Source organism: Plecotus auritus (assembly GCF_963455305.1).
Source record: "Plecotus auritus genome assembly, chromosome: 6".
Classification (NCBI taxonomy): Eukaryota; Metazoa; Chordata; class Mammalia; order Chiroptera; family Vespertilionidae; genus Plecotus; species Plecotus auritus.
This window is the reverse complement of record NC_137773.1, coordinates 91,135,286-91,279,464: the sequence shown is the minus strand read 5'-3', so window position 1 is coordinate 91,279,464 and position 144,179 is coordinate 91,135,286. Positions and strand designations below refer to the sequence as shown.

The 144,179-nt window shown below is 43.8% G+C and overlaps 3 protein-coding genes and 3 pseudogenes across 8 annotated transcripts; 2 read left to right on the top strand and 4 right to left on the bottom strand.

The window, feature by feature from the left end:
* The first annotated feature begins 6,196 nt into the window (after positions 1 to 6,196).
* On the top strand, positions 6,197 to 16,459 carry LOC308251745 (nuclear prelamin A recognition factor-like; annotated as a pseudogene). The gene is made up of 2 exons: positions 6,197 to 7,451; positions 16,399 to 16,459. The product of its transcript is annotated as a nuclear prelamin A recognition factor-like (transcript).
* Positions 16,460 to 26,574: 10,115 nt separating this feature from the next.
* LOC308250192 (uncharacterized protein) lies at positions 26,575 to 102,234 on the bottom strand. 3 transcript variants are annotated; one of them, XR_013960830.1, is made up of 6 exons: positions 102,112 to 102,234; positions 80,300 to 80,426; positions 80,044 to 80,095; positions 29,479 to 29,605; positions 29,213 to 29,273; positions 26,575 to 28,581 (listed from the first exon to the last, which is right to left on the bottom strand). XR_013960830.1 is itself a non-coding variant. In XM_080672558.1 (4 exons), exons 1-4 carry the CDS (start codon positions 102,139 to 102,141, stop codon positions 69,690 to 69,692), a joined length of 1,536 nt encoding a protein of 511 aa, XP_080528684.1. In that variant the 5' UTR covers positions 102,142 to 102,205; the 3' UTR covers positions 67,531 to 69,689. The 3 variants fall into 3 exon arrangements, 2 of the variants coding, with proteins under 2 accessions (XP_080528684.1, XP_080528685.1); XM_080672558.1 differs by lacking the exons at positions 26,575 to 28,581; positions 29,213 to 29,273; positions 29,479 to 29,605 and adding an exon at positions 67,531 to 71,016 and having other exon boundaries at positions 102,112 to 102,205; XM_080672559.1 differs by lacking the exons at positions 26,575 to 28,581; positions 29,213 to 29,273; positions 29,479 to 29,605; positions 102,112 to 102,234 and adding exons at positions 67,531 to 71,016; positions 86,605 to 86,774.
* On the bottom strand, positions 49,646 to 49,922 carry LOC308252450 (cytochrome c oxidase subunit 6C-like; the record flags this gene model as incomplete). The annotated part of the gene is made up of 1 exon (XM_080677095.1): positions 49,646 to 49,922. The coding sequence occupies one exon, from the start codon at positions 49,920 to 49,922 to the stop codon at positions 49,695 to 49,697; it is 228 nt and encodes a 75-aa protein (XP_080533221.1). The 3' UTR covers positions 49,646 to 49,694.
* On the bottom strand, positions 58,233 to 58,893 carry LOC308250596 (small ribosomal subunit protein uS17-like; annotated as a pseudogene). Its single transcript has 2 exons — positions 58,807 to 58,893; positions 58,233 to 58,614 (listed from the first exon to the last, which is right to left on the bottom strand). The product of its transcript is annotated as a small ribosomal subunit protein uS17-like (transcript).
* A 32,338-nt stretch (positions 102,235 to 134,572) lies between the features above and the next one.
* LOC308251744 (uncharacterized protein) lies at positions 134,573 to 139,921 on the bottom strand (the record flags this gene model as incomplete). The annotated part of the gene is made up of 4 exons (XM_080675455.1): positions 134,573 to 137,519; positions 138,146 to 138,206; positions 138,870 to 138,996; positions 139,862 to 139,921. The coding sequence occupies 4 exons, from the start codon at positions 139,919 to 139,921 to the stop codon at positions 135,959 to 135,961; spliced, it is 1,809 nt and encodes a 602-aa protein (XP_080531581.1). The 3' UTR covers positions 134,573 to 135,958.
* A 3,024-nt stretch (positions 139,922 to 142,945) lies between these two features.
* Positions 142,946 to 143,673, top strand: LOC308251190 (proteasome subunit alpha type-3-like; annotated as a pseudogene). Its single transcript has one exon. The product of its transcript is annotated as a proteasome subunit alpha type-3-like (transcript).
* The last annotated feature ends 506 nt before the right edge of the window (positions 143,674 to 144,179 follow it).

Here is a 144,179-nt window from a genome sequence, read left to right as displayed (position 1 = left end):
CTCTTCCTCTTTCCTGGCTGGGAGTGGGTGGGACCAGTGGGGGCCGCTCCACCCTCTGCCCACCCTCCCTTCCATCCAGGCCTCTGCAGGCCCAGTCTGTTTTGTTTCCTCATTCTGAGAGAGGCTCTGAGAGCCAGCTGGGAGGGAGGGAAAGAAAGGGGGAAAAGGCTGTGAGCTGGTGGGCGCTGTGTGTGTCTGTGCGTGTATGTGGTTGTGAGTGAGTGTGAGTGCCGGCCCTGCCTCCCCCATCCCCATCTTCGCTGCCACAAGTCCCCACCCACCAGAGCCTGCTGCATGTGCAGCCTGGGCAGTAGGTTGAGTCTCCAGTCATTGTGGATGTGACAGGCCCAGGGTTTTTATATATTAGAATGATGCCAATGACAATGAAAATAAGAACAGGAATGCTAACACTAATAATCAAGACACTTTATGATGCAAACACTTGTGTAGTATATGACTGTCTAACCACTGAGCAGTACACCCAAAACCAATATATAAAAATGAATACTTAAAATAAATGCACTGATAGAAGCTTACTAAGTGTAAGACACTCAGCACCACAGGAGGATTGGCTCAGTACTTTTCATCTTCACAGACTCCTAAACATGGAAGCACTAATTTGATCCCCTTTGGTTAGAGAGGCAACTGAGACTTAGGGAGCTAAATGACTTGTCTCACTTACATAGGCAGTCAGTAGGGCAGCTCAGATTCATCACCACAAAAACAAACTGCAAACATATTTCTTCTGTGAATATCTTTACTAAGAAGAGAGAAATATGGTCATTGACCATCACTCCGCAAACCCCACAGCCAATCAGGAGGGAATATGCAAATTAGTGAGAAAAAGATGGCAGTGGCCACGGAATCAGCCAGTATGGGCGGAAGGCTGTGGTCACCCCCAGCGATGGAGGAAGCCAAGCTTCCCGCCCACCTGGGCCGACCGCCGAAGGAGGGGCCTGTGGAAGAAGGAAGCCACAGAGCAGGCCGGAGAGAGCGGGAGGCTTGGGTTGTGAGGGCCGGCTGCCGAGGGAGGGGCCTGCAAAGGCCCTCAGCCTCTTACCCAGACTTGCCACACCCCCATGGAGTGAGGGTCCCCACTGGGGGGCGTGGCCAGCCTGTAAATAGCCATCAGCCCCTCACCCAGGCTGGCCAGGCACCCCAGCAGGGACCCCCACCCTGAAGGGTGTCTGTCCAGCCAGAAAATAGCCCTCAGCCCCTCACACAGGCTGACCACGTCCCCCCCCCCCAGCAGGGACCCTCACCCCATGGGGGCATGGTTTGCCTGCAAACTGCCCCAGCCCCTCGCCCAGGCTGGCACTGTCTCCAGTGGGGACCCTCACCCCAATGGGGGTGTGGCTGGTCTGCAAACTACTACAGGCCCCTCACCCAGGCTGCCCCATGCCCCAAGGGAACCCCCACCCTGATCTGGGACACCCTTCAGGGCAAACCAGCCGGCCCCCACACATGCACTAGGCCTCTATCTATACTAATAAAAGGGTAATATGCTAATTAGACTGGGAGACCTTCCAGGAGACCTTCTGGATGTTCTTCTGGACAAAGCCATGGTGGCGGGGCCAAGGTAGAGGCAATTAGGGGCCAAGGGGTGAGGGCAGTTGTGGGTGATCAGGCCAGGATGGGATGGCAGTTGTGGGTGATCAGGCCAGTGCAGGGGGGGTCATTGAGGGTGATCAGGCTGGTGGGGGAGGGGGGCAGTTGGGGGCGAGCAGGCCAGCAGGCAGAGTGGTTAGGGGCAATCAGGCAGGCAGGCAGGTGAGCAGTTAGCAGCCAGCAGTACCATATTGCAAGAGGGATGTCTGACTGCAATCCCTGTGGGATTGGGCCTAACCTGGCAACCCGGTCCCTCACAATGCAACCCTCAGTCCCCGAGGGGTCCCAGATTGGAGAGGGTGCAGGCCGGGCTGAGGGATACCCCCCGTGCACAAATTTTGTGCACCGGGCCACTAGTAGATTATAAAAAAAAGAAAATACCTTAACCAATAGTAGGACCTAATCCAGCAACATCTGAAAAGAAGTATGCAGCATGACCAAGTAGATATGTGGGCGTGGGTTACATCTCAAAATCAACTAATGTAACACATCAGATTAATAGAATAAAAAGTGAAAATATCATGTCATCTTAAGAGGCTCAGAGGAGATTCTTGACAAAACCCAACATCCTTTTATGATAGAAATACTCAGCAAATCAGGACTCGAGATTTTCCTGAACCTGAGAATCAGCAAATATGGGACATCCACAGGTAATTCTATGTTTAATGGGAAACGTCTGGATGTTTTCTCCTGAAAATGAGGAATAAAACCAGGATGCCAGCCTTTCCACTTCTATTTGGCAATTTACTGGTGATTTTAGCCAGAACAATTTAGACAATAAAGGAAATAAAGTGTATCCAGAGTGAATAGAAAGTAGTAAAACTACCTTCACTTGCTATGACTTATCTTGTGTACAGAAAATTCTAAGGAACCCACTGAAAATAACTATTAGAACTGATGATTTAGTACAGCAAATTGGTATGATATGAGATCAGTATATAAAAATAAACTGTGTTTCTATGCACTGCAATGAGCAATCTGATAATGAAATTAACAAAAGAAACCTATTTGCAATAGAATCAAATGGAACAAATGGGAATAAATTTAATAAAAGTGGAAAAAAATACTCATAAATGTGCCAAACATTATTAAAACTTTAATAAAGATCCACAACTATGAAATGACAAGTGTGGGTGAGAATGTAGAGATAACAGAATCCTTGTGCACTGTTGGTGGGAATGTAAATTGGTGAAGCCCCTATGAAAAAACCTATGGATGTTATTGTTAACATTTTTTAAATGGAGATACCATATGATTCAACAATTCCACTTCTATGTATTTATTTGACAAAAATAGAAAACTGTACCTTGAGAAGATATATGCACCCTCATGTTCACTGCAGCATTATTTACCATCACCGAGATATGGAAACACCCTAAGGGTGCACTGAGGGATGAGTAAACAAAGAAGATGTGGTAGCGCCCTCCCCCTTCCGGGTGCATGCGTCTGCCTTTCACTCCCCCCTGCTCTTCTCCACACACAAGCATCTCCTAAATTCTAAGGTTCCCATGAGACTTGCAACCAGGGGAGCCATGGGCAGCGGCTGGTCATCCAAAGATAGCCCCCTCCCGGTTCCTGTGCCAAGGGCCCCTTTCCTCTGGCTTTCCAGTGAGCCAACGCAGCCCTGCCCAGGCTCTCTCCTGCTGCTGCTTCTATCCTAGTCCCTTCCTTGTTTCACTGTCCCCAGCTCTAATTAATTTGCTCAAAATCATCTAGAGTAGACCCTGCTGCATACATTGCTTTGACCGTTTTTGTTATGCTGGTCATGGTAGGCTCCCTTAATGTAGAAGTGACCCGACTGGCTTGTAGCATGGTAAAGCCCTGAATGCCACCTCCAGGGCTATACCTGGGATAAATCCAGAGCTGAGCTGGTCAGGGAGGCAGTTCTAGAAAATTGGGCAGCAATACATTATTTGCCATTGCAGCATAACCATGGTTATGAGGGTTTTAAAGGAATGTTTCTGACAATTCTCAGTTGATAGAAAACATATCCAAGATCCTGCATTTGGTGTATTCCATCCCTGGGAACTGCTTTCAAGGCAGAAGCAGATGCAGTCCAGCAGGATGAGACTTTTCTTCTAAAACTAACTTCATAGATATGAGATGATAGAAATAGCAGTGGTGAAATGTTGGGGGCAAGAATAGAATATTGGGGACTAGCTATGCTTATGGAAAACATTTATCATGCTCTGTTAACCAGGATTGCCTTGTGTTGGTTAAAGAAAGGTCATTCTGACCTGGTGGGAAGTTGTATGCCCCTGGGACCTAGGAGTCAACCTTGGACCTGGGAGTCAACCATGGAATATAGTCCATTCTCATGGAAAGATTAACAAACTTATTGCCCAAACAATGGAGTCCCACCCCAGCCTCCTACTTCCTCAGGCCTGTAATCCCTACTTCCCAATGTAACCTTTGTCATACTCTACATAAGCAGTTGGCATATGAGGGGCTTCAGAGGAGATTTTTGTGGATGACCTGCTGCTCTCCCATACTGCCGGCAATATTGGAATAAACGCGCATATATAATTCAAAAAAATAATCTAGAAAAATGATAAAAAATAAAATTTGGTTAAAGAAAAAGATATTGAATCTTGTATGTTCATGATAATAATGATTCATAATATCCTATCTAATAAAATAGTAATATGCAAATTAACCATCACTCCACTACACCCACAAGCCATGCCCACCAGCCAATCAGGAGCAAGTATGCAAATTAACCCAACCAAGATGGCTGCGGCCACGGAGCGAGCAGGAGGCTTGGGTTTCCCCAGCAATGGAGGAAGCCAAGCTTTCCGCCTGCCCTGGCCGGCCCAGGCCTCCACTCAAAGCTACAAATTATAGAAGATAAATAAATCACAACAAAAATGGCGGCAGCCACGGAGCTGGAGAGAGCAGGAGGCTTGAGTTGCCCCTGGTGATGGAGGAAGCCAAGCTTCTGCAGCCCTGGCCTACCTTCGTCTCTGCTCAAGGCTACAAAGTTTCGATTATAGAAGATAAATAAATCCCAACAAAAAAGGTTGCCGCCATGGAGCAAGCAGGAGGCTTGGGTCCGCTCAAGGCTACAAAGTTTCAATTATAGAAGATAAATAAATCCCAGATACCAGGGCCTCCACTTGAGTCACTGGGGGGCATGGCCGGCCTGCAAACCACCACAGGCCCCTCACCCAGGCTGCCCCATGCCCCAAGGGAACCCCCACCCTGATCCGGGACACCCTTCAGGGCAAACCAGCTGGCCCCCACCCGGGCACCAGGCCTCTATCCTATCTAATAAAAGAGTAATATGCAAATTGACTATCACTCCAACACACAAGATGGCTGCCCCCATGTGGTCAAAGATAGCTGCCCCCATGTGGACACAAGATGGCCACCACAAGATGGCCAGCAGGGGAGGGCAGTTGGAAGGGACCAAGCCTGCAAGGGAGGGCAGTTGGGGGCAATCAAGCCTGCAGGGGAGGGCATTAGGGGTGACCAGGTTGGCAGAGGAGGGAACTTGGGGGCAACCAGGCCTGCAGGGAAGGGCAGTTGTGGGGGACCCAGGTTTTCAGGGGAGATCAGAAGGGAGGGACCAGGCCTGCAGGGGAAGGCAGTTAGGGGTGACCAGGCCTTCAGGGGAGGGCAGTTAGGGGCAAACAGGCTGGCAGGGGAGCAGTTAGGCATCAATCAGGCTGGCAGGGGAGTGGTTATGGGGTGATCAGGCTGGCAGGCAGAAGCGGTTAGGGCCAATCAGGAAGGCAGGCAGGTGAGCAGTTGGGAGCCAGCAGTCCTGGATTGTGAGAGAGATGTCCGACTGCCCGTTTAGGCCCGATCCTACAAGGATCGGGCCTAAACGGGCGGTCGGACATCCCTCAAGGGCAGTTGGACATCCCTCGAGGGGTCCCAGATTGGAGAGGGTGCAGGCTGGGCTGAATTTCATGCACCAGGCCTCTAGTCTATATATATATATAAAGAGCCAGGGTTTCCTTGCACGAATTTCATGCACCAGGCCTCTAGTCTATATATATAAAGAGCCAGGGTCTGTAACAACTGAATGGACAACCAGTCCATCCCCCATCCCTCAGGCTCCATTGATGAGGGGATGGCTAATGGGGGAACCGGGTCCCTCAGGGTCCAATGAATCAGTGGCAGCAGTGACTGGTGAGCGGGCAGAAGGCAGACCACTTGGTCCCTCTCCTGGCCCGCAGGCTCCCATTGATCAGGGGATGGCTAACAGGGAACCAGAGTGAGTGGCGTGGCGGGGACTGGCGAGCAGCTGGAAGGCAGACCTCTTTGTCCCGGCTCTTAGACTCCAATCAATCGGTGGCAGAGGAAGGGTGGAACTGGGGACTGGCTTACTTAGTAGTCCTGCAGGTTCAATCTCCAGAGGACAGGACAAGCACCAATGGACCAGTGCTGCCGGCATGATCCCAACATAGCTGCTGGCCTCCTGGAACTCGGCCTCGGGCACTGTGGCTGCTTCCCCTCCCTAGACGCTCCACAAGGAAGAAAGGATACCGCCAGCAATGCCAGGGGCAACCAGCAGTGACTGACTTCTCTCCCCGTGCTTCCTCCAGGTCACTGGAGCCGGCCCCTACCCGCCCCACCCCAGATGAAGTTTGATCACTGCACATGGGAGGAATGCAGTAAAAAAACAAAAACGATGACCAAGAGAATGCCTCAGTCAACGTCCAGAGTCCAGCTCAGGAGAACGGAGAGAAGGGAGAATTCCATAAGTTGGCCAATTCCAAGATATTTCTGAGTGACTGCCTGGCGTGTGACAGTTGTGTGACCGCAGAGGAAGGAGTCCAAGTTTCTCAACAGAACACCAAGGACTTCTTCCGTGTTCTGAACCTTAATAGGAAATGTGATACCTCACAGCACAAGGTGCTGGCAGTGTCCATGTGTCCTCAGTCTCTGCCTTATTTTGCTGCTAAATTCAGCCTCAGTGTCACTGATGCATCCAGAAGGCTCTGCAGCTTTCTCAAAAGCCTTGGGGCACACTGTGTTTGACATGAAGATAGCTGCGGACTTCAGTATCCTGGAGAGTCAGGAGGAATTTGTGCATTGGTACTGCCAGCACCATGAGGAAGAGCCATGGCTACCCATGCTGACCTCTGCCTGCCCCGGCTGGGACCGATATGCAGAGCGTGTGCTGGGTCACCCCATCACCCCCACCTCTGCACGGCCAAGTCTCCCCAGCAGATCATGGGCTCTCTGGTGAAGGATTAACGGCAGAACCTGTCCCCAGACAAGATTTTCCATGTCATTGTGGCCCCGTGTTATGACAAGAAACTGGAGGCCCTTTGAGATGTTCCCACAGCTTTGCATAGTTCCCAGGGTGCTGACTGCATGTTAACCTCAGGTGAAATTGTCCAGATAATGGAGCAAAGTGACCTTGCCTCGAATGACGTCGCCATGGACATTCTGTTTGGAAACATGAAGGAGAAGGAGGTGAGGCTCCATGAAGGTGCCAGCTCCAACGGGTACCTGGCACACATCTTCAGGCACATGGCCGAGGAGCTGTTCAACAAGGAGTGCTCACCTACCGCACCCTGAGGAGCAAAGACTTCCAGGAGGTCACCCTTGAAAGGGACAGAGAGGTTCTGCTACGCTTTGAGGCTGCTTACGGCTTTCAGAACATCCAGAAGTGGTCTTGAAGCTGTAGAGGGGCAAGTTCCCCTGCCACTTCGTGGAGGTCCTGGCCTGCACTGATGATGCCTAAGCAGCAGGGGCCAGGCCCAGGTGGAGGACGGGCGTGCAGATAGGGCACTGCTGCGGCAGATGGAAGGCATCTACGCTGCCATCCTGGTCTGGCCCCCAGAGACCAGCGCCCATGTGCAGGAGCTGTACCAGGAGTGGCTGGGGTGGGGGTGGGGAGGGGCAACTCCTCCCCCCTGGCCCAGGTGGTCCTGCAAACCGCCTAGCAGGGCCCAGGGCAGCCTGGCAGGACATCAAGTGGTAAAGGTCCAGCAGACGCCTGACCTGCAGGCCACCTCCGGAGGGGTGTGAGACACATGAAGGAAAGGCTTAGCATCTCTGTCATCACTTTGGTTTTCAGAATTCCCTGCTCCCCATCTGTCAGCTCCCTCCCTCTAAGGGGCACTGTCATCGTCACATGGGTGCAACTGGAATATTGTATCTCGAGAGGATTGCCCCAATGTACGTGTCCTTTTATCCGACGATGAAAAAAATCCTGAAGAACAAGAATGGAGACAGACTACTGTCCTTTAGGCTTAAAAAAACAAACCCAGAAGTGTCCTGCGAAGAGCTGAGACTTGGTTCTGTCCACGTGCTTCAGAGAGATTGGATGAAGAAATGGCCTGGTTTGGCCCTGACTTTACCCACTTATGTTACTCTTGAAGGTGTCTTTGCCACAATGTGAATAAACTGCCACCTTTTGGAATAGGGGCTCATACAAAAGTCTGCATTCCCAACTTTTCTTGAAACAGATCTATGTTCTGCAGCTGTGGCCACCATCCTGAGATCAGGTCCTGTTGACCAGGTCCTGTTGCTGGGAATCAGGGGGCACTGGAGTGGAGGCCCCCCTCCCCATGCCCTTTTACATTCAGGGATTGAGCTGAACTCACTTTGGGGGAGGACTGGCAAGGGTGATAGGTGTCACAGATGGAAGGATGGAGAATGGAGAGGCGGACACCCTGCTCGGTCCCTCCCTGGGTGGGGTCAGGCAGGTGAAGACTGGCCAGCCCACCCCACATTTGGGTGAGATAGCGTCCTCTGTGTCCACCTCTCACCCCGTGGGCCTGGCCACTCCCCTCAGCTCTGGGCAGCCCTCTGCGTTCCATGACAACACGCTCTGCCCTCACATGCTGCTTGCCCTAAGTGAGAAGGAAGAGAGCAGTTGGCCCACAGACAACCACACAGAAAGATAGGGCTCATGGCTGTCAAGTGCAGTGGCAGTGGTGGAAGCCTCTCCTGCCTCCATGGCAGCAGTGAGCTGAGTGGTAAGGAGCAGTGAGCATCGGGCGGTAAGGAGCAAGGGGTCCTGGACCACGAGAGGGATTTCTACCTGTTGACTTAGGCCCGTTCCCCAGGGGGAACGGCCCTAAGCCGGCAGGTGGAAATTCCCTGAGGGGTCCTGGACTGTGAGAGGGTTCAGGCCCAGCTGAGGGACCCCACCCCCCCACCCCCCGGTGCACAAATTTTGTGCACTGGGCCTCTAGTATCCTATATAATAAAAGGCTAATATGCAAATCTATTGAATGGCAGAACGACCGGTTGCTATGATGGGCGCTGACCACCAGGGGGCAGACGCTCAACACCAGAGGTGCCCCCCGGTGGTCAGTGGACTCTCACAGGAGTAACACCGCTCAGCCAGAAGACCTGAGCCAGACTCATGGCTGACGAGCGAAACAGCAGTAGCATGAGCTTCTCCCATGTCTGCGGCAGTGCTCCCATGTCTTGGACAGCCCCCAAGGGCTCCCAGACTTCTAGAGGGTGCAAGCTAGGCTGAGGGACTCCCCCCAAGTGCACAAATTTTATGCACCAGGCCTCTACTAATTAAATAAAGGTAACAGCAATGTATACCTGAAAGGCCATATTAGAATGGAATATTTTATATATCCTCTCCATATGCGAAAACACAATATCAGTTAGCATTAGATGGCTTAGTAAAAGTTAATAAAATATTCTTTTTAATATATTTTTATTGATTTCAGAGATGAAGGAAGAGGGAGAGACATAGAAACACCAATGATGAGAAGGAATCATTGATCAGCTGCCTCCTGCATGCCCCTCATAAGAGATTGAGCCCACAAGCCATGCATGTGCCCTTGACCAGAATCAAACCCAGGACCCTTTAGTCTGCAGGCCGATGCTCTATCCACTGAGCCAAACCAGCTAGGGCAATAAAATATTTTTATAAAACAGGAAAAGAGTTCCTTTATTAGAAAAATGTACATGCAGCCCTTGTCAGTAGCTCAGCTAGTTAGAGAGTTGTCCCGCTACCTCAAGGTTGCAGGTGAGAGTCCCAGTCAGGACACATGCAAGAGGCAATCAGTGAATGCATAGATGAGTGAAATAACAAATCGATGTTGTCTTTCTCTCTCTAAAGTCAATTTTTGAAAAGTGAAAATAGTTTAAGGGAGCTCTGCGATGACTCAGGCATAACAACATTTGTGTTATAGGGATAGCAGAAGAGAAGAAAGCAAAGAATTGGAAGCCTTTTGAAAAAAAATAATTACTGAAAATTTCCATAATCAGGCAAAAGAAAATAGGCACAAGAACAGGAAGTACAGACAGTCCCAAACAAGACACATTATAATAAAATTGCCACAGATCAAAGACAAAAACCATCTTAGAGGCAGTAAGAGAAAACCAGCTGGTTACATACAAGGGAAATCCCATAAAAGTGTCAGCTGGATTCTTTTTTTAAAATATATTTTATTGATTTTTTACAGAGAGGAAAGGGGAGGGATAGAGAGTTAAAAACATCTATCAGCTGCCTCCTGCACACCCCTCCTACTGGGATTGTGCCTGCAACCAAGGTACATACCCTTGACTGGAATCGAACCTGGGACCTTTCAGTCCCAGGCCGATGCTCTATCCACTGAGCCAAACTGGTTAGGGCAATCCTGGAATATTTTTATTGATAAGAGAGAGAGAGAGAGCCATCAACGTGGGAGAAAAACATCAATTGGTTGCCTCCCACACCCACCCCGCCCAGGGATGGAACCAGCAACATGGGTATGTGCCCTGACAAGGACTCAAACTGACAACCTTTCCATGCGCAGGACAATGTCCAACCAACTTAGCCACACTGGCTAGGGCCGGCATGGAATATTCCTAGTAATGATAAGAAAGGACCTACAACCAAGATTATGCAACCCAGTGAGACTATAATTCAGAATTAAAAACCAAAAACAGATACTTTCCCGGACAAGAAAAAGGTAAAGATGTTCAGTGCCATTAAACCAGTTTTACAAGAAAAGTTAAAGGGCCTTCCTTAATAAAAAAGAAAATATTAAAAATATGAATAATAAAATGGTAATAATGATATTCCTATCAATAATTACTTTAAATGTAAATGTTTTGAGTGCTCCAATCAAAAGACATAGAATGGCTAAATGGATTAAAAAAAAACATATTTATGCCACCTACAAGAGACTTACTTGAGATTGAAAGAAACACATACTACCTAAAAGTAAAAACATATTTTATTCAAATGGAGATGAAAGAAAAGCTGGTCCAGTAATACTTATATTAGACAAGATAAATTTTTACCACAAAGGTTATAACAAGAGACAAAGAATGACATTTCATAATGATAAAGTGATCAATCCAACAAGAAAATATAACCCTTGGAAACGTTTATGCATCTAATATAGGAGGCCCTAAATACTATAGAAAGCGAGTATTGGGCTGGGGGCATAAATTGAGATATTGACAGTAAGACAGTATTAGTAAGGTACTTTAATATTCCATTGAAATCAATGGATAAATCACACAGACAGAAAGTAAACAGGAAAACAGAGGTCTTAAATGACACAATAGATCTGATAGTTTTAATTGATTTACATAGAACATTTTACCCCAAAGCAACAGAATATACATTCTTTTCACATGCATATGGAACATTGTCCAGGACACACCACCTGTTGGGCCACAAAGTAAGTCTCCATTAATTTATGGAATTTGAAATCATATCAAGAATGTTTACATGACAATGAGATAAAAGTAGAAATCAATAACAAGAAAAAAACTGAAAACCACAAACACATGAAGGCTAAATAGTACTCTACTAAGCAATGAAGGGTTAACAAAAAGATCAAGGGAAAAAATCAAAAGATACCATAAGGCAAATGAAAATGAAAAGACAATGACACCAAATCTATGGGACACAGCTAAAGCAGTTCTAATAGAAAAAATTATAGCACTAGTATAGGCAAAGCTAATAAATAATTTAATCTCAATTTAAAAATCTAACCTTAAAGAAGAAAAAAAATCTAACCTTACACCTAAAGAAACTAGAAAAACAACAACAAATAAAGCCCAAATAAAGGAAATAACAATGAAATGAGTAGCCCAGCCACCGTGACTCAATGTTTGAGCGTCAACCCATGTACCCAGAGGACCCTGGTTCGATTCCCAATCTGGGCACATGCCAAGGGTGTCCAGGTTGCTAGGGCTTGAAACCCAGCAGGGGGCATGCAGGAGGCAGCAGATCTATGTTTCTCTCCCTCTCTCCCTCGCCCTGTCTATTCCTCACTCTCTAAAATCAAAAACTTATTTAAAAAAAAATGAGCAACAATAAAATAGGTTCTAAAAATATATAAAAGATCAATGAAACCAAAAGCTAGTTCTTTGAAAAAAACACATAATTAATAAAACTTTAACTAGAGCCATAAAAAAAAAAAGGATAGGACCCAAATACATAAAATCAGAAACGAAAGAAGATAAGTGACAATAACGCCACAGAAATACAAAATAATTATAAGAAAATACTATGAATAATGATATGCCAACAAATTTGCAAATCTAGAAAAAAGGATAGCCTTAGTTGGTTTGGATAGCCCTAGTTGGATAGAGCGTCGGACTGCAGACTAAAGGGTCCGGGTTTGATTCCGGTCAAGGGCACATGCCCAGGTTGCGGGCTTGATCCCCAGTAGGGGGCATGCAGAAGGCCACCGATCAGTGATTCTCTCTCATCATTGATGTTTCTACCTCTCTCTCCCTCTCCCTTCCTCTCTGAAATCAATAAAAATATATTACCAATAAATAAATCAATTTACAAAAAGAAAAAAGGATGAATTCCAAGAAACATACAATCTTCCAAGACTGAGTAAGAAGAAACAGGAAATCTGAATAGACATATAATTGCTAATAAAATTGAATCTGTAATCAAAAACTTCCAACAAACAAAAGCCCTGGACTGAATGGCTTCACAGGTAAATCTCACCAAGTTTGAAAAGAGAATTAACACCTATCCTTCTCAAACTATTCCATGAAATTCAAGAGAAGGAATGGCTGCCAAACTCCATTTATTAGGCCAGCATTACCCTGATTGCAAAATAGACAGGCCAATATCTCTGATGAACATACATGCAAAAATCCTCAACAAAATATTAGCAAATCAATCCAGCAATAAATTAACAAGATCATATGCCATGGTCAAGTGGGATTTATTCCCCAGATGCAAGGTAGCTTCAACATTCTCAAATCAATCACCTGATACACCACATGAACAACAACAACAACAATAAATCACATAATCATACAAATGAGCACAAAAAAAGCATTTGACAAAATTCAGCATTCATTTATGAATGAAATTAACAGTGAAGTGGGGTTAGAGGGAATGTACCGGAATCTAATAGGAGCCATATATACTAGTAACAAACCCACAAACACAAAAATAAATAAATTATTTAAATTAATTTTTTTTTTTTTAAAAAAAAGGGCCAGTTTCTGGCTGTGCCTTCACCTCGTGGAGCCTGGAACCTGGGCTTCCAAGGCACGGCTGGGGATGAAGGGCGGTGGGGGGTTAGGGGTGGGGGTTTGGCAGGTGAGGCCACAGGGTAGGACAGGCTCTGGGAGTGTATCTGAGACCTCTAAGTTCCTCTACCTTTGCCCCCGAGGCCAGAAACTGCCCCACCCTTGCTGGAGCCAGTGGTGGAGGGCCTGGTGGGGGAGTTCTAGGGCCCCTGGAAACTCTGACCAAAGAGGGGCCGCAAGAATGGCGCTGGTCCCCACAAACTGCTCAAAGTCAAACAGTTGTTTGAAAACATGGATGATGGTGTCAAAGCTACTTGGACCTAGCCTGTGCCTGTCGTAGCCAGAAAAGCAGACTCAGTCCCTGCAGTGTGTTTACTGAACACTACTTGCTGGAGAAGGAGGAGCCCACTCCTTAGAGGAACCTGATGGCTCTGACCAACCTCCATGTCTATCCAGTCTGGCCAACCTCCATGTCTATCTCCCACATGATAGAGGAGCACTTGCTGCAACCTCTGTAGCCCTGAGAGATGCCTTCTTAGTGCACTGGTTGTGCTCTAGCCTCTGGAACCAAAGGACCTGTCTGAATTCCAGCTCTGACCCTGGCTAGGTGATGAGGTGGCTCTGAGACTGCACCTCACTGACCCGCACAACAAGGAGCTTAACTGACCAAGGAGCCCAGCTGCTGGGCTCTGAAGTGCAGCCCTGCACCTGTGCCAAGGCCTTGCTGCTTTCACAGCTCAGCGGCCAAACATGACAGAGATGCTAAGGTAGGCCTGTTTCTGGGAGACACCATGTTAGGGTTGCAGAAGGAGGACACATGAGGCCAAAGTGGTAAGGGATTATAAATTTATAAGGTCATATGGAGACCAGATGGGCTGAGCCCCCAAATGACCAACAGCACCCAAAGAAGGTGAGTCAGAGGTTTTTAAAGGACAGGCACAGGCTAGGTCCAAGTAGCTTTTTCTGGGTGGAGAATTCTCTGTGCAGGTCCAGATTCTGGCAAACTCCAGACGGGAGAGATAATGGTCTTAGCAAGTGGAATGTGGTCTAAGGAGTGGAATGTCCATTGTGAAGTGGCCTAAAGGTCAGTAACCAGGGGAGAGGGTATCAATTCAATTATTTGATCAGACCTAACATTCCAGCCTTTTTGTTTTATGGAATAGGGAGGAAGGTCCTATCTTCCGTATTGACTTCCTGCTGAGGGGGGACATGGAGATCACAAGGGAATGGACTTTGATAGTCCTGGACTGGACGAGGAGTCACAGCAACATGATTTCCCTGAGAGACTGGTTGGTGAAGGCTAGAAAACAGTCCTGTTGAGTGACGTGGGAGGTAAAAGCTGGTCCTGGGGTTGCCACAGCCTCACTAGTCTGGTTTTGCTGCTTTTCTGGGCATGGAGCTGAAATACACCTGAGGCCTAAATGTTATCTTTAGGGAGGGAAAGCTCAGGGGTCTAAGTTGCCTGACTAGTGATATGAAAGGAGAGGATAGGTTATCCTGGGGGTGAGGTTCTTGTTTTCCCAGTTCTGGCCCTTGCTGTGCATCCACAGCTTTCTGGTAGGTCCTGAGACAAGATTTCAAAATAGGTAGAGCAGTGGTTAAGCTCCCTATGGCAGTTCCAGCCCCTGCTGTGATGGCGAGGGTTAGGAGGAGAGGGATTATACAAACTGCCCTTTTGTGTCGGATATGATGGGTTACCGGGACAGGTAAAGACTGATTATTGAGGGCCACATTCACATTGGGTGAGAGATAGATGAGAGTACACATTCCTGTCCAGTTGATCAGGAGGCAGATGTATGTGTGTGTTTTCACCACAGAGGAAGAAAAATCCCTGATCATGGAGAGAAACTGAAAGGTATAGAGAGAAGAGGTAGACTAAAGGGTATGAGGTTGAGAAGGAGAGCTTAGTCATTAAAACTGAGCCTCCGTCTGGCACCCCAAAATGCCTTCCAAATTCATATTTCTTCTCTAGTCTTATCCATTTATGCACAGCCACTTCTTCAGGTTCCTGAACCCTAACAGATGCAAGAAAGACCCCAGCAGCAAATTGACTGGAATCTGTAAGACTAGGGGCTGCATGTAGCCATTTTGCCCACCTGACCCTTTACAGCATATGCACTGAGAACTTTGTAATGTCTGAGAAACTTTTCCTATTCCCATTATCCTCTGATCTTGCTTCACCGTGGGCCATGATGAGGGCCAATCAAGATGACTAAGTATAGTGCAATCGGCCCCAGGAGCTATGAATTCCGTGAATCTTTTCCCTTGTATTTCTATCGTGAGGAGGGGCCGTTCTCTTGGGACTGATTCCAATAAACCCCTCGCTCTCCAGTACTACCAAACCCCTCTAGATTTCTCTCCTTCCCTAGAGCATTCGGGACCCAGAGGGTAGTAACAACAGTTGCACAATCTTAGTTTGCGAGGGGAAAATATGCAACCCCTTGAATGTCATGAGCACCTGATTTCTCCCTGGTAACCACTATCAACAACTCTGGTATTACAGTGACTCCTTTTGAGTTAAGGCTGGAGCACCCCAAAATAATGCCTACCATGCCCAATGGCAGTACCCCCCATCCCCCCATAGGGACCCTTTTAGGGTCATCCCCTTCCTTTAGAATCATTTCTGTTGGAGTAAGTCCAGTCTTGCACTCCCAGTGGTAGCTGCTCTGAGGAAGTAGACAGTGGATTTCCTGTCTGCCCTAGGAAGGCCATCTGTGACCCGGTTTGTTGCGGGGCCTGGGACTGGCCCCATTGGGTGTTTCCCTGCAGTAGTGGTAAAGAATTGCCATGTTTGTCAAATTTTGATTTACATAGGTTGGCCCAGTGACGCCCCTTATGGCAAAGGAGACAAGAAGATGGGGCTGAGAATTCTCAGAATGGGGGGGGGGGTTGCTATTTTAGCTTGGCAATCCTTTTTAAAAGGTCCCACTTTTCCACATTGATTGCATTTGGAATCTGTTTTGCCCTTATTCCCTGCCTGGAGAGCCATGGCCAACATTTGAGTCTGGTGGCTTTCCGTTCCTACTAGCTGACAAGCCCTGATAAATCCCCCCACCTGGTGGCCTTTCCCCTGATGGGCTGCATAGCCTTTTTTTTTTTTTTTTTTTTTAATATATTTTATTGATTTTTTACAGAGAGGAAGGAAGAGTGATAGTCAGAAACATCGATGAGAGAGAAACATCGACCAGCTGCCTCCTGCACACCTCCCACTGGGGATGTGCCCGCAACCAAGTTACATGCCCTTGACCGGAATCGAACCTGGGACCTTTCAGTCTGCAGGCTGACGCTCTATCCACTGAGCCAAACCGGTTTTGGCTGCATAGCCTTTTGACAATCAACGTTGGCGTTGTCATATTCCAGTTGTAACAAAAGAATATCTGCAGCTGACTATGACCGATCTGCCGGTGAATGGATTGGATAAGGCGATTTACAAAAGCAACATAAGATTCCTGGGGCCCCTGCTGTACATTAACAAATGAGCCTTGCTGAATTCCGCCTTCCGGAATACACTCCAGGCACGCTGTGAACAAAGAGGGCTTAGGTAAATACTCGAGGGTGCAGATTCAATTGCACCCTCGAGTATTTACCATTGTGCTGTTGTACAATCACATATGGTCCCCGCCCCTGCAGCATTGGAGCCATAATGTGACCAGCACCTGCCAGATTGTTTTGGTTAGACTGCTGTTCACAGATCTCATCATATTCTGCTCTCCATAATAAATATTTTCTGGTGTTTAAAGTCATTTTAGCAAAATCTGTCAGTCCCAAGGTGTCATATGGTAATTTTCAGACAAGGCATTAAGGAGTCCTTTTGTAAACGGACTGTTAGCCCCATTTTCTCTAAAACTTTTCCATATTTCTTTAAAGGTATTAAAGGGGAGTGGCTCATAAATCTTATTACCTTGCTGATCTTGTATAATTGGGCAAGCGAAAAGCTCTCCTTCTAACATAGCTTGCCTGACACACCATCCCATAACTGAAGGTCTAGTTGATGAGCCTTCCCACGCCTGAGGCAGAGGATCAGGAAAGGGTTCCTCTGAAGGCAGCGCCTTCGGTATTACAGGCTCCACTTCGGGAGGAGGAGGGTGGTAAATCCTCCTGGCGTTCTGAAGGCTTTTGATCCTCAATATGAAGTGGGCATAGTGCAGCTCAACCAAGAGCCCAAATAGGTAATGATGACAAGGGCACTCCTTTTCCTGGGCCCTGATTTCTCTTTAAATTTCTACCTATTTGGTCCCAGAGATCAAGGTCCACTGTGCCAGCATCTGGAAACCAAGGGTTATAATTATAACAGTCCGCAAAGGCCCTTTAATTGTTCTTCTGTAACCGAGGCACCATCTGCTTTAATAACTGTTTAACAAATCTGTTACTCGGTGGACAGCTGCTGTCCTATTGTGAAACCTTAGCTGGAAAACAGACCCTCGAACTTGGAAATCCCAGGCTCCAATGACTTACTGCGCAGTTACTCTTTGTTTTCTTCCTCTTCCTTTTCAAGCTTTCCACCGGGTCTCCTTACATTCCTTGGTCCTGACATGGGCACCACTTTGCCGGGGCTCACCAGCAGACCCTGAGCTACAGGTGAATGATTACTCTGACTCAGGATTGCTGTGAAAGAGAGGGCTCAGGGCCTGCCTGGCTGAAGGAACCAGACAGCCTCAATCACCTGCCTCTTCAGGCTTTTATTATAACAGCAGTTTGAGATAAAGTTTATCTTTTAGATACAGTCAGTAGGGTAAGTAATCTTGGGAGGACACATATGTCTACAGTGACCTTTAAGCAAGGACACCTAAAGATTAAGCATAACGATTCCAGTAAAACACCCAGGAGATCAGACTTGTTTGGAAAAGTCAAGGCAGGGACTGCCACCTTTGGCATGGTCCCCCAACCTTTCCGAGATTCCTCCTTACAGACTTGCCAACCAAATCCCATGATTCCCTACAGCAGCGCTTCTCGACCTGTGGGTCGCAACCCCTTTGGGGGGGTCAAACGACCCTTTCACAGGGGTTGCCTAAGACCATCGGAAAACACATATTTCCAATGGCCTTAGGAACCGAGACTCCGCTTCTCTATCCGTCTCCAGGTGGGTCTGCCCACATGCAGATACGCCCACATATGAGTACCCGGCATATTGACATCATCGCACCAACCCATCACATACACCCCATACAAATACAGGTGTATGTGACAGGGTTGGCACCAAAATGTACTTATACGGACCAGTCACACATGTGTAGAAAGCAGCTACTGTGTAGAGAGCAGCTATTGTGTAGAAAGCAGCTGCTGTGTTGAAAGCAGCAGTATTGGAGGTAAAACGACACTTCATGAATTATAATTACTGGGTAAATGTAAAATCATGTACTGTAAAGTCATCAACTACTGCAAAAAAAAAATATCTGTACCATGGGAACTTAATCTGGATGGTGATCGGTCTTTTTATATTCAGCTGTGGTTGATGTGAATACTGCCCCCTTGTGATAGTAACAGGTATGTAAAAAAACAACACAGAATGGTAAATCATAGGAAACTTTAATGAACTGTATTGACTGAACTATGCCATGTATCATCTTTTGTATTATTAAAGCTATTGTTATATATTATTTTCATTAGCAAAACATCCCATGACAATGGATCATGTAGAGAAGAACGTTAAGAAAAGAAAATATAGTGAGGATTTTTTACCTCAATAATTAGAGCAGGAATTGAGAAACCGCAATGTGTTATTTGTTGTGAAGTTCTATCAGCCGAATCTATGAAGCCGAACAAACTAAACCGCCATTTTGATAGCAAGCATCTGAGCTTTGCCGGCAAGGATACCAACTATTTTAGAAGCAAAGCTGATGGACTCAAGAAAGCCAGACTTGACACTGGTGGCAAGTACCACAAACAAAACGTAGCAGCCGTTGAAGCTTCATATTTGGTGGCACTCAGAATTGCCAGAGCTATGAAACCTCACACCATTGCTGAGGATTTACTGTTGCCAGTGGCCAAAGACATTGTTCGAGTTATGATCAGAGACGAATTTGTTACGAAATTAAGTGCAATTTCCTTATCTAATGACACTGTCCGCAGAAGAATAGATGACATGTCTGCTGATATTCTTGATCAGGTAATCCAGGAAATGAAATCTGTTCCACTTCCAATATTTAGTATTCTACAGACGTTGCAAACTGTTCACAGTTACTGGTTTACATGAAGTATATTAATGATGGTGACTTTAAAGATGAGTTTCTTTTTTGCAAACCTCTTGAAACAACAACTACTGCACGTGATGTATTTGACACAGTTGGTTCATTTCTCAAAGAGCATAAGATCTCTTGGGAAGAGGTTTGTGGTGTTTGCACAGATGGTGCTCCAGCTATGCTAGATGTCGATCTGGATTTCAACGTTTGGTACTGAATGAGTCACCAAAAGTCATCGGAACTCACTGTATGATTCATCGGCAAAAATCAGCAATGAAAACGCTGCCACAAGAGTTACAAGAAGTAATGAAAAGCATCATAAGTTCTGTAAATTTTGTAAAGGCGAGCACTTTAAACAGTTGACTGTTTTCGCAACTGTGCAACGAGTTGGATGCGCCGAACAATGCTCTGCTATTTCACACTGAAGTGAGATGGTTGTAGAGGGGAAAAGTTTTAAAATGTGTTTTTGAGCTTCGTGATGAACTCAAAACGTTTTTTAATCAGAAAGCAAGACTGTAGTTCGAAGCACTTTTCAGTGATAAAAGTGAACTGCAGAAAATAGCTTACTTGGTTGACATCTTTGCCACCGTGAATGAGTTAAATTTATCACTGCAAGGACCAAATGCAACATGCCTCGATTTGTCTGAAAAGATCCAATCATTGCAAATGAAATTTCAGCTTTGGCAAAAAAAATTGGATGAAAATAAAATTTACATGTTGCCTACCTTATCTGCTTTCTTTGAGGAACATGACATTGAACCAGACAAAAGGATTATGATAATTTCTGTGAAAGAACACTTGCACATGATTGCAGACGAAATTTCATCATACTTTCCAAATCTACATGACACCCCATTTGCACTTGCCAGAAGCCCATTCACAGTCAAAATTGAAGATGTTCCTGAGACAGCACAAGAGCAGTTCATTGAACTTATTAACAGCAATGCAGTGAGAACTGATTTCTCTACAATGCCAGTTACAAAATTCTGGATCAAGTGTTTGCAGTCATACCCTGTTCTGTCTGAGACTGTGTTGCACCGCCCTCTTCCATTTCCAACAACATATCTTTGTGAAACAGGGTTTTCCAGCTTGTTGGTTATAAAGTCTAAATACAGAAGTAGACTTGTTGTGGAAGAGATCTTCGTTGTGCTCTTGCAAAGACTGCCCGAGAATTTCTGATCTGGTGAGAAAAAAGCAATCTCAACCTTCGCGCTGACGTTGGCTTTTTACGCATACTGTCGCAAAATGTAGCAATGTAGTTTACTGTTGTTATATTAAGACTGTTACCCATGCTACACCATGCTTCAAGACAAAATTTCATTTATTTGTAATTAGAAATAAATATTTCACAATATATAATTACATATTGTTTTTGTGATTAATCACTATACTTTAATTATGTTCAATTTGTAACAATGAAAATACATCCTGCATATCAGATATTTATTTTTTTTAAATATATTTCTTTATTGATTTCAGAGAGGAAGGGATAAGGAGAGAGAGATAGAAACATCAATGAAGAGAGAGAATCATTGATTAGTTGCCTCCTGCACGCCCCCTACTGGGGATTGAGCCCGCAACCCAGGCATGTGCCCTTGGCTGGAATCGAACCTGGGACCCTTCCATCCGCAGGCCGACGCTCTATCCACTGAGCCAAGCCGGCTAGGGCCAGATATTTACATTATGATTCATAACAGTAGCAAAATTACAGTTATGAAGTAGCAACGAAAACAATTTTATGGTTGGGGGTCACCACAACATGAGGAACTGTATTAAAGGGTCTCAGCATTAGGAAGGTTGAGAACCACTGAGCTAGGGCAACAAGGCCAAGTCTTATCCCATTGAAGAGAAAGATGTCACACACCTCCTTCATTGAAGGTACTTGTTGACTATGATGAACCAAGACAAAAATATATGTTATAACCATGTCTCACAAAATGACAAAAGTGGCAATTCCAAATTACAAAAGTGGCCAATATTGCCCTCTTCTTACTAATGTGACTTACTGGGGTTTCTAACAAAAGAAGTATAACTTCACTACATTGCCTTCTAAACAATAAGGTTTGTGATGACCAATTACATACTACGTTGACCTCCTCAGAGCCTTGAACAGCCATAATAGCATCTATCATAGGCCAAACCTTATACAAGTCCTGATCAACCTTTCATGTCACACAGCACAGTCGTGTGTATAGTGTGGTCATTCTTACTATTAGAATTCATTACACCCTTCCTTTGACTACATCCTCAATCATACAGGCCATTGGCAAGAGGGCAATGAAAAAAACCCACGATTTACAGTTTTGGTATTAAGACTGAATGACAATTAGTGTCATGACAAAAACTGTAAGTATAAAAAAAAATAACAAAATATGCCTTAGGAAAAATTACTTGAACATGAATGCATATAATAAAATTAACCCATGTGGTATAATAATTAATGAGGAGAATTACAAAGTTTATTTGAAAATTCTTAAGTATTATGAGACATTTTAACATGTCTTCTTAGGAAATAAAAAAACACAATATTTGTTAGCATACAAGAGCTTAGAAAAGAGTTAATAAAATGCTTTTATGAAACAACTAGCAGCCTTGCGCATGAATCCGTGCGCCAGTAGCTCTCTGCAGGGCCTGGCCACTCCGTGCCCGCTGCCCAGAGGCTCTCCATGGCCCAGAGGCCCATCTGTGGCCAGGCGCAGAACGCTTGCCTTGTCACCGGGGCGACGATGCAAGCATCCTCCCACCCACCCCCAGCTGCTCCGTGCCGGCTGCCCAGAGGCCCTCCGTGGCCAGAATGGAATACTTGCCTCATTGCCGTGGCAACAAAGCAAGCATTCCGCCAGGCCGCTCATGCTGCCCACTCTCAGCGGCCAACCCCCTGGGACTGGGGGACTCTGGCAGAGCTGAGAGGACTGGGTGCTGCCATCTTGTGGCTATGGGTGCTGCCTTCTTTAGACAGAGTGATAGTTAATTTGCATATTACCCTTTTATTAAATAGGACTATAGAAGTGTTCATTTGACCACAAAATACATGTACTTTTACTCACATACAACGAAACATGACTAAAAATATATTGAAGGATTATGTGCAGCTACAAGTAACAGGTAACACCCAGTCTTTCTGACAGGTGTAATTTTTTTTTTGACAGCACCATTGTAGATGTCATGGTGAATAAGAAAAACATACTGCCCTAACCAGTTTGGCTCAGTGGCTAGAGCATCGGCCTGTGGACTGTAGGGTCCCAGGTTCAATTCTGGTCAAGGTCATGTACCTTGGTTGCGGGCACATCCCCAGTAGGGAGTGTGCAGGAGGCAACTGATCGATGTTTCTAGCTCTCTATCCCTCTCCCTTCCTCTCTATAAAAAATCAATAAAATATATTTTTAAAAAAACAAAAAGTAAAACATACTGAATGGCACTGTTAACTTTAGGAAGATGTTTCCTATACAAATTAGACATTCTACAGATATGATCTAGATAGAGGGGAATCAGACATAAGCATGGAAGTCTGATCAGTTTCCTGGTGGACACAAGAGGGCTTACAGAAAATCCAAACTCGGATGAATCTTTGATGTGGATCTTGTGAACCCATCAGTGGAAACCTACACTTCTCAGAAAATGGATATGAGCCTGGCGGGCGTGGCTCAGTGGTTGAGTGTCAACCTATGAACCAGGAGGTCACAATTCGATTCTCGGTCAGGGCACATGCCCGGTTTGAGAGCCCGATCCCCAGTATGGGGCATGCATGAGGCAGCCAATCAACAATTCTCTCTCGTCATCGATGTTTCTCTCTCCCCCTCTCCCTTCTCTGAAATCAATAAAAATATATTTAAAAAAGAAAATGGATATCAGACAGTTGGTGGTGGTTTTGAGGATAGTCTTGATTGGAAGGTCAAAAAATCCAGATAACAGACTGGAAGATTTTGTTCTTGACACGCCTACGTCTGTTTGTCTGTGTGAATGTTGGCTCTAAAATCTGACTAATGCCTTCTTTGTTTTTGCCTTCCAAATCTCATGCAAGTGAGGCTACTAAGGAACTCTAACATGGACCATACAGGAGATGGGTTCTGGAAAATCAAGGTCCTAACATTACCCAATGGGAGGGAAAATCTTCCACTCTTTATTTAGTTACCCCATCCCAAGTGCCTCTTTTCAATTCAAAGTCTATTCACCAAACAGCAGTCCAAAGGAAAACAAAAGCAAAGGTCTAAATATGAAAATAATTCACATGTAACTATATTCTTTCCTAAACTTGCCACACATAAAATTTATTCCATGGAAAATAGAAAAAGGTTCCTATACCTACCACACCCAAAAGGGAGCTTTGTCAGAGGGAAACATAAAATATATTTAATGGGCTAGGGATATAAAAGACTGCCACAGGACACTAGGAAAACCCAAATACCAAACTGTCATTTTTAAAAATATATATTTTATTGATTTTTTACAGAAAGGAAGGGAAAGGGATAGAGAGTTAGAAACACCAATGAGAGAGAAACATCGATCAGCTGCCTCCTGCACACCCCCGACTGGGGATTTGCCCGCAACCAAGGTACATGCCCTTGACCGGAATCAAACCTGGGACCCTTCAGTCCGCAGACTGATGCTCTATCCACCGAGCCAAACCGGTCAGAGCCCAAACTGTCATTTTTAATGGCCCTGTAAAACCAAACAAATAAAATATTATAAAAAAATATTTAATATAACTTCATATAAAAAATAAGACTTCAGAGAAAAAACAACCAAGATGGCGGCATAGGTAAACACCTGTACTTGCTGCCTTTCACAACCACATCAAAACTCCAACTAAAAGATAAAACACATATCATCCAGAACTACAGGAAAACTGGTTGAGTGGAAGTTCTACAACTAGAAGGAAAGAAAAAAACGCATTGAGACTGGTAGAAGGTATGAAGGTGTGGAAGTGAGGAGGTACAGAGGCGCGCGTGAAATGGACTGGCAACTGGGTGCACGGTTGTTGTTTTTTCAATCGGGAGAGAGATACAAGCTCCCGATTGCTCTGAACTCCAGTTCCAGGAGAGACTCTGGGGACCCAGACTCACACGGGGAGAAACTGGACTATCTGGCATCTGGACAGGAATGTGAGGGTGGCTTTCTCTCAGAGGTGCTCACAGCGATCATTGTTCCTACACAGGGCAGCGGGACACAGAGACCCAGGGACCTCTTCAGGGCAGGGCTGACTGGCAGCCATTGCTGTTTGCTTCACCCCGCTGATTCCAAGACCCCACCCCAGCCAATTTACAACCCCACCCAAGCTGTGCACAGCAGCTTATGCATATGAATGGCCTGTCATTTTTCTGCCTAAAGCCTAACAAACTGCAGGTGGGTCAGAGAGCCCCAGAACTTTCAAAAGGCCCAAGGCTCGACAGCAACAGCATGCATTGCTTCACAGCTGGGCCTCATCTGGGCACTTCCAAACCCCAAACAAAGAGGAGGAATCTGCAGATCTCTCCGTAGCTCCTGCTGACTGGCCTCAGGCAGTGGCTAACTTTGCACCTCCTTGGAGGTCCAAGAGCCAGTGTACCCAGTGGTCAGTGTGAGACCATCCAGTTAACAACTCTTCACATCCATAATCGACACACTCAAGGGGCAGACTCAGTGAACACCAAAACCCCACTGAAGTAAGTCATGCCCCACAAGGATGTCTCCAGCACAGTTATCCCAGTGTAGACACAGCTGATCCTCACAGCCAATTGGCCTGGAGGTCAATTCCTCCCAGTGATACCAACAGCAACCACGACTTAACTACAAGACTGTGCACACAGCCCACAAAAGGGTGCACCAAGAGTGTCCACCTCAGGTAACTGGGGAGACTGAGTCACTGGGCTCTATAGGACAACTAGCACACAAGGCCACTCTATCAACAGAGGGAAGTAGCCAAAATGCAGAGACAAAGAAACATGTCACAAATGAAAGAAATGGAGGAAAGCAAACTACTGGATATAGAGTTCAAAATCACGGTTATAAGGTTTTTCAAGAATCTTCTAGAAACCTAGGAGAAATTTAGTGAGACCCTCAAGGATATGAAAAGGACTAATCAGAAATTAAGCATATACTGACTGGAATAAAGAATAATATACAGAGACCCAGCAGCAGACTAGAGGATCCCAAGAATAAAGTCAATGATTTGAAATACAAAGAAGCAAAAAACACCCAACCGGAAGAGCAAAAAGAAAAAAGAATCCAAAAATATGAAGATAGTGTAAGGAGCCTCTGGGACAACCTCAAGCATACCAACATCTGAATTATGGGGGATGCCAGAAGAAGAGAGAGAGCAAGACATTGAAAACCTATTTGAAGAAATAATGACAGAAAACTTCCCTACCTGGTGAAAGAAATAGACTTACAAGTCCAGGAAGCACACAGAACCCCACACAAGAGGAATCCAAAGAGGACCACACCAAGACACATCATAATTAAAATGCCAAGGGCAAAAGACAAAGAGAGAATATTAAAAGCAGCAAGAGAAAAAGTTAGTTACCTACAAGGGAGTACCCATACAACTGTCAACTGATTTCTCAACAGAAACAATGCAGGCCAGAAGGGAGTGGCAAGAAATATTCCAAGTGATGAATAGCAAGAAACTACAACCAAGATTATTCTACCCAGCAAAGCTATCATTTAGAATTGAATTGAAGGTCAGATAAAGAGCTTAGAATTGAAGGTCAGATAAAGAGCTTCACAGATAACAAAAAGCTAAAGGAGTTCATCACCACCAAACCAGTATTATATGAAATGCTGAAGGGTATTCTTTAAGAAGAGGAAGAAGAAGAAAACGGTAAAGATAAAAACTATGAACAACAAAGTGACAACAAATACATATCTATCAACACATGAATCTAAAAATCAAGTGAATAAAATATCTGATGAACAGAATAAACTGGTGAATATAATAGAATCAGGGGCATAAAATGGGAATGGACTGGCAATTCTCGGGAGAAACGGGGTGTGGGGGTGTGGGAAGAGATTGGACAAAAATATTACACCTATGGACGAGGACAGTGGGAGGGGGGTAAGGGCATGGGGTGGGGTGGGAACCAGGTGGAGGGGAGCTATGGGGGGAAAAAAGAGCAACAACTGTAATAATCTGAACAATAAAGATGTATTTAAAAAAAAAGATAGACACATTAAAAAAAATAAACTTCAGTTCACCCATGTATCTAACAAGCTACAAGATAGAAAGAAAATATTATTAAATATTTTAAGAAAAGAGCACTACCTATTAATTTTATACACTATTTTTTTAAAGACTCTCATTACTATCTGATGTGAGTATTCATTTCTAAAAGTAACTAATAGAAATCCACAGCCAAATGATGAGGTATAGAAAAGGGTTCAATAAACACAATATATTTACAACATTAATGAGGACTCTTTCACATTGAAAACTTTTTGGCACATTCCAGGTGGATTAATTTCTATCAAACTTGCTCATGTTACTTACATCTCAATTTCCTGTTTGGAGTGAATTTTCACTTGTAAGAATGTGGACTAATTCAAATCTTTCCCAAACTATTTACATTTAAGAGTTTTTATCCAGTGAGTCCTCTCATGCTTTTGAAAAAAACTGAGCTAACTGAAGCCTTTTGCAAATTCTGCACATTAATATGATTTTTCTCAGGTTCATCTTCAGATTTTGAAAGGTTGTGTGAGAAATGAAGAATTTTCCAAATTGCTTCCATATATAGGGTTCCCCCCAGTGTGAATTCTTTCATGCTTTCGAAGATAACGGAGACAAGTAAATGCTTTACTACATTTTTCACATACATATGGTTTCTCTCCAGTGTGATTTCTTTCATGTGTTTGAAAACTTCGATAACATTTGAAGGCTTTCCCACATTCCTTACATTCATAAGGTTTGACTCCAGTGTGAGCTTTTTCATGTGTTTGTAAGGAACGGTGATCTCCGTAGGCTTTCCCACATTCCTTACATTCAAAGGGTTTCTCTCCAGTGTGATTTCTTTCATGTTTCTGAAGATCACTGGGATACCTAAATGCTTTACTACATTTTTTACATTTATAGGGTTTCTGTTCAGTGTGATTTATTTCATGTTTTCGAAGATAATGGAGACAACTAAATGCTTTACTACATTTTTTACATACATATGGTTTCTCTCCAGTATGATTACTTTCATGTGTTTGGAAACTTTGATAACATCTATAGGATTTCCCACATTCCTTACATTCATAAGGTTTCTCTCCAGTATGAATTCTTTCATGTATTCGTAAGGAACTGAGATATCTATAGGCTTTCCCACATTCCTTACATTCATAGGATTTCTCTCCAGTATGTGTTCTTTTGTGATATCGAAGAGAACTGGGATAACCAAATGTCTTGCTACATATTTTACATACATAGGGTTTCTCTCCAGTATGATTTCTTTCATGTATTTGGACACATTGATGAGAACTGAAAGCTTTGCCACATTCTTTGCATTCATAGGGTTTCTCTCCTATATGGGTTCTTTGGTGTGTTTGCAAGGAACTAGGATCTCTGTAGGCTTTACCACACTCCATACATTCAAAAGGTTTCTCTCCAGTGTGATTTCTTTCATGTTTCTGAAGATCACTGGGATACCTAAATGCTTTACTACATATTTTACATTCATGAGGTTTCTTTCCAGTGTGATTTATTTCATGTTTGCGAAGGTAACGGAGACAACTAAATGTTTTACCACATTGCTTACATACATATAGCTTCACTTCTCTGTGATTTCTTTCATGTCTTCGAAAACTTTGATAACATCTGAAAGTTTTCCCACATTCCTTACATTCATAGGGCTTCTCTCCAGTAAATTTATTTTCATGTCTTCGATAATTTTGATAATACCTGAAGGTTTTTCCACACTCCTTACATTCATAGGGTTTCTCTCCAGTGTGAACTTTTTCATGACGTCGAAGAGAACTGAGACAACTGAATGCTCTACCACACTGTTTACATTTATAAGGTTTTTCTCCAGTGTGGGATCTTTCATGTATTTGAAGTGAAGTTGAAGAACTAAAGGTTTTCCCACATTCCTTACATTCATAGGCTTTTTCTCCATTTTGATTCCTTTCATGTTTGTCAAAACACTGAAGATAACTGAAGGTTCTCCCACATACATCATAATTATACAGCTTGTCTCCATAATTTTGACAATCATTTGGCTTGTTTCCAGTGTGACATCTGATGTGCATATTATGAGATGACTGCTGCATGAAGACTTTCCCAAACACACAGTATTCCCATGCTTTTACTACAGGAAGAGATTTTTTCTTTGGACTGAGATTTGGAGTAAGGCTGAAGTTTTCCCCACATTGACTATTCTTCTCCCCTTCACAGATTCTCTCTGATATTGGATTTCTGGAAAAATGTAGAAGCACATTACTAATTATTTTTTCATCAATTATTTTAAAATCATTACTAGAATCTTTGAACTATATTTTCATGATTTATAGCAAAATTTTAGGCTTTCCCCTTCTCTGAATAGATGATTAGAAACAATGTACTGAATGCTTTGCAAGAGTTTTCCTTTGCTGCTATCAAAACAGTGATATTCATGTAAAGGATTTATCAATACTCTTTCCATTTAAATTACTTTGCAAGTATTGACCTTCTTTGTCATACATAAGAAAGTAATTTGGCAGAAATTTTCTAAGAAGTAATAAATGTGAAGCAGAAGTTATTTTGGTTGCTTCTTTTTTAAAAATATTTTTTTATTGATTTCAGAGAGGAGGAGAGAGGGAGAGAGAGATAGAAACATCAATGATGAGAGAATCATTGATCAGCTGCCTTCTGCATGCCCCACACTGGGAATCAAACCCACGACCCAGACATGGGCCCTTGACCAGAATCAAACCCAGAACCCTTCAGTCTGCAGGCCAATGCTCTATCCACTGAGCCAAACCAGCTATGGCTGGTTGCTTCTTTTTAAATTTGGTAGCATTACAGGTTTCTCACAAAGATAGTGATTTCTATTCTGAGTGTGACTCACCTTGGTTTTCCCCTTTGGTTTTTGTACTGATCTTCAATGTCATAATCTTCCCATTTCTTTCCTAAAATGCAGAGCCAAAAAATTGATTCCAAACTATTAGAAACTGTAGAGAAATTATTAGATTCTATTTCTATGATGTGCTGTGACCATGTCCAGTTTATTTACCAATGCCCGCCCTTCCCACATTCTACATCTGAGAACAAGGCTGATGGCCAAGAAACACTTGTCCTCTAATTAACGAGGTGAAGATAAGTTGTCATCCTTACCTATGAAGGCCAGATTCCTGAAGGTTTCCCACATCACATCTCTGTAGAGTTTCTTCTGTGGAGAATCCAATAAAGCCCACTCCTCCAGAGTGAAGTTCACAGCCACATCCTCAAAGGCCACTGAGTCCTAAAACAGCCCAAATATGTGTAAAGTAGGATGAGTAAGACCAACAGCACTGGACACCCAGACTCCATTTATAGGAAGGTTACATCTGATTCTGTTGTCTCCAAACACTTATTCTATGACTTGATAATAAGAAACTCATTCTCTGTCCACATTTTCTTCCTCATATATTTACCAGCATCACGAATACATGGAAATTGTTTACACATTGTTACTGTGATCACATTACATCTCCCCCCACCCCTAATGGTAGAGTTCAGAGAATTTTGAAAAGGACAGAATTGTTGTTCAAATGAAACAAATATTATCATTTTAAGACGATCCATTTTTTGAGAAACATTCATCCCTTTCTTCGCTGCCCACCATTTACAACACTCCATGAGGCAGATGTTAGCATCTGCAATGAGGTTTCAATGAATAAAAACATAGTCAAGAATTACAAGCTTTTTCTCTAGTCTCATCACCAAACATGAAAGTCCAGGAGGCCTGAGGAAGTCCAACTTTTAACAAAGTCCAGCTGGCCATGTTCTAAATTCTTCTGGAAAATGAGAAGGAACTGTATGCAGCTGGCTGAATGGAAATATTCTTGGGGAGAAGCACTGCTCTTATCTGATGTAATATTTACCGCAGATTCAGCCCTTCTTTTCTTTTTGTCTGATTTGATGCATTAGAGGTTTATTTGGAACTTAGAGCTCAGAGAAAAGGAAGAAGGCATAGCAACTTACTCCACCAATCCCTACACTTATGGGCCTCAGGCTGCTTCTGGACACACACACTGAGGTAATAACAGGCCAGAAGAGCTCTTTCCAGCACAACCATAGCAGTCTATCCGGGGCCCTGCTGATACAGAGCAAGGGCCAGAGCTTAGATTTCAAGGGAGTATATTCATCATGTCCAGATGTCCACAACCTACACTAATAAAAGAGAAACATGCAAATTGACCGTCACTCTGCTACAACCACCAGCCAATCAGGAGTGAATATGCAAATTAACCTAACAAAAATGGCAGTGGCCATGGAGCTGGAGCGAGCAGGCTTGGGTTGTCCCTAGCACTGGAGGAAGCCAAGCTTCCTGCCCGCCACTGAAGGAGTGGCTGGGAGCCTGGGTCACCAGGGGATTCCAGCCCATCCTGGCCTCCGCTCAAGGAGGAGCTGGGAGCCTGGGTCACCAGGGGTCGTGGCCAGCCTGAAAATGGCCCTCAGCCCCACACCCAGGCTGGCCAGGAACCCCCACCCTGAAGGGGGTGTGGCCAGCTTCAAAACAGCCCTCAGCCCCTCACCTACACTGGCCACGCCCCCCCCAGTGGGGACCCTCACCCATGGGGGTGTGGCCAGCCTGCAAACCACCACAGGCCCCTCGCCCAGACTGCCCCATGCCCCAAGGGAACCCCCACCCTGATCTGGGACACCCTTCAGGGCAAACCAGCCACCCCCATCCCCCCCCATGCACCAGGCCTCTTTCTATACTAATAAAAGGGTAATATGCTAATTAGACTGGGAGACCTTCCAGACGTTTTTTTGGACAAAGTCATGGTGGCAGGGCCGAGGTAGAGGTGGTTAGAGGCCAAGAGGGGAGGGCTGTTGTGGGTGATCAGGCCAGGATGGGACGGCAGTTGTGGGTGATCAGGCCGGTGGGGGGGGAGCATTGGGGGTGAGCAGGCCAGCAGGGGGGGCAGTTGAGGGCGAGCAGGCCGGTGGGGGGGGGGCAGTTGAGGGGAGCATGCTGGCACCGGGGGCAGTTGGGGGTGATCAGGCTGGCAGGGGTGGAGGGCATTTGGGGGCAAGCAGGCTGGTGGCAGGGGGCAGATGGGGGCGAGCAGGCCAGCATGCAGAGTGGTTAGGGGCAATCAGGTAGGCAGGCAGGTGAGCGGTTAGGAGCCAGCAGTCTCGGATTGCGAGAGGGATGTCCAACTGCTGGTTTAGGCCCAATCCCTGTAAACTGGCAGTAGGACATCCTTTGAGGGGTCCCAGATTGGAGAAGGTACAGCCTGGGCTGAGGGACAATCCCCCCCATGCACGAATTTCATGCACCGGGCCACTAGTGGTATGATAACGAACTTGCTCGTGATTATAACATATGTAAAGGTTGCAGTAGTGATTTCCTCCAAAGGAACATATGACATCCATTCTCCAACCAGGAGGAAGTGTACTGACCAGCCTCTCTAGGGGCTGCCCTCCCTTCTTCTGTCATTTCCAAGTTCCCAGGGGAGTAAAGGAACAATAGCTCAACCCTCAGCTGATGACCTCACACACCACCTGCAGGGCATGAAAGGCTTTGTCACTGTCACAATGGAGGTGTCTGCATAGAGCAGGGCAGCTTCTCAGAAGGGCATTAAGTAGCCTGTGGGAGAAAACATGGTGCATGGGCATGCTGCTTTAGGAGGTTACAGGGTGAGCTAGTGTGCGAGTTCACACACCAGGGCAGGAGCTTGTGAGGATTCAATCATTTGCTACCACAAGAGGGCACACTAAGGCTTTCTTACCACCGTGTACAGATGTGGGGCGCAAGAGAAGGGAGGAGGAATGAGGTCCTAAAGCTGTCAGCAATCAATCAAGAATCAGAGCAGGAGCTTGCTGGTTTCTGGTCTGTCATTTCAGTAACTTAGAGGTTATCATTCCCAAACTCACAGGGAAAAAAAGCCAAAAAACGTGAAATCAACTTCTCTTCTTAGATGTATTTGAGCATTTACATCACAGAGCAACTCAGTGGTGTCAAAATTGGAAAAGAGAAAGTAAACTTGGCATTTAGAAAAATGTCCCAAATATTCTGTTCTTAACATGGCCTGTATTAAATATATATACTCTAATATATATATTTCAGCAGACTCTAATGCAAAGACAAAGACAAAAACAACAACAACAACACTATAGCCTTAATCCCTAGGTACCTTCTTCAAACATAAGGTTAAATATGCCTCACAGAAAGCCCTAACCAGTTTGGTTCAGTGGATAGAGCATCGGCCTGCAAACTGAAGGGTCCCAGGTTCGATTCCGGTCAAGGGCATGTACCTTGGTTGCAGGCACATCCCCAGTGGGGGCTGTGCAGGAGGCAGCTGATCGATGTTTCTCTCTCATCAATGTTTCTAACTCTCTATCCCTCTCCCCTCCTCTCTGTAGAAAAATCAATAAAATATATATTTTTAAAAGTAAATAAATATGCCTCATGGAAATACCTGAAGAACATAAAAGAGAGAAAGGAACACAACAAACCAGTAAAGTGACAACCACTGAGATCTTCGTCAAATTAATGAGATGACACACTGTAGACCCAGGATGTTCAGAGAACACTATACATGATAAACAACAAAAGTGCACACCCAAGTGTCTCCTATTCAACTAGACCAGGGGTCCGCAAACTCATTAGTCAACAGAGCCAAATATCAATAGTACAACGATTGAAATTTCTTTTGAGAGCCAAATTTTTTAAACTAAAACTTCTTCTAACGCCACTTCTTCAAAATAGACTCGCCCAGGCCATGGTATTTTGTGGAAGTGCCACACTCAAGGGGCCAAAGAGCCACATGTGGCTCACGAGCCACAGTTTGCCGACCACAGAACTAGACAAAAATCAAAGACAGAGAGAATACAGTGAAAGAAGCCAGAGGGGGAAACACCTTCGTTATATAGAAACAAAAAATTAGAATTAAATCAAACTTCTTTTCAGAAACCATGTAAGAAGAGAGTGGAGTAAAATATTTAAAGTTGTGAAAGAAAAAAAACCATCACCTAAAATGCTGTGTCAGGATAAAGTTACCTTTCAAAAATAAAGAATAAGGGCTTTCTTAGGTAAAATTTGAGGAAATTTCTTACTAGTACATCTTCTTTGAATAAAATGTTCAAAAATTCATCAGAAAGACTGTTAATGGTAAATGTGAAGGCTTAGGGAAAAATAAATGAAGATAAACTATCTTTTATATTTGTTATCATATAACATATATCGTTTTGTTTACAATATTAGAAATTATGTATTTGGTACTTTCTAACTATGGATAATTGAAATAAATGACTGCAGTGTGACAAGGGACAAAGAAGGGGGAGTTGGGAATAATGAGGGATAGGTACTTGCACACAGTGAAGGGGTGCAGTGTGACTCAACAGAGGCAGTTGCTTAGTTGTAAATGTATGCTGAAAACTCAAGGGCAACCACTAAAAAGTTTAAGAAAGTATGTGCATTTGATAGAAGAGATGAAAAATCAGATCAAATGCTCAATTAAAGCCAGAGAATGCAGGAAAAAAAAAAGGTTGAAAACAATAAAACGTTGAGCAAATTAAACCCAAAGTAAGCAGAATAAAATAAAAAATTAGAAAAGAATTCTAAAAAAAAAAAAAAAAAAAAAAAAATCAGTGAAAAAATAATCAGTGGAGGAAGAACAAAAACAAAAAGCTGTGTTTTGAGATGACTGATAAAATTGATAGGCACCTAGTCAACATAACTAAGGAAAGGGAGACAAACATTACAACTTAAGGCCATGATGGGTAAGTCTAAGGAGATAAAGGAGGTGGTCAACAAAGCCTACATAGTGAAGGGGTCTAGGAGGACACTGCCAAGAGTGCCTGTTGTGTGGCAATTTAAATAGTCTAGAGCAAGTATGTCAAACTCCTTCGAGGCATGCGGCCCGTTGGCTGCGAGTTTGATTTGTTTGGTCTAGCAGGGGTGGGCAAACTTTTTGACTCGAGGGCCACAATGGGTTCTTAAACTGGACTGGAGGGCCAGAACAAAAGCATGGATGGAGTGTTTGTGTGAACTAATATAATTCAAAGTAAAGGAGCGGAGGGGAGAGCAAGAGAACCGGATAGAACAGCCGGATCCGGCCCGCGGGCCGTAGTTTGCCCATGGCTGGTAGAGCCTTCTATGGTAGGAGTACCCACTCACGGTGGGGCAGATTGTAAGTAACAGCACAAATGGGTTCAAATAAAATTAGTAAACGAGAAATATGTTGCCTCTCAAACACAAAAGAATCTAGACAGTAATGTGGGTGATTTCAGAGAGGAAGGGGGGAGAGAGAGAGAGAGAGAGAGAGAGAGAGAGAGAGAGAGAGAGAGAGAGAGAGAGAGAGAGAGAGAGAGAAACATCAATGATGAGAGAGAAACATTGATCAGCTGCCTCCTGCACACCCCCTACTGGAGAGAGACTATGGAGACTGTAGCTATTTCTTCATGGTGTCACAAAGTGAGTGGCCTTCTGTTTATTAAATAATTTTTTTTTAATGTATTTTATTGATTTTTTACAGAGAGGAAGGGAGAAGGATAGAAAGTCAGAAACATCGATGAGAGAGAAACATTGATCAGCTGCCTCCTGCACACCTCCTACTGGGGATGTGCCGGCAACCAAGGTACATGCCCTCGACTGGAATCGAACCCGGGACCTTTCAGTCTGTAGGCCGACGCTCTATCCACTGAGCCAAACCGGTCAGGGCTAAATAATTTTTTAAAATGTAACAAAGACATCAGGGCTTCACAATATGTGTGGGGCAAAGGCTCATCTACTTTTTCTGAGCCCTTTTTTCCAATATATGTATGTCCTGAATGTCAAATGAATGTTCACAAAGAACAGGTAAACGCAGTTCAAATCCTGCCTGCAGAAGCTGTGTGCAGTGTCAATGGTGTTGATGTTCCCTAGAATAACCAGGTAAAGGTGTGCATGCCCCTTTGAAGGTGAAGGCCAACTGCAGCGGGAGGCTGTTAAAATAGTTACTGAACAGAGCAGACTTAACCAAATCGATGGCAGCAGAATGTGTAACAGTTGCTGAGTGGATGGAGTAATTTGCATAATGTGGGGGACAAGGAATAGGAGTTTTGCTGGGAACACAACCTAAAATTTGCAGTAATCCACAGACTAAATTCAAATGTTCAAAGGAGAAGCACTGGGGATAACCACTTGTTTCTAAAAAGTTTCTTATAACAGTTTTTAATCCTTGAAGGCCCTGTTTAATTTACACTGAGCCACATTAACTAATTTAAGTAAGGGGTAGGGACCATCAAGTCCCATTTTGTAAAGCCATTTAGGTGAAGAGTTCATTTAATTTAAATTCAGGAATGATTGGTTCAGAGCTATCCTGCTCATTATGGAATATTTTAGGACTCTGGGTGCTATGACTATGAAAAAAGGCCAAGATTTCTGATGGTTAAGGTGAGTATACCACTTTGTCCTCCATAAGATCATGAAGTTCCTCATTTTAATTTATTGAGGTCTCAGGTATAACTGTAATTTGAGAACTAGCATGAGTCATTGTGTAAGGGTTTTTCAATTATTGCATTAGAGGAGTTGGCAACATTATTTCAAAACCTATGTTTTAGAGGCTCAAAGCCAAGGAGTCCCCTCTTATCATTTTTGTTATGTAAATTCTTTTAGTATGTTTTGGATTTCCAATTTGGTCAAATTGTGTAATATATATATATATATATATATACACACACACACACTCTGAGTGGCCAGATTATTATGATCTCTGAACGCATAATAATCTGGCTACTCAGTGTATATATATATTAGAGGCCCAATGCATAAATTCGTGCATGGGTGGGTCCAGCCAGCCTGGCCAGGGGGAGGGGACATGGGCGGTTGGCCAGCCCGCCTGCTGGTAGAACTCCTGGTTGAGGGGACAATTTGCATATTAACATTTTATTATATAGATATACACTGAGTGGCCAGATTATTATGCGTTCAGAGATCATAATAATCTGGCCACTCAGTGTATATATACCAGAGGCCCAGTGCACAAAATTCATGCATGGGGGTGGGGGGGGTGTCCCTCGGCCCAGCCTGCACCCTCTCCAATCTGGGATCCCTCTCACAATCCTGGACCACTGGCTCCTGATCGCTCACCTGCCTGCCTGCCTGGTCACCCCTAACTGCCCCCCTCCCGCCGGCCTGATTGCCCCTCACTGCCTCTGCTTGCTGGCCTGATCACCCCTAACTGCCCCCCCGCTGCAGGCCTGCTTGCTCCTAACTACCCTCCCCGCTGGCCTGGTCACCCCTTACTGCCTCCCTGCCGGCCTAGTTGCCCCTAACTGCCCCTCGCTCCTGCCAGCCTGGTTGTCCCCAAATGCCCCCTCTGCAAGCCTGGTTGCCCCAACCTACTCCCCACCCCCCCTGGTGGCCTTGTTGCCCCCACACAGCCTGCTTGTTCTGTCACTTGGTCATCCCTCACTACCCCCCCTGCCGGCCTGGTCACCCCACGCAGCCTGCTGTTCAGATGTTTGGTCGTCCCTCACTAACCCCCCTGGCGGCCTGGTTGTAGGAAGCCATCTTGTGAGGGCGTGAGGGTTAACTTGCATATTACCTATTTATTTTATTGATTTCAGAGAAGAAGGGAGAGAGAAACATCAATGATGAAAGAGAATCATTAATCAGCTGCCTCCTGCACACCCCCTACTGGAGATCAAGCCCACAACATGGGCATGTGCCCTGACTGGGAATCCAACTGTGATCTGGTTCAGCGCTCAACCATTGAGCCACATTGCCCAGGTATGGCCTTTTTTTTTTTTTTTTTTATATATATATATATATTTTATTGATTTTTTACAGAGAGGAAGGGAGAGGGATAGAGAGTTAGAAACATCGATGAGAGAGAAACATCAATCAGCTGCCTCCTGCACATCCCCTACTGGGGATGTGCCCGCAACCAAGGTACATGCCCTTGACCGGAATCGAACCTGGGACCCTTCAGTCCACAGGCTGACGCTCTATCCACTGAGCCAAACCAGTTTCGGCGGTATGGCCTTTTTTTAATGCCCATTTTCTCCTGTTCCCTCTCTTGTGTACTTTTCTATTTTGTATTTTAGGTCACTGGGTAAACTTCAGGTAAATTTGTAAATTTTTCTTCTAGAGGACCTCAAATTGGTGCCTTTAGGGTTAGGGGCCTCCCCACGGAAATGGTGGCTATATAGGATTTAAGGACCATGGGCCTAAGTCCAGTTTGAATTAATCCCTTGGCTGTGCCACAGTGAGGCCCTGGGTGTTGTCCCCAATAACCTGGAGGGTCAGGATCTGTGTTGCAGTAGAAGCAGGTGCAGCAGCAGAGGTACTTAAGGATCCTGGGGAGCCCTCTGGTATTAGGGAAGGGGACTCGGCCTACCACCTATGGGCTTTCTTTCCCCATATCTTCTCTTTCTCTCTGAAATACATGCCCTTTCTTTCTTTCTTTCTTTCTTTCTTTCTTTCTTTCTTTCCTTCTTTCTTTCCTTCTTTCTTTCTTTCTTTCTTTCTAGGGAAAGACAGAAAGAAATACCAATGTGAGAGAAACACAGCGATTGGTTGCCTCCTGCATGCACCCCAACCAGGGCCCCAGTCAGGGAGAAGCCTGCAACCAAGTGCATGCCCTGGGCTGGAATTGAACCCCGGACCCTTCGGTCCGCAGTCCTACACTCTATCCCAGCTGTGGGCAAACTACGGCCCAGGGGCCGGATCCAGCCCGTTCGGCTGTTCTATCCGGCCCACGGAGCTGAAAGAGCGGAGGGTTCTCTTGCTCTCCCCTCCGCTCCTTCACCAGCAGCAGTGTTAACATGGCAATGTCGGGAAACACGGCTGCAGCTCCTTCTTCTGAGTGGGCGGATTTACATCCGCCCATTCAGTAAAAGGAACAACCTCTCAATCTTCCAGAGGCTCCTTGTAATGCCCCCAGACGAGTCTCCCGACATCACCCTGGGAATGCGTAGACACGTTATCGTGGTGATGTAGGGAGACACGCCCCTGGAGAGCACAGTATCAGAGCCTTTCTGAGGTAAGATTAAGAGCTCTACTCAAACACAATTTTTTCCTGTTCCCACATTCTGTATATCACAATGACTTGTTAATAAAACAACAAAGACTTTCAGCTTTTAGGGCTTGTATCCACTGCAGTTTTTTTCCCCACTGCGGACGCGTGCAGCAGGGAAAAAGACACACAGAGGACATGTCACACTAGCCATGCTGCGGCTGCATTTTTTTGCTGATACGGATGCGGTATCAGTAACGCTACCGTGGCCACTAACCGCATTTACTGTTTACACATTTTGTTCTTTTCTATTTGTTTTAGTTTTAAATTATTTTATTATATTTAAGTTTAATTTGAAAGGCTTTTGTACCTTTCCTTTGTTAGGCAATTTTATTTTGCCTTTGCCATCTTCAATATAAAGTATGTTATTGTGCTATGATTCCTCCATTTTTTGAAGTTTCAAATTATAATTAGTGTTTATATTCTTCTTGTTAAAATGTTTGAAATGAATAAAACTATTGAAATAATAAAAAAAAAAAAGACCGTACCCTTTTATGTAATGATGTTTACTTTGAATTTATATTAGTTCACACAAACACTCCATCCATGCTTTTGTTCCGGCCCTCCGGTCCAGTTTAAGAACCCATTGTGGCCCTCGAGTCAAAAAGTTTGCCCACCCCTGCTCTATCCACTGAGCCAAACTGGCTAGGGCAGAAATACCTGTTCTTTAAGGACTGACCACCTGATGGGCTCACTTCACTCATGGGGTATACTCATTCTTGTACCACCCCTTAGGCCCACCCTACTGTGGACATGACCCCAGCCTCATTCATACATTCATGCTAAAGACACAAAGGTTTCAGCCAAGACACTGACCCCAGGGCCACTTTAAGGAGGATCCCATTCCCATACTCCTGATCCTAAAGAATGAGACATTACCTAAACTGTCAACCCAGAGTCTTCTGAAGACAGAACTAAGGCCAGATGGAGTCAACAATACACCACAGGGCAGCACGGCTCACGCTCACGGGAGAGGCTCCCCAGGAAGCAGCATCTCCCAGAACAGAAGCCTCCAGGTTCTTATCAGCCTGACCCGTAAGGACAGGGGAAGGGGCGGGGGGCGGAGGGGGGGTGCGGGGCGGGGGGAGTGGCTTATGTTTCCCAAAGTCAAATATCTAACTTGTGGAGCCCGACCACTCATGATAATAACAAGCCCAAGTATGAAAAATAGGCATTTACACTGCCTTGTTTTGATATAAAAACACACTAATGGGATGAGCAAGAAGAGAACAAAAATGGTCACTTGAGGGTGGAGGGAGTTAGAGCACAGGAGGGAAGCAGGATATGCAGGCAATGACCTTTTTTTAAAAAAATATATTTTATTGATTTTTTTACAGAGAGGAAGGGAGAGGGATAGAGAGTTTAGAAACATCGATGAGAGAGAAACATCAATCAGCTGCCTCCTGCACACCTCCTACTGGGGATGTGCCCGCAACCAAGGTACATGCCCTTGACCGGAATCGAACCTGGGACCTTTCAGTCCGCAGGCTGATGCTCTATCCACTGAGCCAAACCGGTTAGGGCAGACAATGACCTTCTTAAATTACCTTCCTCTCAGGCATTTAAAAAAAAAACTTACCCACGCATTGTTTATTTAAATCAAGAAAAGACAATTAGCCCAGCTGGCATGGCTCAGTGGTTGAGCATTGACCTATGAACCAGGAGCTTGAGCATCAACCTATGAACCAGGAGCTCGAAGTTTGATTCCTGGGAAGTTCGATTCCCAGGGAAGTTCGATTCCCAGGGAAGTTCGATTCCCAGGGAAGTTCGATTCCCAGGCGGGGCACATACCTGCTCGGTCCCGGGTGTGGGGCGTGCAGGAGGCAGCTGATTAATGATTCCCATCATTGATGTTTCTATCTCTCTCTCCCTCTCCCTTCTTAAATAAAAAGAAAAAAAAAAAGAAAAGAAAATTATATACATCATATTATAATCATCATTATTAAGTGCTTTTTAATATTATTTTTAACTTTTCTACATAGGAAACCACTCCAAAACTTAAGCCTTTAGAAAGTAAATGATATAAAACTTCAGAGTATAAAAAAATTTACAAATCCCTTTCTAACTAAAAACAAACAAACACACAAAATGCCAAGGAGATTTATAATACTTTTTCATCCACTATATTTCACACTCTGGATATTTTCAAGAATGAATTGCATAGTTTGCATAGTATATACATTAGGGGCTTGGAATTCAGCCCCTACCAGAAATTTCAAAAATTTACATAAGTTTTTATTTGTTTCCTCATATCAATGAAAATCAAAATTCAATTGTTTTCCTCCGATCCATTAAAATAGAACTTTATTTACTTTAGGAAAAGTGTAGCCTTTTACACGTCAAGTTCTCTAGGACAGGATGTAAAAATGGAAAATGCATCTGAGAACTTAAAAACACTCATCTCCTATGTACATGTTCTCTTGCCTGAATGGGAACAAAATTTTGTTTGGTTTTGCACAATCAGTCTCACCTTATTCACATCATTTCCCTCAGTCAAGTTATAGCTTAAAAGCCCAGATGCCATGGAAATGAGAACCAAAGGGCTGCAATATTCAAGGGGTAAAGGAATCCAATGAAAAGAAACCGCAATATTGGAATCAAAACAGATCAACAGCCTGCTTCCTTACAGGTAAGGAAAAAGCCCACATTGAGAAAGCTGAATACAATCACACCCCTGAGGGAAACCCCTAGAGTGGGAAGGATGGGAGGGACACCTGAGCAGCCCCAGGGATAAACATGGGGCTCCACACACCCTCCCATCCCGTAAGCATGGAAGCCTCCCTCCCCCAGGCTTCCATTCTTACCAGTGAGGAAACTCTCAACCCGATTCAATTCAAGGTCCTGAACCAAATGCACTCCTCAATTCATCAGACCTCTGTCCAGGAGTCAAAACCCCTGAGCCTCAAAGACTTTCTGAATGTGCAAAAATTACACTCACAGTGCACCTACACTGTGGATGCAAAACTCAAACCTAAGATCTAAAAATGTCTAGGCCTAAGGAGCTATAACCTCAGCCCTGGCCAATGTGGCTCAGTGGCTGGGAGCGTAGTCCCACGCACCGGAAGGGCATGGATTCTATTTCCGGTCAGGCCCACACCTGGGTTTCAAGTTCAGTCCCCAGCTGGGTCAGGGCGAGTGCAGGAGGCAACCAATCGATGTTTCTCTCTCACATGGATCTCTAATTCTCTCTCTCCAGGGCTCTAGCTTCTCTTAATTCTGCCAATGTAGGACACCTGCGGGAGTGGTTCCCCAGGAAGATTACCTGGGTCTTCAATAACTTCCCAGGCTCAAGGAAGTCTTGGTTTGAGTCACTGACCACAGGACTCTAACCCCCACTGGAGTTGCTTTGGGGGTTAAAACAGTGTTTAAAAGCCCAGTGTTTAAAACAGTCCACCAAAATCACATACACGCAGCCTCATGTGGAAAGGAAGAAAATTGTCAGGGTCTTGTACTAGCCAATTAGAAAACTTCTAATGCCTATTATTTCCAGGAAAAGCATTGGTTTGTAAATAATTAAATACTCGAAGGCCTCTACTCTGCAAGTCTAAACCCTGCAATTTGATTTGAAAACACCCAAAGCAAAAAAAAAAAAAAAAAAAGGAAAGAAAGAAAAGGAAAGCCAACCACATATCTCAGAAACTTTACATGCTTAGAGGAATATAGAATAAAATAAGAATTCTATACAAATGGAATGTAATACTGAAATATTTTATTTTTTCTGGAAGTCACCTCCTTCTTGCCTGTTTGAAAGTATTTTCTATTGTGTTTCAAGCTCTTATTAAGTATATTTGATCCCTACTGAAAAAAGAAGACTTAAGACTTAATCAATGCATCTTCTCAAGGTGACAAGACCCTGAGAGGGGCAGTGTGACAGGACAGATTATCCAGTTAAGCTTCGAAAGAGGAACCTCCATCCAAAGAACTTCTCAGGATGCCTGTGCCCAAGGAAGGTCCTGGAGAAAGAGGGAAGGGGATTTCAAGCAATCTGATTTCAAGTTCTCGGCTTTCCTCTCCAGTAAAATATCCATAGACACAAAATAAATCTTTACAAATTTAGGGTCTTGTCCCAGAAAGAGCTAGGTTGGAAGCACAGGGTTGTGGATTTGAGACCTTGCTCCCCAAACATGTGGAAAACTCAAGAGGAACACAGTCCTCCTGGGGACACAGAAAGGGCTGGTGTCCAGTTCGGAAGCGTCCCTGTGGGAAAAATTTTGTTTTGAGTTTATTTGGTCCAAACAGAGGATATGCCTAAAAGCAACATCTCAACAGACTGAGAAAAATGCTTCTCAGTAAGAGACCTTTACAATTTTCTTCCAGTTTGCATTTAGAATTAAGGAGGAAAGGAAGATTAGACTGTGGGAGAAAGCCAGGTAGGGATTGGATTACAGGACACCGAAAAGATTATGTGCTCGCCTGAGGGCGGTTGTTTCCAAGAGGCACGGCTAAGGTGTGCTCACCTAGATGCACAAGAACAATGGACAGGACTTGCTCCAGGCAAAGGGAAACGCTTTACTAAAGGAGCTGTGTGCTGGGGCTTGACTAGCGACCACAACCTGCCTAGTTAGGAATTTATGATCTGATCGCGCTGTTAGGTTACTTTCGGTTAGATTATTACTCCGCCCTCTTTTCTCCACACCTGACCCCCCCACTGACCACAGCTCCTCCCACAAACCAACCCCGGAGACCAAGTCATAATTGCCCCCTGAGACCCTCCCCGTGGTCCCGCACCATCTGGGGAGTGTTGCCCAGAAAGGTTGCGGGGCTGAAGTCCCCGCGCCGAGACGGGAAAGGACACCAACGCTGTGTGCCGGAGGGGACAAGGTCCGAGCATCGCCCCAATGGACTGGGGTCCTCAGACTCCGAGGTGATGGGGTGAGGCCAGTCCCGCCACAGCCGGTTTCAACCGGTTCAAACCAGCCCCTCCTCACGTCTCTGCACCCCACCGCGCACTCACCATGTCTAGGTTTCCTGGGCCTCCCCGAATCCTTCCTAGGGACTCCCAGACCAGTGCAGATCACAGCGCGAGAGACGCTGCAGGAGACCCACTCAGGAACGTGAAGGGCAGGCAACGCGGGACCCTAGCACTTGTGCAGCCTTAAGAGCTGTACTGGGCGCGTTGCCCCACCCACTTGCCCCAGCGCGCTCTTGATTGGACAGGTCCCAAGGCTGAGTGACAGCCAGAGGGAGAACCTTGGCTCTGCCTACACAGCCTCCCTTGGTGAATGGGAAGCTAACCCAACTTGGGACTTTGCCATAAACAGAATGTTTTCTAATCCTGAGGCCGCCCATGTAGTTTTCCCCAGCTCTTTGTGAAGGAGAGGGCACAGGGAATCATGATTCAGTTTCCAGACGGAGCAAGTACGTACAGACATGAAGTTGGCCCAGGCCAAGCCACACTGGAGCGAGAGGGTCTCATGTCCTCTAAGGGTCAAGGGCTTGGCGGTAAGGCTGTGAGTCCACTCATAAAACTGTGGCCCTTGTTTAGAAATGCAGACAGTGAAATCTGACTTCACCATCTATTATAGAGTCTGGCTCCATTTTAGTCTTTGATCCTTGCAAGCCTAGAACCTTCTACCCATCTCTTCTCCAACCCCACTCATTCTGTCCTTAAGAGAAAGAATCCCAGAGCACTTGGCTCTGGTGGGAAGTTATAACCCCCAAGCATCAGTCTGGGCGCAAGGACTCTTCTCAGCGGAACAACAGGGTGAGATGTGTTCATTACATTCTCAGGTGTACATTTCACACTGGAAAATTTTTTAATTTAGATCGCTTTTTACCTGTGTCCCTAGAGAACTTTAAAATGCAGACAAGTATAATACCCCTAAGGCAAATGATTTCTATTTTTAATAATATAAGAAAAATAATAAATCATTCTGTAGATGTGGGATGCACCTGGAAACTTTTTCCTCCCAGCTTTGTTGAGCTATAATTGAAAAATAAAATTGTCTATATTTAATAAATGTGTAATCACTGTGTTGTTCAACTGAATCTAATATAATATTGTGTGTCAACTGTAACTGAAAAATACATTTTTAAAAAGTATGGTATATAAGAGGAAGCAAGTTTAAGTTAAAAAATAAACTTAGATCAGTATACTATTAAAGATTATATTATAATTTCCTTTTTATACATACTTTAATAACATCCTATCTAATAAAGAGGGAATATGCTAATTAACCATCACTCCATCACAAAGATGGCTGCACCCACAGCTGAGGCCAAGTTCCCATAAGGGGCCTTAACAAGCAATCAGCAGGGACCTGAGGCTTGACAGGTCCCTCCTGTGGGGCTTGACAGGGGACCTCAGGCTGGCAGGACTTAACAGGGGACCTCAGGCTGCTCTCCACACCCGGCAGGGCTTGACAGGGGACCTCAAGGTGCACTTCCCGTCCTGGTGCTGGGCTAGGGGACCTCAGGCTGCTCCCCCTGCCCCAGCACCGAGCCAGGGGACCTGAGGCTGTGCCCCCCTGCCTGGCAGGTCTTGACAGGGGACCTCAAGATGCACCCCCAGTGCTGGGTCAGGGGAACTCAGGCCTTGTCCTCTGCCAAGGGGGGACCTGAGGCTGCACCCCCCTGCCAATGGGGCTTGACAGGGGACCTGAGGCTGTTCCCCCCTCCCGGTGCCAAGCCGGGGGACCTCAGGCCACGCCCCCCCATCCTGGCGCCAGGCCAGGGGACCTGAGGCTACGTTCCCTGCCCAGCAGGGCTTGACAAGGGTGGGACTAGCCAGGTCTGGATCTATCCCAATGAGGCAGCGGGGGCAGGGGGATGGGGGGCAGCCGGGTCTGGGTCTCACGCGATTTTGAGGCGCATGTGGGTGGGCAGGGACTTGACTCTGGGTCCCGTGGTGTGCCCCAGACTCTAACAGGAGGAAGGTTTTCATATACATTTTACTAATTTTCTTTAATCTCTGACACTTCTATTATAGAAAAAGGGCAAATAGCAATATTAAATTATTTCCTCTAATTAATCCCCTTTTAATGTGCACAAATTTTGTGCACCGGGCCACTAGTTCATAATATAAAAAGACAAAATTTTACTTTTACTCATTTAACAAGTGATGCATGCTGCTTAATTTATTTTAAATTAAGTGTGCAAGAAAGAGCATGGTTTATCTACACATTCAAAAGGACACACACACACACACACACACACACACACAAAAACAACCCACACACCAAAAACATTCCAATTAAAAAATGGGCAAAGAACCCTGAATAGACACTTCAAAGAGGACATACAGATGGCCAATAAACATATTAAAAGATGCTCAACTCACTAATTATCAGACAGATGCAAATTAAAACCACAATGAGATATCACCACATACCTGTCAGATCAGCTGTCATCAATAAACCAAGAAACAACAAGTGTTGCAGAGGATGTGGAGAAAAGGGAACCCTTGTGCACTGTTGATGGGAATGCAGATTGGTACAGCCACTGTGGAAAGCAGTATGGAGTTACCTCCAAAAATTAAAAATGGAACTGCCTTATGACCCAGTTATCCCACTTCTGGGAATTTATCCAAAGAAACCCGAAACCCTAATTCGAAAGAATATATGCAGCCCTATGTTCATTGCAGCATTATTTACAATAGCCAAGATCTGGAAGCAGCCCAAATGTCCATCAGTAGATGAGTGGATAAAACAGCTCTGATACATTTACATAATGGAATACTACTTGGCTATAAAAAAGGAAATTTTACCCTTTGCGACAGCATGGATGGGCCTGGACAACATTATGCTAAGTGAAACAAGCCAGTCAGAGAAAGACAAGTATCGTATGATTTCACTCATATGTGGAACCTGATGAACAAACTGAACTAACAAGCAAAATAGAGACAGAAACAGAGAGAGCAGGCTAATAGCTGGGGCGGGGCGGGGGGGGGGGGCGGGGGGGGCGGGGGGGCGGGGTGAGCTGAACAGAAAAAAAAAGAGAAAGAACTCACTGACAGGGACAAATCTGTGGTGATTTCGGGGGCGGGGGGGAGGGTTAGAGGTGGAAAAGGGTGTAGAAGAGATAAACAGTGATGGAAAAATGAAATTAAAACTAATTTATGTTGAGGAAAGTCCCCTGAATGCCACGAAGTATACTTTCATTTAGTTTGCCCTTGGGTCAAGCCAGAAAAAAAAAAAAGTTAATACTGTGTTTGGGGACCAAGTGTGTTTTATTATATATATAATTGGTTTCAGAGATAAAAGGAGGATAGAGAGATAGACACATCAATGATGAGAGAGAATCATTGATTGGCTGCCTCCTGCACGCCCCCTACTGGGGGACTGAACCCTCAATCCGGGCATGTGCCCTTGACTGGAATCAAACCCGGAACCCTTCAGTCCGCAGGCCAATGCTCTATCCACTGAGCCAAACGGGCTAAGGCCCAAGTGTGTTTTGATATGTAGATTGAAACTTAACTAGGTGTTACAACCCTCCAAATTGTTTCCATGCCTGATTTTTGGAATTCTTGAAAAAAAAAATCACTTCAAAAAAAATCACTTACTTTATTATTATAATTGTTATATCATGTTTTGCTGCTAAAGGAGGAGACAGAGCACTTTCAGGTGGCTTTTGCAAGTGCTTTGCTAGAAATAAACGGTGGTTTCCGATCATTTTATTTCCAATAAAGGAAAAGCCAAATTGGATAAAAGGAAAAAAAATTCTCTATATTTAAAGACTACAACTTGATGATTTGATATACACATATTGTGTCATATACTTGAAATTTGCTAAAACAATGAATTAAGTGTTCTCTCCACACACAAAACAGTAACTGTGTAAGATGATGGATGTATTAATTAACCTGGAAATTCTAAAATGCCTGGGATATTAGATAGCAAAACTCTGAATGCATTTCCTTATTTATATGAACAAGTTTCATTGGGATGTAATTCACGTACTATGCACTACACCTCGTTAAAGTGTACAATCCAAAGTATACAACTGAATGGTTTTCAGGATACTCACGTATATGTGCAATCATCACTACAGTTCACTTTTGAACATTTTTGTCACCTAAAAAAAAAAAAGAAAGAAAAAACCCTCCCCTTTTAGCTATAACTTCCAAATTTCCCGTCTTCCTCTCCAATCTCTAGCCCTGGGAAACTGTGAGTTTACTTTCTGTCTCTACAGATTTCCCTATCCGAGGCTTTGATATGAAAGGAATTCTATGACCTATGTTCTTTGTGATTGACTTCACTGATAAAGCATAATTTTTTCAAAGTCATCCATGTTGTAGCGTGGGCCCATACTTCATTTATTTCTATGGGCAAATAGTATCCTATTCGATGGATAAAATTCATCTATTCACCCATTAATGTATATTTGATTTGTTTCTACTTTTTGACTATTGTACATAATGTTGCTATAAATTTTATGTAAAAGATTTGTTCAAATATGTGTTTTCATTTTGCTTGGACATATACCTGTGATGAGATTAATGGATCATATGGTAATTCTATGTTTAATTTTTGAGAAACTTACAGTAGGTTTTCCATAGTGGCTACACCATTTTATATTGCACCACCCATGTATGAGGGTTCAAATATCTCCGCATGTCCTTGGCAATTTGTGTTACTATCTCACTTTTTTTATTTTTAAAGTATATTTTTATTTATTCCAGAGGGGAAGGGAGAGGAAGAGAGAGATAAGAAACATCAATGATGAGAGAGAATCATTGATTGGCCTCCTCCTACATGCCCCCACTGGGGATCAAGCCAGCAACCAGGCATATGCCCTGACTGGGAATAGAACTGGTGACCTCTTGGTTCCTGGGTCGATACTCAACCGCTGAGCCACACCCAGCCAGGCACTACCTCACTTTTTGATTCTAGCTATCCTAGTGTTTGTGAAGTGGTATCTCATTGGGGTTAGGACTTAGTTTCTCTTTAGCATTTCATGGATGATTAATGATGTACAGCATTTTTTTCATGTGCTCTTGACCATTTGTCTATCTTCCTAGAAGGTGCATTTAATCCTTTGCCATTTTTAAATTAAGTTTTTGACTTTCTATAATCTATAATAATAAAAGTGTAATATGCTAATTAGACCGGATGTCCTTCTGGACGACCTTCCAGATGAAGCCAGGGCTTCGAGAGAAGCCCAGGTCCCAGGTGCCAGAGGGAAGCTGGTGCTGGCAGCCGGGGGAAGGAAGGCCTACTCTTGCACGAATTTCGTGCATTGGGCCCCTAGTTAAGTTATAAGAGGTCTCTAGATATCTTTGATGCAAGGTTCTTATCAGATATATTTGTAAAATTCTTCTATTCTGTGGGTTGTGTTTTCACTCTCTTGTCTTAAGAATTTACTTGTGATTGTGGTAATGTGCACATACTATAAAATTTACATTTTTGACCTTTCATAAGTGTGTCGTTCCGTAAGGAGAATAATATTGACATTATTTTTTCACATTGATATTTAAAATGAATTTTCAGGACTGCTTTCACCTTGCAGAAGTAAAACTCTCTCCCATTAGACACAACTAATTCTCCTCACCCCAGCTCCTAGCAACAACCATTCTACTTTTTCTCTATAAATTTGACTACCTTATACAAATAAAATTATACAGCACTTAATCTTTTTTGACAGGTTGATTTAACTTAGCATAATGCCCTTAACGTTCTTCCATGTTGTGGCATGTGTCAGAATTTGCTTTCTTTTGAAAGCTGAAAAATGTTTTGCGGTATGAATGTGCCAAATTTTTTGGATCCATTTATCTGATGATGAGCAGTTGGGTTAGTCCCACCTTTTGGCTATTGTAAATAATGCTAATATGAACATGAGTAAACTTGTATCTGCTTGAGTCCTGGCTTTCAATTCTTTTGGATATTTATGCACAAGTAGTATTGCTAAATCAAATGGTAACTCAGCACTTTTTTTCTTATAAACCGTCATGTTTTCAAACTAGCAACACAATTTTATATTCCCAGCAATTTCTGCACAAGGCTTTAAATGGATGTTTTTACTCTCTGGATGGTGTCCTTTGAAGCACAAAGTCATTAATATCATTAAGTCTAAATTATTATTTTTTTCATTATTGTCCTCTGTGTTATAGCTAACAATAGTTTGCCAAATCCAAGGTCAGGAATTCTTTTGTATGTTTTATCTAAGCTTGTTTTCATTATGTCTGTTATTTAAGTCTTTGATCCTTCTGGGTAAATTACAGTATGTGGTATGATGTATATAGTAAAACCTGTTTCTTTTTCCCCCCCACAGTATTTCATTGTTTACTTATCAAGAGAAACTATTCCTTAGCTCAAATATTCATATTTCATAGTTCAGGAATGCAGGTCAGTGATAAACTTCCGTGGAATTCAACCCAAAGAAATTCTTTACATTCCAAGATCACTTTGTACTCTGAAAGATACCAGCCTTCCTCATCTCCTCAAAATCTTTCATGGAATCATAATTTCTATAGAAATCTGCATATGCCTTCTTTCTGGGTTCAGCTACACCAAACTTATAGGAAGCTGCAACCCCCAGGGATACAATCATGGCTCCAACAGTATGAAATCTCAGATGCTTGGCCAGAAGGCTGTGCATCTGAGGTTTTGGCAAAATACCGGAAGACATGGTAGTTATATTCTCCTCAACACCAATGTCCGTCCTTCCAGAGGGAGAACTGGATGATGCCCTGCAAAACCTGTTTCTTTTGCATGTGGTTATCCAGTTGGCCCAGCACCAATTTATGAAAAAAAAGGGGGGGGGGGGATGAAAATGAATTCTTTCCCCATTCTTGGTACCCTTTTCAAGTATCAGCTGCCCATGATGTAGGAGTTCATTTCTCAAATCTCAATCTGTATGTCTATCCTTGTGTCAGTACCAAGCTATCTTGATCCTCTTTGGTGTGTAAAAAGGTTTGAAATCAAGAAATGTTAGCACTATTACTTTTCTTTTTAATATATTTTTATTGGTTTCAGAGAGGGAGAGACAGAAACATCAATGATGAGTGAGAATTATTGATCAGCTGCCCCACACTGAGGGTCGAGCCCACAGCTCAGGCCTGTGCCCTGACCAGGAATTGAACCATGATCTCCTGGTTCATAGGTTGATGCTCAACCACTGAGCCATGCCAGCCGGACTGACTTTTTTTTTTTTTTCAAGAATGGTTGGTGATTCCAGTTTATTTATAATTCCACATTAATGTATGAAACAGCTTGCCAATTTCTATAAAGATCATAGCTGGACTTATGACATATAACACGGTGTATGTTTAAGGTATACAGCATGAACTCTCTTCCAACAATGCTTTCTCTATATTAAAACATTTTTTGCAACAAATTTATTAAGCACCTATTCAGGTGCTAGAGATAATGGATATCTTCCTCTCTACTCATCAGCACTTACTAGTAAGTGTGCTCAAATATCTGCTATTTTAAATGAAACAAATGACTGCTAAAAATAATACTTATTTTATTCTTTAGATAAAGGGAAATAGTACATCCTACACACATATACTCTACACACACACCACCTACACCCACCACTAAACCTTTCAAGATGACTACAAATATGGCTCCCATCAACCCCAGATGAATCCTCCCCCCCATTTATTGAGATATAATTGACATATAGCATTGTGTAAGTTTAACCTAAACAGCATTATGATTTGATATACATATATATTGTAAAATAATAACCACAATAGGTAAGTTTTTATTTTAACACCTCACAGTATGAGTGTGTGTGTGTGTGTGTGTGTGTGTGTGTGTGTGTGTGTGGTCAGGGTGGGTGAATCCAGCCTTCTTGAAAGGTAGCAGAGCTTCCTTGGGAATTCATATCTGTATACTCTCGTGGGCTCAGATATCCTATGCTTTGTCCAGCCAAGTCCAATAGAAACAATGTACCATGTGGGATTTTAAATTTTTGAACAAAAACATTTTAAAAATAAACACAAATGGAGCCAGTACACTTTAAAATTTTTTTTAAATTTTTTTAAAATATATTTTTATTAACTTCAGAGAAGAAGGGAGAGGAAGAGAGAGGTAGAAACATCGACGATGATGTTGCTAAAACCGGTTTGGCTCAGTGGATAGAGCATCGGCCTGCGGACTGAGGGGTCCCAGGTTCGATTCCGGTCGGGGGCACGTAACTTGGTTGCGGGCACGTCCCCAGTGGGAGGTGTGCAGGAGGCAGCTGATCGATGTTTCTAGCTCTCTATCCCTCTCCCTTCCTCTCTGTAAAAAATCAATAAAATATATTTAAAAAAAAAAAAGAAACATCGACAATGAGAGGGAATCATTGATTGGCTGCCTCCTGCACGTTGGACCGAGCCAACAACCCAGGCATGTGCCCTTGACCGGAACTGAAACTGGGACCCTTCCGTCCGCAGGCCCATTCTCTAGCCACTAAGCCAAACCGGCTAGGGCTAAATTTATTTTTAATATATATGTTTTTTTATTTTAGAGAGGAAGGGAGAGGGAGATAGAAACATCAATAATGAGAGAGAATCATCGATTGGCTGCCTCCTGCATGCCCACTACTGGGGATCAAGCCTGCAACCTGGGCATGTGCTCCAACCGGGAATTGAACCGTGACCTCCTTGTTCATAGGTGGACGCTCAACCACTGAGCCACAAAGGCTGGGCGCCACTACACTTTTTTAAAGAAATATTTGTTTTATTATTATTTTTTTTTTTAGAGAGAGAGGAAGAGAAAGGGAAAGAGAAAGAAACCTGGATGTGAAAGCGAAACATTCATCGGCTGCCTCCTGCTCGCCCCCTACTGGGAATTGAGCCTGCAACCTAGGAATGTGCTCTGACCTGGAATCGAAAAAGCAACCTTTCTGTGCACTGGATGACCAACCAACTGAGCCACACTGCACAAGGCAGACCAGTGAACTTCTATTTTATTTCTTTTTAAAATATATTTCTATTGATTTCAGAGAGGAAGGGAGAGAGAGATAGAAACACCAATGATGAGAATCATTAATAGGCTGCCTCCTGCACGCTCCCTACTGGGGATTGAGCCTGCAACCCGGGGTGGCCTTGACCAGAATCGAACCCTAGACCCTTCAGTCCGCAGGCCAATGCTCTATCCACTGAGCTTAACCAGCTAGAGCACCAGTGAATTTTTATAACAATTTATTGAACTCAAGAAATCCAACATTACCACTGAAAGCGTGATCTACACCAGAATGCTGAGTAAGACAGGTTCTATCTAGAAACACTAGAAGAAGCAGGTGGCCCTGTTCCTGAGTGGCATGTGCCAATTCTTTTTTTTTTTCAGGGCGCAGGTGCTGTCCCCGCTGGCGTCCCCCGCCACCACCATGGGGAGGCCAGAGGAGCCGCGCGGAGCTGCAGGGAGCTCGCCCTGCATCCTGGGAGTGCGCGCCCGCCCCCATGTGCCAATTCTTGATTTTGGGGTGGGCACTTGGGGACAATCCCCTTAGAAGAGACATTTCTGGGCCTTCCTGGGTGATCTACAGACTCAAAGAGGGAGACAAAGGTCTGAGTGCAGAGCAGGTCAGTACCCAGACCGCAGAGGGTGCATCCTTGAACTGGCCTTGGGCAGCCAGCAGCAGCCGGGGGGAGGGGGGCGGGCAGTGGCCCTGGAGAGAGGTTTGAGGAGGGTGTTCAGGAAAGAGGGGCTGATCTCCAGGATGTGGTTTGCTGAGGGTCCCATGGGGGTTGCAAGCCTCGTGGAGCCTCCCCCTCTTCTTCACGTGGGACATGCACATGCTCTGCTCTGGGCTGAAATAGTTCACTCTTCAGTATTGAAGTCTCACATGCATTGGCCCCATGGGCTAGAGCCACCAGGTGTGGGCAGGGAACGCCAGACCCTCAGGAGACCACAGGATGTGCACAGCACAGCCACGCTGCTGAGTGTGAGCTGCAGGGCTCCCTGAGGGACCAGGACTGGACCTCACCTCCCAGAGGCAGCTGGAGGTCTGTTCTTGTTTGCAAATGGTTTTTTTTTGAGGTGAGAGATTGGGTTGTAGGTGAGGAAAGAATGGACATCTTACTTTTTCATATTCCTTTTCATTTGCTGTATACATTATTTCTTTGTATTGTAAAGCCAATAGGGAACTATCCAAGTCATGGAATTATCCAGTTTTGCCCTCACAGTCACAGAGTAAAATTTACCTATTCAGAATGGATAATATTTCAAGGGGTGTAATATTCCAGTAAATTCCAACATAATATTCCATTAAGCAATTATACCTAGGTTCTCAAATAAAATATAGACTTGTAGGTCTTTAAACTTTTTTTTAATATATTTTATTGATTTTTTAACAGAGAGGAAGGGAGAGGGATAGAGAGTTAGAAACATCGATGAGAGAGAAACATCGATCCGCTGCCTCCTGCACACCTCCCACTGGGGATGTGCCCGCAACCAAGGTACATGCCCTTGACCAGAATCGAACCTGGGACCCTTCAGTCCGCAGGCCGACGCTCTATCCACTGAGCCAAACCAGTCAGGGCTAGACTTGTAGGTCTTTATTTTTATTTTTCTGTTCTTAAGTTACATGTTAATTCAGAATTGCACATAATATCATTTTCTAGATATATGTGTTTGAAATTTGATTAATCGAAATTTTCTCCTGGTCACACCCTTAACACTCAAGAAAATCCTGCATGAGAAGAGCACTCAACTCCCACGCTCTGCTCTCTCCACAGATGCGGAACCAGCCACAGCGCAAGGAGCTTCATGCCCAGAGCCACCACTGGCCCTGCAGTCCCCTCTCCCCCACCCCATAAGCCCAAGTTCTTAGAGGGCAATGGAGAGACTTTGCTGCCTGAGCTCCACCCACAAAAGGTCCAGGAGATGTCTCTCTGATGGGTGTGTGCATGACAGCAAGGTGGGGGTGGCCACCCACAATTTTGGTTGGGGCGGGTGAAGTGGCCAGCAGCCCCCGCCCCCCTCACCCCTGCTTGAGCAGCATTCCTTGGGGGCCAAGGACTAGGATCAGCATGGTCTTGGAACTAGGAACAGACCCCCAGCTGTGCCTGGGAGATGAGGTCTTGTCCCGATCCCACAGAAAAAAAGACGACAGCTCACACTCAGCAAAGAAGTTTAATGTTTTAAAACATTACACACATGTATCATTTTGAAAAGAAAAGTTGAATTTCAAAAGTCAAAAGGAGTCATTCAAAGATCTGAGTCCTGGGCCTTCCCCACAGCAGAAGCAGCTGGGGAAAGGGATGCTGAGATTCTCCTCCTGGCCACTACCTGTTCCATCTGAGCCTCCTGGGCAGTGACTGCTTCTCTTCTTGGTTTCCAGGCCCTGGGCTGGGCAGGGGCCTGTCCTAAGTTCAGTGCTCCTGCCCTTTCCCTGGAAAAGGCTCAGCAGACTCTGACCACCACCTGCACCCTGACCCAGGGGGTCCCATGCCTCCCGCGGAAGATTTTTAGGGAGCCTGAGGAGTAATGGCCTCAAACCATGAAGCAGCACCACCCATCTATGGTCTGGCCCCATTTCTCACATGTGCAGTGGGGTTCCCGTGCAGAACAGTGGTCACCATTTAACAGTGCATTTAACAGTGGTCGCCATTCACTTATCCACTGCAAGTTATGGAGTGCTTTTTACATTCAGCCAGGCGCCAGTCCAACACTCAGGAGCTTAGAGGTAACGTTAAAAAAATGTTTTAAATATCTTTATATTATATAGCACAGAGCTTGAGATATGCTAGGTGTTTTAAGCATATTTCAAACATTAACTCTTTAATATTCTTCATAAATTCACAGGAGATAGGCTAATTATTACTGTCAACTGGTAGATGGAAAATCCAAGGCCCGAACAACATTGTTGCCAAAACTTGCACCAGAAACTACAAATATTTAACATCTTATAGTTTCTGTGAATAAATAATCTGGGCGCAGCTTAGCTGGGTGCTTCTGACAGACTCAAGGTGTCTCATGGGCTGGTACTGAGGGCAGATTTGCTCCCGCCCTCACACACGGGTGCTGTCAGGTTTCAGTTTGAGAACTTAGTTTCTGTCAGTTGGCTGGGCACTCCCTCAGGTCTGTCCTATGGGGCCTCTACGTGGTTGCTCTTCTAATTCCGGCGGGGAGAGGGTGGAGGGGAGAGAGAGAGAGAGAGAGAGAGAGAGAGAGAGAGAGAGAGAGAGAGAGAGAGAGAGAGAGAGAACTTCATGCCCAGAGCCACCACTGGCCCTGGAAGAAACTCAAGAAAGGAAGTTACAGATTGTAAAGAAAACTTGAACATGACATCCCATCACCTTGGCTGCACTGTGTGTCCAGAAGCCAGTTCCTAACGGATTAGTGGGGACACTGGGATGTGCACAGCAGGAGCAGGGCCCCTGGAGCCATGTGGAGGTCTGATTTCACATCTGACAGGAGACCACAGGAGGTATTATGAGAGTAGATGGCAATGTCTGAATTTCCTTAGTTAATTTCAACCCTTAAAAGTACAGACCTTCAAATGTGGCTCAGAAGGGAGTGACATTCCCAGGATCACAACCCTGAAACCCAGACCTGTTTTAAGTGGTGTGCCAGGCTCCATCCCACGCTTCTTGTAATTCTGCCATCTCTGAGTTTTTGCTTCAGACGTATGTGCCACCAGCCCACAGGTGTTGGAGGTTTTATGTCCTATACACCTGCTGATGTCCCTAGGAAGTAGTTTCTAGCATCATCCCCACTGTGCAAGTTGGGAGAAAGGAAAGGCCCTGAGAGGCACAATGGTTTTTCCAGGACACAGAACTGGTCAGAAAAAAAAGTCAGAACTCAGCTCTCTCCCCTAAAGATCGGGCGTGGTTACGCTACTGGGAGCGATGGGAAGAGCTGTGTTGGATATCTGTGCATAGTTACAGAGATGACGTGGGTGAGGAGGGTGAGCAGTTAACAGCCAGAGGGAGCTTTGAGTGGTTCTGATTGAAGGGAGGGGCTCAGGTAATGTAATCTTGAAGAAGTGACCTCACTCCTTGGTGACAGAACAAAACAGAAGTTAGAACTCTGGTAACCAGGTACCCACATTCTAGAGACATGCAGCTCAGTTGACTGGAGACAGTGGAGAGAAAAGGATGTTCTCCAGTTCTCTCCTGACTTTCTGAGGCTGTGGATTCTGGAAAGCCAGTAAATGGTGTTGATCACTGTAGACGCTGGCTCACCTTTTACTTCCCATGCAACTTGGTGTTTGGCAGGGCATATGCTCAGGTGACACAGGGCAGTTGCACATTCCCTGCCCTTTCTTCTGTGTGTTTTGGAGTGGAGGGCAAGGCAGGCAGGCGGGGAGGGGACTTCCTGGGCAGAAGCAAGTTGTTGAGTATTGGAAGTCTGATGTGTCTGTTAAGTGTATACCCAAGGCCATGTATCAGAATAAAAAGTGAGTGCTGAGTCCTGGCTGGTGTGGCTCAGTTCATGCCCCGAGAGGTCGCTGGTTTGATTCCCGGTCAGGGCACATGCCTACGTTGTGGGCTTGATCCCCCTACAGTGGTGGGTGTGCAGGAGGCAGCCTCCCTCTCTCTCTCAAATTAATAAAAACATATTTTTTAAAAAAAAGGAGTATTAAGGACCAAGTTTCCCTACATATTGGTCATTTTGGGCCCTTAAAGGTGTCATTTTGTTCCCTTAATCGCTGCAGATGCTTCTCTGTATCTGATCAGGGGAGCAAAATTTATGGTGAGGTCCCCCCTGTGGTGATGCCCAGGCAGGCCCCTGATATGTCCTGGCCTGGATACTGAGCACTGTTTTACTGAGAGATTATGGAGGAGCTGGTAGATGGGTTCAAATTCTTGATATCCTTGACAGAGGGCAGGTACATCAGGCCACCACCAGTCAGAGCTGGTGAGAGGTAAGAGTGTGCACTAAGGTGTCTGTACACCCAGGATCCCAAGATGATCTGGGCAGCCCAGAACCTGGACTCAAATCTGGAGACTTTTGGGGGGTCCTCCCAGGCTTTCCCACTAGTGTCCCACTGCCCCACTCCCAAAGGAGTCTGGGCCTCCATTCTTTCCACTACCAGATATATGAAAGGATAGGAAATATTTTTTGAAATACAGTGTTAGAGAAATCTGTACATTGTTGGAATTTACACTAGGCCATAAACATCTTGCATTTTGCTGCTGTTTTGACGGTTTGAATTGCCTGCCCCAGGTATCCTGAGTAGTAGTCAGCCTCACTGTCCCTCCAAAATTTCTCCAAGTTTTACACATCATCACACTTAGTAGGAGGGTTTATACAGAGAAAGAGAGGATAGGATTAATCTGTTCTATAGGTATATGCAATTTGTGCTCTACAGAATGCACCACTGGGACTCCCCTCCCCCCAGTCGAGGAGCTGAGGCCTCACTTGTCTTCATGATGTTTGGCAAGGTATGTCATTTGCCACAGTGATGCATTCCTTCAATGCAGTTGGACCTCAACATTATTCAATTCAGTTGCTGTGTCCATTATTTTATTGGGATCATCTAAAGTGGTTTCTGATAGCCCTCGCCAGTTTGGCTTAGCAGGGGTGGGCAAACTTTTTGACTCGAGGGCCACAATGGGTTCTTAAACTGGACCGGAGGGCCGGAACAAAAGCATGGATGGAGTGTTTGTGTGAACTAATATAAATTCAAAGTAAAGGAGCGGAGGGGAGAGCAAGAGAACCAGATAGAACAGCCGGATCCGGCCCGCGGGCCGTAGTTTGCCCACGGCTGGCTTAGTGGCTAGAGCGTCCACTTGTGGACCAAAGGGTCCCAGGTTCAATTCTGGTCAAGGGCACATATCTTGGTTGCAGGCTCCTCCACAAAATCTTTTTTTAAAAAATTAAGTGGCTTGTAGATGACCATCTTTTATCTTTGTGTTCATCTGTTTCCTCTGTGCTTCTGTGTGACCTCACCTCTTTTGAGTGTTTTTGTTGTATGTTTTTTTGTTTTGTTTTGTTTTTATTTTTAACTGAGAAAATACCTTTATTTTTGGAGGGAATGGGCAGGTATCCAGTCTCAGAACTTGTGGAAATGCTTCTTGGTGCCGGCAGTTTTGGTGATCTCGAGCACACTGAAGTGCACGGTCTTGCTCTGGGGCTGCCACTCATCAACCGTGACAATGTCACCACTCTGGACATCTCTGAAGCGGGGCAGATGCAATGACATGTTCTGTGGCACTTCTCACAGCAGCTGTTCTTTTGGATGTGGTGCAGGTGGTCTCCGGGGTGATAATGGTCCTCCACATCTTCATCTTGGTCATCACACCAGACAAGATGCGCCCTCAGGTGGCATTTCTTGTCAGTGTAGGTGCCCTCAATGGCCTCTTGGATGTCTTGAAGCCTGGATCCTTGTAGTTTGATGGTAGCTTCTCTTTGCCAGTTTCTCCAAGCAGTATCCTCTTTTAAAAATTTTTTTAAATAAAATTAAGTTTTTAATGATTTTAAAGAGAGAGGGAGAGGAGGGAGAGAGGGATCTGCTACCTTCCTCACCTGCTGCCTCCCTCACACACCCTGACCAGGGATCAAGCACACAACCAGGGCATTTGCCCTGACCGGGAATCAAACTGACGACCTTTCGATGCTCAACCAACTAAGCCACACCAAGCAGGGCTCCTCTTTTTATTTTGAAAGATATTCAGCTGCTTTTGATAGGCATGCTCAGTTGGAATGTCCGCCATCTTCACAGCCGCCAGAAAAAAGAAAGCAATCTGACCTCTTCTTGTAAGAACGCCAGTCATATTGGATTACGACCCATACCAATGAACTCAATTATTTTCTTAAAGACCATCAATCAAAATACAGGCACATTTTGAGGTAATGAGCTTTTAGACATCAATGTGTGAATTGGGGACACACAACTCAGCTCTTAACATAAGATAATCCTTGGCTGAGAGAATCGCCCAGGGATAGAACTGCTAGTGGAAGGATATGCATATGTAATATTTTCATAGCTACCGATTCCAATTGAAAAGGCTATAACAGTGACATTGCCACCTGCTCTTTCTAATGATGGCTGCTTCCTCACATCCAGCCTGACATCAAATTTCTTCTTTTTTAAAAAACAATTCCAAACAACTCATTAAAACAAGGCTTCCCTCTCTCTCTCTCTCTCTGTGTGTGTGTATATATATATATATATATATATATATATATGTGTGTGTGTGTGTGTGTGTATATATATATATATATCTGTGTGTGTGTGTATAATATTAATATAATAAAACCCTAATATGTGTGTGTGTGTATAATATTAATATAATAAAACCCTAATATGCAAATGGCCCAAACGGTGGAACGGTCGCTATGACGCATACTGACCACCAGGGGGCAGATGCTCAATGCAGGAGCTGCCCCTTGGTGGTCAGTGTGCTCCCACAGGGGGAGCACCGCTCAACCAGAAGCTGGGCTCATGGCTGGTGAGCACAGCGGTGGTAGCAGGAGCCTCTCCCACTTCTGTGGCAGTGCTAAGGACTCCTCGGGGGATGTCCACCTGCCGGCTTAGGGCCACTAGGCAAACATCCCCCAAGGGGTCCTGGACTGCAAGAGGGCATAGGCCAGGCTGAGGGATTCTCCCTCCACCCCCGTGCACAAATGTCGTGCACCAGGCCTCTAGTATATATATTGATTTCAGAGAAGAATGGAGAGGAATAAGAGAGAGAGAAACATCAATGATGAAAGAGAATCATTGATCAGCTGCCTCCTGCACACCCCACACTGGGGATCAAGCCCACAACCTGGGCATGTGCCCTGACTGGAAATCAAAACCAGGAACTCTTGGTTTCTGGGTTTACACTCAACCGCTGAGCCACATCAGTGGGGATTCACTTGCTTTAATCTTAAATTCCAGCTCTTCACAAGTATCTTGTCCCCATGCTGTGAGGATAAAGGTTTCTCCAATTTAATAAGAATTCTCCTACCCATTGACTCTGTTCACAGTCCCAGCATGGCTGGAAATCAGTGTGCTTAGAGCATTTAAGTGTGACTTCTCAGCTTCCTCATTTCATCTGACCCATTTCTGTCTTGACCCCAGGGGTCTTAGGACCCCTCCCTAGGTATTCCATTTGTTATCATCTCCCTCAACCACTCACTCCAGGCCTGAGAAAAATGGGACAGCCAAAGGAGTCAACACTGTCTACACTCATAACTCTGACCCCATGGTACCGCAGCTAGACAGGGAGTGGCTGTCCTGTGATCTAGGCCAGTTGAACCGTGGTGACCTAACCTGGGCCACTCACCTTGGTCCAACACAATTGCTATATTAACAATAAGAAGCTGCCATCTTGTTTAGAATCTCAGGTCTCACATTCTCTTGTTTCATTCTTCCCTCTTCACCCTATCTCCCTCTACCTGTGTAGGTTATAGCCTCCAGATCTAGGCCACTAGCACCAGCAGTGAGTATTCTGAGGTTTCAGAACTCTCTAGAATTCTAAGTCCCAGTCCTTAGTAAAGAAAGTGCCTACTATCTCCACTACCCACCCCCAGCCCCCAGCTCACCCCCAAGTTCCAAAGAACATGGACCAATATCCACAAAGCCCTAGACCAGTGGTTCTCCAGCTTCCTAATGCTGCGATCCTTTAATACAGTTCCTCATGTTGTGGTGACCCCAACCATAAAGTTATTTTCGTTGCTACTTCATAACTGTAATTTTGCTACTGTTATGAAACGTAATGTAAATATCTGATATGCAGGGTGCCTTAGGCAACCCCTGTGAAAGGGTCGTTCGACCCCAAAAGGGGTCACGACCCACAGGTTGAGAACTGCTTTCCTAGATAAAGACACCTTCTCCCTGCCATCTTTGGGCTAATGAGGTCCCCAACCCAAGCACTTGGGGGGTTTCTCCCCAGCTTCTGTGATGTCAGTGTCTACATCAATAATAAGGGGCTGTATGGCGGCGGGGGCGGGGGGGGGGGCTCCTCCTCCTGACTGAGTAGGCTCTGCAGCAGCAGGCTTCTGATTTAAGTTCAGACTCTCATTAGGGTCTCACATTTCAGAGTGCTTTGAGCAAGCTTTTTGCCCCTTTGGCTGGGAGAGTGGATTTTGTGTCTGCCAGGTGAGCACTCTGTCTTTTAATGCATCCCAGCTCTGGTGGTACAGCCACCTCTCTCTAATGGCCAAGTTGCTTTTTCATTGAACATCTCTCTCTCCCCCTTCTTCACTCTCTCCCCCTCCCTCCTTACAGGTTACACCATTCTGTCTTCTCCCACCATTCCCAAGAGTGAGTACTTCAGATTCTTGTGTACCTATGACCACTACCCTTTCTATAAAAATTAGGAGCAGCTCAGCCATCAGCAGGAAGGTCTCTGTAAACGGAGGTGCGGTTTTCTAAGTAAGCCAGTAGGCCATACTATGAGGGTTGTACCAGGAGTCATTAGAGATGTACTGGTTCCATTAAATACTTTTTTTGAGACCTTAGTGTTGTTTTTAAATTTTGGTAAATGAGTTGATATCAGTAATACCTACTGTGTCTTGGTGCCTCCTTGCATTTTCGCTTCAGTGCACGACAGGATTAGTAATTTTTACATATGAGTTCCTACCATGGTCTGATCATAGCACTTAGCTAACCAGAGGGGGTGAGGGATCCTACAAAGTCTACTTGACACCTACTGTAGGGACCCCTCCGCGGCCTGGAATACATCGACTATATTAATGGTGTGGTATTTTCACATCAGGCTCATTGATCAGTCACCAAGTTAGCCATAGAAGAGGAGGAAAGTCCCTTGAATTTTTACCTAGACCTCTGGTTAGAGGTCCATATTTTCATATTTCAAGATACCACAGGGCCACAGTTGATACCAGCAGGTCTGAGGTGTTGGTATGTGTCTCAGAAATTCAAGTCAATTTATTGTCATGACCAATAAAATGAGCCTTTGCAGATTGAGGTTGAATAAGTGCAGATTTAGGAGTGACCTTGATTTGTATTAGGGTATTATGGGGCAAGAGATCTTCCCAGAGTTCTTTATGCCAATGGAACCTTAGAGGAGTTGCTATTGAGATAGCTAGATCATTGTCCTGGCCAAAAGATCAGTAACATGAGCAGAAGAATTAAATTCTTCACCAGGGAATTGGCTAGTGCTGACACAATTGCCTAGAATTTGACTAATCTGATTCTTCTATCCAGTCTTTGATCAGGGATGACCTGTTTGTTTGAACTAGGGACAGAACGCATCATGTCTGCAGTGGGCTCCATCGCATTTGGTTACAACATACTGTCTATAAAAGTATGAAGTCCCTGTTCATTCATGTGTTCCCAACTGATTCCCAATGTGTTTAGAAAGAAGACCTCTTCTATAGAATGGACTGCATTAATCACAGAAGAGGAGAACACACTTCCTCTGGTAGATGAGATATACCAGATAAGTCATTTTTGTCTCCATTCTGTTTTCTGTTCAATGAAAAGGCATTGGCTTAGAAAGCCTGAGGGGACCTGCATTCATGATCCAAGACGAAACAGGAAGCTGGCTGTGGAGGATCACCAACTCAGGCCCTGAGAGGACCTCCATTTAAAAAGGATTCTGTCAATTTCAGCAGGGGATGCTCGGTGTGCATCACCAGCTGAGAATAGTTTCTGATACAAGAATGCCTTAGGCCAGTGGTCGGCAAACTCATTAGTCAACAGAGCCAAATATCAACAGTACAACGATTGAAATTTGAGAGCCAAATTTTTTAAACTTAAACTTCTTCTAACGCCACTTCTTCAAAATAGACTCACCCAGGCCGTGGTATTTTGTGGAAGAGCCACACTCAAGGGGCCAAAGAGCCTCATGTGGCTCGTGAGCCGCAGTTTGCTGACCACTGCCTTAGGCAATGTCCATCGTAGGTGATTTAGAGATTTTTCAATGCAGAAAAGGCTAATAAAACATTTTATGGGTCAGCAGGTATGGGGAATAAATAATAATCGAGTGACTTATTGTGACAAATTCTTAAACCATGTTTCCTCATTCAAAGTCAGTCAATTATCAAGTGTCATGTGAATAAGCAATCAAGCAGATCTGATAAACTATAGCTGGGACTGCTGTGACCAAGGGGAATGTGTCCATGACATAGATTCTACATCTGCTTCTGTCACCCTCTCAGCACACAAGGCCTGGTATTGCCTCAAAGAAATTATCAGACTGGGATAAGCATGGATTTCTAAAGATTTTTTTAAAATATATTTTTATTGGTTTTAGAGTGGAAGGGAGAGGGAGGAAGAGAGAGAGAAACATCAATGATGAGAGAGAATCAGTGATCGGCAGCTTCCCACATGCCCCCCACTGGGGATCAAGCCCACAACCCAGGCATGTGCCCTTGACTGGAATTGAACCCGTGACTCTTCAGTTCACAGGCCGACACTCTATCCACTGAGCCAAACCAGCCAGGGCTCTAAAGATGTTTTTAAGTAAGCAGGCACAGAGTGGGCTTGAATTAGGTAATAAGAAGCTGAAAATGGTCCAAACATGGCAATTAAATTTTCTAAAAGATGCACATGACTGAGAGTATCACCAAGCAGATCCCACTTGGGATTCACCTTTGTTTCGGAACCACAGTGCATCCAAAGGTCTAAGGGATCTCATTGAAAATAAAAGTCTGGCCAGTGTGGCTCAGTGGTTAAGCATTGACTTCTGAACCAGAAGGTCACAGCTTGATTCTGAGTCAGGGCACATGCCCAGGTTGCAGGCTCAATCACCAGTGTGGGGCCTGCAAGAGGCAGCTAATTAATGATTCTCTCTTATCATTGACTAGAGGCCTGGTGCACAAAATTCATACACTCACGGGGATCCCTTAGCCTGGCCTGTGCCCTCTCACAGTCCAGGAGCCCTCAGGGGATGTCCGACTGACGGGGAGCAGGCCTAAGCTATCAGTTGGACATCTTTAGCACTTCCATGGAGGTGGGAGAGGCTCCCGCCACAGTCGCTGCACTTGCCAGCCTTGAGCCCGGCTTCTGGCTGAGCAGTGCTTCTGCTGTGGGAGCACACTGACCATCAGGAGGCAGCTCCTGCATTGAGTGGGATCGGGCTGAAACCAGCTCTCCAACATCCCTCAAGGGGTCCTGGATTGCAAGAAGGCGCAGGAAAGGCCGAGGAACCCCACAGGTGCATGATTGGGGCCAGGGAGGGATGCAAGAGATTGGCCAGCCAGGGAGGGACTGTGGGAGGGCTCCAGGGCGTCTGGCCCATATTGCACAGTCCTGATCAGCTGGACCCCAGCAGCAAGCTAAGCTACCGGAGTGTCTGCCCCCGGGTGTTCAGTGCACAACATAACAAGCGTTGAGCTGCCTTAGCGTATCATTAGCATATGCCACTTTGATTGAATGGACAACCGGATGACCAGACACTTAGCATATTAGGCTTTTATTATATAGGATGTTTCTATCTCTCTTTCCCTCTCCCTTCCTCTCTGAAATAAAAAATATATAAATATTTTAAACAGAAACACCTAAAAGACAGACTCTGGGAGCCTTCTCATTTCACTCTAGAGCAGTCGTGGGCAAACTACGGCCCACGGGCCGGATCCGGCTGTTCTATCCGGTTCTCTTGCTCTCCCCTCCGCTCCTTTACTTTGAATTTATATTAGTTCACACAAACACTCCATCCATGCTTTTATTCCAGCCCTCCGGTCCAGTTTAAGAACCCATTGTGGCCCTCGAGTCAAAAAGTTTGCCCACCCCTGCTCTAGAGGGTGTTTTTCCAATTAAGATAGGGCTGCAAGAAAAACTTGTTTTAGCCAGTGTCCTTCATCCACAGTCATTCAATCCTTCCTAATAAGGATTCCACATTGGGGGAAAGAAATGAACATATAAAATCTAGGTTCAGGAGATTTTTAAAAAAATATGTATTTTAGCCCTGACCGGTTTGGCTCAGTGGATAGAGTGTCGGCCTGCGGACTCAAGGGTCCCAGGTTCGATTCCAGTCAAGGGCATGTACCTTGGTTGCAGGCACATCCCCAGTGGGGGGTATGCAGGAGGCAGCTGATCAATGTTCTCTCTCATTGATGTTTCTAACTCTCTATCCCTCTCCCTTCCTCTCTGTAACAAATCAATAAAATATATTTTTAAAAAATATGTATTTTATTGATTTTTGACAGAGAGGATGGGAGAGGGAGAGTTAGAAACATAAATGAGAGAAAATCATCCATCAGTTGCCTCCTGCACACCCCCTACTGGGGATGTGCCCACAACCAAGGTATATGCCCTTGACCGGAATCGAACCTGGGACCCTTGAGTCCGCAGGCCGATGCTCTATCCACTGAGCTAAACCGGTCAGGCGGTTCAGGAGATTTTAACATTCTTCTATCATATAAAACCCAATGTGTCATTCACTTTCTATCATATGTATAGTAAATTAAATACACATGTACATAACATTTTAGTTTGTGAGTTTTCCCAAATTTGTAGCAAGTAATGCTGCCATCATAAGATAGAACACAAAAGAACAGTTGTGGTGCACATTTGAACAAAACCCCTCCAATATGTAATTTTTTAGTAAACACATTTCTTAGGTTGAACTTCTTTGCTCTTTATAAAAAGTTGTAGCCATTACTCGTTACCCACGATTTCACATATGCTTGAGGTCTAAGCATGTGAATAAAAACGTGTGAATAGTGAAATAGGTAACAGGGTTTGTGGATCATTTGTAAGCATATTTTGTGCTCATATCTCTAAAAATATAGTTCCAAATCGTAACAATGACCAATAGTCTCCCTCCTTTCTAATGTCACTGACTGGAGATCCCTATAAATTAACTTGAGCTTGACTACATTGGTTTTACCTCCTAGAAAACAATTATGATTACCAAAAGTAGATAAAGTTTACCTCCTCAGCATTCAATACAGAAAAAGGTCTTGCTTCCTTGCATAGCAATCAAATAATCTAACACAAGCCAAAATCCTATTAAAAGTTCTTTTGGGCACCTTGTTACTATTACACCGGACAGTCATTTATCGTTTGTGGCCATTCTTGTTAGAATTCATTACATTTCCCTTTTTAAATTAAATCTATTGGGTAATATTGGATAACATTACATAAAAGTCAGGTGTACAACTTTATAATACATCTGTATAATCTATTATGTACTCACTACTAGAAAAGGCTAGTCTCCTTCTGTAATCATATACTTGATACCTTTTACCCTCTTTATACTCCCCCATCTCCCTCCCATTTCTGGTAACCACCATTCTGTTGTACCTATGCATTTTAGTTTGCTTAGTTTGTTCATTTGCTTTTTGTTTTATATCCTACATAAAAGTGAAATAACACAGTACTTGGCCTTCTGTCTTATTTCACTTGGCATACTAGTATTCTCAAGATCCATCTATACTGTCACAAATGTCAGTATTTAATCTTTTTATGGCTGAATAGTATTCCATTTATACATGTTCACATCTTCATTATCATCATCTGTTGGAAGACGTTTAGGTTTTTCCATGTCTTGGCTATTGTGAATAATGCTGTAATGAACACAGGGGCACATATATCTTTACAAATAAACGTTTTCAAAATTTTCAAGTGGATACCCAAAAGAGGGATTGCTGGGTCATATGGTACTATAAAATTTTTTGAGAAAAATTTGTTCTGTTTTCCATAGTAGCTGCACCAATTTACAGTTCCACCAGCAGTTTACAGAGGTTACCTTTTCCTCACATCCTCTCCAACACTAGTTATTTCTTGTCTTATTGATAATAGCCATTCTAACAGATGTGAGGACTACATCTCTCTTTTTGGCTACAGGTGCGATCCTGTGGATCACATAGAAAGAAGGTAATGAGCCCGGCAGGCGTGGCTCAGCAGTTGAGCGTTGATCTATGAACCAGGGGGTCACGGTTCGATTCCCGGTCAGGGCACATGCCCTGGGTTGCGGGATTGATCCCCAGTGTGAGGTGTGCAGGAGGCGGCTGATCCATGATTCTCTCTTATTGATGTTTCTCTCTCTCTCTATCCCTTTCCCTTCCTCTCTGAAATCTATCTATCTATCTATCTATCTATCTATCTATCTATATATATAGATATATATATCTATATATATCTATATATATATATATAGAAAGAGGGTAATAAGAAAACCATGATTTATGTTTTTTATATTATGAAAAACAAATTAGAGACAAAAAAATGTACCCAAAAAAGGAAAAAAATAAGATCTGCCTGCAAAATGAAATAGACAGATGATGTATTTTTAATTTATACACCAGAAACATATTAACCAGTTATTTCAATATATTTAATTTTTAAAAATTTGCCTTAGAAAAAATACACCTGAACTTATATGACTGAGAAAAAAATGCAGTGTATTTGAAAATCCACAAATATTTGACAAAAAATGCACATACGTGTTTTTTTTAAAAAAATTTTATTGATTAATCACATAAAATTCAAACATAACTGAAAACATACTGAGGGGTTACACTCAGCTTCAAGTAACAGAAAACACCCAGTCTTCCTGACAGAAGGAAGGGGCATATTCTTACATGGAAGGACTGGGTCAAGGCAGCCACTGCACATGCCACAGAGAAACAAGCACCCATATCATTCTTTTTGACTGCACCAATGTAGACAGCATGGTGAATCAGGAAAACATACTAACACAATTAACAGCATAAAGCTGTTTCCTATACAAATTAGAGCTTATATGGATATAACCCAAAGAGGGAAATCATAGAATACTCACAAGCATGAAAGGCTGAAATAGGTCAGTGGAAAATGACACCTCTAAGAAAATAAAAATCAAACAATTGGTAGTTTGGAAAATACTCTTGATGGAAAAAGATTCTAAAATTTTAGCTAGGAAATGGTGTATCATAGCACCTGGTTATCTGTCTCTCTCCCTGTATGGTGGCTCTCCAATATCTAATGCCATTTTTGCTTCTGCCTTCCAAGTCTCATGCAAGTGAGATTACTGGTAAATTCTACTGCGGAATCATAGTGGAAATAAATTCTGGAAAATCTAGTTCTTAATGTTACCCACAGAGGGCATATCTCCAACTCTAGAGATTTTGTCCTTTATCACAGGTCTCTCTTTTTATATAAAAATTTATTCAACATATGCCAGTCAAGACAAAAATAAAAAGGACAAAATATGGAAAATAATTCACACAACAATATATTCTTTCACAAACTTTACATAAAGATTTACCCCACTGATATTGTAAGGAAAATGGAAAAAGGTTCTTATACCCATCACCCCCAAAAAGGGAGTAAGGAAGGAAGAATGCATATAATGGACTATAGATACCCATGGACTGTCACAAGGTTATTAGGTAAATCCCAAGTTACAAAAAACTGTCTTTTTTTTGTTTTCAAATATGTATTTGAAATATACATATATTTGAAATATAAGTTTCAAATATATCTATATCTACATCTGTATCTATAGATAGGGTCCCCCCGAAATATATACAGAGTTTGAATGATTATAAAGTCAGTTTTCAACATACAGTTCATTTTCAAAATGTAACAGAATCTACAGAAATGAATCCTTTTTTTTGTCAATGCCTGTTTTCAAACTGATGAACAGCATTGCTGATAATGTGAAGCAATGGAATCATAAACATCAAGAATCATTTCATTCAGTATTTGTGTGCCCTCAATTTGTGTTGCTGGTTTTTTACTGTAAACTTATAAAAAAAAGTCTAGTGGATAAATTTTATTTACTCAAAGCTTAATCTGGTTTCACCTATTATTTCAAATCACTTAAAACTGAAAAGGAGTGAAAATTGAGTTATTAGCTGTTAAATGTCCCCCCCCCAAAAAATGTATACATACTTTGAATAATTATAAAGGCAGTGTTTGTACTTCAATTGCATTTTCAAACTTCTAGTAAAACTTCCAGTAGCATTTTAGCATGTATTTACTTTATTCAAAGCTTAGTCTGGCTAAAAAGAAACATCAACTGAGCTATCAGCTGTTAAAGTGTGGATAAGTTTTTGGGATGCCATGTATTTGTTGTTGTTGAAATCTAGTTCTCCACTGTTTTTTTAGAGAAAGTGGAAGGGAAGGAGGGAAGAGGGAGGGGAGAGGGAGAGAGAAAGAGAAAGAGAGAGGAACATCCATGTGAGATGTTGATTGGTTGCCCTGTGCATATGCCCTAACTGGGGCCAGGAATGGAACCCATGACCCTTTGGTGCATGGGCCAATGGCTCTAACCACTTAGGCACACTGGCCAGGGCAACAAGCAAGACATTTTTCTGTGAATAACTTGGTTGAGAACTGAGTTGTTCAAGATGGAAGACATTCAAGAACCAAAGTTTGACTGTATATGGTTACTCTCCACTGTGCACTCACAATCTGTGATTTTCAAAGGGGTTTGTTACAAAGGCTTTTCCATATTACTTATATTCATAGGGTTTTTGTATAGTATGAGTTTATTCCCATCTGGTGAGAAATTGTGTTCTGTGTAGGTTTTACCACATTGCTTACATTCATAGGGTCTCTCCAGTTTGAAATCTTTCATGTCTTTGATATAAACTAAGGCGAGTGAATGCTTTCCCACATTCCTTACATTTATAAGGTGTTATTGCAAGTATGTATTTTTGTGTGTCTTTGAAGGGATTTGTGAGAAACGTAGGCTTTACCACAATGTTTACACATATAAGGTTTCTCTCCTGAGTGAGTTCTTTCATGTGTTTGTACGGAACGATAAGATTTGAAGACCTTTCCACACTCCTTACATTCATAGTGTTTCTCTGCAGTGTGTGTTCTTTCATGTATTCGAAGATTACTCAGATACTTGAGTGCTTTACCACATTTTGTACACGCATAGCGCTTCTCTCCAGTGTGAGATATTTCATGTATTTGTAAGGAACTGTAATAGCTGAAGGTTTTTCCACATTCCTTACATTCATAGCGTTTGCATCCAGGGTGAGAAATTTGGTGTGTTTGTAAATAACTAAAAGATTTGAAGACTTTCCCACATTCCTTACATTCATAAGGTTCCTCTCCTGTGTGAATATTTTCATGTGATTTTAAGTAACGGGGTGATCTGAAGGCTTTTCCACAATTCTTACATTCATAGGGTTTCTCAGCACTGTGAGTTTTTTCATGTTTTCGAAGATAACTGATATCGCTGAATGCTTTACTACATTTTTTACACTCATAGGGTTTCTCTCCAGTGTGAGACCTTTCATGTGTTTGTAAGGACCTAGAATATCTGAATGCTTTTCCACATTCCTTACATACATAGGGTTTCTCTCCTGTGTGAGTCCATTTGTGTGGTAGTAAAGAACTGCAAGATCTGAAAGCCTTTCCACATTCTTTACATTCATAGGGCTTTTCTGCAGTGTGCGTTCTTTCATGTATTTGAAGATTACTAAAATATTTGAATGCTTTACTACATATTTTACATACATGTAGTTTTTCTTTAGTATGACTTCTTTCATGGCTTTGAAAACTTTGATAATTTCTGAGGGCTTTTCCACTGTGTCTACACTGATAAGGCTTCTCTCCAGGGTGCTTTCTCTCACAAATTTGAAATGAAGTTGAAGAACTAAAGATTTTCCCACATTCCTTACTTTCATAGGTTTTTTCTCCATTGTGAGTTCCTTTATGATTTTCAAAACACTGAAGATAACTGAAGGCTTTCCCACATACGTTACATTTATATGGCTTCTCTTTACACTTCTGATACTCAGAGGGCTTGTGTCCAGCATGACATCTGACGTGCCTATTATGGGATGAATGATGCATAAAGCCGTTCCCACAAGCACTGTATAAGCATGGTTTCACTCCAGAAAGAGTTTTCTTGTTTAGACTGCGGTTTGGACTAAGGCTGAAGTTTTCTCCACATTGACTACCATTTTCCCCTTCACTGAGTCTTTCTAACATAAGACTTCTGTAAAAAAACAAGCAAATTATTAATGATCTTTAATTTCTGAATATTACTGGAATATTTGAACATTTTTGTGATTTATAGCATAAGTGTAGATTTTCTGCCTTGTGTACATTGTTTGAAATTTAATACACTGAAAGCTCTGGAGACAGCTTCACCCTTGCTATTATCAATTCAGTGATACTCAGAGGCAGGTTTAAGATGACATTCTAGTTTGCTGCTGAACTTACCCCCTCCCAATACACCGAATGTGCACCTATATTTAAAGCAGTGATTTCTCCTGAGAGACAACTGTGAGTCAACTGAACTACTTCTGCACAACAAGCAAGAGAGAAAGACCACAAAGAGGAAGTTGGAAACCACAAGAGCTCTCCAGGAGCTGAGGGCAAAATCCGGAATTAAAGCAACTGGTGAGCATCACTAGATATGTTTCCTTAGCATGTGGATGGTGGGTGAGAGCCATCCAGGTTTTCTGGCCAACCTGCAGGGCGTGGTAGCATGTCCTCAGTTACCCTTCGGAGATCCAGCAGAAACAGGAGGGCACCATAGCTTACATACAAGGGGATCCTTCCACTGGGAAAATTGATTCAGCAAGTATAGGAAGGTGCTGCTTTGTACACCCACTTTACTGCATGTACAAGCAGGCCCCCCCCACCTAGAGAGAGGGCAGAGCCAACTAAATGCTGTGGTACTTGCCAGCAGGACTACCCTGTCCAGAGAAAGTGCAAAGACAGCAGGGCACTACTGTATGCTCACATAAGGTTGCCCCTCCTGCAGAAAGTGTGGCGCTAGCAAAATGCTGCACTGCCCACATGCAGAACTGCCACTCCAGAGAAAGTGCAGAGATAGTAGGTACAGCTGTGCATGCACATGGGACTGTCCTGAGAGAAGTGCAGAGCTAGCAAAACTTTGCAATATCCACATGCAGGGTTGCCACTTGCAGAGAGTGAGTGGGGTACTGCTTGCACGTGCAGGGATATCCCACCAAGACTGTGTACAGAATTCACAACAAGTGACTGTGTGCATATGCAAGGCTGCTCCACCCAGAGGTAGCAGGGCATTGAAATGCAGGCCTGCATAGTGGGCCTGCCCAAACCCTGCTTTGACAGAGGACAAGTAGAGCAACAGGGCACACACGTATGGCTAGCCATGTAGAGTGAGTGGGGCACAGCTGAGTGCACAAGGAGTTGTAATGCCCAGAGAGGGAGCAAAACTAGCAAAGTGGAGCTGTGTGCACACAGCAGGCTTACTCAACCTGGAGAGGGGGGAAGCTGGTGGGGAGACACAATCATATGAAGCAGGCCCACCACACCCTGCTGATATCAGACAGTAAAGCAAAAGATTAAGCCAAGAGCACACAAAGAAGCCCTACCAGAATTAGAAGAGAAAGGCAGAATGCACACACAAGGCTGTCCCACCTGGAACCCACTCTTTCAGGCCAGGTGACACAAGGCAGTATATGCACCCACCTCAACTAAAACCAGCAAAAACTACTTGACACACAGTCTACACAGAGACCACTTTTTAAGACTAGGAGAGAGTGCTATTATACCCAACTCAGAAACAAACACAGAGAGTCAACTAAAATGGGAAGACAGAAGAATATGGCCCAAATGAAGGAACAACAATAAAATTCCAGAGAAAAGTCCTAATGAAATGGAGATAATTTGCCTAATAAAGAATTCAATGAAACAGTCATAAGGATGCTTAATAAACTTCTGAGTAGAATAGAGGAACTTAGCACTCCAAGAACGAGACAGAAAAAGTAATAAAGAGCCAAGCGGAGATAAGGAATACAATAACTAAAATGAAGTATACATTACAAGGAATTGACAGCAGATTAGTTAATACAAACAATAGAGTACCAACCTGGAAAACAAAATAGTGGAAATTACCCAATCAAAACAACAAAATAAAAAAAAATTTTTTAAATAAGGATAATATCAAGAGAGCTCTGGGATAACATCAACAGCCCTAATATTTGCATTATAGGTATTTCAGAAGGAGAAGAGAGAGAGAAAGGGGCAAAAAGAATATTTGTAGAAATAATGGCTAAAAACTTTCCTAACCTAGGAAAGGAAACAGACATTCAGGTCCAGAAAACACAGAGAGTTCCAAACAATATGAAGCTAAGAGACCCTAACCAAGACAAATTGTAATTAAAACAGTAAGTATCTATATACACTGAGTGGCCAGATTATTATAATCTCTGAACACATAATAATCTGGCCACTCAGTGTATTTGTATCTCAAATGGGTACCAAAAGTATTCTAGACTTTTGCTGGAGATCAACCACCTATTTGCCCTGAGCTTTCTACCAGCCAGTGCAAAGGAGAAACTGATCAGGTGCACGATTTATAGTATCTTTGATATCAAGTAAATGAGGTACTCAAGAGAAGTACACTGAGTGGTCAGATTACTATGCGTTCAGAGATCATAATAATCTGGCCACTCAGTGTATATAAAAGCCTAAGTGACCGTTACGACCAAAAGATGGGAACGACCGGTCGACCAGTCGCTATGACGCACACTGACCACCAGGGGGCAGATGCTCAGCGCAGGAGCTGCCCCCTGGTGGTCAGTGCACTCCCACAGCCAGCCGCTCCCCCCACAGCCAGCCAACCTCCCACAGTCCCTCCCCCTGCATTGGCCAGCCAGCCAACCTCCCACGGTCCCTCCCCCTGGTGGGCCAACCTCCCGCAGTCCTTCCCCACAGCCAGCCAGCCAACCTCCCATGGTCCCTTCCCCCAGCCAGTCCCTCCCCCCAGTCAGCTGGCCCTGATCTGCCCCGATTAGGGCTAGCTGGCCAACCTCTGCCGGTCCCTCCCCCTGGATGAAAGGCCACGATCGGCCCTGATCACCAGCCAGGCCTAGGGACCCCACCCATGCATGAATTCATACCTCTAGTTAAAGATATAATCTTAAAGGGAGCAAGAATGAAACAAGTCACATACAAGTGATAGCCTATAAGGCTATCAACTGATTTCTTAGAAGCAACTTTACAGGCCAGAAGGAAGTGGCAGGAAATTATTAAAGTGTTGAAAGAAAGAAATCTACAACCTAGAATACTATATCCAGCAAGGCTATCATTCAGAATTGAGGAAGAGATGAGTTTCCCAGACAAAAACAAAAGAATCACATGATTTCGCTCATATGTGGAATCTAACAAAAAAAATAAACTAACGTAATAGAAACAGATTCATAGAGACAGAGACAGACTGACAGCTGTCAGAGAGGAGGGGGATTGGGGAGTGAGTAGATGAGTGAATGAAAAAGGTAAAGGGATTAAATAAAAAACAAAAATATATCTCACAGACATGGAAAGGGGCATGGGGGAGAGGGGTAGAAGAGGGCAAAGGGATGATAAATGGAAATAGAAGGAGACCTGACCTGGAGTGGTGAACACATAATACAATATCAGATGATGTATTATAGAATTGTACACTAAAACCTAAATAATTTTATTAATCAATGTCATTTAAAATAAATTCCATTTAAAAAAATAAAATAAAAAGGAGTTCACAACCACTAAACCAGCCTTAAAAGAAATGTTAAAAGGTATTCTTTATACAGAAAAAACAAAGGACATAACCAAAGAAATATATAGGAAAGAAAACAATCTCACTAGTAAAGGCAAATAAATAATAATCACAGTAAATCAATCACTTAAAAACTAATATGAAAGTTAAAAGATAATAGTAGCAAAATTAACTTATAATAAATAATCAGGAGATACACAAAAAGGTAAAACATGACATCAAAAATATGAAGAGTGGGAGAAGGAAGTAAAAAAGTAGTGCTTTAGAATGCAGTTGAATTTAAATGCCTACCAGCTTAAAATAGACTGCTATAAATATAGATGAATATATATGTAAACCTTATGTCAACCATAAGCAAAAAACATGTAAAAAATGAGAAAGGAATCTAATTAAAACACTAAAGAAAACACAGATTAAAAAACTAAAGACATAAAAGCATAGAACAGACTGTGGAATCTCAAGAGAGGCAGGGTGGGTGTATGGGTAGGAAGAACTTATATGCATATATGTATAATCCATGGACACAGTGTGGTGGAGGCCTGGGGTGGGGGATGGGTACGGGCTAGAAGAGATCAATGGGGAAAAAAGAGAGACATCTGTAATACTTTCAACAATAAAGATACATTAAAAAATTTTTTTAGAGATATAGCATAGCAGAATAGACAAAAAGCTGACTACCTGTATGCTTGCTTACAGGACACTCATTTTAAATTGAAAGACACACAGACTGAAAGTGAAGGAATGGAAAAAGATTTTTCAGGTAACTGGAAACGAAAAGAAAGCTGGGGTAGCAATATTCAGATCAGACAAAATAGACTTTTTTTAAAAAAAATATATTTTTATTGGTTTTAGACAGGAAGGGAGAGGGAGAGAACCATTGATCGGCTGCCTCCTGCACGCCCCCTACTGGGGATCGAGCCTGCAACCTGGGCATGTGCCCTGACCGGGAATCAAACCGTGACCTCCTGGCTCATAGGTTGATGCTCAACTATTGAGCCATACCAGGTGGGCTCTCCCAAACATTTTAAAGAAGAATTAGTAACTATCCTCAAACTACCCCCAAAAAATTGAAGAAGGAATGCTTCCAAACTCATTCTATGAAGTCATTATTACTACAATACCAAAACTAGACAGACACTACAAAACAAAGAATTACAGGCCAATATCCTTGGATAAATATAGATGCCAACATTCTCAACAAAATACTAACAAACCAAATTCAACAGTACATTAAAAGGATTATACACATTATCAGGTGGGTATTATTCCTGCAAAGGAGGTTCACCATCTGCAAAACAATGTGGTTCATCACATCAACAAAACCAAGGGGAAAAAAAATCATATGATTATATCAATAGATGAAAAAAAAGCAGTTGATAAAAACCAATATCTACTTATGATAAAAATTCTAAACGAAGTGGGTATAGAAAGAACTTACCTCAACTTGGTAAAGGCTAAACATCACAAGTCCACAGCTAACATCATACTCAATGGTGAAAAACTAAAGGCTTTTCCTCTAAGATCAGGAATAAGACAGGGATGCCTGCTCTCACCACTATTATGCAATATAGTATCAGAAGTCCTCAGTAACCAGTAAGACAAGAAAAACAAATAAAAGGCATCCACAATTGGAAAAGAGTTTGCCGACCACTGACCTAGATTCTCAATTCCAATAATTACAGGCTGTTGTTGTTCCTTGTGATTAAGCCCCTATCCAGTGGTCGGCAAACTCATTAGTCAACAGAGCGGCAAACCGCGGCTCACAAGCCACTGTTTGCTGACCATTGATCTATACTAATAATCTATACTAATAATAGCCTAGGGCCATCATGACCAGATAGACGACTGGTCACCAGGAAGTGCATGGAGCACCTCTGGGTCCTACCCCCGCAGCCCACAGGCTCCTGTCACAGCAAGGCTGGCAGCCCGGTGGGCGGGGCGAGGCAGGCGCAGAGAGTAGGGCCTGGCTGCCAGGCGCCAGGGCTAGTGAGCATGCAGGCCAAAGACAGACAGCAGGGCCTGGCTGCCAGGCGCTGTGGCAAGTGAGCGAGCAGGCCTGCAGACAGATAGCAGGGCCTGCCAGCCACAGAGCACTGGCAGTCCTGCCTCTGCGCATGAGCTGCAGAGGAAACACCTTTTCTGACTACTCACTGGCTAAGCTCCCTGTACACCACTTGCAGTGTTCTTGGTAACTTGGGTAATAAGAATCCAAGAAGGTGATCTAAGGTTTTTCCACCTCACTCCAGAGGAAAAAACGAAGGTCCACTACTGGAGGGGCTAAGAAATGTCATATCCTGCCCTAGCCGGTTTGGCTCAGTGGATAGAGCCTCGGCCTGCTGACCGCAGGGTCTGGGTTCGATTCTGGTCAAGGGCATGTACCTAGGTTGCAGGCTTCTCCCTGGCCGGGGCCCAGGTCAGGGCTCATGCAGGAGGCAACCAACCCAAGTATCCCTCTCACATTGATGTTTCTCTCTCTGTATTTCCCTCTCTCTTTCACACTCTCTAAAAATCAATGGAAAATATCCTCAGGTGAGGATAAAAAAAAAAGAAAGAAAGAAATGTCATATCCTATGCAAGAGACATCTTGAAAATGCCTAAAGAAAGTTATCATTTTTTTGTGGTGAAAGTACTGGAGTCTGTGTTGATGGAAATACCTTGGTGGCTGCGGCGGCCGGCAGTGGCAGCAGCAGCGGCGTGATGGGGGTGGTGCCTTCCCCTGATCAGCCTGGTCACCTCCTGCAGAGGGAGGCCAGACTGCGGCTTAGGCCCACTCGGGCCTAAGCCGTCAGTAGGACATCCCCTGAGGGCTCCCGGATTGCAGAGGGTGCAGGTCAAGCTGAGGGACTCCCCTCCCATGCACAAATTTCGTGCACGGGGCCTCTAGTATATGTATAAAACCCTAAAAATCTACAAAAAATTAATAGAAAAAAACAAATAGAACAGCAAAATACAAAATACACATAAATTTGTCACATTCCTATATACCAGCCGTGGGCAAACTACAGCCCACGGGCCGGATCCGGCTGTTCTATCTGGTTCTCTTGCTCTCCCCTCCGCTCCTTTACTTTGAATTTATATTAGTTCACACAAACACTCCATCCATGCTTTTGTTCCGGCCCTCCGGTCCAGTTTAAGAACCCATTGTGGCCCTCGAGTCAAAAAGTTTGCCCACCCCTGCTATATACTAATAGCAAATAATCAGAAGAAGAAATTAAGAAAGCAATCACATTTACAACTGGATAAAAAAAAAATACCTAGAAATAAATTTAACAAACGAGGTAAAATAACTGTACTCAAAAAATTATAAGACATTGAAGAAAGAAATAGAAGAAAATACAAATAAATGGAAGCATATACTGTGCTCATGGATCTGAAGGATTATTATCATTAAAATGACCATACTACCCAAAGCAAACTACAGATTCAATGCAATCCCTATCAAAATACCAATGACATTTTTCACAGAACTAGATCAAACAATCCGAAAATATATATGGAACCAGAAATATTGAGAAAGAAGCAAATTGAGAAAGCAATCTTAAGAAAGAAGAACAAAGCTGGAATTCTCACACTCCCTGATTTGAAACTACATTATAAGGTTATAGAAATCAAAATAGCATGGTACTGGTGTAAAAACAGACACATAGATCAATGTAACAGAATAGAGCCCAGAAATAATCTCTAGATTCTATGGTCACCTAATCTATGACAAAGGAGGCAAGATTACAGAACAGATTAACAACAGTCTCTTCAACAAACGGTGTTGGAAAACTGGATACATGCAAAAAAAAAGAAAAAAGAAACCAGACCCCTCTCTTAGACCAGATACAATAAAAATCAATTAAAGATTTAAATTTAAGGCCTGAAATAAAACTCCTAGAAGAAAACATAGGTAGTAAATTATTTGACATCAGTCTGAGTAACATCTTTATGGCTATGTCCCCTCAAATAATGAAAACAAAAGCAAAAGTAAATGGGACTTCCTCAAACTAAAAAGCTTCTGCACAGTGAGGAAAACCGTCAACAAAACAAAACAAAAAACAACCTACTGAATGGGAGAATATATTCACAAATAACATATCCAATTAGGTTGATTTCCAAAACATAAGGAACTCATATAACTCACTAACAAAAAAATCAACTATCTGATAAAAAATTGGGCAGAGATTGCTTCTCAGCCTTTTGGCTAATATCAAGTATAGAGATCTGCTCTTGTCAGTGTAACATTTGATACATGCTCTATTTGAGGACATCATATTAAGTGGATTTTTAGAACAGGGAGATGGACTAGGAGCTTGCTCTGTGCATGCTATGCATGGACCCGTTACTACAGTATCTTCAGGAACAGTGCACTCCTTTAGGGACCAAAAAAATAAAAGGGGGGTAGAGAGTGGGACAGAGGACATCTCCACAAAAAAAGACATAGAAATAGCCAACAGACATATGAAAAGATGGTCAACATCACTAATCAACAAGGAAATGCATATCAAAACCACAATGAGATACCATCTTGCACTAGTCAGAATGGCTATTATCAAAAAAATGAACAAATAACGTGTTGGCAAGGATGTAGAGAAAAGAGAACTCTTGTGCACTATTGGTGGGTTTGCAAACTGGTGCATGCAGCCACTATGTAAAACAGTATGGAGAAATTCCACTTCTAGATATTTATCTAAATGAAACAAAAACACTACTTTGAAGAGGTATATATACACCCCTATATTTAATGCAGCATTCTTTACAATAGCCAAGATAGATTTTATATACATGTGTGTGTATATACAGTATATATACTATTTGTGTGTGTGTATTTATACATATGTATATATATATTGTGTATATAGAATAGAATAGAATAGAATAGAATAGAATAGAATAGAATAGAATATTACTTGGCTATTTAAAAAATTAATCTTGCCATTTTCAACAACATAGCTGGACCTAAAGGGTATTATGCTGAGTGAAACAAGTCAGACAAACACCATATGGTTTCACTTATATGTGGAATCTATAAAAACAAAACAAGTAAAGAAAAACATAAACAGACTCATAGAAACAGAGATCAAAGGGATGATTATCAGAGGGGAGGAAGTAGGGGGAATGAGTGAAAAAGGTAGTCAGGAATAGGGTGATAAATTTAATGGTGAAAGATAATTACTAGAATTAGTAGGAGATTGCATTATAAGATATAAAAATGTTAAATTACTATAATGTCACCCGAATATAGATAATATAACATATATAACATGTATACTAACTATAAACTTAAAATATAGCAAAAAAGTGATATTCATGTATAGTATTTATTAATGCTGCTTCCATATAAACTAGTTTGCAAACACTGAATATTTATGTCATCTGTAAGAAAGTAATTTGTTAATTTTTTTGAGACAAAATTTGAAGCAAGGGTTGCTTTGTTTGCTTCTTTTGAAAATTTTGTAGCCTAACAGGTTTCTCATGTGAGGTAGTGCTTTCTGTTGTGTGACTCACTTTTGTTTTCTTCCCTGGTTTTCTTCAATGTCATGATCTTCCCATTTTTTACCTAAAGAAGCAGACCCAGAAAATTGGTTTCAATGTATTAGAAATTGTACAAAAATTATTAGATTCTATTTCTATGATGAGTTGTGACCATGCTCAATTTATTTACCAATGTCCTCCCTTTTCATATTAACATCTTAGGACAATGTTGATGGTAAGAAATACTTGTTCTCTAATTGACTAAGTGAAGGAAAGTCACCATCCATACCTAAGAAGGCCAAGTTCCCGAAGGTTTCCCTCATCACATCTCTGTAGAGTTTCTTCTGTGAAGGATCCAGTAAGGCCCACTCCTCCTGGGTGAAGTTCACAGCCACATCTTCAAAGGCCACCGAGTCCTAAAACATCCCCAATATGTGTCCATTAGGATGAGTGAGACTGAAGCACTGAACACTCAGACTCCATTTATAGGAAGGTTATTTATGATTCTCCCATTTCCAAACACTTCATCTATGACTCTATCATCAAAAACTTACTCTCTATCCCCACACTCACTTCCTTATAAATTTAACACCATCATAAACACATGGAAATTATCAATATATTTTTACTGTAACCACATTACATCTTTTTTAAATGGCAGGGTTCGGATACTTTGGGGAAACGACAAAAATACTATACAAATTAAACAAATATTATCATTTTCAGACCATCAATATCTTGTAAAACAATTCTTTCATCTTTTTTTATTCACCATTTATAGGACTCCATAAAACAAGGTCACATCTGCATGAGGTTCAGTAGAAGAACTGGAAACTTTTTCTTCTACTCCTATTACCAAAACCAGAGTCCAAGAGGCTTGTGGAATTCCAATTTTTTAACAAAGCCTAGCTGGTCATACATACTGCCTTAAAGTCCTCCAGGCCTCTGGAAGAACAGACATATCTCACTTTAACTTTGCCTTCCTGTGCGTGGTAGTTATTGTGTTTTCATCACTATTGAGACAAGACCCTCCACCAGCAATAAGATGATGACTCACTGAAGGTGTAGATGATGGTTAGCATTTTTAGAAATAAGGTATTTTTAAATTTATGCACACTGATCCTTTCAACATAATGCTATTGCACACTTAACAGACTGCAGTACAGGGTAAACAGAACTTCGTTTTACACCAGGAAGCCAAAAGTCATACGACTTGCTTTATTGAGACACTGATTTTACTTGATGGCCTAGAACTGAACCCATATCTGTGGAGTATGCGTGTAATCAGAGGCAGCTGGCTAAATGGAAACATTCTTATGGAGAAGCACTGCTTTCATCTTGTGTAGTATTTATCACAAACAAAATTCTTCCTTTCTCTATTTACAAAGTTATTTGGAACTCCCAGCTTAGATTTGAGAAAGACATGACAACTCACACCACAAAATCCCTATACAATAAAACCTCGATACAACAGACTAATTTGGGCAAGGAGGTGTCCATTAAAGCTTAAAGGCTGTTATATAATAAAGTCAGTTTTCCAAATTCATGTTAAAAAATTGACAAATTAATTTACCTGTTTTTACTTATGTAGACATGTTTAATTAAAATTTAGTATGTATGAAAAGTTTAATTTCACAGAAAAGTTATCTATATGTATTACAGTAATTTTAAGTTTATACTGAATAGGACTAATAAGTATGTGCATTCACCAGTCACCACAAGTAAACAAACGCACATGGCTGGGGCATGGCTAAGAACACATTGGAACATTGGCTTGCACACATTAAAATTGCTGCAGGAAGTCACACATGAGACAACAGAACCAATTACCTCAGGAGATGTGGTGTGATCACGTGCTAATCATTCGCCAAACATTGTTTCTGATCGATGACCTTTGGATTTAAATATGTAGACTATAGTTGTAAGTATGTAATATTTATGTTGGCAAAATTACTAGTGTTTTTTCCAACATGTGGTCTTTTTGCTAAAGTTTGTTTAAAATAACAGTGAATTAGTCTGCCCAGCATGGCTCAGTGGTTGAGCATTGACCTATGAACCAGGTCAATGCTCTTTCATCATTGATATTTCTGTCTCTCTATCCTCCCATCCTCTCTGAAATCAATAAAAATATATTTTAAAAAAATAACAGTGAATTGATTAAAAAAAAACCATTTTAATTATAAGCAAATCTTGGTTAAAATCATTTAAAAATTAATAGGATGTTAATTTTCACATATGACATATGGACCAGAAATTTTGCCCGTTAAATCTCAAACAATCTAACCTTATACCTAACGCAACTAAAAAAAGAAGTAACAAAGCCCATATTAGAAAGAATACGGGTTACAAGATGGCAGCAGAATAGGTGGATCTTTCTTTAACCTCCCAGAACCAAACTGGAAATAAAACTAAATTGGGGAGCATTCACCCTGAATTACCAACTGAAGACTAGCTGAAGAGGAGACTTTTAACAAGGAAGAGCAGAAACAACCTAGAGACTGGTAAGAGGGTGGGGTTGGGAAAGATTTTAAACCAGCTCTCATGAGTGGCAGGCCAAGGGTGGAGGGATATCTTGGCTGTAGGGGTGAGGAGAGTGAGAGGGGTGAGGCCTGAACCCTAGCCAGAGCACCAGAACAAAGAACAGCAGGCCTCCTAACATCCAGCTGTGAAAGGTGGCAATGCTTCTATCAGCCAGGGAGAGACATAGATGGTGAGGGCACATGTGGGAGGCAACCAATCAATGTGTCTCTCTCACCTTGATGTTTCTTTCTCTCTTCCCCCTTCTACTCTCACTCTAAAAATCAATGGAAAAAATATCCTCATTTTTGGGTGAGAAATAAATAAGTAAACAGTCTAAGGTTAAAGACAAAGAAAGAATGTTAAAAGCAGCAAGAGAGCCCTAGCTGGTTTGGCTAAGTGGGTAGAGCGTCAGCCTGTGGACTGAAGGGTCCCAGGTTCAATTCCAGTCAAGGGCACATGCCTGGGTTGCAGGCTGGATCCCCAGTAGTGGGCATGCAGGAGGCAGCCTCTCTCATCACTGATGTTTCTCTCTCTCTCTCTCTCTCTCTCTCTCTCTTCCCCCCCCCCCCCCGCGCCCCCTTCCTCTCTGAAATCAATAAAAGTATATGTTTTTTAAAATAAGCAGCAAGAGAAAAGCAGTTAGTTACTTACAAGGGAGCACCCATAAGACTGCAGCTGATTTCTCAACAAAAATTTTGCAGGCCAAAAGGGATTGGCACAAAATATTCAAAGTGATGAAAAGCAAGGACCTACAACCAATTACTCTACCCAGCAAAGCTATCATTTAGAATCGAAGGACAGATAAAGAGCTTCCCAGACAAGAAAAAGCTAAAGGAGTTCATCACCACCAAAACCAGTATTTTAAGAAATACTAGAGGCCCAATGCATGAAATTCATGCAAGGGTAGGCCCTGGCCGCCCCAGCTGCCGCCTCGGCCCTAGCCCCGGCTTCGTCCAGAAGGTCATCTGGGCGGTCGTTCCACTGTTCTGCTGTAAGGTCGTTCCACTGTTCGGTCAATTTGCATATTATGCTTTTATTATTATAGATTAAAGGGTCTTTGTTAAGAAAGAAAAAAAGATTAAAAATATGAATAAACGGCCATAAAAAAGAATAAAATCTTATCATTTGTGACAGCATGGACGGACCTAGAATGGTATTAAGTGAAACAAGTCAGACAGAGAAAGATAAATAGCATATGATTTCACTTCTATGTAGAATCTAAAGAATAATATAAACAAACTAATGAAAAAGACTTAAAGATACAGAGAACAGACTGATGATTGTCAGAGGGGAGGCAGATGAGGAACTGTGTGAAAAATGTAAAGGGATTGAGAAGTACAGTTTGTAGTTATAAAATAGTCATGGGATGTAAAGTACAGCATAGTAAACAGTCAATAATATTATAACAACAATGTCTAGTACCCAGGTGGGTACTAGAAATATTAGGGGGAATACTTTGTAAAGTATATGATTGTCTAACTACTATGCTGTACACCTGAAACTAATACAAAATATAATTGAATGTAAACTATAATTTTAAATTTTTTTAAAAAATATATTTCATTGATTTTTTTACAGAGAGGAAAGGAGAGGGATAGAGAGTCAGAAACATCAATGAGAGAGAAACATCAATCAGCTGCCTCCTGCACACCCCCTACTGGGGATGTGCCTGCAACCAAGGTACATGCCCTTGACCGGAATAGAACCTGGGACCCTTCAGTCCACAGGCCGATGCTCCATCCACTGAGCCAAACCAGTTAGGGCAATTTTAAATTTTTTTAATTAAAAAAAATTTTAACAGGATAATCTAGAAGTGATTAAAACTGGTTATTTGAGAATGGCTAGAGTAAGAACACAGGAGTGGAGCAGGATATGTGGGCAAGGGGTCTTCTTATGTTAGTTTCTTATATGAGGAATTTAATTAACCTTCCAATGCATTATTAATTTAAAAAAAAGAAATTTATATACAAATCATATTTCACTATGCTTAATCATTATTTTTACTTTTGCTTTTTAGAATTTAATTTTAACTTTTCTATACAGAATACCATTTTAAGATTTAATGCTTTAAACATTAATGGATATAAAACTGAAAGCCATCAAATATTTTCAAATCCCTTTCCTTTCTTTTTTCCTTCTTACTGAATTTATTGGTGACACTGGTTAACAAAATTATACAGTTTCCAGGTGTGCAATTCCATAACACTTCATCTATACACTATATTTTGTGTTCAGCATCAAATCCCTTTCTGATAAAAAGGATAAGATGTGTTATGATCAGTCTGTCCCTCAATATATTGCACACAGGGAATATTTTCAGGAATCAGGATGTATTATAATGCTTAAGGGGTTTGGAATTAAGCCCTGAAATGAACTAGAAAATTTAGACTTCCATAAATTTTGAGGTGTTTTTATCATAACAATGAATATAAAAATGCAATTGTTTTTTTTTTCCCAATGTCCATTGAAATAGGTAATCATCTGCCTTAGGAATGATATTGCCTTTCCAATGTAAAAGTTCTCTAGAGACATGGACATACAAACACTGACCAAAAAGCAGAAAAAAAGAAACCCTGAGAATTTTAAAACATCCATCTCACATCTTAACTTTTTCTTGCTAAAGGGAATCAAAATTCTACTTGGTTCCACAATTATCTTTCCTTATGCACAAGGTATTTCTCATTCAAATTACATATTAAAAGCCCAAATGCTACTTGACACTGGAATTAAAGGGCTGCAATGTTCACTGTTGAAAGAAATCCAAAGGAACGAAACACAAATATTGCAATCAAGACAGATAAGCAGCCTGCTTTCCTACAGTTCAGAAGGAAATCCACATTCAGAAAGTTGAACATAATCCCAAGCATGAGGTCCAGACACTCCTGGATTGAGATAGAACCTCTAGAGTGGGTCAGTCCCTGGGGAGGTGTGAAGGGACACCTGAGCAGCCCCAAGAATGAACTCTGGGAGCTCTACAACCCTCCCCTCTGCTATAAGCATGGTAGTGTTCCCTCCCCAGGCTTCCATTCTCACAGTGAAGCAACTCTCAGCCTGATTCAGTTTAAGGTTCTGGCCCAAAAGAACTCCCCAATCATAAACCCTTTGTCTCCAAGACAGAAACCCTGATCTTATAGCCTTTCTCCATGTGCACAAATTACTCTTGAGTGCACCTACACTGCGGATGCAAAACTCAAACATAAGATCTTAAAATGTCTAGGCCTAAGGAACCACACCATAACCTCAAAAAGGGCATCATCATTGCCTGCACCCCCTTCTCCAGCTGTATTCCCCACTCCCCTCCCCTAGCTTTCCTGGACTCTGTAGCTTTTATCATGCAAAATATCCACAAATATAAATCTTTTAAAAAGAGAATTCCATCGGTTGCTTCCAGCATGTGCAAACAATGAGTGCACAAATGGGTGGAGCAACAAAATCCATTTTGAATTTAAAAAAGAGCATTCCATTACTCTGTAAAAAGAGAGATAAACAATTAAAATAGTCTTTTTTGAAATGTACCCCAGAGGACAAGTAGTTGATAATGATGCTGTAACTCAAACAGGGATAGCTGGCCTTGGAAATGCCCGGAAGGAACTGGAAATTTAGGGACTTATTGCCAGCCCTGGGTGGAGATAGGCTCGGGGGACAAGGTTTTGGATTCGAGACCCTGTTTCACAAAAAATGAGAACTCGGGAGAAAATGGGCATTCCCTGAGGAAAGAGAGATCAGGGTCCCCACAAATCTCTCATGCACAAACCCCAGAGACTGAGTCACGACTGTCCTCGGATGACCCTCCCTGTCACCGCAACATCTGGGGAGATGTGAGGCTGGGGACTCACGAGCTTCCCGGACAGAGAAGGAAATAGTAGTACGTTCGATACGGCTGCCTGCCCAGCCCCCACGCTGAATTCTGCAAGGGACCGAGGTCCCCAGAAGCCCCCAGTGGATTCCAGCTGCAGATCCTGGACTTGACCGCCAGGAGGCCCGATTCCGCCAGGAGGCCCGATTCCGCCACGGCCAGTTCCAGCCAGCCCCTCATCCCTGATTGCACACCAGCCCCTGGACCCGCACACTCACCATTTCTAGGTTTCCTGAGTCCTGCCTACGATTCCCGTGATCAGCGCTGACCACAGCACCGAACAGACTGGGGAAGAGCCACTACAGACCATGAATTGTGGACAAGTGGTCACCAGCTAGCCAGGAGCGTGAATGTAATGGCCTCACCTATGCGGTGCGTCGGCCCACCCGTTTCAGCGGAGCTTCTGATTGAACAGAAATCCATGCCTAACCCCTCCCCCCTGCCTGATTGACACAAGGAGGGATGAGGCGGGATTTATTCAGCCAAACCAGCCTCCACCCTGAGAGGCTCCAGTCTCTTCCTGGCACGTTTGACTATGGAGCTGACTCTACTATGTTCGTCCAGCTCTTTGTGAACACAGGGGCACAGACATGCACAGAGAATTCCTGATTCAGTTTCCAAGTGAAATACAGAACATGAGGGCGGCCAGGCAGGCCACACTGCAACAACAGTGTCTTATGTCCAGAGGTCAGGGGCTTGGTGCAAGGCTGTCAGGCCACTGAGACCCTTGTTTAGAAACATGGACACAATGTGACCTCACTATCTGTAATAGTCTGACTCTGTTTCAATCTTTGATGCTTCCCAACCTTGAGCTTTCCACCAATCCCTGCCCCCACCCACAGTCATTCTGTCCTTAAGAGAAAGAATCCCAGAGCATTGGGCACTGGTGGGAAGTTGGAACCCTGGAGTCCCAGCCTGGGTGCCCCTAACCACAGGGTGTGAGACGTGTTCATTACATTTTCAGATGTATATTTCACACTAAAAGGAAATTTAATTCAGGTCAGTTTTTGCCTGTTCCTAGAAAACTTTAAAATGTAAAAAAAAAAAAAAAAAAAAAAAACTACAGTGACTATAGAAAGAAAGAGAACAATTTGTTAATAGCTGGGGACCAGCTCTGACAAAAACTGCTCACATTCTTGTATGTCTGTTGCAACTTCAGATAACTTCCACCTGGCTATTTCCACTACTTTCCAAAAGAGAGAACAGCCAAGCACCATCAAACCCAGGAGCCTCCACTTCCTTTTGACACATGCACTTTTTTTTTTTTTTTTAAAGATATGAAGGTGTTTGTGTTTGTTTGTTTTTTAATAGATTTTTATTGATTTCAGAGAGGGAGAGATAGAAACATCTATGATGAGAGAATCATTGATTGGCTGCCTCCTGCACGCCCCCTACTGGGAATTGAGCTGGAAACCAGGGCACATGCCCCTGACCGGAATCAAACCCAGGACCTTTCAGTCCCCAGGCCAACAGTCTATCCACTGAGCCAAACTGGCTAGGGCCACATGCACTTTCCAATCTACTGCCCACAGCCAATCCACAAGCGCCAACACTTTATTGATTTTATTTATTTGTTTAATTTTAAATATATTTTTACTGATTTCAGAGAGGAAGGGAGGAGAGAGAGAGAGAAACATCAATGATGAGAATCTTTGATCAGCTGCCTCCTGCATGCCCCCTACTGGGCATCACTGATAGGCTGTCTACTGGGGATTGAGCCCACAACCCAGGAATGTGCCCTTGACTGAAATCAAATACAGGATCTTCAGTCTGCAGGCTGGCGCTCTATCCACTGAGCCAAACCAGCTAGGGCGAATTGCAAAGTTCTTAATGCATTTATTTATTTATATGAACAACTTTATTGAGATTATAATGCACATTCTATACACTGTATCCCTTAAAATATACAAAGGCAAGAGAGGCCAGGGCCTCCCTTCCCTGGCTGCTGGCCAGGGCCTTCCTTCATTCTGTGCCTCCCCCTGGTGGTCAGCACACATAGCGAGCGATCAAACTCCCGGTCTCCCAGTCAAACTCTGGAGGGGACACTTTGCATGTTAGCCTTTTATATATATAGATGGTCTTTCTGATTGACTTCATCCACTCATTCAGCATAATTTTTTCTTTTTTTTTTTTGAAATATATTTTATTGATTTTTTTTACAGAGAGGAAGGGAGAGGAATAGAGAGTTAGAAACATCGATGAGAGAGAAACATCGATCAGCTGCCTCCTGCACACCTCCAACTGGGAATGTGCCCGCAACCAAGGTACATGCCCCTGACCAGAATCGAACCTGGGACCTTCTGTCCGCAGTTCAACACTCTATCCACTGAGCCAAACCAGTTAGGGCAGCATAATTTTTTCAAAGGACATCCATGTTGTAGTATATACTAATATCCATTCATTTTTAGGGCCAAATAATAAATGTGTATGGATAAAAGACATTGTTTATTCATGTATACATACCTAGGAGAGGAGTTGATGAGTCATATGGTAATCCTAGGTTCCTTTTTGAGGAACTGTCAGATTATTTTCCAAGTGGCTGAACCATTTGTGTGATGAAATATTTGTATTGATAGAGAAAAGTATCCTTCCTTTGTTGTTGAGCAATATTGTCCTTCAAAAGTGAGGGAGCAATAAAGATTTTCTGAGACAAATAAATATTGAGAGAATTTGTCACCAGTATACCTACTTTGTAAGCAATGTTAAAGTAAATTCTTCAAAAGGAGGGAAAATAATGAAAAAAGAGAGAGCATTTGAGAAGGAATCAATGAAGGGGAAGTAAAATCACTTAAACATTTTTTTATTAATCTTTGTTCAAAATAATACTAGCAACAATGTATATGATAATTCTAGCTTATGGAAACTGAAGTGAATGACAGCAATATCATAAGACTCAGTGGAGGAAGAAATTAGAAAGACTGTTGTGAGGAATTTATACAATGGAAGTTGTGTAGTGTTATTTCCAAGAGAACTTAGGTTGACTGTAACTATATAATGCGAATTCAATAGCAAACCATCTATCTATATATATATAAGGCTAATATGCAAAGTGTCCCCTTGGAAGTTTGACCAGGAGTTTAATCACTTACTATAATGTGCGCTGACCACCAGGGAGCAGTGCGGAACATGGCAGGCGATCAGTGGCGGCGGCAGGGTGCTGAGGGAGTGAGGGAAGGAGGAGGCGGGGAGGTGGGGAATCTGATTGGCCCTGATCACTGGCCAAGCCTCAGGACTCTACCCGTGCATGAATTTCGTGCACTGGGCCTCTAGTAAAAAATAAAGACATACAATTGATATGTTAAAAAAGGAGAAAAAAGGAATCAGGTAAAGTACTCAATGACAGAGAATGCAGAAAAATATGGGAAATAAAGAACAAGAGCAACAAACAAAAATACTAAAAATGATGGCATATATATTTTCAATAATCACTTTAAAAGTCCATGTTCTAAATACAATTGAAAGACAGAGCTATACTAATAAAAGAGAAAGATACAAATTGACTGTACCTTTGCGACACCCACCAGCCAATCAGGAGTGAGTATGCAAATTAACCCAACAAAGATGGCAGGTTAATTTGCATACACAGGCGCCCGAGCGGCCGGGGGCAGGACGCTCTGCACCACCCCAGCAGCTCTGGGCCTCTGGGCAGCGTGGGAAGGTGGAAGGACGGCTCCGGGCCAGAGCGAAGGCAGAAAGGCAGCTCCAGGCCGTAGCAAAGGTGGTGTTGGCAGCCAGGGGAAGGAAGGCCCATTCTTGCACGAATCTTCGTGCATCGGGCCTCTAGTACTATAATAATAGATTTAAAAAATACCACCACCTGTTACATGTTGTCTATAATAACAATAAAGACAGATTAAGACTACAGATGGAAGAAACTATATTACATTAACATTAAAAGATAGCTGGAGAAAAGAAAAAGATAGCTGAAATATTCATACCAATTTCAAACAAAGCACAGGGATAAAGAGAGGCTTTATAGAGTGAGAAAGGGGTCAAGTATTCAAGGAGATACAGTGCTCGTGTTCATGGATATAACAGTACAGTGTCAAAATACACCAGGGAAAAATAGATAGAACTGCAAGGAGAAACAGATGAGTCCACTATTATACTTAAGAATTAAACAATTCTCTGTTAATAATTACAACGACAACCAGAAAAGCCATAGTTGAGTTCTTCTAAAAATATACATATTTTTTAAACTGATATTTTTAGACAGAGAGGAAGGAAAAGGGAAAGGGGAGAGAGAGATAGAACCATCAATCAGCCGGCAACCCAGGCATGTGCCCTGACCGGGAATCAAACCAGCAACCTCTTCGTGACTAGGTCGATGCTCAACCATTGAGCCACAACTGGCCAGACTAGAAAAACCACAGTTAAATTGAACAGTGCAGGGGTCCTCAAACTGCGGCCCGCCGAGGACATTTATCTGGCCCTCCGGGTGCCACTGCCTGTCCTGTTTAGCAGCCGACTCGTCCCGGGCCCGCAGTGCACATAGGAATTTGTTCATAGTTTTTTTTTTAAACTATAGTCCGGCCCTCCAACAGTCTGAGGGACAGTGAACTGGCCCCCTGTTTAAAAAGTTTGAGGACCCCTGGAACAGTGCATCAAACAACTGGATTTAATTGAAAAACTTAATACTTCATCAAACAACAGCTGAATACACATTCTTTTCAAGTTCACATTGAAAATTCATGTGTTAAGAAATCATACAAAATATGCTCTCAGACCACAAAGGCATTCATCTAGAAACCAATACCAGAAAGACATTAAAAAACACTCAAATACTTGGAGTTTAAACACCACTAGGGTTTCTGCCTATGTTCCCAGTTTGCAAATTCTAAGACCCTTGAATAAATCTCTATAATTGATTTCCAAAAAAAAAAATTATCCAGTTAGAAAATAAAAAATAAAAACAAAAGGAATGGCTAACCGGTTTGGCTAAGTGGATAGAGTGTCAGCCTGTGGACTGAAAGGTCCCAGGTTCAATTCCGGTCAAGGGCATGTACCTTGGTTACGGGCACATCCCCAGTAGGAGGTGTGCAGGAGGCAGCTGATCGATGTTTCTCTCTCATCGATGTTTCTAAACTCTCTATCCCTCTCCCTTCCTCTCTGTAAAAAATCAATAAAATATATTTTTTAAAAGGAATGAAGCATCGATCAGACTGTCAAACCTCAGGGAAGGTAGGGGAGGGTGGGGATAAGGGGGAGAAATCAACCAAAGTATTTATATGCATGCATATAAGCCTAACCAGGGGTCACGAACAACAGGGGGGGTGGGGGCATGCGTGGGGAAGGGTTCGGGAGGGGAATGGGGGGATGAGCACAAATATGTGATACCTTAATCAATAAAGAAATTAAAAAAATAAAAAGAATCAATCCCAGACAATAAGCATGGAGTAATTCAGTAACTTTTGCATTTGTGTACAAGAATTGAGTTAACAAAACTATAGCCTCCTCAACTTTAAACTTCACCATGCAAGGCAAAAGCACACTTACTTGAAAATTACTAAAGTCAACAGAAGGACTTAAAATGAAGAAAAAAATGTGTCTGATTAATAATTAATAAAATTGTTGATTCAAGAAAAAAAAAAGGAATGAAGAAAGCTTTCATGATTAGGTGACACTAGAAAAAGAAATAGTATGCACATTATAAAAATCCCAGAGACGAGAGAGTGATGGGTAAAAAGCTTACCTAAATAAATAATGGTGGAAAAGTTCCCAAATGTTGTGAGAGAGATGGACATCCAAGTACAAAAAACTCAAAGACCCTGGAACATATTGAACCTCAAAAAAAGACCCCACCAAGGTGTGTTATAAGCAAATTATCCAAAATCAAAAACAAAGAGAATTTTGAAAGTAGGAAGGGGAAAGTAACACATCATATACAAGGGAACTCCCATTTTTACAGATTTCTAAGCAGAAAACAGGATATGAGAGTGTGGCATGATACACACAAAACATTGAAAGTAGTGCCAACCAAGAACACTGTACACTGCATATAAAGTTACCACGATGTACACATTATCTTGCAGTTTTGTCAATTATGCCTCAATAAAGCTGGGAGGAGAGGCAGAAAAAAAGGCAATAAAGCAAAGTGTTTGGATGGGCAAAAAAATAAAACAAAGAACACTCTACACAGCAAAGCTGTCCCTCAGAAATGAGTAAAAGAGAAAGACTTTTGCAAACAAATCTAAGCTGAGGGAGCTCATCACCACAGACCTGCTTTATAAGAAATGCTACTGGGATCTTCAAAATGAAATGAAAAGATGCTAATTAGCAACATAAAAATACATAAAAGTACAAAATAAAATTAATTACTCTAAGAAAATAAAAATTGGTTGTTTGAAACTATAAACCAAATTGACAAACCTTTAGCTAGACTAAGAAAAAAAGAGAACAGATTCAAGTTAATAATCTTACCTAATCTTCCCTAATAATAGACAAACATGTAAATTGACTGTACCTCCACTATGCCCACAGCCAATCAGAGTGAGTATGCAAATTAACCCAACAAAGATGGAAGTTAATTTGCATACATAGGTGCCAGCAGCCTGGGTCCCGGGAATATCCTCGGCACCCAGGTCACTCAGAGGTAGGCCCCGCATGGCCCCTGAGCAGCCTGGGAAGGGCCTGAGCCAGGGGGCCCCTGGGCAGGGGCAAGCCTGCGATCAGAGCCGAGGGGGGGCCCCTGTCCAGGCCTAAAGCCTAGGCCAGAGGCTTTAGGCCTGGGCAGGGGCGGAGCCGGCAATCGGTGTGAACTACAGAGGAAACACCTTTTCTGACTGCTCATTGGCTAAGCTCCCTGTATGCCACTGGTAATATTCTTAGTAACTTGGGTAATAAGAATCCAAAAAGGTGATCTAGGGTTTTTCCACCATACTCCTGGATAAAAAAAGAAAGGTCCGCTGCTGGAGGGCTAAGAAATGTCACATCCTGCCCTAGCCGGTGTGGCTCAGTGGATAATGCCTCGGTCTGCCGACCGCAGGGTCCGGGTTAGATTCTCATCAAGGGCATGTACCTAGGTTGCAGGCTCCTCCCTGGCCGGGGCCCAGGTCAGGGCTCATGCAGAAGGCAACTAATCAAAGTGTTCCTCTCACTTTGATGTTTCTCTCTGTCTTTCCCTTTCTCTTCCACATTCTCTAAAAGTCAATGGAAACATACCCTCAGGTGAGGATAAAAAAAAAAGAAAGAAAGAAATGTCATATCCTATGAAAGACACATCTTGAAAATGCCTAAAGAAAGTTGTCGCCGAAACCGGTTTGGCTCAGTGGATAGAGCATCAGCCTGCGGACTGAAGGGTCCCGGGTTCGATTCTGGTCAAGGGCATGTACCTTGGTTGCGGGCACATCCCCAGTGGGGAGTGTGCAGGAGGCAGCTGATCGATGTTTCTCTCTCATTGATGTTTCTAGCTCTCTATCCCTCTCCCTTCCTCTCTGTAAAATACCAATAAAATATATTTAAAAAAAAAAAAAAGAAAGTTGTCATTTTTTCATGGTGAAGGGACTGGAGTCCGTGTTGATGAAAACACCTTGGTGGCTGCAGTGACTGGCAGTGGCTGCAGCAGCAGGGTGATAGGGCTGGTGCCTTCCCCTGATCAGCATGGTCGCCTCCCACAAAGGGAGGCCAGACTGTGACTTAGGCCCGCTCCCCATGGGTCAGTAGGACATCCCCTGAGGGCTCCCAGTATGTGAGAGTGGGCAGGCTGGGCTGAGGGACACCCCCCGCCCAGTGCACGAATTTCATGCACCAGGCCCCTCGTATCAGAAATAAAAGGTTTCTGGGTCTAGGGGCTTATTTGGTGTAAAAACAGCCTCCAGGTTATAATAATCCACTGTGAGTTATTATTCATTCTTCCCAGGTTTTAGAACAAGCCAAATTCAGCTGTTATAAGAAATAATCATTGGGAATAATTACTTCTTCACTAAATCTATAATAATAAAAGCCTAAGCGACCATCGCAACCGAACGGATGACCGAACAGGCTGCATGAGGCGACCAGGCCAACATGGGGGTTAGTGAGGGGCGACCAAACGACTGAGCAGCAGGCTGCATGGGGCAACAAGGTCAGCAGGGGGGAGTTAGTGAGGGACTACCAAATGACCGAACAGCAGGCTGCGTGGGGCAACCAGACCCACAAAGGGGGCAGTTGGGGGCGACCAGGCTGGCAGAGGGGGGCAGTGAGGGGCAACCAGGCTGGTGAAGGGGGGCAGTTGAGGGCAACCAGGCCAGCAGGGGAGGGCAGTTGGGGGCAACTAGGCCAGCGGGGGGGAAGTTGGGGATGACCAGGCCAGCAGAGGGAGCAGTTAGGGGAGATCAGGCAGGCAGGCGAGCAATCAGGAGCCAGTGGTCCCGGATTGTGAGAGGGATGTCCGACTGGCGGTTTGGGCCTAAACCGGCAGTCGGACATCCCCCAATGGGGTCCCAAATTTGAGGGGGTGCAGGCTGGGCTGAGGGGACCCCCCCCATGCACAAATTTCGTGCACCAGGCCTCTAGTAAGTTTCATATAATTGCTTCAGTCTTTCAAGGTCTAATTTTTTTTTTTAAGGAACTGTTTTTGTGGGTTTTTTTACATGTATTTTTATTGATTTCAGAAAGGGAGAGAGAATCATTGATAGGCTGCCTCCTGCACACCCCCTACTGGGGATCAAGCCTGCAACCCAGGCATGTGCCCTTGACCAGAATCAAACCCAGGACCCTTCAGTCCACAGGCCAACATTCTATCCAATGACTCAAACCAGCCAGGGCTCAAGGCCCAATTTAATACACATTAAACTAGGGGTAAGGTCTGTGGGGTCCATTTCTGCCAAGCCAAGTTGGAAGCAGCAGACTTACTTTAATTATAGTTTACTAGAGGCCTGGTGCACGAAATTCATGCATGGGAGTGGGGGTGTCCCTCAGCCCAGCCTGCACCCTCTCCAATCTGGGACCCCTCTCACAATCCAGGACCACTGGCTCCTAACCGCTCACCTGCCTGCCTGGCTGATTGCCCCTAACTGCTTCTGCCTGCCAGCCTGATTGCCCCCTAACTACTCCCCTGCTGGCCCGATGGCCCCTAACTGCCCTCTCCTGCTGGCCCGATGGCCCCCAACTGCCCTCCCCTGCTGGCCCAATCGTCCACAACTGCCCTCCCCTGCTGGCCAGATTGCCCACAACTGCCCTCCCCTGCCAGCCAGATCACCCACAACTACCCTCACCTGACGCAACCCATCTCCTCCACACAAGGTGGCAGAGACGCCAGGACCAGCCCTCCTCTGCACTGCGCAGAGCTGCGGGACCCCCAAGCCTCACCGCCGCTGTGCGCACAGCCATCTTGTAGTGGCCATCTTGAGACGATGTCACGCGCAAGAATGTGACGCCACCTAGGCTTTTATTAGTATAGACTAGAGGTCCGGTGCACGAAATTCAGCCCAGCCTGCACCCTCTCCAATCTGGGACCCCTCGAGGGATGTTCGACTGCCCGTTTACAGGGATTGGGCCATGGGGATGTGGCCAGCCTGGGTGAGGGGCTGAGGGTTGTTTTCAGGCTGGCCACACCCCCTCCAGGGTGAGGGTCCCCGTTGGGGTGTCTGGCCAGCCTGGGTGAGGGGCTAATGGCTGTTTGCAGGCTGTCCAAGCCCCCCAGAAGAGACCCTCACCCCATAGGCATGTGGCCAGCCAGGGTGAGGGGCTGAGGGCTGTTTTCAGGCTGGCCACACCCCCCGGTGACCCAAGCTCCCAGCTCCTCCTTTTTTTCTTTTTCTTTTTTCAGTGCCTCCTTGAGTGGAGGCCAGGGCCGGCTGGAAGCAGGTATCTGGGATTTATTTATCTTCTATAATTGAAACTTTGTAGCCTTGTGCGGAGGCCAGGGCCAGCCAGGGCGGGTGGGAAGCTTGGCTTCCTCCATCACTGGGGGCAACCCAAGCCTCCTGCTTGCTCCAGCTCTGTGGCTGCCGCCATCTTTGTTGGGTTAATTTGCATACTCGCTCCTGATTGGCTGGTGGGTGTAGCAGAGTGGTGGTCAATTTGCATGTTTCTCTTTTATTAGTATAGATCAGTGGTCGGCAAACTCAACAGTACAACGATTGAAATTTCTTTTGAGAGCCAAATTTTTTAAACTTAAACTATATAGGTAGGTACATTGTTATTAACTTAATTAGGGTACTCCTAAGCTGGCCTTTGCTAAAAACTCAAGGGGTCAAAGAGCCGCATGTGGCTCGCGAGCCGCAGTTTGCTGACCACTGGTATAGATGAACCATTGGTTCGGAGTTTTCCTGTTCACTATGGGCTACTTAATGACAATGGGTGCTATGACCAGGATAATTTAGGCAAGAGATGTGTTCTATGATGGTTAGGTGAGACATGCCCATTTGTCCCCTATTTTGCGTTTAGTAACCCCACTAACATTAATATCAGTGGCACCTTGTTTACATTTAGTGTGATCCCAATGTAATTAATTTGAGACCTAGTATTGATTGCATGAGGATTTGTATATTACAGCAGGTGGCAAAATTATTCAAAACCTATGCTGTAGAGGCCCCCAAACTAAACAGTGCCTCCTGATCTTTTTTGTTGTGTGATTCTTTCAGTATATTTTAGATTTTCAATTGGATCAAATTATGGATCTCTGTTTCAGTATTTTTTTTCTTGTTCCCTGCCTCTTGTCCTTGCCTGTTTTGTTTTATTTTGGTCTCTAAATATATTTCAGGGAATGTGTCCTCTCTATCCTGGTCTTTATATATATATTTTTCCTTCAGAGGGCCTCAATACACTACCATTAGGTTAGGAGCCTCCCTATGACAATTAGTTATTTTATTACTAGTTTAAGGACCCTGAACTTATTTGAAATAATGACTTGATTGTGCCACAAGGGTGCCCTGGGTGTTGTCCCCTTAATCCCAAAGGTCAGGATCTTCGTGCAGTAGAAGGGGGGGTGGGCAGCAACAGGGGTACTTAAGGGTCCTGGAGAGCCCTCTGGTATCAGGGACGTGGACACAGCCAGCCACCTACTGGCTTCCTTTGCCCCCTCTTCTTTCTCTGTTGAATAACTGTTCTTTCACAAGTGACAACTAGATAGGGCCATCTGCACAGGTGTGTTTACCCTCTTTTACCCCCACCCCCGGGGTATGTTGGTGCCAACCTAGCCTCTGTCACAGCTTCACTCTGACACAGATAAATCCCAGCAGAGACATTGAGCCAGGACCACTGTAAGGAGGGCCCCAATCCCATACTCCAGCTCCCAAATGCCTAGAAATTCTCAAAACTGCACATTCTGGTTGGCAGCTCACCAAACGGAGGCTTGGTAGTCTCAGCAATGCCACACCGGGCAGCACAGCTCACAGCAGAGCAGCTGAGCAAGTCAAAGCAAGAGGAGACAGACCAAAGTGGTGGTCATGTGGGAACATGCTGCTCACATAGCCAACTGTTATGGTCACCTGCAGAGGTGTGGTTCCCATGTTGAGATTAATGCTGGTGTGCACCCCACCCACCCACCCCCCAAACACACACATACATACACACCTGGAGAGGGCAGGATACAGCTGACTCACATAATAGAGGTCTTTGAGAGGGCAGGGCAGGCTACTCAGGAAGCTGTGAAAAAGCTTCAGAGAGCAAGGAAAAGAGCCTAGCCTGGGATTTTATTGTGGCTGGAAGTGTTAAAGAAAAAAAGATTCAATGGCACTTCTCACTGATGGTAAGGCACATTGTATTCAAAACCATTTCAACAGGTACAGAGACAAAGTGGTAGGATTTCTTAGTGGGTGAGAAATAAGATTGGGCTCAATTCTGAGAACAGCATAGGCAAGTGGGAATTCATGGCCTGAAGGCAGGTAGGAGATCAGTGGATGGAAAATTACTAAGAATCTGATGTTAGAGGATTCCTGCTAAACTGACCAAACAGGATTCTTACTACAGACAGGCCAGGGGGATCAGATATCACCTGATGATGGAGGAGGAACTTGATCAGACATGGAGGGTGGTCAGATAGGAGGGTGGGGGATTCTGGATCACCTGACTTAGCAGGGTTCCTATTAAACTGGGTTTTACAAGAAGTGCAAAGACAGGCCTAGAGAAAGTTCAGGAGCCTGACTAAAGTTGCTCAAGCAAAGAATCCTTGTCAGGGGCGGGGCCAGGGCAATAATTTTGCACACAAATAGGGGCTTGTGTGGTTGGAATCTGAAGCCAGTGCCAGAGGAGGGAGCCCTGGACTTTTGCATCAGCCTGTCCAGGGGCGGACAACAAGAGGGAGGGGGAGGCCTAATATCTCAGCAAATACCAAACAATGTGGAGTCTGACTGCTCATTATAAGGACAAATATGGGTAAGAAAAATATGCATTTGCAATGACTTGTTTATATATAAAGAAACACTAACAAGAAGTTCAAGAAACGATCAAAACTGTGTATTTGAGGGTGGCTGCAGTAATATTGCTACAGGACCAGGATATGTGAGCAGTGGGTCTTAAGTTAGATTTTTCTATCTTACAAATTTAAGATAAACTCAGAAATTTATATACACCATGTTTTACCATCTAGTAGTCCTTTAATTTTAACTTTTGTGCATAGGAACGTACTGTCAGGATTTGATTCCTTTAAACATAAACAATTACAAAAGTATATACCATACAAAATAAAAAGTTTCAAAATTCTTGCCAACTAAAAGGACAAGTTGCATCCTAGTTTGTCCCTTCTCTATATCTCACACAGGTGTTACTTTAGGAATAAGTAGCATATTATAATGCATTAGGGATTTCAGTTATACTCCAAAAGGTAGTAGGAATTTTAAAGATTTATATAAGCTTTGATTACTTTTCTTTACATCAACTGAAATAATGACTTGGTTGTGCCACATCAATTACTTTAGCCAGGGGTCCTCAAACTTTTTTTTTTTTTTAATTGATATTTTTACAGAGAGAAAGGGAGAGGGATAGAGAGCTAGAAACATCAATGAGAGAGAAACTTCGATCAGCTGCCTCCTGCACACCTCCCACTGGGGATGTGCCCGCAACCAAGGTACATGCCCTTGACCGGAATCGAACCCGGGACCCTTCAGTCCGCAGGCCAACGCTCTATCCACTGAGCCAAACCGGTTTCGGCCCCTCAAACTTTTTAAACAGGAGGCCAGTTCACTGTCCCTCAGATCGTTGGAGGGCTGGACTATAGTTTAAAAAAACAACAACTATGAACAAATTCCTATGCGCACTGTGGGCCCGGGACTAGTCGGCTGCTAAGCAGGACAGGCAGCGGCACCTGGCGGGCCGGATAAATGTCCTCGGCGGTCCACATGTGACCCGCGGGCCGTAGTTTGAGGACCCCTGCTTAGCCTTTTAAATTTCAACTAGAGGTCTGATGCATGCAATTCGTATAAGAGCAGGCCTTCCTTCCCCCAGCTGCTGGCACCAGCTTCCCTCTGGCACCAGGGACCTGGGCTTCCCTCGCAGCCCCAGCTTCATCTGGAATGTTATCTGCTCTAATTAGCATATTATGCTTTTATTATTATAGATGTTCTTTAGGGACATGAATACCCACAAACAAACATGGATATAAAAATGAAAAATGGATCTGTGAGGTTAAATACATTTATCTCATATCAACAGGTTCTCTTGCTTAAAGGGAACAAAAATTCTATTTAGTTCCACTATTTACTTGCCTTACCAACATCATCTCTCTCCATCAACTTACATGTTTAACCCCAAGAAACCAAAAATCATATTTCCCATCTAGAGAATAAATTTGCCAAGTGCTCAGGGAAACTAGAGTCAAAGGCTGCCACTATTCAGTCGATAAAGGACCAAAAGAAACAAGTATTGAAATCAGCTCAGATGAGCAGCCTGCTTCCCACAGGACAGGAGAGCCACTTTCAGAAGGTTCCGCATCCTAGACTCTCCAGGTTGAGACAGAAAGAACCCCTGGAGTGGGTCTGTCCCTGGAGGGGGAGGGACACCTGAGCAGCCCCAGGAGTAAAGTCTGGGAGCTCCAACACCCTCCTCTCCCCGGGGAATAACAGAAATGCTCCCTCTCTCAGGCTTCAGCTCACAGTGAGGAAGTGCTCAGCTGGATTCAGTGTTGGTTTCTAACCCAAATGAACTCCCAAATTCACAGTCCCTAACCCAGGACACACACTCCTGACTTTCAGACTTCCTCAACGTGCACAAATGACACTCTGAGTGCACCCACACTGGGGATGCAAAACTCCAACCTGTATGCCTAGAAACAGGCACAGGGGAAGCACAACCTCAGAAAAGGCTTCACACTCCACCCACAGGTGCACCTGCATCACCAGCTCTTCAGGCTATAAAGGCTCCTTCCACGGTGGGTGTGAGCAGGTAGGACACCTGCAGGGGGAGGCTCCCCAGAAAAAACAAACTGAGCCTTCAAGTACTTCCCTTGGCAGGCTCAGGCGACCTTAGTTTGGGTCACTGACCACAGGCTCCCCCCAATGGAGGTGCTCTGGACTACCCTATATATGTTAAATGACACAACGCCAGTTGGAACCATCTGGCAAAACACTAAAACCCAGTCTTAAAGAAAAAAAGGGATGAAAATTGTAAGGCTGATGATGGAAGGAGACTTGGGGTGGTAAACACACAATACAACAAACAGATAATGTATTGTAGAACTATGTATCTAAAACCTGTATAATTTTATTAACTAATATCACCTCAATAAATTCAATTAAAAACAAGAAAATTGTAAGGCACTTCGCTGAATGAACAAGAAACCTCATAAGTATGTATTACATTGCCAAAAAAAAAAGTTCCATGCCTAGGAAAGATTCTGGGAGGTCCAGCAAAAGGATTTTATACAATGTAGTTCCGGTACATTTCTCTCATGTAAAATATCCACAACCAAAAAATAAACTCCCTTAAAACAACCATCCATTGGACAAATGAAAATTACAATATGGGTCTACATAGAACAGAATGCAGAATCTCAGAGGGAAGGTAGGGAAATAGGGAAAGTGGGGGAGGGTGGGAAGTGATCAACCAAAGAACCTGTATGTATATATAACCCATGGACACAGACAATAGGGCGGTGAGGGCCTGGGGCCGGGGCGGGCTGGAGGGAAATAATGGGGGCAAGAGGTGGATATATGTAATACTTTCAACAATAAAGATTTATTTTAAAATAAAAAGTAATCACATTGCTCAACTATAAAAAAATAAATAAATAAAATATGGGTCTGTTTGAAATGCACCCCGAAGGACAAATAGTTGATTATGATTCTTGAATCAGAAAGGGGAATTGGCGTTTGGGAATACAGGGAGGGACTTGGAAATTTAGGCAATTATTGTCAGATTGGAGTGGTAGAGGGTGCAGGGTTGTGGATTTGAGACCCCGCTCCCTACACATTGGGAAAAATCAGGAGAAAACGCGTCCCCCTGGGAAGAAAGGAAGGACTTGGAAGCCCAAGGACCACACCTCCTCCCACGAAACCACGGAGTCACGACTGTCCCCTGACGACCCTCCCTGTGGTCACCACACCACCTGGGAGACACAGGGCTGCGGGCACAGAGAGGCTCAGGGACCGAAGCCGCCGCTGGCAGTGACCGGACCGGTAGCCCGGCCTCGGCTGCCAGCCCGGCCCTCTCCCACGAGCCGGAGGAGACGGAGGGCCGACCCGCCCCCGAGGAGGTGGGGGTGCTCATCTGCAGACTCCGAACCTGACCACTGGAGGCCGGGTCCTGCCACAGCCGGTTCCAACCGGCCCCTCGTCCCAGTTCGGGAACACCCAGGCCCACACACTCACCATTTCCCAGCTTCTAGGGTCGCCCGGCATCGCCCCTTCAGCTACCGCAGGCGGCTTAGGTCACGGTGGTACTGACGCCGACGCAGACACACCTGGACCGTTAACGCTAGCCGCGCAGGAGACACGTGACCCAGAAGCATCCACACGGTTGGCTGGGTATTGCCTCACTCACCTGCCCTTCTGCGCATCTGATTGGACAGTTCACAAAGACCCGCCTCTCTCATTTCCTAGTGACAACTAGGGGAACCAGCTTTGGCCTGAGGGTGAGAACTGGCCTTCAGGTATGGTTTGTTTTTCTTTTTTTAATTAATTTCTTTATTGATCAAGGTATCACATATTTGTCCTCATCCCTCCATTCCCATCCCAAACCCCTCCCCACTCATGCCCCCACCCCCCTGTTGTCCGTGACCACTGGTTAGGCTTATATGCAAGCATACAAGTCCTTTGGTTGATCTCTCCCCCTAACCCCCACCCTCCCCTACCTTCCCTCTGAGGTTTGACAGTCTGATGGATGCTTCCCTGTCTCCGGGTCTGTTTTTGTTCATCAGTTTATGTTGTTCATTGTTTTTCTTTTCAAATTTTTATTCATTTTAGGGAAAGGAAGGGGGCGGGAACAGGGGAGAGGGGCAACGAAGCGGAGGGGAGAGAAAGAGACAGACAGACAGACATGTGAGAGAGACACATGGGAAACCGAGGCCAGAGATAGAACCTGCAACCCAGGTTGGTGCCCTTGACCAGGAATCGAACCCGCAACCTCTCCGTTCCTGGCCAACACTCTAACCAATGAGCCACATCAGTCAGGGCAGCAAGAGAAGTTTGAACAGCATGTGTTCACTTATAAGCAGCCACTGAGACCCTTGTTTTTAAAGGGTAAGCTGCAGTTTCCATCTGTGGTTGGGAAAACCACGTGGAGGACTGGTTTGAGTTATGCAAAGATTTTTGACTACCTGGGCAGTTGGCACCCTAATCCACACATTGATCAAGGGACAATCCATATTCCCATAACACACTTAAACTTGGTAAATACAGTTATTTACAATTTTAATAACAACTCTTTAAAAGTTTTCTAGACAGTATATATAAATTACTCGAGTCTTATCAGATTATTTACATTTTTTTTCTTTCAGTGGGAGTTTTCACATGTAAAGATGTGGCCAAACTAAAATCTTTCTCACACTATTTACATTTACTAGGTTTTATTCAGTGAGTCTTCTTATACCTTTGGAAAGAGGAGGGATCAATATAGGCTTTCCCACATTCTTCACATGTATACAGTTTCTCTCCCGTGTGCACTCTCAAATGTAACTGAAGGATTTTGTTAAAAGTGAAGGCTATTTTACATTCCTTGCATTTAAATGGCCTCGCTCCACTATGCTTTTTCATGTATTTTTAAGGAACTATAATCTCTGTAGGTTTTACCACATTGTTTACATTCATAGGTTTTCTCTCCAGGGAGTGAATGCTTTTCCACATTCCTTACACTGATAAGGAGTATTTCCAGTGAGCATATTCGTGTGCACTCAGAGGGAGCTGCGGGAACTGTAGGCTTTACCACAATCTTTACATTCATAGGATTTCCACTGGTGTGTATCTCTTCATGTATTTGTAAGCTACTGTCTTGTTTGAGTGCTCTTCCACATTCCTTACATTTATAGGATGTTTTTTTCTGCTGGGTGAGTCCATTTGTGTGGTTCTAAGGAACTGTGATGTCTGAAGGTCTTCCCACATAACTTACATTCATAGCATTTCTCTTCCGTGTGAGTTCTTTCACATCTTTGAACACTTTGATAATTTCTGAGGGCTTTTCCACCGTGTCTGCACCGGTAGGACTTCTCTCCAGTGCAGGTTCTCTCACAGGTCTGACGAGAAGTGAAGAACTAAAGGTTTTCCCACGCACCTTATATTTATGAGGAAAATCTGCAGTATGTGTGATCATGTGTCTTTGAAGCAATTTTCAGCCCCATAAAAGCTTTTCCACATTTTTTACATTTATAGGTTCTCTCTTCATTGTGAGTTCCTTTGTGGTTTTCAATACACTGAAGGGAACTAAAGACTTTCCCACATATGTTAAATGTATTTGGCTTCTCTCTATATTTCTGATACTCAGAGAGCTTATGTCCAGTGTGACATCTGGTGTGCCTGTTATGGGATGAATGATCCATGAAGATTGTCCCACATCCTCTGTATTCTTATGGTTTTACTCTGGGACAAGATGGCTTGTTCAGGTTGAGATTTAGATTTCAGAGAAGAAGGGAGAGGGAGAGAGAGAGATAGAAACATCAATGATGAGAGAGAATCATTGATCAGCTGCCTCCTGTATGCCCCTTACTGGGGATTGAGCCTGAAACCTGGGCATGTGACCTTGACCAGAATCGAACCTGGGACTCTTCAGTCCGAAGGCCAATGCTCTATCCCCTAAGCCAAACCAGCTAGGGCCAAATATTACCATTTTAATACCATGATTGCATTGGGAGAAATTTTATTTTCTTATTACTATTTACAGCACTCTTAAGTCAGTCATATCTGCATTCAATGAACAAAATTTAGTTAAGAACTAAAAGCTGTCCAACCAGCAAACATGAGAATCCATTTGGTCTTTGGTAACTCAAGTTTTAATAAGGTGCAGCAGACCATATTTTACGAAAGTCCTACAGGATATTACAAGTAATCAGATGCATGTGGCTGAATGAAAATGTTCTATGGAGAAGCACTGCTTTTACTATATAGTAAAATTCATGCACTCAGCCCAGCCTGCCCCCTCTCACAGTCTGGGAGCCCTCAGGGGCAGGAGGCCACCTGGCTATCAGGGGAAGGCGACACCCTCATCACACCTCTGCTGCTGCCACTGCTGGCAGCACAAACCTTGGCCGGCCCTGGTTACCTGTGCCTCGGGCCGGCCCTGGGCAGCTGTGCAGCTGCCATCGGTGGTGGAGCAGCTGGCCCTGCCCCCGCTGTGGGCGCCACCATCTTTGTGATGGTGTGATGGTCAATTTGCATATTACCTATTTATTATATAGGAGGATATTTTTTTCTTTTTTTGTTATTGTTGTTAATCCCCAGCTGAGATAGTTTTTCCATTGATATTTTTTAGAGAGGGAGGAAGAGAGGGGGAAAGAGAGAGAGAGATCCACATCAGGGACACATGGATTGGTTGCCTCCTGCACATGCCCAGACTGGGCCAGGCATTGAACCTGCAACCCAGGTATGTGCCCTTGACCAGGAATCAAGGCCATGACCCTTCAGCGTGTGGGCTGACACTCCAACCATTGAGCCACACCAGCCAGGGCTTACCTTGTATAATATTTATCACAGTTTCAATTTTTCCTTTCTCTTTCTGTATGATTTGATGAGCTAAAACATCAATCATGTGCCATGTAATGACAAAGATGTTCTGAGATAAGTGTTGTTAGGAAATTTTGTCGTTGTGGAAACATAATACAGTGTGAAGACATAATACAGTGTGAGCCCTCCCCATACTAGGTCAGGAGCCCTTTTTGGTGACAACCGACCAGTGGCACAACTCCCCCTGAGAGAGGTAGGAGAGACAGACTCTCGCGGCGTCCACCTAAGGACGTATGTTCCGTTCACCACCTCTGACCTTTATAATTGGAAGAATCAGAACCCCCCTTTTTCCCAGAACCCACAAGGGCTGATAACTCTTCTGGAGTCTGTTTTCTATACCCACCAGCCCACATGGGACGATTGCCAACAGCTTTTAAATACCCTCTTCACGTCGGAAGAGAGAGAGAGGATAAAGACAGAAGGAAGGAAGCCAGAACTGGCAAAGTCACCAAGTCTGCCCAGAAAGCTCAAAAACTAAATGAATCTTATTTCTGACACCTGCCGCCACCCAGTCTTAATCAGTGGTGGAGGAATGGTCTCAGAACTGTTTGTCTCAATTGGCCATTTAAGTTTAATATGGTTAATGATTACAATGCATTGTAAAACCTTTAGAAGAAAAGGAAAATATTTTGTGGGCCACTTGGTCCTTTTGTGTGTGGCAACTCTCAAGTTATTGGTTCTAAAATCAGTACTTTTTAATGGAAACACACTCAAGCAGAGGGGCTTTTCAGAGAGGTCAGAAAGTCTGATTGCAGTGTAAGGGTCACCGCTTCCCCACACACCACCTTCGCGGGCAGGAGGCAAGCGCTTTTCCCAGTGGACTGCAGATGAAAACGCCTCGGTGGGAGCACCTCCAATCGCCACCTGGGACCCGAGCCGCACTCCCTGCCTCCGCCCACCCGGCGCCCGTCCCCTGCAGGGGTTGTTTTGAGTAGCTGGAGGCGGTGGCAAAGAGGGAAATTCCCTTGTGACCCCCTGGGCCCCAATGAGACCCAAGAAACCCCGGCGACTCCTTGGACACTTTTCACCGTGTTCTGTTAGGGGGCTTAAAGAGGGCAGCTAGAAATTCCCCCATTCCCCTTTTCAGGCTTATCAGAAACTGAGATCTTTTATCTTTAGGAAGAATGTGGCAGTTTGAATTTCAAGCGGCTGGAGGCCTGGGAACCGCATGCTGGGCCTGTTTCCTCCTCCCTCTACCTTTTCTAAATATTTTAAAATAATAGAAGGCTTGAGGCATGGTTATACATTTTTGAAGGACATAGAAAGGAGGTTTGAAGGCTGATTTGAAATTGTGACATCTGTGAAGGTTTGTGTATGTGAGGAGAAGGAAAAGAGAATGTAGAAAGAAAGAAAAGGCCAGTAGCAAACAGGAAGGAATTAGTATGCCTATTGTAGGAAGCAGGGGCACTGAAAGAGAGAATGTCCTGGCAGGTTAGCCAGGGAAGCAAAAGGGGAAACTCAGAATCCAAGGATCTTTAACTTAGAGGAAGAGGACTGTCGGGGCCAGGGCTCCTTTCCATTAAGCCCCCAGGAGCTCAGGGTAACCTTACAAGTGGGGGGCAAACCTGTTAGTTTCCTGGTGGACACTGGGGCAGTCTATTCAGTCTTGACAGAGCCGATGGGACCCGTTACCTCTAAGAAGACATCAGTCCAGGGAGCCTGCCTGTTTTCCTTGGACATCAAAAAGGACTGTGGCCAAAACCGGTTTGGCTCAGTGGATAGAGTGTCAGCCTGCGGACTGAAAGGTCCCAGGTTCGATTCCGGTCAAGGGCATGTAACTTGGTTGCGGGCACATCCCCAGTAGGAGGTGTGCAAGAGGCAGCTGATCGATGTTTCTCTCTCATCGATGTTTCTGACTATCTATCACTCTTCCTTCCTCTCTGTAAAAAATCAATAAAAAAAAAAAAAAAAAAAAGGACTGTGGACCTCGGAAGGAACACGGTAATGCATTCATTTCTGGTCATGCCAGAATGCCCATACCCCCTGCTTGGACGTGACCTCCTACAGAAGCTACAAGCCACCATATCCTTTGAGGGGGACAGAGCACACCTCACCGTGGATCCAAGGAACCCAGGTCCGGTTACATCCTCCCCCGCCTGTATTCTTTTAACCTGTCCTCTCTCAGAGGAATATATCTTGCAGGAAACGGAAAAAGCGACATCAGGGGAAAAGCATAAGCCCACTACCTACCTGGAGGAGTTACAACGTCTTTATCCCATGGTCTGGGCAGAAAACAACCCCCTGGGGTTGGCAAGTCATCAAGCCCCTGTAGTAGTCCAATTGCAAGCCACCGCCACTCCAGCCCGGGTACTGGGGGAACACAGCCGCTGAACTGGACCGAAGTGGAACAACGGGCCTTTGAGGAGCTAAAGAAGGCTCTCGTCTCAGCACCTGCCCTAGCCTTGCCAGATGTCACGAAGCCCTTCCACCTCTACGTGAGTGAGGTAAGGGGCATTGCCAAAGGGGTTCTCACTCAGACTCTAGGTCCCTGGAAGAGACCTGTTGCCTATCTAAGAGACTAGACCCCGTGGCAGCAGGGTGGCCAGCGTGCCTCCGGGCAGTGGCCACCACAGCATTGCTGGTAAAGGAGGCAGATAAGCTGACTCTGGGCCAGGAACTAGCCCGGACAACACCCCATGCTGTGGAGGCCCTCCTTTGAGGTGCTCCGGAGAGATGGATGTCAAACACCAGGATCACCCAGTGCCAAGCTCTTCTCCTGGACCAGCCCCGTATCCGGTTCCATAAGACACTGTCCATCAGCCCTGCCAGCCTGCTTCCAGATGATGATCCGGAGGAACCCATTCATGACTGCATAGAGGTAACAGACACAGTACAAACGGCTCGCCCAGACCTGACAGATGTCCCGCTATCATCACCAGACAAGGTACTGTTCACGGATGGGAGCAGTTATGTTCAGGATGGGATCCAATGTGCAGGGGCAGCGGTAGTCACCCTGGACCACACCATTTGGGCGCAGTCCCTGAATAGGGGACATCAGCACAAAAAGCTAAACTTTTGGCCTTAATCCAGGCCCTTCGATGGGGACACAGTGCCATCCACCGGGAAAGAGGGTTACAAACTTCAGCTGGAAAGGACATTAAAAATAGGGAAGAGAGAGAAACCAAGATGGCGGCATAGGTAAACACCTAAACTGCTGCCTCGCACAACAATTTCAAAACTACAACTAAAAGACAGAACAGACACCATCCAGAACCACAGGAAAGCAGGCTGAGTGAAAATTCTACAACTAGAAGGAAGGAGAAAAGCTCACAGAGAATTGGAGGTACGGCAAAGGGGCTTTGTGCGCGCAGAGAGGAAGGGCGGCTGAGAGCCTGGCTGACTTCCTCTGGCGGAAGGGGGAAGGAAGCCTCCGACGGCACTGAACCCCAGTTCTGACTGCACTGAACCCCAGTTCCGGGCGAACCCCTGGGGACCCACGCTCTTGTGGGGGGAGTCTGGACTCTCGGGCGGAGACTCGGGAGCCGGGGAAGGCGGAGGACTGAAAGTACACACGCGCGCGCACGCCGGTGCGCACAAAGGCTGCGGGGGTTGCCACAGGCTTTCCCTGGTGGAGGGGAGTCAGAGGCTCCTGACGGCACTGTGCCCCAGTTCTGACTGCAGTGAACCCCGGTTCCAGGCGAGCCCCTGGGGACCCACGCTCTTGTGGGGGGAGTCTGGACTCTCGGGCGGAGACTCGGGAGCCGGGGAAGGCGGAGGACTGAAAGTACACACGCGCGCGCACACCGGTGCGCACAAAGGCTGCGGGGGTTGCCACAGGCTTTCCCTGGTGGAGGGGAGTCAGAGGCTCCTGACGGCACTGTGCCCCAGTTCTGACTGCAGTGAACCCCGGTTCCAGGCGAGCCCCTGGGGACCCACGCTCTTGTGGGGGGAGTCTGGACTCTCAGGCGGAGACTCGAGCTGGGGAAGGCGGAGGACTGAAAGCGCACGTGCGCGCAGGGGCGGGGCTGACAGGAAGCCAAGACTGAGGCTCCACCCCATCCAAGCTGAGCACAGAGGCTATTGCAATTTAGCAAGTCTAATCCTATAGGGCTGTCTCCAGCACCGGGCTTCTCCCAGCATAGACACAGCTGATCCTTACAACCAACTGACCCGGAGGTCAATTCTTCCCAGTGATACCAACAACAATAAAGACTTAATTACAACAAGGCTGTACACACAGTCCACAAAGGGGTGCACCAAGAGTGTCCACCTCAGGTTAACTGGGGAAGCAGACCCACTGGGCCATATTGGAAACCTAGCACAAATATCTACCTTACCAACTCAGGGAATCAGTGAAAATGCGGGGTCAAAGAATCAGATCACAAACGAAAGAAATGGAGGAAAACAAACGACTGGATATAGAATTCAAAACCACGGTTATAAGACTTTTTAAGAATATCCTAGAAAAGGCCGATAAATATAACGAGACCCTCGAAGATATGAAAAAGGACCAACTAGAAATTAAACATACACTGACTGAAATAAAAAATATTATACAGAGACCCAGAAACAGAATAGAGGAACACAAGAATCAAGTCAAAGAATTGAAATACAAAGAAGCAAAAAACACTCAACTGAAAAAGCAAAAAGCAAAAAAAAAAATCCAAAAAGTTGAAGATAATGTAAGAAGACTCTGGGACAACTTCAAGCGTACCAACATCAGAATTATGGGGGTGCCAGAACAAGAGAGAGAGCAAGATACTGAAAACCTATTTGAAGAAATAATGACCGAAAACTTCCCCCACCTGGTGAAAGAAATAGACTTACAAGTCCAGGAAGCCCACAGAACCCCAAACAAAAGGAATCCAAAGAGGACCACACCAAGACACATCATAATTAAAATGCCAAGGGCAAAAGACAAAGAGAGAATATTAAAAGCAGCAAGAGAAAAACAGTTAATTACCTACAAGGGAGCACCCATACGACTGTCAGCTGACTTCTCAACAGAAACTATGCAGGCCAGACGGGAGTGGCAAGAAATTTTCAATGTGATGAATAGCAAGAACTTACAACCAAGATTACTCTACCCAGCAAAGCTATCATTCAGAATTGAAGGGCAGATAAAGAGCTTCACAGATAAGAAAAAGCTGAAGGAGTTCATCACCACCAAACCAGTATTATATGAAATGCTGAAAGGTATTCTTAAAGAAGAGGAAGAAGAAAAAAGTAAAGAGAAAAATTATGAACAACAAATACATATCTATCAACAAGCGAACCTAAAAATCAAGTGAATTAAAAACCTGAGGAACAGAATAATCTGGTGAATATAATAGAATCAGGGGCATAGAAAGGGAGTGGACTGATAATTCTCATGGGGAAAGGGGTAAGGGGGGTTCATGAAGAGAATGGACAAAAATCATACACCTATGGATGAGGACAGTGGGGGGGAGGTAAGGGCAGAAGGTGGGGTGGGAAAGGGGTGGAGGGGAGCTATGGGGGGAAAAAAGGAGAAATAATTGTAATAATCTGAATAAAGATTTATTTAAAAAAAATAAAAAATAAAAATAAAAAAAAAAAAAAAAAAAAAAAAAAAAAAAAAAAAAAATAGGGAAGAGATTTTAGCCTTGTTAGAGGCCATCTGGCTCCCAAGGGCAGTTGCAATAGTGCACTGCACAGGACATCAGAAAGGGGAGACAACTGAAGCCAGAGGAAATAGAGCCGCAGACCAAACTGCCAAGGAAGCCACCCAAAAACCAGTGGGGCCTTTACAAGTCTTAGTAACCCTGCCGGACCCTGACCTACCACAGACCCCCTCCTACACCAAACAAGAGGAGGAATTGACAGAACAGAAGCAAGTCATCAAAGGACCACATGGTTGGTGGACCCTACCAGATGACAGACTGTTGGTCCCAGAGGCTCTAGGTCGGACGATAGTTGCCCAGTTACACCAGGCTACCCACCTAGGCGTCACCAAGACTTCTGAACTTCTGCAAGGCAGGTACTATATACCAAGCTTAGATAAGAAAATTAAAAGCATAGTCACTAGAAGTACTGTCTGTGCACAGGTAAATGCTAAGCAAGGTAAGAGGGGCCCCCTGGGAATTCGGGCCCCGGGGAAATTCCCTAGGAGAGCATTGGGAGGTGGATTTCACAGAGATTAAGCCACCAGCGTCAGGGTACAAGTACCTACTAGTTCTTATAGACACCTTCTCGGGTTGGGTTGAAGCATACCCCACTAGGACAGAAACTGCCTCTATAGTAGTCAAGGAATTATTCCAGGAGAATATACCTAGATTTGGGCTGCCAGTAGTCATAGGATCAGATAATGGCCCTGCCTTTGTAGCCAAGGTATCTCAAAGCATAGCTCAAGCCTTAGGCATAAATTAGAAACTCCATTGTGCATACTGGCCACAAAGTTCAGGATAGGCATGAGCAGGACTCTTAAAAAAAGGACTTTAACTAAATTTGTCCTAGAAACCGGTGAAAATTGGACCAACCTCCTGCCCTTCGCCCTCTTATGGGCCAGGTGTACCCTCTCCCGGGAGGGGTTCCCCCCCCTTTTTTTTTTTTTGAGATCATGTATAGTAGACCTCCCCCCATCCTTCCCAGGGTCAGGGAGAAACTGAAAGCTGGAATTCATAACCATTCCTTGCTCAAGTCCTTACAGGCTCTGCAGTATACCCAGAGAGCCCCCCATAAGCTTGTTTGAAACGCACTGCCAGTACCTACCGCGGACCCTGTACATCCCTTCCAGCCCGGGGACTCGGTGTGGGTAAAGAAGTTCACTGCCCAAGGACTCACCCCAACCTGAAAGGGACGCTACACTGTTATCCTGAGCATGCCCACGGCTGTTAAAGTAGACGGCGTCCAGCCCTGGCTACACCACTCCCAGCTCCTGCACCAGGAAATGGCCTGGATCCTGGCAACCAGCGGCCTCACCAGTGAAATCCCTAGCCTGGGCTCCACGCAGGCCAGAAGGAGACTCGACGCCTGCAGGAGGGGAACTGGACTTCAGTGAGGACAGTACTGACGGAGGCTGTGGTACTAGGGGCCTTTCCCTACAGGAACGATGCTGTTTCTACGCCAACAAGTCGGGGATCGTTCGAGATAAGATCAAGACCCTTTAAGAAGACCTACTCAGGAGGAAAAAAGAACTCCAAGAAAATCCCCTCTGGAGTGGACTTAATGGCTTCCTCCCCTACCTCCTTCCTTTCCTGGGCCCCTTATCCGGGTTACTGTTAGTACTATCAATCGGTCCATGCCTCTTCAGGTCTTTAGTCGACATGATACAGGCTAGGACCCAGGACCTTAAAATTATGGTCCTCCGGTCCCACTATCAAAATCTAACAATAGAAGAGGAAGAGGCAGAGGAATCAAGGATTTGATTCCCCAATAAGACCAGTAGGGAATGTGGAGGGCAGGAAGGGACTAGACCTCGGGGTCTAGAGTCAGAGTAGAAAAATTTAAAACAACCACTTGGAAAGGTCACCCCCCGCAGGCACTATAGAACTCCCCGTTCCATAAATAAAAGAAATAGTTTCTGCCTGACCACCACTCCCCTACCTGCCAGAGGCATTACAGGGCTGTCTCTGTAACAAACAACCCATATAGGGAAAGGTGTAGAACTTCCTCACTGCACGAGCGAACCATATTGGGAAAAGTCCAGGACAAAGGGGTCCCACATTCGCGGGTCATTCAAAAGGGCCAATCAGGGAATGCCAGGCCAATGGTTATAGAGGGAAGGGGTATAAAGGAAGGGACTGCCCCTTTCAATGGCGCTCTCGCCACGGCACTTGCCTGCTGCTGCGTCAGCTACGGCGGGGCCCAGATTCAAATCTGCAATAAACTTTTTCCCTGTTTGATCCAATTGGTCTCGGTGGTCTATCTCCGGGGGACGCGCTCCGTTACAATAACCATACTAAGAAAAGAGGGAGGCAGGAATTACAACATAAAACCATCGTAAGTCCACGAGGTCTGAGAAGTGATCACTGAAGCTTTATAATGAAGAAGTCTCTGAGGACACTACCAGGTGTGCCTGTTGTTGCACAATTTAAGCATTCTAGAGGGGAGCCTTCTACATTAAAGGTGCCTATTCTAAAGCTGGGCAGTTTGCATGTAACAGCACAAATCGGCTCAAGTATATTTGTAAACAAAGAATATGTTGTCTCACAAACACCAAAATAATCTAGATGATGTGGTGGATGCTGAGAAAACTATAGTTATTTCTTTATGGAGTCAGAAACTTTGTGGCATTTTATTTATTAAACTAGTTTTTTAAAAAAGAAACCTGCTCTAGCCGGTTTGGCTCAGTGCATAGAGCGTCGGTCTGCAGACTGAAGGGTCCTGGGTTCAAGTCCAGTCAAGGACACATGCCAGGTTGTGATCCCCAGTGGGGGGTGTGCAGGAGGCAGCTGATCAATGATTCTCTCATCATTAATGTTTCTATCTCTCCCTTACTTTCTGAAATAGTAAAATAAAATAAACCAAGGCATCAGGGCCTAATATGCTTCAGGCAATGGTCCATCTCGTTTCTGCAAGCTTCTTTTCAATATATTTATGTCCTAAATGTCAAAAGAATGTCCACCAAGAAGAATGTCATACATGTAATGCCATACCTATTCCTGGAGCGAGGTAAATGCAGTTCAGATCTGACCTGCAGAGACTGTGTGCAGTGGTAATGGTGTTCAGGTTCCCTGAGAACAACCAGGTAAAGGTGTATCACAGCCCTTCAAGGTGATGCCCAACTGCGATAAGAGGCTTTTGAAATAGGCACCTAACAGAACAGATCTATCCAAATCTATGACAGCAGAATATGTTCCAAATGTTGAGTAGATGGAATCAGTAATTTTGATAATATTGGGAATTGGAAGTAAGGGTTAATTTGGTACAAGCACAACCTCAAGGTTGCAATAATCCATTGTGAAGAATCATTCATTCTTTCCAGATTTAAGAACAGGCCAGCCCTAGCCAGTTTTTCAGGGTGGTTAGAACGCTGGCCCGCAGATTGAAGGGGGCACGTACCTCGGTTGCAGGCTCAATCCCTGCTGGAAACCAAGATCAGCAGTAATTAATGTAAATGTGAGAAGTCCCGCAGAATGCTGACCTAGACTCCCCTTTGATATTCATAGGGTGAATATTTACATTTTATTACCTACTGCTGACTCAATGGCCTAAAGCAAACTCCTCCCCCAAACCTGATAATCTTATTGTTGGCTAAACATTACCATTGATATGTTGGTTTGCATTCCTAAAAGGCAATTCAATTGTGTATTCTAGAAAATAAAAGCAGCTTGGAAAGGAGACTCATTGGAACTTGACTGCTATAGTTGAGTTTTCCCTAGCCTCCCCCCATAATCAAATTAATATTTCTTGTGTATCAATTTGTGCGTCAGCTCTTTCTTCAAGCCTTTGAACCAGAAAGCCACGCTGGCCGTGGCTTTTCACAAATCCCTAGCCCCGGTTGAGGCGCTTGCAGGAGGCAACCAATCCATGTGTCTCTCACACTGATGTTTCTCTCTCTCTCTTTCCTCCCTCCCTTCCTTGAGAGAGAGAAAGAGAGAGAAGATATGAGAGAGACACATGGATTGGTTGCCTCCCCCATACCCGGGAATCGAACCTGTGATCCTTCAGTGGAAAGGCCAATGCTCTAACCACTAAGTAATAGGGCAGTTTTAAATTTCTAACAGCCCTGTTTAATTTACACTAGGCCATATTAACTATTACTAAGGGGTAGGAAACATGGAGTCTCATTTTATGAAGCCAATATGGAAGTGGTGAAGCCTTAATTTAATTTTAATTTGTACATTATTGGTTCAGAGCTTTCCTGCTCACTATGGATATTTTAGAAGAATGAGTTTTATGATCATAAATCAAAGCAGACTTTTGATTTTTAAGGTGAAGTATACCCCTTTCTTCTCTATTTTATTTCAGTAATTCCCCTAAGATCATGAAATACCTTTATTCATTTAACTGAGATCCCAGGTATAACTGTAACTTGAGACAGGAAATAATTAACAATTCAAAATTCTTTTTAGAGACTCAAAATCCAATAAGTGCCCATGGATTAATCTTTGTTTTATGTAAAACCTTTCTATTTATTTTGAATTCCTAATTAGGTCAAATTGTATACCTTTTTCAATACCTTTTTTCTTTCATGTCCTTACTTCTTTTATATTTTAGGTCAATATACAGGGTGTCCCAAAAACATGTATACACACTTAGCTGATAACTCATTTAATTTTCACTCTTTTCAGGTCTGATTTGAAATAATGGGTGAAGCCAGACTAAGTTTTGAACAAGAAAATTTATCCTATAGTGCCACTAGACTTTTTTTATGGGGATACATAAAAGATAAAGTTTACAGTACAAAGCCAGCAACAGTTGACAAATTTAAGAGGGCACAAATACCGAGCGAAATGATTCTTGGTGTTTGTGATTCCATTGCTTCCTATCATCAGCAGTGCCTGGACCAGAATAGCCATCAGTTTGAAAACAGGCATTGACAAAAAAATTATTCACTTCTGTAGATTCTTTTAAATTTTGAAAATGAACTGTATGTTAATAAACACTGTCTCTATAATCATTCAAAGTGTGTATACAAATTTGGGGGACACCCTATATAAAAATCAAGAATATGTGTGATCTCTCTTACCCTGGTATCCATAAACTTTTTCCTCCAAAGGGCTTCAGCCCTAGCCTATTTGGCTCAGTAGATAGAGGTTTAACCTGCGGACCAAAGGGTCCGGGTTCAATTCTGGTCAAGGGCACGTACCTTCTTTGCAGGCTCCTCCCTGGCCCAGGCCCTGGTCAGGCCTCATGCAGGAGGCAACCAATTGATGTGTTTCTTTCACATTGATGTTTCTCTCTGTCTTTCCCTCTTTTTTCCATTCTCTTTAAAAATCAATGAAAAAAATATCCTTGGGTGAGGATTAACAAAATAAACAAACAAACAAACAAAGGGCTTTAAATTAGTACCATCAGCATTAGAACCCTCTGCCCCTATAAGAATAATTATAAGACTTAAGGACCCAGAGCCTGAGTCCAGTTTGAACTAATCCCTTTGCTATGCCACAGACAGACTATAACTATTGTCCTCAATAACTAGAGGGTCAGGATCTGAGTTGCAGTAGACACAGAGCCATCAGCAGCAGAGGTACTTAAGGGTCCTGGTGAGCCCTAACGGGTTTGGCTCAGTGGATAGAACATCAGCCTGTGGACTGAAGGGTCCCAGGTTCAATTCTAGTCAAGGGCATGTACCTTGGTTGCGGGCACATCCCCAGTAGGGAGTGTGCAGGAGGCAGCTGATCAATGATTCTCTTATCGATGTTTCTAACTCTCTATCTCTCTCCCCTTCTCTCTGTAAAAAATCAATAAAAAATATATATATATTTTAAAAAAGGGTCCTGGTGAGCTCTCTGGTACTAAGATAGTAGGTAGGACTGAGCCATCATCTACTGGCTGCTCTTCCCAGGAGTGAATCAGGATATGTAGACAGCAAGACTTCTTAAGTTAATATCCTAGCTTAGGTATTTCCATGTATTACTTATTTAAAACAAAGATAGTAATTTGTAATACACACATATTTTCCAATTACTAATTCCCATATTTAATTAACTTTTACATTTTAAAATGAGCTTAATTTTAACTTTTATACAAGGAAAACCACTCAAAAATGTAATCCTTTAAACATTAAAAGATATAATACTGCTATCAAAAACTTTCAAATCTCTTTCTGATAGAAAACATAAAATACATTCTAATATATTTCACACTGAAGATATATACATAATGAGTACCATATTATAATGCATTAGGAGTTTGTAATTACCACCCCCAAAATGAACTATAAATTCCAAAAATTTCCATGTTTTGACACGTTTTCCTAATTTCAATGAATATAGAAATTCAATTGCTTTTCTTCACATCCATTAAAATAGGAATTCATTTGCCTTAGGATTAGTATGACCTTTTAATTGTCAAACTTCTCTAGAGATAAAAACATACAAATAATGAACAAAAAGTGAAAAAAGCACCTGAGAACTTAAAGACACCCATCTCCACCTTCAGGTTCTCTTGCCTAAATAGAACCAAAATTCTATTAATGTCACAATTGTATGCCTTACTCACATGGTATCACTCAATCAATTTACATTTTAAAAGCCCAAGTGCTAAAGTAAAGTGAAATTAAAGAGCTGTAAGAGTCAATGGAGAAAGGAATCCAAGGAAAAGAAACCCAAATCTTGGCATGAAAACACAGCAGTCTGCTTCCCTAAAATTCGGAAGAAAAACACACACTAGGAAAATCGAACATGTTCCCAGTGTGAATGACAAGGGGCTCCATAGTAAATCTGACAAAGCTCAGCGAGGGAAACTCACCTCACAGGTTGATCAGATCAAATTCCTAACTGGGTAGGTGGGTCAGGTAGGGTCATCCAGCCTCAGCCTGTAACTCCCTAACACAGTGGTTCTCAACTTTCTAATGCCTCGACCCTTTAATACAGTTCCTCATGTTGTGGTGACCCCCAACCATAAAATTATTTTCGTTGCTACTTCATAACTGTAATTTTGCTACTGTTAATGAATCGTAATGTAAATATCTGTGTTTTCTGATGGTCTTGGGCGACCCTGCTAGCGGTTCTCAACCTGTGGGTCCATTATTCTTGTGCATCCAGGTTAACAGACCTTTGGAATGCCAGAGTCATCTTTTTCAGACCCCTGAGATGTAACTACCTTCAAGGGAGCACATAATCCAATCCTGGCCTTGCTGTCTTTCATCTTCATGTGATCTTCTGTATGTTCCTTCCTTAATGCCAAAGGTGTTAAAGGAACTGCAAACTGTCATTCTTAGGAGCATTTTCTCAGTCTTTTGAGATCTTGCTTTCAGGCATATACTCTGTTTGGACCAAATAAACTCTTAACAACTCTTTTAAAAATGTTCTACAGATTGGGACTTTTTGAGGGCTAGACACCCCCAGTTGAGACAGAAGCCCTAGAGCGAGTCAGTCCTTGGGGAAGGAGAGTGGGGACACCTGGGCAGCCGCAGGATTGAACCCTGGGAGCCCCACACACCCTCCCCTCACTTGTAAGCATGGAAGTGCCCCCCTCAGGCTTCCCTTCCCACAGTGAGAAAACCAGAGACTGATTCAGTTTAAATTCTGACCCAAATGAACCCCCAAACTCATAAACCACTTGTCCATGAGGTAAAACACCTCATCATCAGACTTTCTCAATGTACACAAAGTATCATCAGACTTTCACAATGTACACAAAGTATAATCTGACTTTCTCAATGTACACAAAGTATCATCAGACTTTCTCAATGTACACAAAGTATAATCTGAGGGCAAAACAACATAAAATAAAAGCCTAAGCCTAACAAGCCATAACTACAACCTCAGAAAAGGCATCATCACCGCCACCTACCCCAACCCTCCCTGTAGTGCTCCCCATCCCCACCCCGCCTTGCACCCTCAGCTTTCCAGGGCTCCCTGGCATTTCTCATGAATTTAACTTGAACAATTCCACTTCGCAAGACTAAGCACTGAAAATATATATATATATTTTTTAAATAAATCTTTATTGTTCAGATTATTACCGGTGTTCCTCTTTTTTCCCCTCTAGCTCCCCTCCACCTGATTCCCCACCCCACCCCATGCCCTTACCCCCCACCACTGTCTTCATCCATAGTTGTAAGCTTTTTGTCCAGTCTCTTCCTGCACCCCTCACATCCCCTCCCCCCTGAGAATTGTCAGTCCACTCCCTTTCTATGTCCCTGATTCTATTATATTCACCAGTCCATTCTGTTCTTCAGATTTTTTATTCACTTGATTTTTAGATTCACTTGTTGGTAGGTATGTATTTGATGTCATTTTGTTGTTCATAATTTTTATCTTTACCTTTTTCTTCTTCCTCTTCTTAAAGAACACCCTTCAGCATTTCATGTAATCCTGGTTTGGTGGTGATGAACTCCTTTAGCTTTTTCTTGTCTGTGAAGCTCTTTATCTGACCCTCAACTCTGAATGATAGCTTTGCTGGGTAGAGTAATCTTGGTTGTAGGTTCTTGCTGTTCATTACTTTGAATATTTCTTGCCACTCCCTTCTGGCCTGCATAGTTTCTGCCGAGAAATCCGCTGACAGTCGTATGGGTGCTCCCTTGTAGGTAACTAACCGTTTTTCTCTTGCTGCTTTCAAGATTCTCTCTTTGTCTTTTGCCCTTGGCATTTTAATTATGATGTGTCTTGGTGTGGTCCTCTTTGGATTCCTCTTGTATGGGGTTCTGTGTGCTTCCTGAACTTGTAAGTCTATTTCTTTCACCAGGTAGGGAAAATTTTCTGTCATTATGTCTTCCAATAGGTTTTCAGTATCTTGCTCTCTCTCTTGTTCTGGCACCCCAAAAATTCGGATGTTGGTACGCTTAAAGTTGTCCCAGAGGCTCCTTACACTATCTTCATATTTTTGGATTTTTTCTTTTTGTTTTTCTGGTTGGGTGTTTTTTGTTTCCTCATATTTCAGATCTTTGGTTTGATTCTTGGGGTACGTTGATCTACAGTTGAGTTTCTGTATATTCTTTATTTCAGACAGTGTATGCTTAATTTCTGACTGGTCCTTTTCCATTTTTTTGGCATTCTCATTAAGGTCCTTGAAGGTCTCACTAAGCTCCTCGGAGGTCTCAACAAGTTTCTCGGCGGTTTTTAGAAGATTCTTGAGTAACCTTATAAATGTGGTTCTGAACTCTATGTCGTCCATTAGTTTGCTTTCCTCCATTTCTCTCATTTGTGACATGTTTGTCTCCGCATTTTGCTGCTTCCTTATGTTGATGGAGTGCCTTTGTGTGGTAGGTGACCTATAGGGGCCAGTAGCTCAGCCTCCCCAATCACCTGAGGTGGACGCCTTTGGTACACCCCTTTGTGGGCTGAGTGCAAAGTCTTGGTGTAGTTAAGCCTTGATTGCTGTTGGTACACTGGGAGGAATCGACCTCCAGGCCAATTGGCTGTGAGGACCCGCTGTGAGTATAATGGAAGAACTGCTGCGCTGGAGACACGCTTATGGTGCAGGACTTGTTTCAGTGGGGCTTTGGTGCTCACTGAGTCTGCCTCTTGAATGTATCACTTATGGATGTGAGGAGTTGAAATTTGGTGTCTCACACTGACCACTAGGTACACTGGCTTCTGGATCTCCAGTGGGGTGCAGGTCAGCTACTGTCTGAGGCCACCCAGCAGGAGCTACAGCAAGAACTACAGTTTTCTCCTCTTTGCTTGGAGTTTGGAGGTTTTGGAGCTGTCTGACCCGGGCTGCAAGTTTGCTAGGTTAAGCTGCAATAGGGCAGACCATTCATATGCTAAAGCCGCTGCTTGGAGCTTGGGTGGGTTCGTAGATTGTGCAGGGCGGGGTCTCAGGGCGTGACTAGGCTAGGGCGTGGCAAACAGCGATGGCTGCCAGTAAGCCGGCTCTGCAGCTCTGCGTCTCAGTCCGTGTCCCCGCGTCCCGTGCCCCAGCACAATAAACAATTGTTCCTGCACGCAGCCCTGCAAGCAAGCCTCCCTCACTTTCCGACCCCACGGCAGACAGTCCAGCTTCTCCCCGTAGGAGTTTGGGTCCCCCGTGTCTCCCCAGAAATGAGTTCGGAGTAATCGGGAGCTTATCTCCCTTCAGGTTGAAAACAGCAGCGCTTTCAGTCACCCGTCGCCAGCCCAATTCCCGCGTCTCCGTACCTCAGCTTTTCAGCGCTTGTGCACCCCTCAATGCTGTTTGCTCTTTCCTTCTAGTTGTAGAACTTCCACTCAGCCAGCTTTCCCGGGGTTCTGGGTGATAGACGTTCTGTCTTTTAGTTGTAGTTTTGAAATTGTTGTGAGAGGCAGCAGTTTAGGTGCTTACCTATGCCGCCATCTTGGTTTCTCCCCTGAAAATATATTTTAAAACTCTGAAAATAAAACAAACCTCCAAAACTTACTACACATGCTTGGGAAGAAAGGGTGAAAGAATGCTACAAAACTTGAATCTAATATTGCAATATTTAATTTTTCTAAGTCCACAGCGTTTGGGCCTGGTTGGGACCATTTTATACTGTCTTTAGAACTCTATTGATTTGATACATTTTACTTGTATTTAAAAAATGAGACTTAGATCAGTAAATGTTTTGAAGTGACAAATCCAGAGAGGGGCAGTGCTGACAGGAGAGAACACTTTAACCATTTTAAGTGTATAGTTCAGTAGTGTGAAGTGTATCAGTCTCCAGAACTATTTTTATTTTTCAAAACTGAAAATCTATCTCATTAGACACAGCTTCACATCTAACAATTACTCCAGCGCCTGGAAACAACAATTCTTTTGACTCTATAAATTTCACAACTCTAGGTACCTCATACAAGTGAAACTATACAGTGTTTGACTTTTTTTGACAGAATAATTTCACTTAACCTAATGTCCTTAAGGTTCATCCATGTTGTACAAGTATTTGCATTCTTTTGGAAGCTGAAATACTAGGTTTTATGCATGCACCATATGTTTTTGATCCATCCATTCATTGATGGACACTTGGGTTATTTCCACCTTTTGACTATTGTAAATAATGTTACTATGAATATAAGTGGACATATATCTGTTTGCTTCCCTGCTTTCAATTCTTTCAGGTACTTACCCAGAATTAGAATTGCTAGGTCAGTTGATAACACAGTTCCTAAAATTTTGAGAAACTGCCATGAATTTTTCACAACTGCAACACAATTTTATATTCCCAGTAATAGTGCACAAAAGTTCTAACAGGTGTTTTCACTTTCTTGATTTTCTCCTTTAAAGCACAAAAGTCATTAATTTGATGAAGTCCCAACTAACTTCTTTTCTGATTTTAATCTTAGTGTTATATCTAAATTTTCTTTGTCAAGTCGATGATCAGGTCTATTTCCTATATTTTACCTAAGTGTGTTATAGTTTTAGTCTTATATTTAGGTCTGATCCTTTTTGGGAAATTATTGTATATGGTATGATATAAGTACACTACCTCTTTCTTTTCATATAGCTAGCCACTTGGCCCAGCACCAATTTACACAAGGAATATTCTTTTCTCCATTCTTGGCCCTTGACACTTTTTAAAAAATATATTTTTATTTATTTCAGAGAGGAAGGGAGAGGGAGAGAGAGATAGAAACATCAATGATGAGAGAGATCATTGGTTGGCTGCCTCCTGCATGCCCTACACTTGGGATGGAGCCCACAACCCAGGCATGTGCCCTTGACCGGAATCGAACCCAGGACCCCTCAGTCCACAGGCCGACGCTCTATCCATTTAGCCAAACCAGCTGGGGCAACCCTTGACACTTTTTAAAAATATCACTTGACCACAGATATGTGGGCTTGTTTATCAAATCTCAATCTGTTTTATAAATCTGTATGTCTATCATTGTGTTAGTACCACACTGTCTTGATTGCCATTGCTTTGTACAAAGTTTTGAAGTCAGAAAATGTTAATGCAACCAATTTGTTTATCTTTTTCAAGAATGGTGTGACTGTTCTGATTCTGGGAATTCCATATAAATGTATAAACCTCCTTGCCAATTTCTGTAAGAAAATTATCTGGTATTATGAGAAGTACTGTGCTGACTCTTCAGATCATTTTGAGCAGTACCATTACCATAAAGTTAAGTATCTTGATTCATGAAATTGAAAAACTTCCCAATAAGTTGAGATGGCTTTCAAAGTACTTATACCTATCTTTATTAATTTCTTTCAATGTTTGTATTTTTCATAGTATATTCGGACTTTTTTGTTAAATTTATTTCTCAGTATTTGATTCCTGTGATGCTATTGTAAATGCATTTGTGTTCTTAGTTTCATTATATGAATATTCATTATAGAAATAAAACTGACATTTATACTTTGACACTGAGTTGTGCAAATAATGTATAATAGTGCATGTGTTTTTTTTTTAACTCCTTAGAGTTTTCTATATGCAAATGTAGGGATAAGGCAGGATAGTAAGAAGCTAGGAAAGTTCCTTGGCAAATAAAATGGAGAAACCCAGACAGCTGAAGAAACTGGTAGAGCAATTTAAAACCAGACACAGAGATAACAGCTAGGCCTCAGTTGTATTTCAGCTCCAGGCCCAGAAAAGCAGCAAAACCAGGTGGGCAATGACACCAGGACCAGCTGCAATGGTTAATGATCCCCTGCCCTGGCCCTGACCAAGCAATGGGACCAGGACCCTGAAATGGTACACCTGGAAAACTGATGAGTATTTTGCTGAAACCCTCCCCTTTGACCTCCCCTAAGATTTCCACCTGCAAGAGAGAGATAAAGCCCTCGAGACAAAGGACCCAGGAGCACACAGATTCGATTTACCTTTACCTTTCCCCTCTTCTTTTCCCGTAAATAGGCATCTCCTAAACTCTAAGGGGCCCCAGGAGACTTGCAATCAGGGGAGCAATGGGCAGCACCAGCTCATCCCAGGCTAATCCCAAGGACCTGTCTCCAAGGCCCCCTTTTATCTGATTTCTCAGTGAGCCAAAGCAGGCCACCGAGGCTCTCCTGCTACTTCTTCTATCCTAGGCCCTTCCTTGTGTCACTGCCCCCAGCTTTAATAAGCATACTCTCAAGATCACCTGTTGTGAAATAGTTCCTGCACCAAGAAACCACAGGCAGACCTGCTCTGGGCCAAGTACACTTTCCAGTAACAGGGACAGAAATATTTTCCTTTTTTTCTTTCTAGATTTTTTGCCTGGTCTAATGAATAAAATGACATAAGATAGAATAACCAAAAAATTTTTATTTTTAGATATGTGGAATATCAATTTAAAAAAAAAGAGAGACTCAAATCAGTAACCATAGCAGAAATCTTTTATACATTTTAGACAAAAAAAAAAAAAAACAAGAACTAAGAAAAATTGACAAGGCAGAAGAGGTTAGGCTTGGTGTACTGAATGGTAAAGAAATAAGTTTTTTTATACAGCCTTCTCAGTGCTAAATTTCTGTCTCTGATGACAGAAATTTGGTCTACCCTTTTGGTGCATGGAGGTAACCTATCTCATGGGAGATTCATCTCCTGCTTTCAGAGGGACAAAGGAGGTGCAGAGTGCTCCTAGGAAGCGACCAACTTTCTGCCACCCTGAAGCTGTCCTTTTGGGATATTGATTTTAAATTGTTTATTAAGTAACATCAGACTCAATAAAACTTTTACTGTCCCTCTTTTAAAAATAAATATGTTTTATTGATTTTTTTTTAGTGAGAGAGGGAGAGGGAGAGATTGAAACATAGATGAGAAACATCAACATCGATTGGCTGCCTTCTGCACACCCCCTGCTGGGGATAGAGCCCCAAACGCCCTGGCCTGTGCCCTCACTGGGAATAGAATCTGTGTCTTCTTGGTGCATAGATTGACGCTCAACCACTGAACCACACCACCCTGCTCTCCCTCTTTTTCCCCATCAAGAGATTCAGACAAAGAAACCTGTTTCAGGAAGGAGATCTTAGGATGATGTTTTAGCATAATTTGAATTCAGTATGGTAAACAAGAGGGCTTTCTGCAGGGACCTATTGGCTAGATACCCGTGTGTCCCAGTGTTTGAGTTGCCTAGCAAGGATTTTCCTGCTCTCTGTGTTCTGTTCTTTCTCAACCACCTGAAAATTGTCCATTCTCACTTCTGAAATCCAATACCTTATTTTCCCCCTTTCTCTTTTGTCCAAAGAAATGCCTTACATACCTAATATTGCCCCACTGTCTTCAGGATTTCCATGCTTATGTGAATTCCCCATGCACATGCATTAAACTTTGATTTTCTCCTGTTCATTTGTCTCTGTTAGATTATTAGCCCAGCCTAGAAGAACTTAGAAAATGGGAGGAAAAGGTATTAATTTTTTTTTTTTTAGCATCCACAATTTGGGGCACGGCTGGCTTTCTGGATTGCTGCAGCTGAGAGTCTGACCACAGCTGGCCAAGGTGGTTAGCCTTTTACCAAGTCCGTTTCTTAGACTTGGTCTGCAGGGTTTAGTGGAAGTTAAAAGTGGTGAGCCTTTTTCTCTTTAAAAATATATTGGCAACAGAGAATATTTTTGAAGCTAACTTCTTGAGCTTTTATTTTATTAGTATTTTGCAGTGATTCTTTCCTCCCAGAGATGGTTATTTTGTTTTTCTATGTCTATGTCTATTCTGTTGTTTTAAGAAAGAAATACTATAGGGATGGAACACAGGCATAAATTTCCTGTAAGCATGATGTTCAAGCTGGCCTAACAGGCCGGGGAGTTAGGTGGTTTTCTTTGGACCAGCATCTGTCCAGACAAACGTTGCTGTCTTTCAAGATTTTAAAAATAGCCCAGCCATGGTGGCTCAGTGGTTGAGAGTCAACCTATGAACAGGAGGTCACGGTTGGATTCCTGGTCAGGGCATATGTCCAGGTTGTGGGCTCGATCCCCAATCATGCAGGAGGCAGCCATTCAATGACTCTCTTTCATCATTGATGTTTCTCTCTCTCTCTCTCTCCCTCCCTCCCTCCTCCTCTCTAAAATTAATAAAAACATATATTTTGAATTTGAGAGAGAGAAGGAGAGGAAGAAGAAATATTGATGTGACAGAAACACTTCTATTGGCTGACTGGCTGCCTTCTGCACGTCCCCTACTGGGAACCGAACCAGCATCCTGGGAATGTGCCCTGACCTCCTGGTGCATGGGATGACGCTCAACCAATAAAGTCAATTTTAAAAACATGTATTTTTAAAATTGTATGCATTTGAATCATTCCCCTTTTTCTACAGATGAACCTAAGCTAAAGATTAATTCACTGTTAACTTTCTATTAAAAATTTCCACTTTTTATTTCATTGATGTTTTCTGTGTTTTTCTACTCTACATTTTATTAATTTCTGCTCTCGTTTTTATTTGGTCTTCTCCTTGCTTTGGAACCTCACCTTTTCAAGGTTGAAAGGTTAGGTTATTGACTTGAGATCTTTCTTCTTTGCTAGTATAAGCATTAACATAAGTATTTTTCTATGTTGTTTGAAATGCAAGTTATAAACCTGAAAACTTAAGGCATGATATAATGTCCTTTACAATCTCTAGTAATAGTTTTGGTTTTCAGTATCTTTTGCTGGAAATTTTTTATCACCTCTTCACTTTGGCCATTGCTGTTTACACATGTATCTTTCCCATGTTTTTACGTTTAATCCATTTCTACCTTTGAACCTACAGTGAGCTATACACAGCATATGTTTAGATCATGGTTTGCTTTTTTATTTTATTACTAGAGGCCTGGTGCATGAAATTTGTGCACTCATGGGGGGGTGTCCCTCAGCCCGGCCTGAGCCCTCTTGCAGTCTGGGAGCCCTCAGGGGAACCGTCGCTGCACTTGCCATGAGGCCGGCTCAGGGCTTCTGGCTGAGCGGTGCTTCCCCTGTGGAAGCGCACTGACCACCAGGGGACAGCTTCTGCGTTGAGCATTATTATCCCCTGGTGGTCAGAGTGTATCATAACGACCAGTCATTCCTCCGTTCAGTCAATTTGCATACTAGCCTTTTATTATATAGGATTTTTTTTTTTTTTTTTAAAGAATGTCACCATGCCCTAGCTGGTTTGGCTCCACGGATAGAGCATCGGCCTGCGGACTGAAGGGTCCCAGGTTTGATTCTAGTCAAGGGCACATGCCCAGATTGCTGGTTCAATCCCCAGTAGGGGGCATGCAGGAGGCAGCCAATCAATGATTCTCTCATCATTGATGTTTCTATCTCTCCCTCTCTGAAATCAGTAAAAAAATATATATTTTTTAAAATGTCACCATTTTTAAAAAATACATGTTTTTCTTGATTTTAGAGACAGAGGAAGGGAGAAACACTGATAGCCTGCCTACTGCACGCCCCCTACTGGGGTTCCAGCAACAACCTGGGCATGTGCCCTGACCGGGAATCCAACCATTGACCTTTGGGTGCATGGGACAATGCTCAAACAACCGAGCCATACCACCCAGGGCCAGTTCTGCTTTAATGCTAGGAACTGGTTCTGCCAGCAAAGGCTTGATAATGCTGTGGGGCAGCTTGGCCACCTTGTCAGATCCCAAGTTCAGCCTCTTGTCTAGTCTCTGGTCCGCTGGCCTCATGCATGAGTAGCATCCCAGTCTCCACTTCCAGGGGACGTTGCTGTGCTCTATGTAAGGAGGCCCCTCAGGAAAGACAGTCCCTGCTCTGGGTGGACACAGGTGGGCTTCCCTCAGACTTGGTCCCTCCAAAAGAAACTTATACCCACCCCCAAAAAAGCAGTCAGTAAAAAGGGAGAACATGATATTCATAACGGCATTTCATAACCATATCTCTAAAAATGGTAAAACATAGTTCAAAATCATAACAATGACCACTATTCCCCTCTTCATATTACGATCACTGATGGAGCTTTTTACAAGTTAAGGCTCACTTCCTTACATAGTTGTTATCTTCTAGAAAACAAGCATTATGAATGGTCATGACAGGATACAGTTTACCTCTTCACAGCAATCAATATAAAAAAAAGGTCTTGTTTCCTTGAATAGGAATCATACCCTCTTAACAGAATAATACTTAACATTCTATTGCTTAAAACAGCAGTCGCCAACGGGTGGTCCACAGACCACGGGTGATCCATGAGGTCCGAAAGGTTGGCGACCGCTGGCTTAAAACACAGTTAATAAAATGTGTATGAAATGACTGCAGAAGTCTTTGTTTGACAGAAAATGCACATAGTTTTAATTACATGCACTAAAACATAAACGAAACCATTCTGAAGGATCACAGTCACCTAAAAGTAACAGAAAATACCCAGTATTCCTGAAAGGAGGAAGGTGCTTACTGTTCCATAGAAAGACCAGGTCAAGCCAACCACTGTACATTGCAGTAGAGAAATAAACTCCATGTTCTTTTCTTCAGTGCACCATTGTGAATGACATGGGGAATCAACAAAACATACCCTCCAGCACTATTAACAGCATAAGGTGTTTCCTATACAAAGTAGATCTTATACAGATATAACCTAGAGAAGAAAATAATCAGACAATAGTCCCATGCATAAAAAGATGAACTAGTTTGCTGGTGAACAAAAGACAGCTTACAGAAAAAGCCACTCCGATGGATCTTTGATGTGAATCTTGTGAAGATATCACTGGAAAACTATACCTCTAAGAAAATGGAAATCAAACAGATTGTAGTTGTTTTGAAGATACTCTTGACTGGAAGGGAAAAGAATCCAAAAAAAATGAGATGGGAAATGGTGCCCTATGTTAAAGCCCCTGTGTATCATTCTATCTCCAAACTAGAGGCCTGGTGCATGACATTTGTGCACTGGGGGGGGGGGGGGGGTGGTGTCCCTCAGCCCGGCCTATGCCCTCTCGCAGTCTGGGACGCCTTGGGGGATGTCCACCTGTTGGCTTAGGCCCGCTCCCCAGAGGTGGGAGATGCTCCCGCCACCGCCGCTGCCCTCACCAGGCATGAGCCTAGCTTCTGGCTGAGCGGTGCTCTCCTTGTGGGAGTACACTGACCACCAGGGGGCAGATCCTGCAGTCTGCCCCCTGGTGATCAGTGTGCGTCATAGCGACCAGTTGTTCCGCCGTTTGGTCAATTTGCATATTAGGGTTTTATTATATAGGATATGATGGCTCCACAATCTAATGCCTATTTTGCTTATGCCATCCATACTTATGCACGTGAGGCTACTGGTAAAGTCTAATATGGAATCTCAGAGACTATAAATCCTGGAAAATCTAATTCCTAACATTACCTACAAAGGAATATATCCAAACATAGATTTTGGGTCATATCACAGGTCTCTCCTCTTAAATCAAAATATATCTAACATGCCAGTCAGGAAAAAAAGCACAAGATCAAATAACAAAGTAACAATTTACATGGAAATACATTCTTTCGTAAAATTGACACACATAAATATTTACTCCCACTGTTTATTGCTAAGGAACATGAGGAAAAAGCTCTTATACCCATCACCTCCGACCCCCCCTACCCTGGTCAAAAAAAGCATTGTCAGTAATAAAGGGATATATGGCCAGTAAAAAATCCGGATACTGCCCTAACCGGTTTGGCTCAGTGGATAGAGCGTCAGCCTGGGGACTGAAGGGTCCCAGATTCGATTCCGGTCAAGGGCATGAACCTTGGTTGCGGGCACATCCTCAATAGGGGGTGTGCAGGAGGCAGCTGATCAATGTTTCTCTCTCAATGATGTTCCTAACTCTCTATCCCTCTTCCTTCCTCTCTGTAAAAAATCAGTAAAATATATTTAAAAAAAAATCCAAATACCAAAATAAAAAAATATTGAATTGTAATTTTTAAATGCCATCTGAACAAAAAAACAAATAAAACATCATTTAAATAAGAAACTATTCCCATTTTAGAAATACATTGGAATTCACACAATTTGGATTTAACGGGCTTCAAAAAATCAATAGATAATATTACTGACTTAATAAAAAATCACATTATTAATGTAAGGTTCGAGGCGCAGGAAACGGGAGTCGGAGACCAAGGCATGTTAAAGAGAAAGTTTATTTTGCACTAACGAGCGAGATTCATTATGGAGGAGAGCAGAAAAACCAGGATTAGAGGAGGGGGAGGAGAAGGAGGACCCAGCTGGACTGCCTCGCAGACTGGGGAGACAGCAACATGTGCAGTGGTGAACACGCCTTTTGAGAGGAAGAACAGGAAGGGGTGGGGCCCAGGGCAGAACGGGAAGGGGTGGGGCCCAGGGCACTCGGCACGTGCTGATTGGTGGTTCAATGTCTTGGGGATGTCCTGGCGGCAGACGCCAGTTACGTCATAACTCCGCCCACCAGTTGGGGGAAGAAAGGATCTATCATTCCAGGCTTTTGGTGATATTTAAAAAATTGAGAGTCCGGACAAGGTCAGGGGGTGAAGATCCATTTTCCGTAGCTACTTCCTGCTGAGAGGGGGCGTCGTCAGGGGCGTCTACCTGGGGTCTCAAGGATTCTGGTGACATAGGTATCTCTAGGTTCTGAATTCAAGGCCAGATAGATCTCTCCCACCTTCTGGTTGGTGAATGCCTGCATTCTGTTCTGCAAAATACTAGTGAAATAGCGCATGAGTCAGGGGCCAAAGAGCAAAATTAAAGGAATAGATACCAGTCGGCCTAAAATGGGAGGAGCCAAGGGGTAAGTGAGCGAAAAACAGGGAGTGTTTTCCATGCTGGACAAGGGGTGCAGCAGCACGATTTCCCCAAGGGACTGGTTGGTGAAGTCTCGAGAGCGATCCTGTTGAGTCACTTGGAAGGTAAAAGCTGGTCCTGAGGCTGCCACAGTGTCACTTGTCTGGTTTTGCTGCTTTTCTGGGCCTGGAGCTGAAATATAACCTGGGGGTAAGGTTCTTGAGGAGGACAGAGTCCCCCGGCTGGAGGGCTGGTCCTCGGGAGTCTTGGTCGGCTGGTTCTGGCCTGGGCAGAAACCTGTCAGTGTGTTCCCGGAGCAGTTGCCTGAGTAAGGGCAGTATGGAAGACAAGTAGCTAGGAGAGGAGGGTCAGTAGGGAGACGATGGTTGAGCAAGAAGGGTCTCCCATATAGGTGTTCAAAAGGGCTTAAGAAGGTGGGGCTCCTTGGTGTAGCCCAGATTCCGGTCAGGGCCATGGGCAGGAGGTCCGGCCAGGAGCTGCGAATTTCTAGAGAGAGTTTAGTTAGATGGTCTTTAAGGAGGCTGTTGATCCTCTTGATCTTACCTGATGATTGTGGGCGGTAGGGTATGTGCAGTTTAGTTAAGTCAGGATTAGAGAGAGGAAAATCTGAGAGTCCTGCCCGAGGTTGAGAGAGGGCCTCGATGACCTCGGGGCCGGAGTGCGTTGCTGCAGGTTGGGTTGAGGCAGCGGGAAGGAGCGTGGCCAGGTTCAGGGCTGGGGGACTGAGTTAGGGAGATGTCAGGATTCTCGAGGAACAGGAGATGGAGTTCCTGCATGCAAGAGGGGGCAAGGAGAGATAAGGATCGGTGGGACAGAAGATCCTGTAGCCTGTGGGTGGAGAAGACCTGTAAGGGTTGCTGGAGGCAGATCTTCTGGGCCTTCTTGGTGAGAGCGGCGGCTGCAGCCAGAGCCCGGAGGCAGGGCTGCCATCCCCGAACCGTGGGATCAAGCTGTCTGGACAGGTAGGCTACGGGGGTGAAGGCTGGGCCTAGGGGCTGGGTGAGGACCCCCATAGCTATTCCCTGTTTCTCATCAGTAAATAGTTAAAAAGGCCTAGAGATGTCTGGGGGAGGGGAGGGGAGGAGAGGGGAGAGGAGAGGAGGGGAGAGGAGGGGAGGGGAGGGGAGAGGAGAGGAGAGGAGAGGAGAGGAGAGGAGAGGAGAGGAGAGGAGAGGAGAGGAGAGGAGAGGAGAGGAGAGGAGAGGAGAGGAGAGGAGAAGAGGGGAGGGGAGGGGAGAGGAGGGGAGAGGAGAGGAGAGGGGAGGGGAGGGGAGGAGAGGGGAGAGGAGAGGGGAGGAGAGGAGAGGGGAGGAGAGGAGAGGGGAGGAGAGGAGAGGGGAGGGGAGAGGAGGGGAGAGGAGAGGAGACAGATATGCCAGAAGGGTATCCCGGAGCTTAGAAAAAGCCTGGAGAATGAGGGAGGGTGAGGAGAGGGGGCCTACTGGTGTTTCTTTAGCGGCCTGGTATAGGGGCTTAGCTAGGAGAGCAAAATTTGGGACCCAATGGTGGTAGAATCCTACCAGCCCTAGAAAGGACAAGATCTGTTCTGCAGAAGTGGGAGGCTGTAGGTCTCGTATTGCTTGCGTTTGGTCAACTGTCAGTCTTCCATTAAATATTTCTAAACATGTCTAGCAATTAATGTTTCAGTATTGTATGCTATTTAAAATATTTAGAAAAGGCAGGGAGAGGAGGGAACAGGCCCTGAAGCCTGTTTCCAGGCCTCTAACTGCTTGAATTTCAAAAGTGACACTTTTTCCTAGAGATAGAGATCTAAGTTTCTGATAAGCCTGTGCCAGCAAGAAAGTTGTTCTCTAGGAAGGGTGGAGTTGGGGAGAGGGCGGGGTGAGAAGGCGCTGAGGCCAGAACAGTTTTCAGAGCATTAAAGGGTGATTTGCCGTCAATACCCATGACCGAGATCGTGGAAGGGAAGAGTGGCCCGGAAAAAGGATGGCAGGACAGAAAAGGTAGCCCCCGTATAGACCAGAAAGGAGGCTGGCTTACCTGCTACCTTGAGCGTTACCTTGGGCTCGGCAAGGGTGATGGGGGTTGTCGAGTCCAGGCATCTTCAGTCTTCAGCCAGTCCCATCATGGCCAGCGGCGGATCATGACCTGGAAGGGGGGCCCCTCTAGGCTGAGATGCAGAGGGCCCATCACTTTTCCAGGGGCAGTCACTTTTCCAGTGGCCGTTTTGACCGCATGCCGGGCAGGGCTTGGTTGGAGCCAGGGGCCAGGGCACTGCTTTGCCCAATGGCCTTCGTTTCCGCACTTGAAGCATCCTCCAGGTGGCGTTCGTCCTCTCGTTGCACCCCCACCACACACAGTCCCCTTTGGACCATGCATGGCTGCCGTTGGCCTCAGAGCTGCTACCAAGGCATGGGTTTGCAGATTCACCTGTCGAAGGCGGCTTACTCTGCCTGCTTCTCATGGGCATTAAAACCTTAAATGCCGTATTCACTGGATCTCGGACCTGGGTCTGAGAAGGCATTAGGGGAGGGGGTGGTGGAGCAGGTGGTGGGCCGTGGGCCGGAGGAGGAGGAGGAGCGCGGCAGCAGGCAGCCACATCAGGCCGGGCTTGCAGGAGCGGGCTGTGGGAGGTCTCAGAAACTATTTTTTTTAAATATATTTTATTGATTTTTTACAGAGATGAAGGGAGAGGAATAGAGAGTCAGAAACATCGGTGAGAGAGAAACATTGATCAGTTGCCTCCTGCACACTCCCCACCAGGCAAGTGCCTGCAACCAAGGCACATGCCCTTGACCAGAATCGAACCTGGGACCCTTGAGTCCGCTGGCTGACACTCCATCCACTGAGCCAAACCGGTCAGGGCCTCAGTAACTATTTAAAGAGAGGGGTTGGACTTGCTATTTCAAGATGGTGACCCCCATGGGAACGGCAGGCCATGTGGCCAGAGAGGGGCAGGACTTGCCGTTTCAAGATGGCAGCCCCCATGGGAACGGCAAGCCATGTGGCCAACATGGCAGCTGCTCACAATACACAAGGGAAGAGCAAACCAAAACAGAAATCTCACTTAGCTGTTTGGAGCGGCTGGCGGGACAGCGGGCGGGTGGCTCTCGTGCTGCGCAGGGGCCTCTGGTCGGCTCGCGGCCCGAGGCAGCGACGGTGGCTCCTGCAGCGGCGGCCGCCGGCTGGGAAAGGGGCAGCCACGGCAAAGAAGGAAGAGGAGGAAGAGAAGGCGCAGAAGGCAGGGCAGCAAAAGCGAGAGGGGTGGAAATGAAAGATCGGCTGGGTCGAAAGAGTCAGAAGACAGAGAGAGGGGCTGAGGACCGGTTTGAGGAGGTTTCTCACGAGCTAGGAGAACCTGGGCTGTGGAACAGAAGGAGCAGAGGGAGGGATGGGAGCACAGATAAAAAAAAAGCCTGGACATATGGGACCTCGGGCTACTTCCCGGCTTTTCGGCAGAAATTAGTGAGGTCAGTGAGGATGTTAAGTCCCACTTTCGGGTCATCTGGACCCATTCCAATTCATACTGAGGCCATGCCACATTACAGAAGTAGCCAGATTGGTGAGGAGACACCCTAGAGGTGTCTTAGGATCTGGTTTAGATTTTTGATTGCCCATACCAAAACCTGGGGTTGGGTAGCAGAGACTAAGGACCAGCGTCCCAGCCAAGGATACAGACGGGGAACCCAAGGGACAGTAGGGGACGTCTCCCCTACTTCCTGGGGTCTGGACGGAGGCCAAAAGGCTGGAGAACCGAGGGGGGCAGGAACGTCTTCACTGCCTCCCCAGGTTTGGAACCCCTCCTGGAGGGGCCCAGAAGGCAATCTCTGACGCGGGCCGCGGTTTATGGACAGAGACGCCAGAAAAACAACCGCCAGGAATTAACACGGGCTGGGACTTAACGCTAACGCTGCCGAGCTGGGGGGGGGGGGGAGGAGCCTTAGGGTCCCGAGCCACGAGGAGAGAAGAGGGGGGCACCCTGGACCATGAACGGTCAAATGGGATACTCGCACCCTCCTGGGTTTCACGGCACCAAATGTAAGGTTCGAGGCACAGGAAACGGGAGTCAGAGACCAAGGCATGTTAAAGAGGAAGTTTATTTTGCACTAACGAGCGAGATTCATTATGGAGGAGAGCAGAAAAACCAGGATTAGAGGAGGGGGAGGAGAAGGAGGACCCAGCTGGACTGCCTCGCAGACTGGGGAGACAGCAACATGTGCAGTGGTGAACACGCCTTTTGAGGGGAGGAACAGGCAGGGGTAGGGCCCAGGGCAGAACGGGAAGGGGTGGGGCCCAGGGCACTCGGCACGCGCTGATTGGTGGTTCAATGTCTCGGGGATGTCCCGACAGCAGACGCAGGTTACATCCTAACTCCGCCCACCAGTTGGGGGAAGGGAGGATCTATCAATTAATATGTAATATTGTAGAAAGTCATGTCCCAGAATTACCTCATTGTAATATTCATTTCTAAAAGAAATTACAGTTGACCCTTGAACAACATAGGTTTGAACTGCAAGTATCCACTTCTGAGCAGCAATCAAACACTTTTTTTAAAAGATGAACTGCCATTTCAATGTGTGGTTGGGAAACCACATGGAGGACTGGCTTAAGTTCTACAAGGATTTTGCAGTATGTGGGCAGTTGGTGCCCTTAATCCTTGAGTTGTTCAAGGATCAACAGTATTAGAAATCCACATCCTAATAACACACTTAAAAGAAACTTGGTAAACAAAAATATTTACAATTTTCAAAACAACTCTTTAACCTTGAACATTTTCCAGAACATTATACATAAATTAATTTCCATCAACCCTTATCAGGTTATTTACATTACTATTCCTTTCAGTGAGAGTTTTCAAATATAAAGATGTGGGTCCATCCCAGCCAGTGTAACTCAGTGTTTGAGCATCAACCTATGAACCAGGAGATCATAGTTTGATTCCCAGTCAGGGCATATGCCCGGATTGCAGACTGGACCCCCAGTGTGGGGCATGCAGGAGGCAGCCAATCAATGATTCTCTCTCATCATTGATGTTTCTGTCTCTCCCTCTCCCTTCCCCTCTGAAATAAATAAAAATATATTTTTAAAAAATATATAGACCAATGAAACCTTTCTCACACTCTTTACCTTCATGGTTTTATCCAATGAGTCCTCTAATGCCTCCAGAAAGAAGAGGAATAACTGGTCTTTCCCACACTATTCACATTCACTAGGGTTATATATATATATATATATATATATATATATATATATAATTTAATTGATTTCAGAGAGGAAGGGAGAGGGGCGAGAGGGATAGAAACATCAATAAAAGAGAATAATTGATTGGCTGCCTTCTACATGCCCCCTACTGGGGATTGAGCTGGCAACCCCGGGCATGTGCCCTTGGCCAGAATCGAACCTGGGACCCTTTAGTCCACAGGCTGACTATCTACTGAGCCAAATCAGCTAGGGCTACATTCACTAGGTTTTATTCGTGAATCCTCTTATGCCTTCGTAAAGATGAGCCGTCAACGAAGGCTTTCCCACATTCTTCACATTTATACGGTTTGTTCCCATTGTGCCTTTTCACGTGTAATTGAAGGTTTTTGTTACAATTGAAGGCTTTTCTACATTCCTTACATTTAAAGGGTTTCTCTCCGGTATGATTTCTTTCGTGTGTTTGTAAGTTATTGTGATCTTTATAGGTTTTACCACATTGTTTACATTCATAGGGTTTCTCTCCAGTGTGAGTTCTTTCATGTCTTTGTAACAAACTAAGGCAAGTGAATGCTTTCCCACATTCCTTACATTGGTAAGGTGTATTTCCAGTGTGCATTTTCATGTGTCCTTTAAGGGAGCTGGGATAGCTATAGGCTTTCCCACAATGTTTACATTCATAGGACTTCTCTCCAGTGTGAAACTTCTTGTGTATTTCTAAGGAGCTGTAGTATCTGAATGTTCTTCCACATTCCTTACATTCATAGGGTTTTTCTCCTGTGTGAGTCATTTTGTGTGGTTCTAAGGATCTGAAATATTTGAAGGACTTTCCACATATCCTACATTCATATGGTTTCTCTTCAGTGTGAGTTCTCTCATGTCTTCGAAGACAACTAGGATACATGAACGCTTTGCTACATTTTTCACATTGATAGGTCTTCTCTCCACTGTGGTACCTTTCATGATTTCGATAGGACCTGACAAGAGTGAATACTTTCCCACATTCCTTACATTGATAAGGAGTATTTCCTGTGTGCATTTTCATGTGTCCTTTAAGGGAGCTGTGATAACTAAAAGCTTTACCACAGTGTTTACATTCATAGGACTTCTCTCCAGTGTGAAACCTTTTGTGTATTTCTAAGGAACTGTAATGTCTGAATGCTCTTCCACATTCCTTACATTCAAAGGGTTTTTCTGCTGTGTGAGTCATTTTGTGTGGTTCTAAGGATTTGAAATATTTGAAGGTCTTTCCACATATCCTACATTCATATGGTTTCTCTGCACTGTGAGTTCTTTCATGTACGTGAAGTTGGCTGGGATGCCTGAATGTTTTACTACATTTTTCACATTGATAGGCCTTTTCTCCAGAATGGGTTCTCTCACCTGTTTGAAGAGAAGTTGAAGAACTAAAGGTTTTTGTACACACCTTACCATTATAAGGAGCATCTGCACTATGTTTGGTCATGTGTTTTTGAAGGATTTTGAGCCACATAAAGGTTTTCCCACATTCCTTACACTTATAGGGTTTCTCTCCATAGTGAGTTCTTTCATGATTTTCAAAGCACTGGTGATAACTAAAGGCTTTCCCACATACGTTACATTTATATGGCTTCGCTCCACATCTCTGATACTCAGAGTTTTGTCCAGTGTGACAGCTGGTGTGACTACTATGGGATGAATGATCTGTAAAGGCTTTGTCAAACATTGTGCATTCACATGGTGTTCCTCCAGGAAGAGATTTCTTCTTCAGACTGAAATCAGGAATAAGGCTGATGTTTTCTCCACAATGACTAACCGTTTTCCCTTCACAGATTCTCTCCAACATACAACTTCTGTAAAAAACAAGAAACACATCATGAATGAATTTTTATTAGAGCAGCGGTTCTCAACCTGTGGGTCCCTTTGGGGGACGAACGACCCTTTCACAGGGGCCACCTAAGACCATCAGAAAACACAGATATTTACATTACGATTCATAACAGTAGCAAAATTACAGTTATGAAGTAGCAATGAAAATAATTTTATGGTTGGGGGTCACCGCAACATGAGGAACTGTATTAAAGGGTCGCAGCATTAGGAGGGTTGAGAACCACTGTATTAGAGACTTTGTATTGATCAGTAAAATATTTGAAGTATATTAGTATGATTTACACTGAAAGTGTAGGTTTTATGTTTTGCCCGAGGTGTTACAGTTTAATATACTGAAGGCTCTGCAAGACAAGTTTACCCTTGCTATTAATAAAACAGTGATATTCATATACAGGGTTTAATAATGCTGTTTCCTAATCTACTAGTATTTTGCAAACACTGATCATTTATATCATATATAAGAAAGCAATTTGGTGAACATCTCCTAAGATGTAATACACTTAAAGAAGCTGTTGCTTTGGTTGTTTCTTTTTAAAATTTCAATTGTTTTTTACATGAGACACTGCTTTCTCTTGTAAGTGTGACTCACCTTCGTTTTCTCTTCTGGTTTTTGTACTGATCTTTGATGTCATGATCTTCCCATTTGTTACCTAAAGAAGCAGACCCAGAAAAATAATTCCAAAGTATTAGAAATTATTTAAAAATTAGTACATACTATTTCTATGATGAGCTGTAACTATTTGTCAATGTCATTCCTTCCCAAATGATACATCTTAGAAAATGCTGATGGGTAAAAAACACTTGTGCCTGGCTGGTGTTGCTCAGTGGTTAAACATTGACCTACACTGAGTGGCCAGATTATTATGATCTCTGAATGCATAATAATCTCTGAACGCATAATAATCTGGCCACTCAATACATACATACAGGCCTGGTGCATGAATTCGTGCATGGGTAGGGTCCAGCCAGCCTGGCCAGGGGGAGGGGATATGGGCGGTTGGCCGGACTGCCTGCTGGTCGAACTCCTGGTCGAGGGGTCAATTTGCATATTAGCCTTTTATTATATAGGATATACACTGAGTGTATATTATTATTATCATAATAATCTGGCTACTCAGTGTATGAACCAGTAGGTTACGGTTCGATTCCCAGTTAGAGCACATGCCTGGGTTGCGGGCTCAATGCCCAGTGTAGGGCCTGCAGGAGAGAAACCATTGATGTTTCTCTCTCTCTCTCTCCCTCTTCCTTCCTCTCTGAAAAACAAAGAAACTTGTGCTCTAATTGAGCCAGTGAAGAGAACTCATCATCCTTACCTATGGAGGCCAGGTTCCTGAAGGTTTCCCTCATCACATCTCTGTAGAGTTTCTTCTGTGAAGACTCCAGTAAAGCCCACTCCTCCAGACTGAAGTTCACAGCCACATCCTCAAAGGATACTGAGTCCTAAAACAATCCATATATGTACAGAGTAAAGTTTGTGAAGTTGACAGCCTGAAAATCTAGAATCCATTAATAAGAAGGTTACATATGATTCTATCATCTCCAATCATTTATTTTATGACTTGATCAAAGAAACGTCCTTTCCACACTTCCTCATAAATTTAAAACCATCATGAACACATGGAAATTACTTACACATTTTTACTATGATCACGTCACATCATTATTTCTCTAATAACAAGGTACAGAGCATGTTGAGAAATGACAAAAGTCTATACAAGTAAAACAAACATTATTATTATTTAAAGAGCACTTGTTTTTTATGGCAGAGAAAGCTATTTTTTAAAAAAAATATGTTTTATTGATTATTTACAGAGAGGAAGGGAGAGGGATAGAGAGTTAGAAACATCGATGAGAGAGAAACATCGATCAGCCGCCTCCTGCACACCCCTCACTGGGGATGTGCCCGCAACCAAGGTATATGCCCTTGACTGGAATCGAACCTGGGACCCTTCAGTCTTCAGGCCAACGCTCTATCCACTGAGCCAAACCGGCTAAGGCAAACATTATTATTTTAATAATATCAATGCCTTGAAAGAAAAACCGATTCAGCTCCTTTCTTATTATTCCCAATTGACAGCACGCCTAAGCCCGAATGTCAAATCTGCTTTCAATGAAGAAAATGTATTAAAGAACAAGAAGCTTTCCTATCACCAAACATGAGAATACATGTGGCCCTTGGGAACCCAAGTTTTATCAATATGCAGCAGACCATACCTGGTTAAAGTCCTCCAGGAGATTACAAATAATCAGATGTAATGAAAATATTCTACGGAGAAGCAGTGCCTTTTCCTTGTGTAATATTTACCACAGTTTTAGTTTTCAGTTTCTCTTTCTGTATGATTTGATGAGCTAAAATGGTAGTCATGTGCCACTTTAACAACAAGGACACACCCAGATATACGTTGTTAATTGAATTTGGCACTGTAGGAACACCATACACGAACTTCGCTGGTATGCATAGTCTACCACACTCCTAGGCTATGTGGTATAATAGATTGCTTGTTACTGTACTGAATACTGTAGGCAATTGGACACAAGGTATCTAGGCAATGCCTATCCTTCTGTCAATTCTTAGTCCCCTTGTTGAATAAAGGAGCATGATAACTCAACCCTTGGGCATAGAAATCCTCAGCTGATGAAACCACACATTGCTAACAGGGTATGAAAGGGCTTATAACTTTCATAATTGGTGTCTCTGGGGAAAGTAAGGCAGCCCTCTCAAGCAGACATGAAATAGCTTGAGAGAGCATGAAAAGGTGTGTGGACATGTTTTACCGAGTTTAGAAAGGGAACTAAGGTGAGAGTTCATACACAAGGGTGGAGCTAGCATGTAGTCAACTTCTTGCTACCCTATAGGACAAAGCATGAAGGCTCTTCTGTAGCATCAGATAGATGTAAAGACATGGGGGAAATAAATTATGAAGTATTAAAGCGGTCAGCAGTTAATCATCAATGACTGGAGTCAGAGACTTCCAAGTTTCTGATCTGGAATTTAAGTAACTTAAGAGGATGTCATTCTCTCAATCTCAAAAAAAAAAAAAAAAAAAAAAAAAAGCACAAAAACTGGAAATCATTTTCTATTCTTAGATCTATAATTTTGGTCCCAGGGCAATCTGGTGATTCCAGAATTTGGAAAGAGAAAATGAACCCAGTATTTTGAAATATGGCCCAAATACTTTGTTCTAAACACAATCAGTACTTAAAAAAGAAAAAAATCTGTCTCAGTGAAGAATAACGCAAAAACAAGAGAAAACAAATAAGATAGAAGGCAAGACCCATAAACCCTAGGTAAGCCTGCTTTAAACAAAAATTTGAAAGCACATCATGGGAATAACTTTAAAAAAATAAGGAAGGTAGAAACAAGTCAGTGCAGTAGCAATTTTCATAAAATTAAAAATAGATAGCAGTCAATGCAAAAAACGCACGTGACACTACCCATAAGAAAGAGCAAAAGTGCACACCCAAGTTTCATACTGAATTAGAAAAAAAAAATCAAAGACAATTAGAATATATTGAAAGAAGCCAGAGGAGAAAACACCTTACAAATACAAAACAAAAATAGAACTAAGTCAAACATCTCTTCATAAAATATGCTGGCAAGAAGGCAGTAAAATGATATATTTAAACTTTTGAAAGAAATGAAACACTCTCCTAGAATTCTGTGTCAAGCAAAATTATCCTTCAAAAAGTACAGGAAAATAAAAAGGTTGTGAGATTAAAACTGACAGAATTTGTTCAGAGAACACCTACTTTGAAAGAAAAATTTAAGAATTCATCAGAAAAAATATAAATGACACTTGTCAATTAAAAATGAATGATGGAGCCCTAACCGGTTTGGCTCAGTGGATAGAGCGTTGGCCTGCGGACTGAAGGGTCCCAGGTTCGATTCCAGTCAAGGGCATGTACATTGGTTGCGGGCACATCCCCAGTAGGGGGTGTACAGGAGGCAGCTGATCGATGTTTCTCTCCCATCGATGTTTCCAACTCTCTATCCCTCTCCCTTCTTCTCTGTAAAAAATCAACCACAGGTTGAGAACCGCTGCTGTAAAGCCTAAGACCATCGGAAAACAGATATTTTTACATTACGATTCATAACAGCACAAAATTACAGTTATGAAGTAGCAACGAAAATAATTTTATGGTTGGGGGTCACCACAACATGAGGAACTGTATTAAAGGGTCGTGGCATTAGAAAGGTTGAGAACCACTGTTCTAGAGCTTTCTATACTAAAGTTGCCCATCCTAAGTGGGCAATTTGACTTTAACAGCACAAACAGGCTTAAGTATATTTGTAAACAAAGAATATGTTGCCTTACAAACATCAAAATAATCTAGATAATGTGGTGGATGCTGATAGAACTATAGTATTTCTTCCTGGTGTCAGGAAGGCTGTGGCATTTTGTTTATAAAAAGTTGTTTAAGCCCTAGTCCAGTGGTCGGCAAACCGCAGCTCGTGAGCCACATGCGGCTCTTTGGCCCCTTGAGTGTGGCTCTTCCACAAAATACCACGGCCTGGGCGAGTCTATTTTGAAGAAGTGGCGTTAGAAGAAGTTTAAGTTTAAAAAATTGGGCTCTCTTGCCCTGACTGGTTTGGCTCAGGGGATGGAGCGTCGGCCTGCGGACTGAAGGGTCCCGGGTTCAATTCCGGTTAAGGGCATGTACCTTAGTTGTGGACACATCCCCAGGAGGGGGTGGGCAGGAGGCAGCTGAACGATGTTTCTCTCTCATCGATGTTTCTAACTCTCTATCCCTCTTTCTTCCTCTCTGTAAAAAATCAGTAAAATATATAAAAAATAAAAAAATAAAAAATTTGGCTCTCAAAAGAAATTTTCAATCGTTGTACTGTTGATATTTGGCTCTGTTGACTAATGAGTTTGCCCACCACTGCCCTAGCCAGTTTTGCTCAGTGGATAGAGCATCGGGTTGTGGACTGAAGGGTCCCGGGTTTGATTCTGGTCAAGGGCACGTGCCCGGGTTGTGGGCTCAATCCTCAGTGGGGGGCATGCAGGAGGCAGCCGATCAATGATTCTCTCTCATCATTGATGTTTCTCTCCCCCCCCCACCCAACTCTTTTTCCTCTCTGGAATCAATAAAAATATATTCTTTTTTAAAAAGTTGTTTAAGCCCTAGCTGGTTTGGCTCAGTAGATAGAGTGTTGGCCTGTGGACTGAAGGGTCCCGGGTTCAATTCCGGTCAAGGGCACATGCCGGGTTGCAGGCTCGATCCCCAGTAGGGGGTGTGCAGGAGGCAGCTGATGATTCTCTCTCATCATTGATGTTTCTATCTCTCTCTCCTTCTCCCTTCCTCTCTGAAATCAGTAAAAATACATATTTTTTAAAAAGTTGTTTAAAAACTCTGCAGTCCTACATGGTTTGATAGTTTTAGCAACATGAGCTCCACTGGTACCAAGTATGTCTCAGTCTCCACATTATCTGCTCACTGGAAAAGTATTGCAAGTTGAATATAATATGAAGTCTGTAGTAGAGCTATTGGAATCAGATGTAAGAATGGCATTGTCTTTGAGGTACAAAAATTAGTCCTTTCTAAACTTTATGAAGAAGGTTCCATAAAACGACTTTTAAATTCTGGAATGGCAGTAGCAGGTTTGTCCTCAGATGCCCGTTCATTAGCAGACACTGCAAGAGAAGAAGCTTGCAACTTCAGATCTAACTTTGGCTATAGCGTTACTAAAACATCTTGCAGACAGAGTGGCCACGTATGGACATACATATTGGGCATACACACTTCCCAGTGCTGTTAGAACTTCTGCCCGCGGTTTCATGTTAAAGTCTTACATGATGGTGCGTGACTGACCCATCGGGTATTCCATATGGTCACTGGGGCTATGTTACTGGCAAAGCCAGACAAGCTGGAAGACAGAAGTAGAAAAGCTTCAGATGAACAGAATGGCCTGCTGTGATGTTGTTATAGAAGTTACAAAAACCATTTCCATGGTACTTAATAAAGTTAATGATAAAGCTGAACTAGAGCTGAGTTGGGTTGGTGAAATAACTAAAGGATGACAAAAACTATCCCGGAAGATATAAAGGTTGATGCAGAGAAATAGGCTAAAGAATCTTTAAGGAAGAAAATGAATCAGGTAATGATAATATGTAACTTTTACTTCAGCATCTATTTTAAAATTGTAAAACCGTCCCAATGCAACTATTTAGCCCCTTGGATTACTACATACCCACGGAACCATGTTTTTTTAATTTTTTTGTCTTGTAAAAAAAAAAAAAAGTAATGAAGGCACTAGGGCCTCATATGTTTTGGGCAGTCGTCCATCTCCCTTTCATAAGCCCCTTTTTTCACTGTATGTGTGTCCTGAATGTCAAAAGAATGTCCACCAAGGAGAATGACATACATGTTAATGTCATACCTGTTCTCCCGGAGCAAGATAAATGCAGCTTATATCTGACCTGCAGACTGTGTGCTGTGATAATGGTGTCGAGGTTTCCTGAGAATAACCAGGTAAAGATGTATCATGACCCTTCAAGGTGAAGCCCAACTGTGCTAAATGGCTGTTGAAATAGGCACTGAAGAGAACACACTGTTACCCATATCTATGATAACAGAATCCGTACCAGTTAATGAGTAGAAGGGGTCAGTAATTTTGATAA

Bases quoted from the DNA above. Each gene is read 5' to 3' on its own strand.
- LOC308250192 (XM_080672558.1), bottom strand. From the start codon at position 102,141: ATGCCGGGCGACCCTAGAAGCTGGGAAATG. The intron at 80,096-80,299 runs GTATGGATGGTG...CTGCTTCTTTAG, and splicing joins CGGGAACTTGGCCTTCTTAG to GTAAAAAATGGGAAGATCAT. The intron at 71,017-80,043 runs GTGAGTCACACA...GTTTTTTTACAG, and splicing joins AACCAGGGAAGAAAACAAAA to AAGTCTTATGTTAGAAAGAC.